A 108889-nucleotide genomic window follows, 5' to 3' on the forward strand; every position below is an offset into this window, starting at 1 on the left:
CTTTGCTGGTTGTATAATAGGAACCAAGGATGTAGTTGGTGCTATAAGCTGTGGAGACTCAAGCTGCCCTCATTGCCCCAGAGACCGATGAAGCTTCTCCCAACTTTCTTCTTTGCCAGGGGTAGGGACAGAGCCACAGCTGTGTGTAATAATCCAAATCATACAGGCCTAGACTGTAGTTACCCAGAGAGACTGATGAAATTTCAAGCCCTTTTCTCCCCTGCCTGGGGCAGGGATGGTGCTGCAGGTGTGAGCAGCAGTCTATGCTGTGCGGGTCCAAGATGACCACAGTTGTCCCAGCAGACTTCCGATTATTCAGTATGTGCCAACCAAATATACCTGCAGTTACCCAGAGAGGCTGGTGCAGGACCTGCCAGTTTCCTCCCTCCTAGAGGTAGGGCTGAAGCATAGGCTAGGGCTGCAGGCCTATCTGGGTGAAAGAAATTAGACCCTACCTTTGCCGTGATTTTTGGCCAACCCTGCTTCCCCTCTTGCTGGGGCAGAGTCAAAAGGCGGCTACCAGCTTCTTCCCGACTTGGATGGGTCCAGACTTTAGCTGCTCTTAGAGTTGTACTTTAGCCAGCCGAATTTACTGATCAGTAGCTGAAATTGGTGGCCAACTGTCTCTTCCTCCCCTGTTTTGGGGAAACGGAGCTTCCAATTCCAGCCACAGAATAGCTCCTGGGGCAGCTTGCACCACCAGAGTAGGACAATCATCGACCTCTGTGGCAGGATCTGTAGTTTCCCGGAGAGCCTGGCTCAGGTTCTTCCAGCTTCCTCCCTGCCTGAGGTGGGGCTGGGGCTTAGGTTAGAGCTGCAATTCCATTTGGATGGAAAGAAGCAGGTTCCTACCAGCACTGTGATTTTCAGTCTGCCCCGCTTCCCCTCATGCTGGGGTAGAGTTAAGATGGCAACTGCTGGTCTCTTTCTGACTTGGACAGTTTCAAACTCTAGCTGTTCTTAGGATTATACTTTAGCCAGTCGAATTTACTAATGAGTAGCTGAAGTTGGTGCCCAGTTGTCTCTTCCTTCCCTGTTTTTGGGAAGCAGAGCTTCCAATTCCAGCCACGAAATAGCTCCCAAGGTGGCTTGTGCCACCAGTAGAGTATAGACACCAGCCTCCAGGAGTATTCTACTCAAGAATCTTTTCTGCAGATGGGAAGTCTCCTCCTTCCATTCCTTCGAGGATGTTGCAGGGTGCTCTTCTGGTCTCCTGGAACCCCCAAACAGGTGCTTTAGATAGTTCTAGGTGATTACTAACTGCCCTGTAATACGAGCTGGCTCTAGGAGCTCCTTACTCTGCTACCATCTTGCTGGTTGTCTTTTACACACTCCGTTCCATCCAATTAATTTTTATATGTACTAACCTGAGAATCAAGTCCTCCTAGTTAAGAAAATGAACTCTCCTTTAAGGAACAAGTGCGTTCTTAACAGATTCTGGAACTCGACTTGCATAGTAGTCGTAATTCCTTAGTGTGGCTAGGACTCCTGCAGAGGTCCTATGCTTCATTTCCTTGTTATACTGAAGGGCATTTCTATGGATATCACTTAACTTGCCTCCCACAGCAGGTAAAAGAACATGTACCCCATTTCTTACATCCAGGACTTGCAAATACATAAGCAGCATGAGGTGGCTGAACTCGGGACACCAGCACTGGACAGATGAGACCACAGCAGTTCATATCTCTTTAGGTTGAAGACCAGGTAGGTGAAGCTGGTCCAGCTGATGGGGAAAGTGGCAAGGTGGGGAGGTGTTTTAGTATCCTCATTGTTAAGCAAATACCATGCAATAGGTTGGCTTATACAATGAGAGTTTACTGGCTCACAGTTGAAGCTAGGAGAAATCCAAATCAAGGCATCACCAAGGCAATGCTTTCTCCCCAAAGACTAGTGTTTCAAGACTGGCTGCCTGTGATCCTTGGTCCTTGGCTCCTCTGTCACATGGCTATGTACGTGGTGGCCTCTCCTGGCTTCTTGCTCCCTTCTCTTCTGGGTTCTGTTTCAGCTTCTGGCTCCCTCAGTGGCTTTTCCTCTTCCTGTCTGTGTTTCATTCCACTTATAAAGGACTCCAGTACTAGGATTAAGAGCCATCCTGACTGAGGTGGGCCACACCTTAGCTGAAGCAGCCTCATCAGAAGACCCTACTTACAATGGGGTCACACCTACAAAAATGGATCATGTAAGAACATGTTTTTTGGGGGGTACAGAGCTCCAAACCACCACAGGAGCCTTACCTGCTGGGTGGAGCACATCTGGCAAGAGCAGGAGAACTCACAGCTGGTGCTTTTTTAGCCCTGCGAGGCTCAAGGTGGTCAAGGCAGCACTTTCATGTTGCATCTTAACGTGGGACCTTACAATGCAAGCAACCTCTGTTTTATCCACCAATGTACACGTTAGATGCCATAAATATTTGTTGAGAAGAAGAACTAGGAGGAAGGTAAAGAGAGGGGGAGGCAACAGAAAAATGACCTACTTTCAAATCTCAGCTATTGTCATTAGGGAAATACAAATCGAAACCATAGTGAGATACATTTCACAACCACTAGAAAGCGATTATGAAATACATGGAAAAGAATAAGTGTTGGTGAGGATGTGGAAAACTGGAACCCTCATGAATTGCTGGTGGGAATGTAAAATGGTCAAAAAGTTAAACAATTCCCCTCTTCGGGGTTTACCTCAAAGGGCTGAAAGCAGAAACTCAAACATGCTTGTCCACCAATGTTCAGAGCAGCATTCTTCACAACAGCCCGAAGCGGAAAACAGCACATGTCCACCCCTCGAGGGATGGATAAACACAATGTGTGTATTCCCACGATGGAATATTGTTCAGCCACAAAAGGGGATAAAGTTCCAACACACACTACAACACGGATGAACCTTGAAAACGTGCTGAGTAAAATAAGTCAGACACAAAAAGGCAAATACTGTCTGATTCCACGTATGTGAAATATCTAGAATAGGCAAATTCAGAAAGTAGACTAGAGGTTACCAAAACGGCTGGGGGAAAGTATGGGAAGTTACTGCTTCTTGGGTCCAGAGCTTCTATTTGGGGTAAAGGAAAAGTTTTTGTAACAGATGGTGGTTATAGGAGCACAATATTGTGAACATAGTTAATAACACTAAATTATACACTTAACAGTGGTGAAAATGGCAATAAATAAATAATAAAAATAGATGTTGTTTAAAAAAATCCCAGCTGTTTACTAAATGCATGACCTCCGGTGAATAACTCCACCTCCAGCCCCTAAGCCTCCTGTCCTCATCTGTGAAACAAAGGTCCCCTCCCAGGGTTGTCCTGAGGCTCGAATGAGATAATGCATGTAAAATACTTAGCACAGGGCCTGGCCCTAGCAAGCACCCACAAGGGCTGCTGTGGTGGTGGTGGAGAAGGCCACGCAGCTCGAGCAGCCGAGGCGGGAGGCGGCGCCTGTTGCGCTCTCCAGCCAAGCTCCTTCTCTCTGCTGTTGCTTCCCCGAGGGCATCTGCTTCACCGAAGCTCCCTGGGGTACCCCACGTTCCTGCTCTCCTCTTCAGAGAGCTGTCCCCAGGCATACAAGAGCCTTCAGGGGGAAGCAGACTTGGCTCAACTGATAGAGCGTCCGCCTACCACATGGGAGGTCCAGGGTTCAAACCCAGGGTCTCCTGACCCATGTGGTGAGCTGGCCCACGCGCAGTGCTGATGCGCACAAGGAGTGCCGAGCCACACAGGGGTGCCCCCGCATAGGGGCGCCCCACGTGCAAGGAGTGTGCCCCGTATGGAGAGCCGTCCCACGTGAAAAAAGCGCAGCCTGCCCAGGTACGGTGCTGCACACACGGAGAGCTGACGCAGCAAGATGATGCAACAAAAAGAAACACAGATTCCTGGTGCCACTGACAAGAATGCAAGTGGACACAGTGAATGGACACAGAGAGCAGACAATGGAGGGAGGGGGAAATACATCTTTAAAAAAAAAGAGCCCCCAGAGAGGTGAGTCCTGTGCCGGGCACAGAGGAACAAGCGCCAGGCGGCCGGTGGCTGAGAGCTGGATGAGACCAGCACATCAACAGTCCCTGACACAGTAAAGAAGGAGCAGGTGGGCCCCTGGAATGTGCTCGGCCTGTTCTCCACCTCTAGGAAGCCCGCCTGAGTCACCCGCCGGGCGGCAGGGCCTCGCAGCCCCTGGAAGAGGATGCTCTCACCAGCGGACCAGGCTGCTGGGGCCCGAGGAAACGGGAAGCTCAGGCCGCACCCGCAGCCAAGCCAGGTGGGGGGGCGGCAGGAGGGGCCGAGGGCAACCCCCTCCTCCAGGCGCCTGCTGCTGGGAGACCGAGAAACGCCGCGCACGCACGGGGCCCCAGACCTGGCCTGGAGCTCTCCTGCTCTGGCCAGATAGGCGCCGGCCCAGGGGCAAGGCCCCCACCTAATGGGGAAGGACCCCGCCCAGGAAAAGGCCCCTACCCAGGGGGAAGGACCCTGCCGGGGGGAAGGCCCCCACCCAGGGGGAAGGTCCCCCCCTAGTGGGGAAGGACCACTCAGGGCAAGGCCCCCACCTGGGGGTAGGACCCCCACCTAGGGGGAAGGACCCCGCCCAGGGGAAGGCCCCCACCCAGGGGGAAGGACCCCACCTAGTAGGGAAGGACCCCTACCCAGGGGAAGGACCCCTCCCGGGGGGAAGGACCCCCACCCGGGGGGAAGGCCCTCTGCCCAGGGGGAAGGACCCCGCCCAGGGGAGAAGGACCCCACCCAGGGGAGGACCCCCAGGGAAAGGCTCCCACCCAGGGGCAGGCCCCACCCAGGGGGAACGGCTCTTCCCTGTCAGCCTCCAGGTCCTCAGCCTAAAGGGGTGGGGTCCCTGCCCACCCACAGAGTCATCCACACAGGCCCACCCCCTCCCCTGGGAGCCAGGGGCACCCGCCTTCTTGCTTCCGAGAAGCCGGTGCAGCCGCCCCCGCAGGTCCACTCTGCCCCCAGGCCACCCCTTCGAGGCGGGCAGCAGCCTCCTCCCCAGGCTCTGATGGATAAACTGCTGGGCTCTCATTCGTCCAGCGTGGGTGCCCTGGGCTCAGCCACCTTGGGTGTTTAGGGTGGGGATCCCTGCTCAACACCGGGGGACCCTGGAGGGGACCGGAGGCCCCGCCACTCCCAGGAGCCGGATGGCAGTCCTGAGCACGGACAGGGCCTCGGTGTGAACGGCAGAGGGCAGTCATGAGTGTGGACACCAGAGCCAGTGTCCTGGGTTCAAATCCTGAGTCGGCTTCTCATCAGCTGTGCAGCTCAGGGCAAATGACCTCACTCAGTGTTCTCATCTACAAAATGGGGGTGACAACAACCAAACTTACCCCTGAGGGTGTGAGATGTTACTGCAGGTGAATTATTACTTTGCCTGGTGCGCGGGTGGTACCATGATCGTGGTATTGATCACTGCATAAGCCAATTTCATGCTGAGGAACCACCAGCCGTACAAAGCTCTTGACTGATCCTGCGCCCTATGTGGCATCTTTCTGAGCCTCAGTTTCCTCATAAAACTGGAAACATGAGCCTCATTCTAATTCACAGGATTCTTTTGATCTCTGAATGTGGGAGTATCCACAAAAAATGTTAGAAAACTCTAGAATGCTATGGAAATGCAAAGGGCAGTCGGCGATGGGAAACTCCTTTACTCCTAGGGCTCACCCGTGCCGTGGCGGGGCAGATGGGGAGCCAGCGCCTTTGGTCTCGTGCCCTGCCTCATTTGTGCCCCCGGGATGTGGCAAAGTGTGGGCGCCTGAGTACGCAGGTTGGGGTGATCAGACGAGTGAGCACAGAGCATTTAATCAGCTGCAAACGTGGGAGCTGAGTGGGTGGAGCATGCATTGGGAATTGTCAGCTGAACAAAGGTATATGCAAATAGCACGCAGAAGGAGGATACAGGAGCATTAGCAAACGTGGCATGGGGAAGGCTTCCAGCTCCTCTTTCAAAGCAGAGACAGTCCTGGGGGAATGAGCATCCGGGCCCTTTCCATAAGAAAAGAATGCAGCCTTTGGGTCTCACCCTGCATCCCTTTCATTCATTCCTTCACCAAATATTTAATCACCACCTACTCTACCTCAGGTGCTGCTTTGGGCATCTGGAGGATGGCCGTGAATGAACAGACCAGGTTTCTATTGGGGGTGTCATGGACAATGAATGTAATAAATAAATTCTAGAGTATGAGAGAAGATGAAAAATGCCATGGGAAAAATAAAAGGAAAGTAGAGGGAGAAGCGAATGTGGCTCAACTGATAGAGCATCCACCTACTATATAGGAGGTCCGCGGTTCAAACCCAGGGCCTCCTTGACCCATATGGAGCTGGCCCATGCACAGTACTGCCACGCACAAAGAGTGCCATACCACACAGGGGTGTCCCCTGTGTAGGGAAGCCCCATGTACAAGGAGTGCACCCCGCAAGGAGAGCTACCCCGCGCAAAAAAAAAGCAGCAACCCGCCCAGGAGTGGCACCGCACACACAGAGAGCTGACGCAGCAAGATGATGCTACAACAAGAGATACAGTTTCCTGGTGCCACCGAGAATGCAAGCGGACACAGAAGAACACACAGCGAATGGACACAAGAGTGCAGACAACCGGGGGCAGGTAGGTGGGGAGGGGAAGAAAAATAAAATAAATCTTAAAAAAAAAAGAAAAGGTAAGGGATACCAGGGGTGCCTGCTGAGGGAGGGTGTGCAGGAAGTAGAGTGGTCAGGGTGGGCCTTGTCAAGAAGGGGAGATTCAAGAAAGAACTGAGTGGGATTTCCAGGAAGAGCGTTCAGTGGGGGAAACAGCTCGTGCAAAGGCCCTGAGGCAGGTGTGTCTGCAGGTGCAGAGGGAGGGAAGAGGACAGTGGTGGAGACGAGATGGGCGAGGTGGCAGCCTGGGATGGCACCACAGGGCCACGATGGACCCTGGTGAGCTGTGGAGCCCCCAGGCCTGGGCTCAGGGGTCCTGCAGGTACTGGCTGCTTGGAGAGAGGGGGGTGTCTCTCACGGGCCCACTGCTCCGTGCTGGAGCCACGAGCTGCGGGAGAAGATGCCAGCTCTGAGCCAGAGGCTCCTCCTTTCAGCCTCAGGCTCCCTGGTTCAGGGACAGTCAACCCTTCTTCCTCACACTCCAAACTGAGGCTCTGGTGCCTGTGCCAAGGGAGGCAGGAAAAGCAAGCTGGGCGTGTGGTTGACACTTCAACGTGGCCGACTCGCACCCCGTCAGCACGTGACATCCCCCCAGCATTCAGCACGGATCGGGGGAGCTGTGTCCTCAGTTGGCCAGTCGGACTGAGAGGACTTGTAACCTGTAGCTGGAGAAAGATTTTCACTCTTTCTTGGCAGACAATAAGCTTGGGCCACCATTTTGCACCCAAGAAGGGGGCCACCCTTAAAACCACGTTGACGCAGAGGACAGGAAAAAGAGAGAAGGAGGACCTGGCTATTATGCGAGATTATCCGTGTTGGTGTGGTCAAGGGCCTTGGGGTCAGGATTTTAGCCAAATGCTTGCTAATTGATGCAAGGAAAGAATCTTAAATTCTTGAGCTGGAAGGAATTTTAGGAATCACCTCCTTTAACATCCTCATTTTGCAGAGGAGGAAACCGGGGCTTGGCCGGGTCAGGTGTTTTGCCCACAGAAGCACGGCTGCTGAGTGGCAGCACTCATCCCCCCCATTGCCGCCACTGGAGCTATGGCAGAAATGACTGGAAGACGGAATTCCCCGCCCAGCTAGACTGGAGTCAGGACCAACACCCAACTGACCATGCCAGCTGCCACACCCAGAGAGGAGGTCGATTGTCCCGCACACCCCAAAGCTCCCATTGACAGGAAAGTACTGGTGAACAACCCACTGGCTGGTCTCGCTCTTCAGTTGACCAACTAGGATTTAGTAGGCACCAACTGTGAACCTCCCATTCTAAGAGATGATAGGGCATCACCAAGGAGCATAAAGCACGGACCCTGAGCTCCACAGGTAGGCAGCCTGGGGTTGTACAGCCCCTTCCAGTTTGTAGACTGTTTTACACATGAGACGCCTTGCCCATCACGACCTGCAGGCAGGGGACGATGACATGACTGGTTTGCAGTGTGACCGAGGACATCTGCCCCGGGGGGGGGGATTACACCCCGTGGAAGTGCCCAATATAATTAGCCGCAGCCCCAGAGATTTAGCAACATCATTGGCACATCTCAGTGCAGCTTCTCTGGGCTCAAAAGCAGTGTGGTGGCTGGGGCAGGGGCGGGAGGATGGTGGCAGTAGGTGGGCATAGCTGCCAGGGAAGGTGACCATGCAAAGGAGGGTCTGATTGGATTGGAGAAGCTTGATTTTGCCCTCTGCCCAAACTGTTACACACAGGCTTTCAGTGCTCTTCCAGAGGACCTCGGACAAACAGCCTTGGCACTTAATGCTTCCATTAAAGGAATATCTATAAACATCAGACTCCTGGTTCCTGAACAAATCCAACATCAGCAAGACCACATCCTCGTCTGGATAAAACAGCAGAGGCAGGACCGCAGGCCTGCACCGCGTGTGGAAGAAGCTGCGGGATTTAAATTGATTGGATCAGTCCCTGCCAGCCATCAGCCGTGGGTCCTGACTCTCCAAGGAGCTTCACCTCCCCTGGACGGGAGGTGCTCTCAGCCCTTCTGTGCTCTAAGAAGTTCCATGAGAACCACAGAGGCAAGGAGTGTGTCATTCTTTCCTTGCTTCCTCCACTCATGGAACAAACGTTCGTCATCTATGTGAGTGGTGCATAGTGGGGTGAGGAGACCAGAGTGGCTTCATGGAGAAAGTGCCATCTGAGTTCACCCTTGCAGGCTGAGATTTTCATGGGCAGAAGGAGTTCCAGCTGGAAGGAATGGCACAAGGAAAGGCCATGAAAGAGGAAACACGAGCCATATTTAGGGATGATAAGCAGTTAGGTTCTTAGGGGGTGTCGGGGAAGAGTGGGGTGCCAGGCCAGAAGCGTAGGCAGATGCTCTCCCGTGCCCTCCTGAGGGTGCCACCCTCCCTCTGCCCTTGGCCTCAGGACAGGCTAGAAGCCAACAAGCACAGAGCAAGGAGAAGGGGCAGAAACGGGAGGAAGAGGCTCCTTCCAGGGGGAAGACGGCCAGACGCTCGGACTATTCACGCACAAGTCTTCTCGTTGGAAGGTGCTGTGGTGCACAAGTCTTCTTCTCGTTGGAAGGTGCTGTGGCCCCAGATTCAGACCATTCCAGTGCGTGTCTTCACTCGCTTGTTAGTGTGGGGAGAGAGCCTTCACGGACCATATTTGCGCATCTAAATCTGTCCCTGGTTGAATAAATTTTGTGTGTCCCATGCGCAGGATGAGTATTACTGCTCATGCAAACACTTCCTTTTAAAGCGCTGATGTGGTGGGAGTTGTGGAAAACTAACAGCACAGCCGGTGGGGTAAATGCTCCCTAAATGGAATCGGAAGCAAACCTAATGCGTGCTGGGGGCGGAGGGGGGCCGTGAAGAGAGGGCTCTGTCCCTCGAGATTGGAGAGGAACGACTGGGTTCTGGGACAGCCAGCAGAACGATCCCAATGCAGCTGGATCATTGACATAACCAGGGCCTTCCTGTCCCATCTTGTCACTCAAGCATCCTTCTTGCTTGTTTGTGGGATTCTGAGTTGCCAGTGCCCCTAAGAAACAGTAAGGGGCACTTGTAAAATGTTATTTCCCTCAAGGAGTCTTGGGGGATAAAAGTGTGCTTTATGCCAAGGGAATAGGGGAGGCACTACCTGATTGGAAATATCTAGTGCTGTTTGGAACGGTTGTGGTGGGAATATGAACCACTCCCTGAAGGATATTATTTCCTAAAAGTGCCTTTGCTGAAGTAGCTTTTGGGGAAAGGAATCTAAAAATATTAGAGCTAAACAATGGAGACCAAAAAGACGTGATAAATACAATATGTGATCCTACACCGAATCCTCATATAGAGGGAGGAAAAATCTACTATAAAGAACATTACTGGGGAGAGCAGATGTGGCTCAAGCAATTGGGCTCCCAGCTACCATATAGGAGGTCCAGGGTTCGATGCCCAGGGCCTCCTGGTGAAGGCGAGCTGGCCCATGTGGCGAGCTGGCCCTCTTAGAGTGCTAGCCTGTGCAGAGTGCTGGCCTGCACGGAGTACTGCCCTGCACAGGAGTACTGCCTGGTGCAGGAGTGCTGGCCCACGCAGAGAGCTGGTGCAGCAAGGTGACGCAACAAAAAGAGACACAGAGGAGAGATAACAAAAGATGCAGTAGACCAGGGAGCTGAGGTGGTGCAGGAGAATGATTGCCTCTCCCACACTGGAAGGTCCCAGGATCGGTTCCCAGAGCTGCCTAATGAGAATACAAGCAGACACAGAAAAACACACAGCAAATGGACATAGAAAGCACACAATAGAGGGAGGGAAGAGAAATAAATAAATAAATAAAACTTTTTTTATAAAAAAGAAGATTACTGGGGGGAGCGGATGTGGCTCAAACAGCTGGGCACCTGCCTCCCCATGGGAGGTCCCAGGTTTAGTTCCCAGTGCCTCCTAAAGAAGATGAGCAAGACAGCCAGCTGACACGATGGGATGGCATAGCAAGCTGATGTGATGAGCTGATGCAACAAGATGACACAATGAGGAGACACAATAAGCAGGGAGAAGATGTGGCTCAAGCAACTGGATGCCTCCTTCCCACATGGGAGGTCCCAGGTTCAGTTCCTGGTGCCTCCTAAAAAAAGATGAGCAGACACAGAGAGCATACAACAGACACAGAGAGCAGACAGGGAAGGCAAATAATGAGGCGGGGGGAGGGGTTAAATAAATAAATAAATCTTCGGGGGGGGGAAAAAAAGAACATTACTGGGATCACTGATAAAAGTGGAATACAGGTGGTTGTTTAGATAAAAGTATTGTATCAATGTTAAATTTTCTGAAGTTGATTTTGTCCTGTTGGTAGGAGAAAGAACATACTTATTCTTAAAATGCATACTGAAGTATTTTGGAATAAAGAGCTATGAAGTACGCAATTTTCTCTCTTTTTTTCCTTTATGAAAGAAGTTGTGGGTTCACAGAGCAATCATGCATAAAATACAGGATTCCCATATACCACCCAATTAGTAACATCTTGCATTGGTGTGGAACATTTGTTACAATTGATGAAAGCACATTTTTATAATTGTACTATTAATTATAATCCATGGCTTAACTTAGGTTTCACTGTTAGTGTAATGTAGTTCCATGGATTTTTTTAAAAATTTATTTATTATTTATTTCTCTCCCCTTCCCTTCCCCCACCCCCTGTTGTGTTCTCTCTGTGTCCATTCGCTGTGTGTTCTGTGTCCGCCTGCATTCTTGTCAGTGGCACCAAGAATTTGTGTCTCTTTTTGTTGCGTCGTCTTGCTGTGTCAGCTCTCTGTGTGTGCAGCACCACTCCTGGGCAGGCTGCACTTTCTTTCGCGCTGGGCAGCTCTCCTGGCAGGGCACACCCTTGCACGTGGGGCTCCCCTACGCAGAGGACACCCTTGCATGGCACGGCACTCCTTGCACGCACCAGCACTGTGTGTGGGTCAGCTCACCACATGGGTCAGGAGGCCCTGGGTAGGCGGACGCTCTATCTGTTGAGCCAAATTCACTTCCCAGTTCCATGGATTTTTAAAAATGTTTTATTCTGTTACCATATATAAAACCTAACAGTTCCTCTTTTAACCATGGTCATATATTCATTTCAGGGCTGTTAATTTTGTTCACAGTGTTGTGCTACCATCTATTACCAAAACATTTCCAAGGGAGCAGATGTGGCTCGAGCAATTGGGTGCCTGCCTCCCACACGGGAGGTCCCGGGTTTGGTTCCTGGTGCATCCTAAGAAGATGGACCACAAAGAGCCGCAATGAGCTGCTCCACATGGGAGATCCGGGTTCAAGTCCTAGTGCCTCCTGAAGAAGACAAGCAGACAGATGAAGGAGCCTTCAGTAAGAAGGGTGATGAGCGGGGAGGAATTTTTTTTAAATGTCCATAGTTCCAAATAGGAGCCCAGTATATTTTAAGCCTTAACTGCCTGTTCCCTATTCCCACCCCATCTCCAGGTAACCTATATTCTAGGTTCCAACTTTGAGTTTGCTTCTTCTAATTATTCCACATCAGTGAGATCATTCAATACTTGTCCTTGCAACTTATTCTTAAATGACTCTGGAAAAAACCAATAATATGTATGTATAAAAAGAAACAGCAAGAAATGATAAATCATATAGGAAAAAACATCAAGAATAGATAAATCTGGGTAAGGCGTGTTCTTTGGTGGATGTTATTTTTATTATTCTGGGAACTTGGCTCTAAGTTGGAAATTATTCATAACTAAAAATAAAAATATTAGCACAACAAAGGCCGTTAATGTGATCTAATCCTAGCCTTCTCTTTTTTACAAATAAAGCAATTCCAGTGCAGAGACGTTAAGTAACTGCGTGGTCACACAGTCAGTTAGTAGCAAAACAGGAACTAGAGTCTGTTTCCTAGTTTTCTAGGCCAGAGCGCTTTCTGTTTATAATCCTGCCTCTGTTGAGCCAGGCTTTATCTTTTTTTGGAAAGCTCGCTAAAAATTCAACCTTTGGCATTGATATGAGAGTGATTGATGGATTTCTTTTTTAACTCCAACAAGCTAGAGACTCTGGCAGCCTAAACAGCTTCCTTTTATCAGAAGGAAAATAACTCCTTTTATCCAATTAAAAATTCTTTCCCCTCAGTGCATTTTATTTACTGCTCCATATTTTTCCCTAGTCCCAAGTCTGATGCCAATCCTCTTGTGCATTTCAGTGTTACTCAAAAAACAGCTCAAAACCTGCTGGCATCAGAATCACCTGGGGGCTTCCCAGAGGGAGATTCTGGCCCCTCCGCAGCCGCCGCACACACACACAAATTCTGCACTTGTTAGAAGCTGCCCAGAAGATGCTGGTGAATCCAACACTGAAGACCAGAACTTCCCTCCTCCTTCTCCCACACCAGTTGGCTCGGAACTTGAGAGGTGCTGTCCCCCCACCACCACATGCGAGGGTTTTCTTGGACCTGAAAAGCTTACAGACCCTCTGCAAGAGCTGCCGACATGGAGCCCGATAAAGAAGGAAAATAAAGAGATGGGCAAACAGGCGAAACAGAAGGCAGCATGCTTGGCCAGCCTTCCCTGACAACCTCTGCTCTAGCTTATTGTTCTAGTAATTGTTTGCTAAGCAGCTCAAAGCAGATACCACAAAATGGGTTGGCTTTTACAGTGGGAGTTTATTAGCTTACAAGCTTACAGTTCTGAGGCAGTGGCAATGTCCAAAGCAAGGCATGATCAGGACGATACCTTCTTCCTGAAGACCAGCTGCCGGATTCGGGACTGCTCTGTCACCTGGCAAGGCACGTGCCAGCATCCGCTGCTCTCTCCCTTCTCTTCTGGGTTTCATTGCTTCCAGCTTCTGGCTTCCGTGGCTTTCTCTTTTTCTCTCCTCCTTCATCCTGTTTATAAAGGACTCCAGTAAGAGGATTAAGACTTACCCTGAGAGAGGTGGGTCACATCTTAAGATCCTACTCAACAAAAGAGCCTACTTACTACAACTGAAAGCAGGAGGAGTACATCCAGTATCCATGTGGAATCTAAGCGCCCACTTGACATAGATGTGCAATGGACACAACCAATCCAATGTCCACAGAGAAAATGTGGCATTGGTGTGGGAAGGGTGGCCATGGTGGCTGCTGGGTGCGGGGAATGGGAGGAAGAGATGAGATGGGGAGGCATTTTCGAGATGTGGAGTTGTCCTGGGTGGTGCTTCACGGACAACTACGGGACATTGTAGATCCCCCCAGGGCCCACTGGATGGAACGTGGGAGAGTGTGGGCTATGATGTCGACCATTGACTATGGGGTGCAGCGATGCCCAGAGATGTACTTACCAGGTGCAATGGATGTGTCATGATGATGGGGGAGAGTGTTGCTGTGGAGGGAGTGGGGGGCGGGGGTGGTGGGGTTGAATGGGACCTCATATTTTCCGAACGTAATATTTTTTTTAAAAATGAAAAAAAAAAAAAAAAGAGCCTACTTAGAGTTGGTCACACCCCCAGGAATGGATTAACTTTTAGAACATACTTTTCTGGGGTCCATACAGCTCCAAACCATCACACATAGCACAAAGTAACTCGATATTCACCAATACAAAAGTTTATAAAAGAAAAGACAGAGCTAAATGTGTTGTTACTTTCTCTGCTCAGATATATCCAAGTGTTCTGAGATAACTTTTAGACATTTGAATTTAAACATGTTGATTATTTTTAAGGATTTTATTCATTTTACCTGAATAGAAACTGTAAACCTAAGAAACTTTAAAGTCTTGTCTTAGCAACACTGCCGGTGAACTCTGATGTTGAGGTCAGCTTCCATTTGACTTTAAAAAAAAACAAACCCTATTTAAATCCTACCTTGTTACACATAATAATTAGCAACTAATTAACAATTAATGCAAGTAACAAATAGAACTAGTGAAGAAGATCATTAGTAATTAACTCAACAACAAGATGATTGTAATAATTAGGCACAAGTGCTTCTATAGTACTTTATACTTACTGGACACTGTTCTAAGTTATTTACTTAAATTGCTTGTTTAACCTCATCCCAAAACTCTGAGGCATTTTACACATGAAGAAAGTGAGGCATGGAGAATTTTTTTCTCTTAAGGGTTTATTTTATTTATTTATTTCTCCCTACCCCCTTGTTTGCACTTGGTGGAAAATTTAGTAACTCGTTCAGGATCCCTCAGCTTATAAAATCCAAATGAAGGAAGAGAGGTGGCTGTGCAAATGGGGTCAGGAGATCCCGGGAAGAGAGAAAATTCCTGACATGGGGAGACTCCTGGAGGGAAACGTTCTGTCATACATCAGAGTTTAACCTGTTTTAGTGCTTCTTTTTTTTTTTTTTTAAGATTTATTTATTTATTTGTTTCCCTCCCTTTCTCTCCTCCCCCCACCCCCTGCTGTTTTTACTGTCTGTGTTGTCTTTTTTTCTCATTTTCTCTCCTCTAGGATTCACTGGGATTTGATCCTGGAGACCTCTGACTGGAGAGAGGTTCCCTGTCAATTGCGCCACCTCAGTTCCTGGTTTCTGCTGTGCTTCACCTTGACTCTCCCCTTGTCTCTCTTTTGATGCGTCATCATCTTGCTGCAGGATTCACTTGTGCAGGCACTTGCTCATGCGGGCACTTGCCTGGGTACTGGCTCATCACACCGGTAACGGCTTGGTGCATGGGCATGCTTTCTCTTCTTTTTCACCAGAAGGCCCCAGCGATCGAATCCAGCTTCTCCCATATGATAGGCAGAAGTTCTATCACTTGAGCCACACCTACTTCCCTTTAGTGCTTCCTTGAAAAGGGTTTCAAAATAACCTGTTAGAAAATGATTTGCAGGAAGCAGACTTGGCCCAGGGGATAGGGCGTCCGCCTACCACATGGGAGGTCCGCAGTTCAAACCCCGGGCCTGCTTGACCCGTGTGAAGCTGGCCCACGTGCAGTGCTGATGCGTGCAAGGAGTGCCATGCCACCCAGGGGTGATCCCTGCGTAGGGGAGCCCCATGCACAAGGAGTGCACCCCGTAAGGAGAGTCGCCCAGCGTGAAAGAAAGTTTAGCCTGCCCAGGAGTGGCACTGCACACACGGAGAGCTGACACAACAAGATGACGCAACAAAAAGAGACACAGATTCCCGTGCTGCTGACAGCAACAGAAGTGGATAAAGAAGAACATGCAGCAAATGGACACAGAGAACAGACAACTGGGGAAGGTGGCAGAAATAAATAAAATTTTAAAATTTTTTTTAAAAAAAGTAATTTGTTGAAAAAAAAGATTTCCTGGGAACCCCTATTTCTAAATGTATAACAAAGAAGAATGGAATTTTTTAAATTAGAGAAGTTGTAGGTGTACAGAAAAATTATATAAACAATACAGTGTCCCCATATACTCCCCCCAGTTATTAACACTTTGCCTTAGTTTGGTACCTTTATTACAACCCATGAAAGAGTATTATAATTGTACCATTAATTATAGTTCATAGTTTACATTAGGTGGATTTTTTCCCACATACCCCTATTATTAACACCTTGCATTAGTGTGGTGCATTTGTTATAAAATGTTCATGAAAGAACATTTTTATACCGTCCTTTTAACTAAAGTCCCTCCTTTGCAAAAGTGTGTTGTGTATTGTACAGTCCTTTGTTTTATCTTTTAATTTTTATTCTAGTAACATATATATGACCTAAAATGGGAATGGGATTTTGTTGTTGTTGTTTTTCTTTTAATTTTGCTGTGGTAAGATACACATATAACACAAAATTTCTCCTTTTAACCATCTCCAAATATACAATTTAGTGGCATTTATTATGTCCGCAATGTTGTGCTACTATCAGCACCATCTATTACCAAGTTCTTTTCATCACCCCTAACAGAAACTCTGTCCTGGGAATGGGGTTTTTACATGGAATATGAGAATATGGTTTTTTTCCCATCCCAAATGCAACTGTAACCACTCCTCAGATCTCATTAAATTCATCTTCTATAATAAAAGAAATTCCTTCAACAGGGTCATCTCCTTTTTCCCCCCATATACATTCTTATTTATCACAAATGAGTGATAAGTCACCATCTTAACAAAAAGAAAGAAAGAAAGAAAGAATCCTACTAAACGTAAAAACAACTGAGTCAAGGGAATCCCAATGAGAATCAAGTCATTTTTTAAATGGTAATTTTTTAAAATTTTAGTATTATATATACAACCTAAAATTTCCCCCTTTTAGCCATATTTATACCTGTAATTCAGTGATGTTAATTACATTCACAATGTTGTCCTACATCACCAAAATCCATTACCAAAGTTTATCATCACCCCAAACAGAAATTCTATACAAATTAAGCATTAACTCTCCAACCTTACTCCTCCCCAGCCCCTGGTAAACTGTATTCTAGTTTCTGACTCTACGAATTTACTTATTCTAATTATTTCATATCAGTGAGCTCATACAGTATTTGTCCTTTTTTGTCTTGCTTTCTTCATTCTTCAAGGTTCATCCATGTTGTCACATGGACCAGAACTTCATTCCTTTTCTTGGCTGCATAATATTCCTTTGTATATATATTCTACACTTTGTTTATCCAATCATCAGTTGATGGACACTTGAGTTGATTCCATCTTCTGGTAATTGTGCATAATGCTGCTTTGAACATCAGGGTGCAAATATCTGTTCAAGTCTCTGTTCTTTTTTGGGTGTATACCTAGAAGTGGGATTGCTGGGTCATATGGTGATTCCATACTTAACTTTCTGAGGAGCCTCCAAACTGTTTTCCACAGTGGCTGAACTATTTTACATTTCCATCTACTATGAACAAGTGTTCCTATTTCTGCATGTCCTTTCCAACACCTGTTATTTTTCTTTCATTTTTTTTTTTTTTTTAGTAGTAGCCATTCTAGTGGGTGTGAGCAGTTATCTCAGTGTGGTTTTGATTTGCATTTCCCTGATGGCTAATGATGTTGAGCATCTTTTCATACACTTTTTGGCCATGTATATATCTTCTTTGGAGAATGTTTATTCAAGTCTTGTGCCCATTTTTTTTATTGGGCTGTTTGTCTTTTTGTTGTTGAGTTGTAAAATTTCTTTGTAAACTCTGGATATTAAACCCTTATCAGATATGGCATTTCCAAATATTTTTCCCCCATTCTGCAGGTTGTCTCTTTACTTTCAAGATCAAGTCTTCTGATGCACAAAAATCATCTTAAATTGCTTGTGGTATCTGTTTTCATGTGTCACTACTTGTTTTGCGAGAATTGTATCAATACCATGTTAAGGTAGAAGGTGAGGGAGTTCTACAGGGTATGGGCTAAGCTATATCATGGATTGCAAATTTCACCACTAGGGAATTATGGAAAGATGTTCTTGGACTAGTCAGGCAGAGTTCAACTCTCTCACAAAAACAATGGCTAAAGAACTAAAACCTGTCTAAAGGACCAGCATTAGGGGTCAACAGCCCAGGATAGTGCTACACAACTCCCAGAAGGATGAGTGACAGAGACATGAAGAACCTAAACAACAAATGTGAATCACCAAGGCCCCGTGGAGGCTGGGAAGAGCTCCTCTCCCCGACCCCCAAGATATTAAGCTGGGTAAAATCCCTGGCTCACTGCAGCTGACTGAGAGAGGAACAGATACCTTCCTCCCTGTCAGCTGTTACAAGGGAAAAGGGAGGGAGAGTCAGGAGGCTTTTCTTCAGTGAATTTGGCCAGCAGAGCCTGCTTTGAATCTCAGCTCTGGCCAGACCAAAACACAGGAAAATGGAGATTTCCTCCCATGGAAAGATACACTGATGAGTGCCATCTGCTGGCCTGTCTGGAAATTGCATGGATAAAAACTGCTTTTAGGGCTCTCTTTATCTAACTCTTTGGAGAAAATCTGCACCCCATTAGTGAGTTCCTGGTACAATCTTGATAATTTAAGTGGGGAAATTTTAAAGACTTAGAATAAGTTGAACCAAAAAAGAGACAAGAGAGAGAATTTGGCCACCAGAGTAAATGCACCAACATATTCAGAAGCCTAGACATCAGTAAAAAATTATAAGCCTTACTAGGAAACAGGAATGGATGGCCCAGCCAAAGGAACAAACCAAATATCCTGAGGAGATACAGGATTTAAGATAATTAATCAATGATAATCACACAACTCTCTTAAATCATTTCAAATAATTGAAAGAAAATATGACTAAAGAGATAAAGTATATTAAGAAGATACTAAGTGAACATGAAGAACAGTTTGAAAGCCTGTAAAGAAAAGCAACAGACCTTATGAGAATGAAAGATATGATAGATGAGATTAAAAATACTTAAGATCACGTAAGAGCAGATTTGAATTGCTCAAAGACAGAATTAGGGATTTCAAAGACAGAGTATCCAAACTAGAAAAGGAGAACAGAAAGAGAAGAGAATGGAAAACATGAAACAGGGTCTCAGGGAATTGAATGACAAAGTGAGACACACAAACATATGCATTGGTGTCCCAGAAAAAGAGAATGGAAAAAGGCCAGAAAGAATCTTTCAGGAAATAATGACTGAAAACTTCCCATCCCTTATGAAAGACATAAATATCACTACCTAAGAAGGACAACACACCCCAAGCAGAATAAATCCAAATAGACCTACCCCAACACCTATTATTCAGAATGACAAATATCAGATATAAAGAGAGGATTCTGAAAGCAGGAAAAGAAAAGAAAAGCATCACATACAAAGGGAACTCAATAAGATTAAATGCCAACCTCTCATCAGAAACCATGGAGAGAGAAGAAAGTGGTATGATATATTTACAGTACTGAAAGAGAAAAACTGTCAGCCAAGAATTTTGTATCTGGCAAAACTGTCCTTCAAAAATGAGGATGAGTTCAAAGTCTTCACAGACAAACAAAAACTGATAGAATATGTTACCAAGAGACTAGAATTACAAGAGATACTAAAGGGAGTGCTGCAGCCTGAAAGGAAAAAACAAGAGTGAGAGACTTGAAGAAGAGTGTAGAAATGAAGATTATTAGGAAGGGTAAATTAAAGGGTAAAAAGATAGACAATAGTACAATATGACAACAGAAAGCCAAAGTACAAAATGGATGAAGTAAGTAATGCCTTTACAGCAATAACATTGAATGTTAAAAGCTTGAACTCTCCAATCAAAAGACATAGACTGATGGAATGGATTTTTTTTTAATGAGCCACCTATATGCTGTCTACAGAGACTCACCTCAGATGTAACCAGTTTAAATGTGAAAGGTTGGAAAAAGATCCCATGCAAAGACTAACAAAAAAAGAACCAGAATAGCAATACAAATATCAGAAAAAATAGATTTTAAATGCAAAACTATTACAAGGGATGATGAAGGTCATCATATATTAATAAAAGGGGCAATTCACAAATAAGAAATAGCTATACTAAATATTTATGCACCTAACCTGAGTACCCCAAGATACATGAGGCACACACTGGCAAAGCTGAAGGGAGAAATACGTATTTCTATAATAATAGTTGGAGATTTCACTATACCAGTCTCAGTACTGGATAGAACATCTGAACAGAGGATAAATGTAGAAAGAGAGCTTGAATAAAATGATAAATGAATTAAAACTGACAGATATCTATAGAGCATAGCGCCCCAAAACATCAGGATATGCATTCTTTTCAAGTGCTCATGAATCCTTCTCCAAGATAGATCATATGAGAGAAGTCTCAAAAATTTTTAAAAGGTTGAAATTATATAAAATACTTTCTCTGATCATAATGGAATGAAGCTGGAAATCAATAATGAATGGGAAAAGGGGAAATTCATAAATATGTGGAGATTAAAAAATACTCTTAAATAATCAGTGGGTCAAAGAAGAAATTTCAAGATAACTCAGCAAATATCTTGAGATGAGTGAAAATGAGAACACAACATACCAAAACCTTGGGACCAAAAAAAAAAAAAAAGAACAAAAAAACCTGTGGGACACCACCACAAAGGCAGTGCTGAGAGGGAAATTTATACCATCAATGCTTACATTAAAAAAGAAGGAAGAGCTAAAGTTGAAGATCTGACTGCACACCTGGAGGACCTAGTGAAAGAACAGTAAACTAATTCTGAACAAAGCCAAAGGAAAGAAATAGTAAAAATCAGGACAGAAATAAATGAAATTGAGAACAAAAAGAGAGAGAGAAAGAGAATCAACAAAACCAAAAGTCAGTTCTCGGAGATCAACAAAATCGACAAAACGTTAGCTAGACTGGCAAAGAAAGAAGACACAATAAAATCAGAAATGAGAGGGGGGACATTCCCACTGATGCCACAGAAATAAGAGAGATCATAAAAGAATACTATGAACAACCGTATGCCAAAAAACTAGACAATGTAGACAAGATGGACAAGTTCCTAGAAAGACATGAACCACCTACACTTACACTAGAAGAAACTGAAGACCTCAACAAACCAATCACAAGTGATGAGATTGGAACAATCATCAAAAACCTCCCAAAGATAAAAAGCCTGGGACCAGAAAGCTTCACAGGTGAATTCTACCAATCATCCAAAGATGACCTAACACTGATCTTGCTCAAGCTCTTCCAAAAAATTGAACAGTAAGGAATGCTACCAAACTCATTCTGGGAAGCCACCATCACCCTAAAAACAAAACCAGATATATAATGAAAAAAGAAAATTACAGACCAATATCTCTAATGAATATAGATGCAAAAATCCTCAATAAAATACTTGCAAATTGAATTAAAAAACATATTAGGGAAGCGGACTTGGCCCAGTGGTTAGGGCATCCGTCTACCACACGGGAGGTCCACGGTTCATATCCCGGGCCTCCTTGACCTGTGTGGAGCTGGCCCATGCACACTGCTGATGCATGTAAGGAGTGCTGTGCCATGCAGGGGTGTCCCTCGCGTAGTGGAGCCCCACGCGCAAGGAGTGTGCCCTGTAAGGAGAGCCGCCCAGCGTGAAAGAAAGTACAGCCTGTCCAGGAATGGTGCCACCCACACGGAGAGCTGACACAACAAGATGACGCAACAAAAAGAAACACAGATTCCAGTGCCGCTAACAACAACAGAAGCTGACGAGGAAGAACATGCAGCGGATAGACACAGAGAGCAGACGGCTGGGGGGCTGGGGAGTGGGGTGGGAGGAGAGAAATAAATAAATCTTAAAAAAAAAAAAACATATTAAAAGAATTATTCACCAAGATCAAGTGGGTTTTTATCCCAGGCATGCAAGGGTGGGTCAATACAAGAAAATCAATTAATATAATAAACTACATTGATAAATTGAAGAAGAAAAATCATAAGAGCCTCTCAATTGATGAAAAAGCATTTGACAAAATACAGTACCCTCTCTCAATAAAAACACTCCAAAAGATAGGAATAGAAGGATGCTTTCTCAATATGATAAAGTGCATATATGAAAAACCGACAGCTAGCATTGTACTCAATGGTGAAAGACTGAAAACTTCCCTGCTGAAATCAGGAACAAGACAAGGATGCCCACTCTCACCATTATTCAATATTATGCTGGAAGTTCTAGTTAGAGCAATTAGGCTAGATAAAGAAATAAAAGGCACCCAAATAAGAAAGGAAGACGTAAAGCTTTCACAATTCACTGATGACATGATCCTATATTTAGAAAATTCTGAAAAAATCCACAACAAAGCTACTGGATTAACAGACGAATTCAGCAAAGTGGCAGGACACAAGATTAATATACAAAAATCAATAGCATTTCTATACACTACCAATGTGCAATCTGAGGAGGAAATCAGGAAAATAACATATTTATAATAGCAACTAAAACAATAAAATCCTTAGGAATAAACATAATGAAGGACATAAAGGACCTGTATTCAGAAAACTACAAAATGTTGTTTAAAAAAAACAAAGAAGGGAAGAGGATGTGACTCAACTGATAGAGCATTCACCTACCATATGGAGGGTCCAGGGTTCAATCCCCAGGGCCTTGTGACCTGTGTGGTAAGTTGGTCCATGCACAGTGCTGCCGCATGCAAGGAGTGTCATGGCACGCAGGGGCGCCCCATATGCAAGGAGTGCGCCCCACAAGGAGAGCAGCCCTGCATGAAAAAAAAAGCACAGTCCATCCAGGAGCAGCACCGCACACACGGAGAGCTGATACAGCAAGATGACACAACAAAAAAGAGACATAGTTTTCCACTGTCACTTGATAATGCAAGAGGATGCAGAACACACAGCGAATGGACACAGAGAGCAGAAAATGGAGGGGAAGGGGAGAGAAATAAAAAAAAGAAATCTTAAAAAAAAAAAAGAAACCAAAAAAGACTTAAATAAATGGATGGACATTCCATGTTCATGGATAGGAAGACTAAATATCGTTAAGTTTCAATTCTACCCAAAATGATTTACAGACTCAAGGTAATCCCAATAAACAACCCAACAGCTTTTTTTTTTTTTTTTGCAGAAATGGAAAAGCCAATCGTCAAATTTATTTAGAAGGGTAAGCATCTCTGAATAGCCAAAAATGTCTTTTAAAAGAAGAACAAAGTTGGAGGACTCTTACTTCCTGACTTTAAAGCATATTACTTAGCTACATGGTACTGGCATAAAGACAAACAGATTGACCTATGGGACCAAATTGAGAACTCAGATATAGACCTTCACATCTACAGTCAAGAGATTTTTAACAAGGCTGTTAAGTCCACCCAGCTGGGCCAGAACAGTCTATTCAACAAACAGTGCTGGGAGAACTGGATATCTGTATCCAAAAGAAAGAAAGAAGACTCCTATCTCACATTTTAAACAAAAAATAACTCAAAATGGATCAAAGACCTAAATATAAAAGCAACAACCATAAAACTCCTAGAAGAAAATGTAGGAAAACATCGTCAAGATCTTGTGGTAAAATGGAAAGGACAAATGAGTTTATACGGCTATGAGTCTTCAAAAAGAGCTGGAAGGTTATCAGAGGGGTTGCCCTTATGCACACCTGAGCAGAGTCCCAGAGACAGATGAAAGTAGATACAACCCCAGGTATTGGTTCTTCTGAGGGCTACAGAGACCCACAGGTTCTATGGTCATGGCCCTACTTTGGAGTTTGTGTTTCTGTGTGATGGAGCTGGTCTCAGATGTGATCTTTGTCCACAAGCCTCTCCTGTTACTTTTACCGGAACTGTAGTTGATGCTGGGGTTTAATGTATACCCAGGGGACCTGAATCTCTGGACTGACCATGTGATAGCCAGGTCCTGGGCCTCAATAGATTTGCAACTCCTATACTCTGGTTTATTGGACTTACCCCACTCAGCTAACATGAAGGTAAAGAAGATCAACCACCACACTAGGGAGCCAAGAGTGCCTACAACTGAAAGCAGGAGGATTGCATCCAGCATCCATGTGGAATCTAAGCCCCCTCTTGATATAGATGTGGAGTGGACACAACCATTCTAAGGTCCACAGGAGGGAGAAATAGAGTATGGATTAGAGTGGACTTACTGATATTCTATTCATGAATTATCGTGATTAGTAATCGAAGAAAATGTGGCATTGGTGTGGAGAAAGTGGCCATGTTGGCTGCTGGGGGTAGGGAGTGGGAGGAAGAGACGTGATGTGGGGGCATTTTCAGGGGTTGGAGTTGTCCTGGGTGGTACTGCGGGGACAGTTACTGGACATTGTATGTCCTCCCATGGCCCACTGGGTGGACTGTGGGAGAGTGTGGGCTATGGTGTGGACCAATGACCATTAGGTGCAGCAGTGCTCAGAGATGTATTCACCAAATGCAACGAATGTCTCATGGTGATGGAGGAAGTTGTTGTTATGGGCAGAGGAGTGGGGTGAGGGGGTTGGGGGGTATAAGGGGACTTCATATTTTTTAATGTAACATTAAAAAATAAATAGAGACAAAAAAAATAAAGTAAAAAAAAAAAAGATCTTGTAGTAGGTTGTAGTTCTTAAACCTTACACCCAAAGCACAAACAACAACAAAAAATAGATAAATGGGACCTCCTCAAAATTAAATACTTTTGTATACCTCAAAGGACTTTGTCAAAAGGGTGAAAAGGCAGCCAATTCAATAGGGGAAAATATTTGGTAATCACGTATCCGATAAGGATTTAATATCCATAATGTATAAATAAATCATATAACTTAACAGTAAAAAAACAAACTACCCTATTAAAAAATGGGCAAAAGACTTGAAAAGATGGTTGTCCACAGAGAAATACAAATGGCAAAGAAATACATGAAAAAATGTTCAACATCACTAGCAATTAGGGAAATGCAGATCAAAGCTACAATGAGAAATCATCTCACACCTATTAGACTATTCAATATTAAAAAGTCGGAAAACTGTAAATGTTGGAGAGGTTGTGGGGAGATAGGAATGCTTTATTCATTCTTGGTAGGAATGTAGAATGGTACAGCCACTGTGGAGGACTGTCTGGAATAAGGAAGTTGAATATAGACTTGCCATGTGACCCAGCAATACTATTGCTAGGTATATGCCCAGAAGAACTGCAAGCAGTGACATGCATAGACATCTGTACCTGATGTTCATAGTCGCATTATTCATGATAGTCAAAAGTTGGAAACAAACTAGGTGTCCATCAACTGATGAATGGATAAACAAATTTTGGTGTATACACATGATGGAATATTATACAGCAGTAAGAAGAAATGAAATCATGAAGCATATGACAACGTGGATGAACTTGGAGGACATTATGTTGAATGAAGCAAGCCAGACGGAAAAATACAAATACTTCATGATTGTGCTATTATGAACTAAATATATTATGTAAACTCATGGAATTAATAATTAGAATATAGATCACCAGAAAACAGAATGAAGGTAGAGATTGGAAAACTGATGGTTAATTTGTGCAGAATTGGTAAAAAGATTGTTTGTAAATCTTTGGAAATGAATGGAAATGGTGAGAACACATCATGGTGTTTGTAACTAGCAGAGCTTGTATATGGGTATGACAGTGATTTAAAGCGAAAGCCTAAGGACATTTATATTCCTAGAAGGAAATGTAACAAGGGACTGTATAACATAGTGGAAATTCATGTAAAATACAAATATGGGTGATATATTGCAAATATAAGATGGTTTTTTATAAAATATAAATAAACTAGTTAGAAGGAAACAGAATAGCAGCTATTCTGTAGGGGAAGAATAGGGAGATTGAGAGGTGATGAGTTTTGTTTGTTTGCTTGGTTTTTGTTTATTATTATTATTGTTGTTGTTGTTACTGAAATAATGAAAATGCTCTAAAAATTATAGAAGTGATGAATGCAAAACAATGTGATTATGTTTAATACCATTGATTATATACTTTCAGAAGGATTTATGTTTTATTAATATCTATCAATAAAATTGATTTGTTAAAAATTTTTTAAAAAAATATATAAGGCAGAGCAGAAAGCGTGATAAGTGGGTGAGAGTCTTTAAAAGGGCAGCTGTATCCTCTTTCCCCAACCCAATCAGGCAAGCATTATCCTTCACGCCTGGTGGACAGTGACGAGAGGCTGATCACTGCCGATCACCACGCCCTCCTGAGGTCACGGACAGCAGCCAGCGGCCAGTCACCCCCGGACAGCACCCCCCACACCCCTAGGCACCCCACACCCCTGGGTCCCTGCACCCTGAGCCCTGGCCTATCACACAGACCCTGGAGTCCTGTACCCCATAAAACAGGGGGACCCCAGGGCAGAACTTTGCATTTCTCCCCCTGTTGAATGCCCGCCTTTCTCTCTGAAAGTGGACCCTCTTTTCCTTACTTTTCCCCCCAATAAATCGGCTGTTGTGTAGTTAATTTGTGGCTTCTCCTTGAGGTCTTTCTCACGATGAAGCCAAGAACCTAGACACTGTCTCCGATCACAAACTGGCTGTACTTTCCTCTGAGAGATGCAAAGTTCTACCCTGTTGGCAGTTAGGCCTCGCTAAGGCCCGAGCGTGGCTCTGAGCAACTCGAGAACAGAAAGTTACCCCACCGTGGCTGAAAATTCCCGAAGACCTGAAAGACCCCGAGGTATTTCAGGTCCAGACGCAGCTTCTGGAAGCCATGTTTGGTCCCCGTGGATCTCGGATCCCGTACACTGAGCGAGCGAGCAAGGCCACGCGCGAGCTGAAGGTTCTGGAATCCTCCGATCTCACTGAGGTGGTGGTTCACAGCAACTACATGTACAAGCTCCGGACCAAGGGGATGCTCCAGTCCCTGGCCGAATGGACCGCCGGCGGCAGAAACGAGGGACGCTCAGGCTTGAGGAAGCCTCAGTCAGTGCCCTTGAACTAGGCCCGTGGACACAGTGAGGCCAATTTCCAGCCGAAGTGACTGGTACCAGGAAGTAGAGTAGGTTGTGGAGTGGGTCTGGCCTGGTTTAAATGCTGTGCCAGCCTGACAAAACAGGGGGGAAAACAACCATTTGGGGGCTTCTACTGTTGTCTCTCTGAATCCTGATGTATTTTGTTTTCAAAGTTGTTGATTAAAGAATAAAATTTTAAATAAGTAAAAAAAAAAAAAAAAGTTCTACCCTGTCATGGGGAAAACCGTCCTGTTATTGCAAACAAATCGTCACTCCCTTCCAGTGGTTTTTCCTGGAGCCTTAACAAACTCAATGGCATCTGAAAAATAATCGTGGCTGTTTTGTCTTTTTTCCTATATCACATCTCTCTTGTTGAGTGTCAGAGTAGCTTGAGATGAATTTTAACAAAGTCTTTCAAAATAGTCCACCTTTTGGAGACAGATCCAATGGCAAGAATAGATTCTTAAGCGCACAAAGTATCTTTGCAATGTAAATTTGAACTGGTGGCTTTGCATATAGAGACGTTGAAATCACAATATATCTGAGGAAAGGTATAGCTACTCCAGCCCGGGATTCATGTCTCAGCTCATGCGTGTGCGTCCTGCTTGCTCTGTTGTTCACCACTGCCTTCCACAGCCATTCATTTCAATCCATTTCTCAAAGAGAGAGTCATAAACTTTAGAACTGCCCCTGTGCCCTTCCCCTCAACACAAGCAAAACGAATGGATTTTCTCCCATCGTACTTGATTTATTTTTCCATTATTTGAGTTGTTTCATGAGACACATATGGGTACAGTTTGTTTGTGAGGTGTGTAATTTAGCCATTTGGATTTCCTCCATTTCTTCTCCAAGACCACACTACCAGCCCTGAGAATGAAATAGTTCTGCAGAGCTCTAGGAAGAGAATTAGCAAGTCGACCTTGACCAAGAGAAGAGCGACCTTAACCAGGAGGATGGTGACCTTGACTGGGAAGACTAGTGATGGCAGTGAAGGCAGTGGGATTTTACAGGCCGAACTTACAACAAAGGCAGGGGTGGGGAACCCTGCGAGAGGCAGGCTGGTTGAGGAAAAGGGAAGCTGAGTCTAAGCCCTGGCAGGGAAACACATGGCCGTGGAATCCCGCCTGGAAAGCCCCCGAGGGAAAGACCCCACCAGAAGTCTGCTGGAAGAACCCCATGAGAAGCCCATGGGGACAGAGATCTCATTCAGGGTCAAGGAAAAGCCCCCCGATACCCTCAAGGGCCTCACCATTGGCCCCCTGGGGAACTGACAGGTGGGGTCATCAGCCAGAACAGCAAACAGCTGGGACGACAGCAAGGGGAGGAGTAACGAACAGCTTAAGAGGTAACCCCACAAGCCAAATCTCTCTCTCTGCCTGGAGGTGCCCACACCTACATCTGGTGATGCACAATCTTTTATTTTCTCCTGTTCTTTTCCCCATATTCTCAGTAAACTCCTGGGCTAACTAAACTGGCATGTTCTTAACTTCTCTCTTTTTTTTTTTTTTTAAAGATTTATTTATTTATTTATGTCTCTTCCCTTTCCCTCCACCCCCCCCGGTTGTCGGCTCCCTGTGTCCATTCACTGTGTGTTCCTCTGTGTCTGTTGTATTCTTGTCAGTGGCACCGGGAATCTGTATCTCTTTTTGTTGTGTCATCTTGCTGCGTCAGCTGTGCATGTGTGCGGCGCCACTCCTGGGCAGGCTGCACTTTTTTCACATGGGGTGGCTCTCCTTACAGAGTGCACTCCTTTCACGTGGGGCTCCCCTATGCGGACAACACCCCTGCATGGCACTCGTTGCGTGCATCAGCACTGCGAGTGGGCCAGCTCATCACATGGGTCAGGAGGCCCTGGGTTTGAACCCTGGACCTCCCATGTGGTAGGCAGACGCCCTATCCATTGAGCCAAGTCTGCTTCCCCTTAAATTCTTTTACATAGCATAGTCAAGAACCTAGAGGAATCCATCATCCCTCAACTTCCCTGACTTCACTGAAGAAGGATGAGGGAAAGCTGTAAATCCTCCTCCCTTGTGAAGCTGGAGAGAAAATCTCACACTACAGATGACACCTCAGAGGTCCAGCAAAACTACCAGATAAAAACAGGTAGGGGAGCAGATGTGGCTTGAGGGCTTGAGCTCCCACTTCCCACATGGGAGGCCCCAGTTTCCATTCCCGGTGCCTCCTGAAAAAAACAAATACAAGCACCAAGCACCACCAGGACCCAGGAGCTCTGCCCCCCAGCAGAATACAGATGCCCCGGGGCTCTGGGGGTCTGCCCTCCTGATTGGTGAGGGAGGTAGGCCAAGAGCTGAGCTTGCCCGTGAAGGGCGGTGTCCTCAGCGTCCAGGCAGGCCCACGTCTGCAGGAGCTTCCTGCCCTCATCTTCTCATGACAACTTCCTGCTTACCTCTTCCGTCTCCAGGGCCAGTGTCCCAGGAGCCTTCCGGATGTTCCCTGAGCACCAAGACCCCTAAGAGATCTCACTGCCCATCAGCAGGGGCCTGAGAAGAGAAGCCACACTGTCCCTCCAAGTGCTCATTACCTCTGGGGCCAAGAATACAGGAAGTCCTCAGGCTCTGCAGGCCAGTTCTGTGCAACAGGGAAAATAGAGTTTGAAGTGCTTTCCGCTTAGCCTGCCTGAGCCCGTGGAGGCTCTGCTCCCTTCGGAACTGCCCTTGACTCATCTTTTGACCCAACTGGTTCCAGAGAGCTCTACCCTGGAGAGCTCAGCTGTACTTTCTGTCCCTGCCTTTTTGCTGGCTTGGAACTTGATCATAGGCTACCTTGGAACATGACTTTATTGTTCTTCAGCTTTTGTATTGCTGTTGTACTTTTCCCCAGGGGATGTTAGATCTCCTCTGTTCCTTGGGGGCAGGGGTGCCCCCTGGTACCTGGTGGCATTCTGGGCGTGCTGTAGGCACAGCAAAACTCATTAGATGACTCAGTTGTTCCCACGGCCTCACCTACAGAGTTAAGGTGTACGGTTTGAACCCGAGCAGAAGCATGGGTGGTGATAGAAAGAACCTTTGTTCTGAGGCTATGCAAATAGCAAGGAGAAGTGAGGCACTTTTTTAAAAAGATGATTGTGGTGGATCGAATTGTGTACCCTAGTTTGGATGTAATTTTGGTCTTGACCTGCGTTCACCCTTGGAAATAAGAACTCTTCAAGCTGTTACTTCAGTGAAGGGGTGGCCCAACTACATGAGGCCTTAACCTAAGTTGGCTGAGGTCCTCAAAAGCAAATAAAATTGGAGCAGCCAAGAGTTGGAAGTCAATGGAACCCAGAGGAGACAGAAGACACCACCATGTGCATTGCCATGTGGGGGGAAAGCCGAGGACCCCCATAGTTTGCCTGCCAGTCGGAAGATAGCAACCCCAGGAGCAAGCAAGCCTTCTAGCCTCTGCAACCATGAGCCTACGAATTCCTGCTGTTAAGCTGACCTCTGGTATAGTATTTGTTTTAGCAGCTAGGAAACGAAAACAATGATGGAAGATAAAACAATAGTTCTCCTTAATTCTGGGGATATTCCTTTAGATTGACGAATTGACTAATTTTCATGCCATTCTTCCCTTCATGCCATTTTGCATGGGTACCCGTCCCTCACATAAGTGGGAAAGGGGTGTGACCGTCACAGGTGTGGACAGAGGGCTCTGCAGTTGCCTGAAGCTGCGTCTGTGTCAGTTCCTCTGTGTCACTGCTAAGGAAACTACGCAGAACACCTTCTGGCTGTTCTGCAGCAGTGACAAACTATTTCATTGCCATCTCCCATCCTTGTTCTTGTACACCGAAAAAGGATGCATCCATTCAATTATTCATCAGAGATTTACTGGAAACCTACCACTCCGTGTGCATGCCCTGGGATGGTGAATAACCTGGAATGCCATTCCTCAGATGTATCTTATCCAGGAGATAAGGGGGAACTAGCTGAGCTTTTTCAATCTGGGAAATGAGGATTAGGCTTGGTTTTAGTAAGGTTGTTCGGACGTGAAGAAAGGATTAGCGGGATATTTTTCCAGAAGCCAGGAAACCTGTGAGGGTGGGGAGGGTGGTCTTGCTGGAGCCTTGGCAGAGGTGGTAAACTCTGGGCTGAGGGGGAAGTGGCACTTTAGAGACAGTGCTGCCCTGTCGGACATGGGGTCAGGGAGGGGAGGCGGACAGGAGGACGTTTCAGGCAGCTTCTGGATGGCAGGACCACCTCCTGGCGTAGGGATCACAGGAAAAGGGGGGTTGTTTTTCTTTAAAATATGGGTTGGAAAAAATAAAATAAAACATGGGTTGGGAGGATAAACTTAAATAAATTTGTACCAGTGAATAATAATGTTACTTCTGATGTGCATCAGCTCACACTGTACCCCTTCCCTTAAAAATGACAGGATGTCAGGTTCATGCCTGTGGTAAGGCACCCCAATTAAAGACATGCTGGCGCTACTCAAATCCTCTTCCTCCACATTCTTTCCTTTCTCCCACAAAGGAATCCCCCTACATAAACCCTTCTCCACGTAAGACACCAATCAGCGTCCAGACCAAGAGCAAGCATTGAGCTGTTCTGGGCTCTGGTGCAAGTATGATTTCTATAAAAAGACATAAAAAAAAAAACAATGAGCAATGTTGCCATTTTGCCTTTAATGGAAAAGTGGCTAGCAGAGTAAAGAAAATAAAAAGTTCTTTCAATTAAAAAAAAACAAAAACCATCTCCACCCAACTTCTCGGCAATCACTGCTTGCCTTTTCAGAAATCCACATACACTGGAAAACCAAGGATCTTTATAAAAATAAACTCTGAATGTGTGGCTTAAAAAGGGGGAACCCCAGTCTTTTTTAGCTGCACAAACGTGTAGTCCGAGGCAGACCGAGCCTGTCCGACACGGGTTCACCCCAGGGCAGACGGGGACTTGACTTTGGACGACAGCGCCTGCTTGAAGCGCCTCTTAAGGTCCTGCATGTTGGGAGAGCGAGGCCGGGGGATGGCAGAGGCCCTCCTCCTCTCCCCGCTGTGGCTGTGCAGCTTGCTCACTTCTTTGCAGAGATGCTGAAACACATCGCAGACGTCTTCGTAGCTTTCACTAGTGGAAATCTCCAGGAACAGGCTGCCCAGCTCGTGGGCCAGCTGCAGGCCGTCCTGCGTGGGCACCTGCCGCGCGTGCAGGAGGTCCCCCTTGTTGCCCACGATGACGACGGGGGTCTTGGCGTCGGGGTGGACCTTCCGGATGTGTTGGTACAGGGGCCGGATGGACTGGTAGCTGCTGTGGTCTGTGATGGAGTAGACGAGCAGAAAACCTTCTGCCCACTGCACGCACCTGGCCAGGGGGTCGGCCGCCTGCAGGAGGCTGTCGGGGACCTGCCGGGACCAAAAGGACCTGCTCCAGGAAGCCGAGCTCAAAATATCATCAGAGGACCCTCGTAGAAACTTTTGAAACAGAAATCACTCAACTAGGGCTTTACCGCCCGGGGCCGCTTCTGCGGAGGGCGGCCTTTGATATGGAGAGAACAAGTTCTCAGGCCATTTTCCTGCGTGTTTTATGGGAGCAGTTATTTTTAATCCCCAGGCTTGACAGGCAGGCTGTTGAACTCTGGTTCCTTGTAAATTAGTCCGAGACCTTTCCAACCAGAAGGGCTCGATTTTTAGGGAAACAACTCATAATAAACACAACTTTGAAAAGAAGCCAAGATAAACATCTATTTCCAAACCCAGGGAAATATTTTTGGCATGCACTTCTTGAGAACATCACAGGCACAAATTCCTCCTTCGGGTTCCTCCCCAGGACCTCACTCCCTAGAAGGCACAGTGATTAGCAACTTGTTAATCAAGGGACATTCCCGAATGCTGGCCGAAGGGTGATCTGACGGCAATTCCTCCCTGGAGGGAAGAGCCAGCGGGAGACTTCTGGCAGGTACCAGGGTGGCCGGCTTGGAAGGAAGCGGGGAAGCCCGGCCTAATGGGTAATGGCCCTCCAGGGGTGCCGAGAGAAATGAAGCCTCCTCGCCCTGGCTAGGGTGGCAGGCTGGAGGCAGCTGTGTCTACCCGCCCCTTCTGGGGGGTTCTGGCACCCCGCATTATTGGACCCACCGGCAGACAGTCCCCTCCTGCCTATAAACCCGTAACAGCCAGCCCTGGGCCATCTCCTGCCCCACCAAGTCCCGCTGTGCGCCCCGCCATGCGCCCGCCGCGGGGGCGTCTGGGTGGCCTCAGCTGCTTGCTGGCAGGCCTGGCCGCCCTCACCTGAACGCCTCCTGCAGTGTCCTGGATCTGTAGGGACAGCTGGTCTCCCTCGACAGAGACGAGGCGCGAATACAGTTTGTCTGGAGAGTGAAGCAGAGCCTGCTTTTAAACTCTGACCCTCTAATCAGAAAAAAAAAAAAAAAAGACAAAACGGAACATGCAAGCCAGAAAAGCAGGACGAAGGGGCTTCGTCTGACCTGTATTAGGCTCATAGTCGCCGATGAACCTCTTGGTCAAGAAGCGCACGATCATCGCTGAAATGAAAGAGGCAGATCACCTGAATGGGGAGCGCCAAGGGCTTTCGTCCGACGGTCAGAGCAGGCAACGACTTCCACCCCGGCGGAACTGCAGCGAGCGGGTGGGTGCCAGGACGCGGGGGTTGCATGCTGTGCCCAGGGCTGGCGGTGGCGTCTGCGCGGGGTCCACGCCCGCGCCTTGCCCCGGCTCGAGCCCAGCGGGGCCCCCCCTGGGACGCGTGCTTGGACGAAGCAGCCCCAGGACCCCGGGCGGGCGGACAGAGGCGCGCTTGGGGGGCTCTCTCCAGCGCGGACACCTGAAGCCCCTCCCCTCCCCGGGACGCGGGGCTGGCAGCCGCCCGCCCGCCGCGACCCTGCGCACCCACCGCTCTTGCCCACGCGGCCGGAGCCCAGCACGGCCAGTTTGATGCTCTTGGGCAGGAGACAGTCGGAGGAGGCCTCCGGGATGGGCGCGAGCAGAAAGTTCCCCGACATGCTGGGCGGACGCATGGGGCGCGCGGGCCCGGCGGGGGGCGGCAGGGGGCCCCCGGGGGCCCGCAGGAGACGGAGAGCGCGCGGGACGCGGGGACGGCGGCGGCGGCGGCGGCGAGCGGAGCTGTCCGCGTCCACGGCTTTTGAAGGGCTCTGCGCGCGGGGGAGCGCCGCGGCCGCCTCCGAGCTCCTCCTCGGCCCCGCCTCCTTCCGGTGGCAGGGTGCGGGGCGAGGGGACAGTCACCGCGTGCGTGCGCCCCGCCTGGCCGCCTGACGCGCTCTGCCTTCTGGCCGCGGCGCGCGCGGCGGTTGGAGGGGGGGGCCCGAGTGGGAACAGGCCACGTGGGGAGGCGCGGGGGGCCCGGGCCGCTGGAGCAGAGGGTGGGCCCGTGACCCCGGGGGGGCTGGCCTGGAAGAGAGGGCAGGGGGCGCGCCGTCCAACGCTTTGCCAGGAGGGCAGGGGAGGATTCTTGTGGAAGGGTTCCTTTGTGGTTTCAAAAGGTGTTGAGAGGTGACATCTATACGGAAAAAGGGAGGCCGGGGACGGAGGCCCCGACGCGCTGTCCGCCGAGGGCCGAGCGTGCAGGGCCTCTGTCCTGGTGGGGACCCGCTCCGCGCGCCCTTACTGCTTTCAGCCGAGCGATCCTAACGCAGCGGCTTCGGGCCTGAACTGACGCGTAGGACACTCAGTGGTCCTTACACGGTAGGACACTCAAGGGGCCTTCCCTGCCGCAGGCCGGCTCGGGCCTCATTCACAATGCCCTGTGCTCCCCTGAAGTTCAAGGCGCCCTGGTGGAGCTGCGGGGAGAGGGGAGAGGACCCAAAAGAGGGGTCTGGCCTGCGGTTTCAGGGGCGCACCGTAGCCCTTGGGTGTTTTCCTTGCGCTGTCACGGGCCTTCGTGCTTCCGATCCGTGTGCCAGCCGGGTGCTGTCCCTGTTCAAGGGCTCCACCGTTCTCACCCCTTTCTGAAAGACCACCCGCAAGAGATGAAGGGTTTAAAGCAACCATCGCTTCTGTCTGCACACAGGTCTATCCTCGGGGCGCTGGGCCTCCCTAGGGCGGCCGGGCTCCTGCGGGCTCCTCCCTGCCTCTGCAGGGAGCCCGCTGCCTCGGGTGCTCTCGCTCACCTCTGCAGCTGGCTGGCAACGGCGGTGGGGGGCCGGTCGCACGTGGGAGTGGGCGCCGAGCCTCCCTTCCTAGCAGCGGGCTGGCTGGGTTTGCTCTCCTGGTGGCTGAGCTGGGTGCCAAGCCCGTGGGTGAAGCAGACCTCTTGAGACCCGAGCTCTGACCTGGCACCCATCACTCCTGCTGCCTCCTAGGGGCCAAAGCCAGTCACCGGGCCAGCCCCAATTCAAGGGGTGCGGGGTGGAGCTTCAGGGGCCCAGGTGAAAGGGCTGGGGACAGCGAGGGGCAGAGGAGCCCGGCTGCTTTTGTCTCCAAAGCAGCAGCCCAAGCCAGGGACCTGGGAGACGGCCTGACTCTAACCACTCTTGCTTCCACATCAATTAATCGACAAGTTCTATCATTCCTACTTCCTAAATTTCTCGGGGTCTGCTCTCCATGCCTACTGCTCTCCTCCTTTCTCTGTTGAGTAACCCTGAGTAATCCTGAAGTGCGTTAGGAAAAGATGGTGACTCAGGTTACCTGTTCCTGCCTCTGAGGTGCCTCTGAGCACCACCCTGGTGGTCCATGCCCACCGCCCTCTCCTAATTCCTAGCGGAGCAGCTTGCAGCTCTGATCTCAGCTGTCATTCCTCACGGGGGAGCATTGTTTCCTGTCTGTCTCCACGAGGCAGGCACTCTATCTTGTGCCGCTAGGACCCAGCACAGAGGCGGACCTGGGACACACAAGGCCCTTCGTGAATGTTCACTGACTTTCTCATTGAATAAATGAAGGATGCCTTCCGGTGTAACCTGGGAAAGAGAGAAGTCTTGGGTGTGGCCATTGTCCCAGCACCTTGGTTTTGAGAGCAAACTGCTCTCCGGAGAAAGTGTTCCAGGAAGTGCCTGAGACAATTGCCATATTTAAGCTATACTGACTTTTTGTCATTCACAAGGCAATACCCGTTGGTTAAATTGAAAAGACTTGACTCAGGGTGCCTCCGTTCCCTACAGGGGAAAAGGCACAAATGCTGGTTCTGGGGATCACTGCACAGCTGGTGGTGTGGGGGGGTCTGGGATGATGTCTCTCAGACTCTCTTGGCCTCTCCTTGGATACAAGGTGGTTGCTGTGGCCCCAGACATCAAGTCCTCACCCAAGCGGGAAGGGAAGGAAAGGGCTCTCTTCCTTCCTTTGTTTCTTTTATTGTGAACTAAAATAATTTTCAGAAGAACTCAGCAGACTTTTCCTTACTTCCCATTGTTCAGCCCCCAGAAGTTGTTTCAAGGATTGTCCAAGTACCTAGCAAAAAGGATGGAATTGCCATGGCTTGTTTCGACAATGAGGGTTCCTCCCTGGGACTGGACACATTGCTACCTCACTCCAAATCAAAAAACATAAGTGAGTATGACAACTGAGCAGAAACCAATGGGATCTGCCACAAATACCCTTCACTTTCCTGTGGTTAAAATGTAGAACTTTCAGTGAAAAGAGAGCCCTTTCTTGGTTGAATCTTGAGCTTATCTCTTCGCCTCATTCCCCAACAGGAATAAGATCATTCTAGTTTATTTAGAGCATCCAATTGGGAAGATTCCTGAGGCTGTTCTCTGCCCAGTGATAATTATGTTTGTTTCACTTTGCATTTACATTGCACCTTTGCTCAGAAAAGCCCAAAATGTGATTCCATTGTCCTTGGTAAGGTTTTGTGCATTAACAAATGCCCAAGATAATCCATGACCTTTTAATGCAGATTATCAGCCACTGAACTGTAGAATTATAAATAGCCTTGCCTAAATGCGTTGCTGTTTGTGTTCCGCTATTTCATTTTGGATTTCTTTGTGTCCAGAGTTATGTAAAACTGTAGTGCAACCAATATAAGACAGGCATACAGAAATGGCTTCAAACAGATAATAGAAATGCGGAGGCACAGATGTAGATGCACAAATCCGTGGGTGTTTAAATTGAATGTGAAGGGCAGGATTTGGGAAAATGCAAATAATATTAGACTTGGGAAGGTATTAACCCTTTACCAGTCTTAGAATGATTAGAATTCGGATAATTTGGATTCTAGCCTTCAGGCAAAAGTGTCAACGGTCATGAATGTCTCCATCACCACCCCTTGCCCAATATCAGACACCTTTTGTATACCCTAAATCCTTGAATAGGCCTACTGGAGCCTCCAAAACTGTCTCAGAGGTTCTCTCTCCCCAGAGCAGGCATCATGCTCTGTCCTCTACCAGCTCCCTACTTTATTTCAATATAACAGACAAAATGATTGAAAATCTATTTTCTGTAAGACTCTGTGTTAAGTGCTAGCACAGAACACAAAGAACAGCTAACCATCTAGTCTCAAACATTTAGTGTCTTTGAAGTGCCAGGCACATACTGAGGACTGAGTATATGAAGAAAGTATAAGACGTGCCTGGCTGCCTGGAGAAACCTTCCTATCTAGTGGAGAAGTTTTTTAAAATCTCAAATGTTCTTTTTCATTCTTATTTAATCTTAATTCTTAACCCAGCCTGTGAAATAAGTAAATGTCTTCTGAAGTGAGGTTCAGACAAGTTTTGTGGTTTATCCAAAGCATCACAGTTTTCTTCAGTAGTGGAGTCGCCAAGCCCCCTGATTTCAAATCCTGGGCACTTCCCACCAGGACAGAACGCTGAATGGAGAGCGCCCTCCCATGTAAATGAAGTGCCAAGCAGGTTGGGGTGCCAGCACCAAAAGAGCTGCAACAAGAGACATTTAAATGTGACTGGGGGGAAGCAGACTTGGCCCAGTGGTTAGGATGTCCGTCTACCACATGGGAGGTCCGCGGTTCAAACCCCGGGCCTCCTTGACCCGTGTGCAGCTGGCCCATGTGCAGTGCTGATGTGCGCAAGGAGTGCCCTGCCACGCAGGGGTGTCCCCCACGTGGGGCTGCAAGGAGTGCTCCCTGTAAGGAGAGCCGCCCAGCGCAAAAGAAAGTGCAGCCTGCCCAGGAATGGTGCCGCACACATGGAGAGCTCACACAATATGATGACTTGCAACAAAAAGAAACACAGATTCCCATGCTGCTGACAACAGAAGCAGACAAAGAAGAACACGCAGCAAATAGACACAGAACACAGAAAACTGGGAGTGGGGGTAGGAAGGGGAGGGCAAGGGGAATGGGAGAAAAATAAAATAAATAAATCTTAAAAAAAAATGTGACTGGGGGTAGGAAGCAGATGTGGCTCAACTGATAAGAGTGTCCACCTACCATATAGGAAGTCCAAGGTTTGAACCCAGGGCTTCCTGGCCCATGTGGTGAGCTGGCCCACACTCAGTGCTGCCATGTGCAAGGAGTGCCATGCCATGTAGGGGTGTTCCCCGCATAGGGGAGCCCCACACGCAAGGAGTGCACCCTGCAAAGAGAGCCACCTGCGCGAAAAAAGTACAGCCCGCCCAGGAGTGGCACCGCACACACCAAGAGCTGATGCAGCAAGATGATGCAATGAAAAAGAAACACAAATTCCTGGTGCTGCCAAGAATGTAAGCGGACACAGACCACACAGTGAATGGACATAGAGGGCATACAATGGGGGAGTGGGGGGAGTGGGGTGGGGATTGGAAGGTGAGAGAAATAAATAAGAAAATAAAAATAAATGTGACTGGGGGTATCAGGGAAAGCTACAGGGGGAAAGGAGGTGGTCTCCAAGCATGAGTTAATATTTGATAGGTTAATATTTGATAGGTGGAGAAGGGGGTGGAGGAAACAACAGCAGGGAGAGAGATAGAGGTTTGGGGAACTCTGAGTGGTCCCAAAGGTAAGAAGGTTGTGGTGCTTGACCCAAAAGGTTACAAATCAGAATGTGGATGGCAGTGAATTGCGAGCTAGAGAATTCATCTTGAGGCTATGGAAAGCCATTGAACACATTTTGAGGAAGATAGCCCCTACTACAAGCAACAGTGTCAGTGTTAGGGGCATAGAAATAGGATATGTTCCCTGCTCTCAAGGACCTTCAAGTTGTTTACTTATTCAGCCTCCCTGAGCAATTCATTTAACCTGGGCCTGCCTTTCTTCTCGGGAGGGGCAAGAAACCCAATCGCATCCTCACTTGACCTAAGCCATCATCTCATTTTAGAGGAGGCAGTAACAAACACCCATTGCATTTCTTTGTCGATCCCAACGATTTCCACAAATTCTAATCTTGATGAAAAAGTACGATCTTGATGAAAAGTAAGAATATTTTCTCTCTGCCTCTTCCATTAGTGGCTTTTTGAAAAGCCCTGTCAATTCAAGCCAAATCACATGCTTTCGCTGTTGGCAAAGAATCACAATATAGGACCTCTGGCTGCTTATTCACTGCTCTGTACACATTTCCTACCTCAGCAATAACAGCTGCAGGTGCTGCCTATTATTATTCATAATCTAGTAGCTTATCTAACATTCTGTGAAGGTTTTTGCATGAACAATGCCACTTATTTTCCCTTTAAGGGAAATTGGGAATGAAAAAATAGGCTATAAATATTCATATTCCAAACGAATAAAATACAGTTGTAAATTATTTCTCCTGTGATTAAAAAAAGAATGAGCTAGACCTACCTTTATATTTTAGCAATTATAATTGCTAAATTTTAGCAATTGTTTATATTTTAGCATTTTTCCCCCCAAGTACAGAGAAAATGCTACTACTACTAATAGGAGTATGAAAGAGATATGCTCCTGTTTTGTGCCACAACATTCAGGGAAATTTCAAAAGGAGTATGACAAATCATCCAACCCTTGGGATTGTGTTCAACTGAGTGAAGTCAGAAGGTCTTAGAAATTACCTGGCTAGATCAAGAGACAGAATGAAGTAAAAAAGGCCAAGCAGCCTCATTTACAGGCAGAGCTCTTTAAGAACAGGTTAATGGTTTTATATTAGAATACTTTTCTTCACTTTCATCAAGTGTAAGGAAAGAGAAGTGTATAGTAAGGAATTAATTTATTAATTCATAATCTGTGGGGGTTGCTCATTACTTAAAGACATGCATTGGGAAGTGGGTGTGGCTCAAGCAGTTGGGCACCCACCTCCCACATGGGAGATCCTGGGTTCCGATCCCCGTGCCTCCTAAAAAAGATGGGCTGGCATGGCGAGCTGATGTAAGGAGCTGGTGCAATGAAGAGACACAACAAGAAAACACAATGAGAGACACAGCAAGTGGGAACGGAGGTGGGTCAAGTCATTGGGCCTTCCCTCCCACATGAAAGGTCCTGGGTTTGGTTCCCAGTGTCTCCTAAAAAGAAGACAAGCACACAAGGAACAGATACAGAGAGAGACAGCGAGTGCAAAAAGAGTTGGGGTTGGGGGTGGGGGAGGGCAAATAATTTTAAAATAAAAAGACCTGCCTTTAAGGCAGTCACATAATTTTATCATTTGGCTCATCTCTTGACTAATACAACCTTACATATTAATCTGCACAGTACTTGCAATGCATCCAAATGGAGATGCCCAAGAGGGAGTTGAAAATACAGATCTGGAGCTTCGGAGAAAGTGAGCTCTGAAGTTTGAGAGAATTAAGAAGGGCTCAAGACAGAGGAATGGCTATGTCTGGGATTCTCAGACTTGAGTAGCACCACCATCACTCAGAGGGCTTTTATGTTAAAAAGAGAGTGCTGGGTCCCACCCCAAGGACTTCCGATTCAGCAGGCCTGGGGTAGGTGTGCATACTTAACCAGTTCCCAGACGCTGCTGATGCTACTGGCTGGCGTAACTACTGGCTTACCTCACCCAGGAAGAAGTTAAAGAGAAGGAAGAGAGACACAGATGCAGAACATTACAGTATGATGGCAGAAGCTTCCTGAAGAGAAAAAGGTATGTTGGCTTTGATAACTATCAAAGATCCAATAAGCACATGAAAAGATGCTCAAAATCATTAGCCATTAAGGAAATGCAAATCAAAACCATCATGGTATCATTCCAGACCCACTAGGATGGCTATTATTTAAAAATATAAAATGATGTTGGCAAGGATGTGGAGAAATTGGGACCCTTGGACATGGTGGTAGGAATGTAAAATGGTGCAGCCACAGTTGCAGTTTCTGAAAGTTAAACATAGAATGACCATATGACTTTTAATATACCCCAACCAACCAAAACACAGGGTTTCAGTTATGTGTGTACATTAATTTTCATAGCACCATTATTCATAATAGTCAAAAGGTGGAAACAAACCAAATGTCCATCAACAGAAGAATATGTTAACAAAATATGGTATATATATTGTGGTTAATAATACAAAAACAAGAAAGTTCCCCTATTACAAGGTGTTAAGAATGTGGTGATACATGGGAAAAATACGAATGTAACTTATATAGTTAATAATAATACTGTAGTATTTTTGCAGCAAAGGCAAAGAAGGTACTGTATCAATGCTAAAGGTAAAAAAATATATGGGATTTAGTTTTATGAGCTGTGAATATGATCAAGGTTTGTTTTTTCCATTTCCTCCATTAATGAGGCCATGGTCCTGTCATTTAGCCAAATCTGGGCCCACTTATTCATCTTTCAGAACACTGGAGAAACAACTGAGCTTGTTTTCAGATTAAATAAGGTAAATATGCCTGGACAGGTTTTTTTGTTTGCTTTTTCTTTTAGGAGGCACTGGGATGGTTCCCATGTGGGAGGCAGGCAGTCAACTGCTCAAGCTACATCTGCACCTTGAACAGTCTTTTTTTCAGTTTACGCCATCATTTATTTTTGTTAAATTTTTTTTTTTAAAGATAGATCACACAAAATATTACATTTAAAAACATGAAAGGTTCCCATATACCCCACTCCCCTCCACCCTCTGTTGCTCCCACATCATCCCCTTTCATCAGTAAGGCACATTCATTGCATTTGGTGAATATATTCTGGAGCACTGCTGCACCACATGGAGTATAGTTTACATTGCAGTTCACACTCTCCCCCAGTCCATTCAGTGGGTCCTGCATCTGGCCTAGACTGTTTTTTAAAGTTAGCTACAGCACGAACTCTGAAGAAATGTGAAAACCACCAGACAAAAAAGACATATTGTATGACTCCACTTATACCAAATAGCTAGAACAAAGAAATTCACAGGCATAGAAAGTAGATGTAGGGAGTGCAGGGTGAAGAAATCTGTAGGTTTGTGATGACAAAGCTTTAGCAATAGATTGTAGCACAATACTGTGAACGTAATTAATGAACTGCACGTTTTCTAACTTTATAGTTTGGCAGTGGCAGGGCCAGATATGGCAGTGCACACAGCCAGGAAATGAGGAAGACAGGAAAGGTTAGTTGGTTGATTTCTTTTAGCAAGCGTAGACTGCAGTCATGGAAGCAGCAAAATGGAAAGGGCTGATATGAGACCAAGAATAATCCATTAAACAGAGGGCAGAATAAAGAAACTTGCCGGCAGTAGGTCTCTCCCTGTTCTTTTACTCTCCTTGATTCCTTAACTTTCCTCGCATTATATTGGTATTTGGGTCTTACTGCCCCTTACATTTTCCTTCCCCAATACAGTAAATATTTCCTAACTCAATAAAGTAGACATATAGATGCCAAGTTGATAGGAAAACCAGGTCGCCAACCACATATATTGGGCAGCAAATAAAGTACCATAAAAAAACAAAGCAGGATAAAGGATAGGGAATAGGGGAGTTTGCGATTTTATGCAGAATGACATGGGACAGTCCCTGATAAGGTTACACTTAAGCAAACTGAACAAAAGGACTAGGACATGGGGATCTGAGAGAAAAGCTGGACAGGGAACATCAAGTATAAAAGGACTGAGACAAGAGTGTCTCAAGTCATAGATAAGAGACAAGCATATAATTGATTCTGACTTTGGAGTGCAGTGGCAAAAGTAAAAGACAACAGCTTTAAAGGCCAGGGTTAGAATTCTGGATTTCTTACGGATGCGACTGAGTTTTGTATAGTTAAGTAATATATTTACATCTTGAAAGGATGACTGGTTTCTGTGGAGAAGACTGGGAAGATGGGATACCAGAGAAGTCACTTTTGCAACTGTGCCAGAGTAGTTGATGGCAGACTGGAGCAGTGGTAACAGTTGGAGATGGTGAGAAATGGCTGGATTTAGGATAGATTTTGAATTTACAGTATATAGAATTTCCTCATGGATTAGATTTACTATGCTTTCAACAATCTATTTTTAAAAAGTAGGCTTCAAAGGCAAATTCCTGATCCTGTATGATGCAATTACGAGTTATCAACCTTTCTTGAGCTTAACTGTCATGCAATAGGTAGCCTTCCATTAATTTTTAGGAACTGCTTTCCCATGGTGATTTAAAGAGAAAATTGTCAAACCAGTATAAATATTTCATAAATACCAGCTTGCAGTTTTCTAACCAACAAATACCAAATGGGTAGATTCTTTGCTGTAGAATAAGTCATCCAACATCTTTCAACCAAAAAAAACCCCCTACTAAACTTGATAGTAAAGACATTTATTACTCAATGAATTAGGACATGGTTTGCTTTAAATACTGAGGAGACACAATACTACTCAAGAAAAAATCAAAGATCTAACATTTTTACAATCCACAAATCTTTTATTATTTATTTTTTTAACATCACTTATGCCATGAATTCATAGGGAATAGGTTCCAGTAGCTCAGGCTCTTTTCCATTAGTTCTCACAAAGTGTGCTTCCCTGGGTGGAGCAGGCTATTAAAAAAAAAAAAAAAGGCAGAGGAATAAAGTATGTAAAGTGCTCTCAAAATCAGATACATACACATACTTAAATCACTAACTTTCATAAAGAAACAACCACTAAAGAACAACTTTAATCTTCCCAAAACCAAAAGAAATCCTCAGTCAAGCACTGACCTGGCGTTTCAGTTGGACCCAGGTACCTTTCTCTTTAGCTTCCTTCTTTTTTTGATCATTTTCCTTCACACGTTTTAGGAAGCTATCTCGGCTCTTAGAGTGCTTAATATGCTCAATGCGTACATTAATTCTCTTGGCAAGAATCTTGCCCCTGAAGAAAGCAAAAAAATTCTTACTAGATAGCCTATGTGAGATGATGGCTATTTATAATCAATTACTAATCTTACTGGGAGGGGCCCTGAGGGGGACATTTCCACTTTTAAGCTCTCTTCTCATGGCGTACCTTGAGATACAAGGCAATTTAACCAAGGCCAGACTGCTAATTAACCATATTAAAATGCTCTTCTTTACTCTGAAAACAAGTACTTACTACCAAATTCAGTAAGCAGAAATTTTCCAGTAAATCTATTTCCATTTGTTTCCTGTGACAGGATACAAGACAAACACTTAGTTTGCCTGAGTTTTAAAAGGATGTTTCCTTTGCCCCACTTGAATGACCAATAAAGACATACGTCCAATTGGCAAAGTGAAAAGCGGGTATGAGGGAATACTAACTAGCCACAATGAATTACATTACTTACTTAACCTGTTTGTTTACCACTATACCAACAGCATGCTGGGTAACATTGTAGACTCTTCCCGTTTTGCCATGGTAACATTTGTGGGGCATTCCTTTTTGAACAGTGCCCATTCCCTGCAAGGAAAAAAAAAAGTTACACCAGCTGTTCCCCCTTCTTTTAAATCCTGGGCTTTTATTACACTTAGATATTCAACTCTATTTTTAAATGACAATTCAAGAGCTTTCAGAGCCGGTGAAATGTGTTTTTCACATTGCTTTAAAGCAATCAAAAAGACAATCATCATCAAACTCTTGACTGCCAGTATACATTTAATAGCAAGCAGGTAATGAGCCATTTTTTAAGTTTCCATTAGAATAGCACTTAAAAGTCTGGTTCCTTAAAGTAAAATTTTAATAATTCTTTCTACATTTCGCTCTTATTCAGGAAAGTTTTCCTTATTTAGGAGGATAAAAAGATACAATATACACAAGTTTTGAATTCTAATACTAAATTGAATCCAATAATTCTAACTTGCTATTTTGCTGTTAGTTGCACAACTTAGAAATTTACCTTTATGTCTACGATATCACCTTTCTTGTAGATTCGCATATATGTGGCCAAAGGAACAACTCCTGCAAAATTTTTTGATAGTCAATATACAACCTCTCTCCTAAAGTGAAGTTTAATCCTGTACCAATATTTAGTTTTAAGAAACCACTAAGGGAAGCAGCTGTGGCTCAAGCAACTGAGCTCCCATTTACCATATGGAGGACCCGGGATCGTTCCCAGGGACTCCCTCCTTAAAAAAAAAAGAAAAAGAAAAAGAAAAAAGGCGTCCCAGACCCTCACGGTGCGAAGAGGTGCTGGACCCCACTCGGTGAAGTGACATACCAAAAAGACGAGGAGGCAACCAGATAGAAAAAAAAAAACAAACACCACCACTACATAAAAATCATGCTTTATTACAAAATAACTTAGGTAGATGCTGGTTATTTAATGCCATTTGCTTCCCACACGGGAGGTCTCAGGTTCAGTATCCAGTGCCCCCTAAAAAGAACCAACTCAGAGGAGCCACCATGTGGTTCAGGGGTTGGGTACCAGCTTCGCACATACAAGGCCTCAGGTATAATCCCTGGGACCCGTACCTCAAAAAAAAAATCTAAGAGCCACAGCACAGTAGAAATGTATTAAATACAAATATATGTCATATTTGCTCTCAAAGAAAGTAAACTACTTACCATGTTTTCTAAAAGGCCTAGAAAACATATAGCGGGTCCCTCTCCTCTTTCCCTTTGTGTTTGTCATTTTGGCGAATTACTAGAAAAAAAAAAAAAAAAGCAGATAAATTCAACCTCAAACTTGAGATTCACACATTTACCCTAAAAACTTATAATTTTAAATGTTAACATCTTAATATTGATATCAGAATTAAACAATTAGGGAACAAAATAAAAAACTGCATCACCACATATCTTTTAAAGGGTAAAATGTACATCATTTTAGCAAGTAAAAGTAAGGTTTTTGTCTAAACTGCCTAAGTTCTACAATAAATTTATTCTTTTCTCCATTCCTTGTTTCCTACTGGGAAAAAAATCACTTTTAAGCTGAGGCTATTTGATCTGTGAAAGCAAGAAGAACATGGGCACATAAATGTTAACTGATTTATGGCAAACTCCTAAGTAGCAGAACTTGAAATGGGAAAAACTCTTTTCCTACTAGAATATAAAAAGCACAAGACTCCTGCAACACTATCCTAGAACTTGGTCTAGAATACAAAAGGCACTGGAATTATAAATGAAATAATTTATAGACAGCAACAAAACTAAGGCTTGAATTTACACAGTAGATTAAACCCTTTTTATCAACTTTAATTTCTGATACAGCACCTATTTTAACTGTCAAAAATTATTTCCAACTCTCCTCCCATTTCTTCTTACTAGTTTATGAGGAAATGTATATAGTGTAACAGGAAAAAAAAACAGGGTTTATAAACACTACCCTAAATAAGACATAGACTCTGTCTTACCTTTTTAAAAAAGGTTTATTTCTCCCCCCTTCCCCCCCTCCCCGTTGTCTGCTCTCTGTCCATTTGCTGTGTGTTCTTCTGTGACCGCTTCTATCCTTATCAGCGGCACCAGGAATCTGTGTTTTTGTTGCACTGTCTTGTTGTGTCAGCGCTCCATACGTGCAGCGCCATTCTTGGGCAGGTTGAACTTTCCTTCGCGCTGGGTGGCTCTCCTTACAGGGCCCACTCCTTGTGCATAGGGCTCCCCTATGAGGGGGGCACCCCTGTGTGGCACGACACTCCTTGTGCGCATCAGCACTGCACATGGGCCAGCTCCACACGGGTCAAGGAAGCCGGGGGGTTTGAACCGCAGACCTCCCATGTGGTAGGCAGACTCCCTATCCATTGGGTCAAGTCCGCTTCCCTCTATGTCTTACCTGTTGGGAGACCTACATGTGTTAAGCGCTCACTTTCATCAGAAAAACGGGGTCACTCATGATGATAGAGATTGTTGTTATGGGGGGAGGATTGGGGTGAGGGGGGTAGGGGGTATATGGGACCTCATATTTTCTTAATGTAATATTAAAAAAATAAAGACAAAAAAATAAGAAAAATGGGGTTAACAATTAACTGAGAGTATGTCTACAAAGCTCACAGCAGAAGTAAATTGCTTAACAGTAACTGATAGCTATTTATCTATATCTAAGAATTCAATTATAAGTAAATGGAATTAAACCCTTCCTTGTTTCCCATCTGGTCATTTGGGGCAGAAATGCCATCTCTGGCAACTAAACATACCACAAGGCAAATACACCTAAGTCAGGCTTAACTTGATTTCACAATGTTCTAACATACATCAGTACCGTTTCCACACAATATGCTGGAAAGGAGACACAAGCATCTTTCACCTAATACCCCAAAGCCTAATCATCGCTACAATGCATCCTTCCCTTTAAGGCGGGAAAGGGGGAGGGTGGGGAACTGTCCTTAAGTTCATAAAGAGAGATACTCTATAGGTTCAAGTCGCTTTGTGGAGTTACACAAAGTGGCCAACAGGAATGGAAGTCATTTTGGACTCCAGAATTTATGCTCCTCCCACTAGATACATTTTCCAAGAACGAAAGGACGCTTAACTCTAATAGCGGATTGTTAATATCCATACAGCAGATAAAAAGACAAGAAACCTGCGAATAAGAGATTCTAGACCAGATATACAGTTATTCGGGGGAGAATACCTTCGGGGATCGCAAATCATTTCGACTATTTACAGAATGGTCTGGGATTCATTACCGGGATCGATTCGTTGGGCACCCACCCCTCTCCGACCACAAGCCCTGGCTTCCATAAACCTAAGATTCACCGGAGGATAAAGCCAACATCTGCCTAAAACCCGTTCCCACTATCCCGAAGTCCCTGCCCGAAGGAGCACTGCGGGTTTAAGTTTTAACTTAGGAGCAAATATGCTGCAATCAATGGAGTTCGGAAGGGTCAGGCCCGGTGGCCGCACACAGCCCGTCCGAGAGGCTCTGGTACAGGATACAGGGGCTGAAGTTGTAGGACATGCGAAAGATAAATCCTTTCCAGACTGACCCGAAGCGCCTCTCCCCAGTGACTCGGTCTCGTCTTATTTCTCGACTGAACCCCTGCAGGGCCGCAGCATCGCAGTCCGGTCCTCGGCCTCAGCACCAGGCCCGGCTCGGCGCACGCCGCTCCCGATTTGGCAGGAGACGGCTCCTCTCGGCCACGCCAGTGGACCTCACACAGGCTAGACATTCTCTCTAGGGCCCCAGTGCACGGCCTTAAGTGATCACAGAGCCGGGAATCAAGTCTGTCGAACCACGGGTACCAGGAGACGCACGCGATGCCTACCTGCAAGATGGCGGTTCCGGCCGAAAGGAAGGAGGCGGTGCCGCTGCGCTTGCCTTACAAGGGCCTGCGGGCTGCCCACGGCGCTGCCTGCAAGAAACGCCCCAGCGAAATCGAGTTTTTCTGGGAAAAGGAATCGTCCCTGTGAACAAAAAGAGTCTGTGAGGTTATTTTCCCTTTCTTGCGAAGAGGAGACAATCAGTCGACACACTTGGCTGACACTTGGCTCTTGCCAGGCAGCCCGGAAGGGGGCCTTCAAGCGCATCACACTAGATGCCGACGTCCGAGCGTCCCGCCGTCAGGCCTTGCGACAGAGGTTACGTCGGAAGCTCCTGCCCCTCGCGTTGGGTCGCAGAGGTAATTCCGCGGTTCGTGCGCCGTTGAGTGTTCTCTTCAGTATATTTTGTTTGCAAAAATGATTATGGGGCGCAGAAGTCAAATCGTAACGAAGCAATCAAATTATCCAGTTTGTGTGTACAAGAGTTTTTGTTGTTTTTTTCACCTTTTCTGCCCCTATTTACGTATTATCTTCCACATCTGCTTGTAGATGTGTAAATTGTTACAACCACTTTGGGAAGCAATTTGGTGAAATTAGTAAATTCAAGACTTTTCAACTAAATTCCAGTGTTCCACTCCTAAACACGTGACGCAGAGAAACGTGGGCAAGACTACGTAACGGCGCTATGGGTAGAAGCAAAAAATGAGAAACGTCTATCAAGAGTAGCAATTAAGGAGTTATCACTAAGGAATATTCAGGCAATGGAGCATTTTAAACTAGTAAAACAGAGGGAACTCAAAAATAACGAGGCAAAACAAGATAGAATATATGTAGCAAAATAAATACATAAAATTTCATAACTTAAAGCATTTTCTTAGGATAGCATGACATACACATTTTATGTAAAACTATAGTTTGCTTAGGTGTGTGTGTGTATATATATATATAAAGATGGCCATTGTTTATTCATAATACTTTTTATGTATTATTTTTAAATAGATTGAATTTTTTAGAACAACTTTAGATTCAAATACTCTGAATCTGGTCTCCTCTCTTAACATCTCACATTACTATGGTACATTTGTTACAGTTAATGAACCAATATTAATGCATTATTATTACGTGAAGTCTGTACATTCAGATTTGCTTGGTTTTCACCTAATGTCTTTTCTGTTCCAGGACCCATGTAGGATACCACATTACTTTTAGATGTCATGTTTCCATAAACTAGTCTTGGCTGTGGTTGTTTCTCAGACTTTCCTTATTTTTTATGACCTTCACAATTTTGTAGGATGCCCCACTACTGCGATTTGCTTTTCTTGATTTTGTGTATTTTTTCTATAGTATTTTTTTTCTCCCCAAAATAATCAGCTCAGCAACATAAAATTTTTTTAAACTATCTGGTTGGATATAAATATTGTTGTCTCATTGTTTGAAATTTGCATTGCCTTCCTCCCCTAATGACTCAGGAACTTGTAATATGTAAAAACCATAGGAAATTCAAATGTTTGAATGTACACATCACTCTCTGTGGCCAGTCTTCAGCCCTTAACCTCTCTTGCTCAGGAACCTGATCAGGAATAACTAATCATCATTCATTCCTTCAGTACATTAACCTCTTTACCATCACTGTAACCATTGGCTTTCTTTGGCGTCTATATTTTTCCTTACCAGTTTAGTTTTCAGTAGTTGTCTTTCGACTACTTCCAGGCACTCTCCCTTTCATATGACTCCTCTAGCAAATATACATACAGCTGTCTATCTTCTCCATGACAGTACCTCCATAACTGCGCATTAGAAGAAGATCTTGCAAGTAGGCCAAGTGGTTGACTGTAAATCACAAAGTTGTCACACTTGGGCTGCATTTTGCACATAACATGTTTTCTTAAATCCACAGAATGTTTATTAAGCTTTATGACAAAAATCCAAGATTTCTTGTTTCTCTTGAAAAATCAGAAGATCTGACAACGTAGGACAACTGACGGTCTCGGTGGTAGCAGTCTCCTGGAGATGAGCAGTGGCTTCTGTCTTTAGATAGGGCATGTATATCTGAGTTCCATTCAGCTTTCTTCAGTTGTTAACTGTCTGGTCCCTGAAGGCATTTGAATTTTCAGCCCCTGCAATGAACTCAAGTTCATCCATTCTCACATAGGTGCTCAATTGTGCCTAGCATCCACTGCAGTTCTAGAGTTAGTTTGCTTACCCTCTCTGCAATACTATTTCACATCTTTTCTTTGATTTTCAAGTCTCCTCTCCTTTCTCTCCACTATTTTAGCTGAAGAGTGTCCCTATTTTATCAGGGTAGAGACATGCTCTGGTCTTTCCACCTAAAACCTACAATCTTCTCCTTCCTAGCCCACCTTGACCTTATATTCCCTCTCAGCTACTGCCCAGTATTTTCATTCTGCTGTCAAGTTTTTTCTTTTTAAGAATCATGAAATCACTGTTTTTGTATATTGAAAACTGCGGCAGTGATTTAATATGGTTTAACCAAATGCATGGAAATTGTTACCTCTTCCTCATCTCCCATTCTGTTTTCAATTTAGTCTAATCTAACTTCTGCTCCAGTTATGCTGCTGAAACTGCTTGTCAAGGCCATCACCTACTTCCATGTTAACCAAAACCAAGACATTCTGTGTTCTTATCTTACTTGATCTCTCAGAAGCACGGACTCTGTTGCCCACTCCTTCCTCCTTCAACACTTCCCTTCTGACCATGCCACAGTATATTTTGCTGTCCCTTAAATAAGAGACCAGCTCAGAACATAGGACTAAGGCCTGCTCTTCTCTTTCTACACTCTCTTCCTGGGTAATTCAATTTACTTCCATAATTTAAAATTTCATTTCTGTGCTGCTTACTACCAGATTTATTTCTTTCATTCAGACCTTTCCTCAAAACTTCGGTTTAACCTGACGTGACATCTATTCTTGGCTACCCTTTAGCTTCTCAAAGTTAACATGTCCATAATAAAATTTTTGATTTCTCGTCAAAAATAAAACTTTTGATTTCTGCTCCAGTATTTTCCCTGTCAGTAAAGAACATAAGCCAGAAACCTAGTTTTCACCTTTAAATTCTCTTACCCCCTTCATATCCAATCCATTATCAAGTTTTGTCCCAGTTTCACTTACAAAACATCTCCAAGTTGGTCCACCTTTTCCATTTCTGTGGCCACCATGCCACATCTCTCACCTGGATGGTACTGGCCTACACAGTCACTCTTTTCTCTCTGGGCCCTGTCCTATCCATTTTCAATTTAGTAACTGGAGTAATCCTTTTAGAATGTAAACCTGATTGTATCACACCCTTGCTTAAAACTCTCCAAAGGCTTTCCATGGCTCTAAGGTAAAACCTAAATGCCTTACCTTGGCTTGCAAGAACTTGCATAAACTAGCTCCTGCCTATTGACCAGCCTCCCCCTCTCCTTACTTCTTAGTACCTCCCACTGCCTTTTCCAGTTCCATGAACACATCAAGCTCTTACCAGCCTCAGGGTCTCTTGCATGCTGGGGTTTTTTTTTGCCCTTCAAAGAGCTCATTTTTTTCTCATCTGCTTGCTTCCTGGAAGAAGTAATACCTAAGAGATTGAAAAATGAGTAAGAGAGAGAAGATTGAAAGAGAAAGAAGGTGGACTTGGCCCAGTGGTTAGGGTGTCCGTCTACCACATGGGAGGTCCACGGTTCAAATCCCGGGCCTCCTTTTGATCCGTGTGAAGCTGACTCATGCGCGGTGCTAATGCGCGCGCGAGGAGTGCCCTGCTACGCAGGGGTGTCCCCCGCGTAGGGGAGCCCCACGCGCAAGGAGTGCACCCCGTAAGGAGAGCTGCCCAGTGCAAAAGAAAGTGCAGCCTGCCCAGGAATGGCGCCACACACGTGGAGAGCTGACACAACAAGATGACGCAACAAAAAGAAACAGATTCCCGTGCCGCTGACAACAACAGAAGCAGACAAAGGAAATGCAGCAGATAGACACAGAGAACAGACAACTGGGGTGGGGGAGGGAACGGGAGAGAAATAAATAAAAATCTTAAAAAAAAAAAAAAGAGAAAGAAGATTCCTATGTAAAAACAATATGATGTATGCACGTAAGAACTGGAGCAGTATGGTGTTGCTGTGCAATCCAAGAATGATGAATAAAGCTGGAAAGGTATTTTCTGAAAGTTCTTAGTGTGGCACTTAAGAATGCTGAGCCTTATTCTATAGACAAATTGATAATCAGTCAGTAGTATTAGCAAGAGGAATGATGATGATAGTGATAGTCAATATTTACTAAAGGCTTAGTCTATGTGCCAGTAAGCACTTTGCAAATATTATCTCATTAAATCCTCACAACAATCCAGTGAGTTCTGGTGTTATCTGTTTCTATACCTTTAAAAGATTCTACATTATAAAAACAGTTGGTTTTCCAATTCCTCCAGTGTTGGTTTGGGAGTCTGCCTTTTCAAGCCATCTAAGTCCACTGGAACTGGCACTTATCCATCTGCTTTCCAGCTTTCAGAATTGGGTTGCCATTTTGAATTCGCCCCGAACTTGTGATTTAAGTCTTTACACACAAACACATACACATTTTTATGCTGGTGTTAGTGGGGTTTCAGGAGGATACAGAATTCAATGAGAGGGAAAAAATTCAATGAGAGTATTTAATCTGCCATTTTAACCTGGAAGCCCCAGAAATTAATTGTTTAGAAGTAATATACCTAATAATTAGGTTAAACCATTTATTGTTTTAGCTGAACTGGAGGTTGAAGAAGGAGTTTCAGTGCTAGATGAGGAGCTGGATTATCAAGTGGTCATTGTGTTGTAGCTACCCAGATCCCTTCCCCCTTCCTATTACTCCTGTACCTACTTTGGAGGCATTAACTCCTCATCCCAGGTGTATACTCTTACATTTTTTTAAAACCAATTTTATTGATACGTATTAATAAAGCATACAATTCATGCAGAGTTTACAATCACTGTTTTTTATATAATCACATATTTGTGCATTCATCACTTTCATCATTATTAGAGCATTTTCATTATTTCAGTAATAAAAAACATACAAAATTCTTCAGCTCTCAAGTCTTTCTATGCTTCCCCTGCGGTACATAGCTGCTATTTATAGCTATTCTTGCACAATTAATTATTTGTTAAGCAGTGTTAATATATTCATATACCATATGATCTAGCCAAAGTGTATAAGGAATGGCTTTTAGTATAATTACAATGTTGTGCCATGTGTAAACTCTTAGGAAACCTGCCCAGACCCTCCCTCTTCCTCTTCCTGCTCCAGTATAACCATGAGGCAGACCTAAATTCAGTTAACTGGTTTCATTGGTAAATTCTTGAGTGAATCAAGAAAGTACGGAAGTCATGGTTGGAGGTGGGTGACTGTTGCAGGGTCCTACTTACCTGACTGTTCCTGCTACCAGACACTGTCTCAGTTCCTTTGGCCTAATTCTCTCTTGATTGCATATGAATTCTGAAAGGTGCCAGTATCCTTCTGATAAATTGCAAGAATAAAATAAAACCCAATAAATTACTGAAGTCAGCCAAGATAGGGTTCTGATACTTGAAACACATAATCCCCATTCATAGACCTTTCAACTCGAAGCCTCTAGAATGACATTGCAGGTTTATTGCACAGTGGGTTAAAACGCACTGATCTACATTAGCAAGAATAAGATATATTATAGATGACTGTTAACAAGGCATTTTAATTTTAGTTAATTTTTTTTTTTTTTTTAAAGATTTATTTTTATTTATTTAATTCCCCTCCCCTCCCCCGGTTGTCTGTTTTCTGTGTCTATTTGCTGCGTCTTGTTTCTTTGTCCGCTTCTGTTGTCGTCAGCGGCTCGGGAAGTGTGGGCGGCGCCATTCCTCGGCAGGCTGCTCCCTCCTTCGCGCTGGGCGGCTCTCCTGATGGGCGCACTCCTTGCGCGTGGGGCTCCCCTACGCGGGGGACACCCCTACGCGGGGGACACCCCTGTGTGGCACGGCACTCCTTGCGCACATCAGCACTGCGCATGGGCCAGCTCCACATGGGTCAAGGAGGCCCGGGGCTTGAACCGTGGGCCTCCCATGTGGTAGACGGACGCCCTAACCACTGGGCCAAAGTCCGTTTCCCTAATTTTAGTTAATTATTTTTAATCTTTACTTGCCATAGCAAAATTTAAATTCCAAGTCAGTTTTTATGTTTTTTTTTTTAAAAACATACTGTTATATATCTAATCAGTTGATCTGGGCTAAGTGTAATAAAAATACTACTATTATCCTAAGAAAAACATAAGAAAATAAAAATAGTAGTATACCCAAATGAATTCCAAAATTAAATACGTTCTTGCTATGGCCTGGTATTTTGGACTTTGTATATTGCTCTTGAGATACAGTCTGTGTGTATGTATCTTTGTGTATACATACATATGTGTATACATGTTTGTTTATATACACATGCAGAGTAAGGGATTTTTAAAAACACTAAAATGCACAGAACATAAGTGTACAGCTGGAGTATTTTTGACAAATGTACATACCCTTGATCCTTGTAATCAGTACCCCCCCCTGCCCCCTGCCCCCACCCAGTCAAGGTATAGAGCATTACCAACCCCCTGGAAAAAGTTCCCTGCTACTCTTTTGCAATCAATTCCCTCCCCTACCAGAACTGTCCAATATTCTGATTGTTGTCATTGTAGATTAGTTTTGCCTATGCTTTAATTTCATGTAAATGGTACCATACAGTATCTACTCTTTTTTTGGTCTGGTTTCTTTTGTTTAACTTAATGTTTTTGAGAGTCAACCATGTTTTTGCCTGTATCTATAGTACAATTCCTTTTAATTGCTAAGCAGTATTCCACTGTGTGAATATGCCACAGTTTAATGGAAATTTGAGTCAAAATGTTTTCATTTCTTTGGGGTAAATACCTGGCAGTAGAATTCCTGAATCATTAGGTAGGCTTTTGTCTAACTACATAGTAAATTGCCAGATGGTTTTCCAAAGTGAACCCCAATTTATTTATTTAGCATTATTCTCTGAAGAGGTTATTTATTTTTACAAAGTCTTTTGAAATAGGATCGCCTTGTTAGTTCCAGTGTACGAGTATCTCCACATTACTATTTTTGTGGGGTTTTTCCCTGTGAAGAGATTTTAACTAAGTATGTGTTTTGGTTTATCTTGTTTTTAGAAGGCATTGGGAGCTTAACACCAGGAGGGCAAATTTTCTAAGATTGAACAAAGCATAGTTCTGTCCTCTAGGTGTGAGGCTGCTGTTGAGAACCCACAGTTTGAATCTTACACCTCTCACTCATGATTTGGCCTTTGTCTTGGTAGATTGACAGGAGAACAATGTCAAATAAGGACTGATTAAGAGTTTCTGGTATAGAAAGTATATAATGAGAATTCTCGTCCTAGACAAGAATGTCACTGTAATGGCAGATAGCTAGAATAACAAGGGATAGAAATACTATAAATAATTAAAGAGCATATTACAAAGAATAATCACAAAAAATCTATTCATCTTTTTCCCATCAAACTTTTCATCCGAGATCCTGAGCAGCAGCACAATTAACAAGGTAAAATCTGTGTTTTAACCAACCGAGGCAAAGACTGATGTCTTCCAGAATCATATTCCCTACCTGAAAATGGTGAGGCATGAGCAGGCCTGTTACTATGTGACTTGACATTCAGATAGGATCCCAGCCTACCAACCTAGGGCCTCACTGTCTATATCCGCATATCTCTGCTCCCAGACCCTGCTACTTGTTCCAGCTTTTAAAATAGCTCCAGTGCAACACAAGGTAGAACCTAATCGAATAGCAGAAGTGTTTAGACAAGAAGTGTGTTCAAGTGATGAGGACAGTTGGGGAAGCTACTGCAGTGGCTGATGGAGGCCCAGTTGTGTTTAGGCAATGGGGCACAATTTGGAAATGGGAAACAGATATGAGGTTGAAGTTTTATAGCTGATGAAAAGCTCCTGGTAGTCTGTTGGGACATGTAATAGATTCAAGAAGACATTGGTGGGTTGAGGTCAGCAATTCCTACTCACACTGATTATTTCTCTAGATAACACTGTCATCTGGAGCTATGTGCATCTCTTCCCAACAAAGTTAATTTTTGGGGGAAGGAAGGAAGTTCACCGTCTTTTTTGTATTTGCATCATATAAATTTCGCCTCTCTTGTTAGCCCTGATTAATTGATTGCTTACTGCTTCCTGGACCTGAGTTGCGGAGTCCCTGAGGCAAACTCTAGGCTCACTGTAAATTAGAGCTTATTAGTGCCTGATATGAGCTCAGTGGGAAGAAAAGTACCTCCACATACCATATTTTTGTCATCTCTTGACTTAACGTAACTGGTAGCAGAAGAGATCATGTTACTGTTTGAGAAAAAGTTCTGCAGAATAATGGAAACTGACTAGGACATAGCATGGGGCACATAGGTAGTAGTGCAGGAATTCTGAAAGAGGAGTCCTTACGTCAAAGACAGTAAGAAAGATTTCTTCCACCATAGAGACAAAAGCATGAGTTTTTTTTAGTCAGACTAGGTTCCAACTCTCTATACTGTCACTTCCTTTAAGCTTCTGTTTCTTTGTCTTTAAAGTAGAGACACAAACGCTCATTTTAAGAGGAGCTTTCATTTATAATATCATGTGAGATAATGAATGGAAAATGCCTTTTCCTTTTGTGTAATACCTGGCACCTGGTAGGCACAGGGCACATGATCTCCTTTACAACCTCCAGGGACTCTCAACATCTGGTCTGTGGATCCCTGGGTGTCTCTTAGACCCTTAAAAGGGATCTGTGAGGTCAAAACGATGTTTATAATAATACTAAGACATTGTCTTTTCACTGCATTGACCTCTCCAGTGGTACAAAAAGCAATGGTGGCGGACTTGGCCCAGTGGTGAGGGCGTCCGTCTACCACATGGGAGGTCTGCGGTTCAAACCCCGGGCCTCCTTGACCCGTGTGGAGCTGGCCCATGCGCAGTGCTGATGCGTGCAAGGAGTGCCGTGCCATGCAGGGGTGTCCCCTGCGTAGGGGAGCCCCACACACAAGGAGTGCGCCCCGTAAGGAGAGCCGCCCAGCACGAAAGAAAGTGCAGCCTGCCCAGGAATGGCGCCCCACACACGAAGAGCTGACACGGCAAGATGACGCAACAAAAATGAAACACAGATTCCCAGTGCCGCTGAAAAGGATAGAAGTGGTCACAGAAGAACACACAGCGAATGGACACAGAGAGCAGACAACTGGAGGGGGTGGAAAGAAAGAAAGAAAGAAAGAAGGGAGGGAGGGAGGGAGGGAGGGAGGGAGGGAGGGAGGAACAGCCTAATGGCTAAGCACTAGTCAAGGCAGTGGCAACTAACTATACTCGTCATTATTGTGTTCTTTACCAAGCACCACGCACTCATAATATAAAAATAAAACAGCACCAAAAGCCAGTTTACTCAAGAATGCTTGGTGAGGGCAGTAAAAATCGTAAAAATCATTAAATGGGAAGTAGGCATATGATAACTTCTGCTACATGCCAGTACGATGATTGTCTGCTACATGCCAGTATGATGATTGTCTGCAGAAAAAGTAGTTGTGATTCAGTTTGAATTGTTGGCTCAACTTTTTTCACTGAATGCTACTTTTTACTCGAAAGAACAACTGGCAAACAAGCTATGGTTATTCTCACTTGGACACTTAGCAGATATTTTTCTGGAAAATGAACTGAATGAGACTGCCACTTCAAGGAAAACAAATGACAATATTTGTTGCCAGTGAAAGACTTGAGGTTTCACGGTGATAATTAGAATTTTGGGAAACTTGTATCCATCCTAGCTTAACAGTTTCCCCAACCTATAGACTTCTTTTGAGATCAGTGGTAATATATAAAAAGCAATTTGTTTTATATTGTATAATGAAATGTGTCAACATTTGGATGATCTGCATGACCAAGTTAACCATATTTTCCAAATGGCCAATCCATGATGTTTACAAAATAATTGGGAAAAGATCCATTTGAAGTGCAAGATAGACCAAGATTTTAATGTAATGGTATGAAAACTTCATTGATAGGGTTTCAGATTTCACATTGCAACTTAACTTTACAAAAACCCACCACTTAATGAGTGTTGGTATATGTCTTGGTTTGCCAGAGCTGCTATGAAAAATACCACACAATGGATTGGCTTAAACAATAGAAATTTATTGTCTTATGGTTTTGAGGCTAGATGAAATCCAAAATCTTGATATTGGCAAGGCTTGCTTTCTTCTGTTCTGGTGCTGGCTGCTAGGTATGGTTCCTTGGCTTTTCTGGCACAGCATGATGTCCTCTCCTTTCTCCTCAGGGTTCCTGCTAACCTCTGGCTTCTCCCTGTGGCTTTCTCTGACACTGGTTTCCATTTTTTTCTTTTTATAAGGCCTCCAGGAATCTGGATTAAGGTCCACCCTGTGTCAGTTGGCCACACCTTAACTAAAAATAGCATCTTCAAGAGGTCCCATTTACAAAAGGTTCATACAGGAATGCAGATTAAGAACATGCCTAAATTGTGTACAGAAATCAATCTACCACAGTGTAGTATCAAATAAGAATAGCCACAATGATCAGAAAAGCTTATTAAAATATTTCTAATTACAACATATCTCTATAAAGCTAGATTTTCTTCACATATTTCAACCAAGTAGGATTTGACAATAGGTTCCATGCAGAAGCAGATAGGAGTATTTACCCATCTTCTATAGACATTAAGGAGATTTACAAAAACCTAACACAATGCCATGCATTCCACTAATTCTTATTTGGGAAATATAGTTATTTTCCATAAAAATACATTATGTTAATATAGTGGGGTTTATTATTTTAAAATTAATATATTTTAAAAGTCTCCATTTTAATTTCTAATATAGTAAATATTGATAGGTAAAACCCCTATAAACAAAAGTTCTTTGAGTCCTCAATTTTTTTTAGCTTTTTTTTTGTTTTTTAAAAGATTCTTTGATTACATAAATGTTGTTACAGAGAATGTATCTGGGATTCCCATATGCCCTACTCCCCATGCCTCCCACATTTTCCCACATATCTTTCATCAGTGTGGTACATTCTTTGCAATTGATAAATACATTTTAGAGCGTTACCACTAAGCATGGATTATAGTTTACATTGTAGTTTACACACTCCCTCCCATTTGACTCTGTAGGTAATGGCTGAATATATAATGGTCTGTATCTGTCCTCATAACGTCATTCAGGATGATTCCCAAGTCCCAAAAATGCCCCCCATGACACCTTTTTTTTTCCTTTCCCTAACCCCAGAACATCCATGGATCACTGGCTCCACAACAATGGTACTTCTTCCATTGCTAGAATTACAGTAAGCCAATAGTAGTCCACAGTTTGTTTCCCAGTCCTGAGGACTCTGGGATGGTGATGCCCACTCCACTATTAATTGAGGGGTGCTTCGATCCCATATAGCCAATTGATGGGACTCTCTTGCTTGCATTTGTAGGCATTCTTGGTTCCTTGGTATGGTGTTTGTCCATCATCTCCTCCCCGTTAGTTGTCTGGATGAGTCCATTGAACTGGAGAGTAGGTGTTGCAAGTCCATTGATATTCAGGGCTCAATTGGCACATGGACAGCCCAAAGATTTAAGTGTCTTGGGTGTACATCTACCAATTTTAATAGTATTTAAAGGTTCAAATAGAAGGACAGAAGAGTCATGCATAGGGAAACCACTGGGAAGCATTAATACCAGATTAGGATCCAGTGGCAAGGGGGCCAAATTCCTGAGCTGTCTGCCCTAACCTCCAGTGTCTGGGTATCTCCATGTCCCTGAGGAGCTTTGCTATTTGGGGTAGTATCTCCTTTGGCTATCAATGAGATCCTGTTGAGATGTGCATAAGTGCTACCTCTGGGATGGCCTTCTGACTCACTTTGAAGTCTCTTAGCCATACAAACTCATTTGTCTTTAGCTTTTCCCCCTTTTGGTCAAGGTCTTTTTTTTTCTTCAGATGCATTGCTTGTTGGTACTAGGTAACAATCCCTTGGTGCCAGGGAGGCTCATCCCCAGGAGTCATATCCTGTGCTGGGGGAAAGTTATTGCTTTTATAGGCTGAGTTCAACGTAGAGAGAGGCCACATTTGAGCAATAAGGAGGATCCCAGAAGGTAACTCTTAGGCACCCTACATCAGTAGGCTAAGTTTCAATTTCAAGAGCAAAGGCTCATAAGTATAATCATCAATATTAAGGGTCCTTAAATGGACCATTCTCCTTCACAAGTCATTGTCCCTGTATACTTGGGGCATTCTTGTTTTTCCATTAGAGAATGAGGCAGGGCGCCCCTGGATGGGAATTTGGTATTCTTTTGGTTCTTGCGTGAATCTCCACCCACCATGACAATGCCCCGTGAACATTTGAACACCTTTTTATGCCTTATATGTATACCCAGGTGTGCTCCCTCGCATGTATCCCCCCTCAGTGACACCCCACACCAGTGATCCTCCCCTGCCACAGTTGTAACCCTTCTGTGTCCTAAAATCTTCTCAAAAACAAAACCAATCAAATAGCCACCCACAATTTATAAGAAAATGAAATTATAATGATAGTTTTATACATAAGAAGTAAAAATTATTTTTAAAAATTGGGATATTAAAAAAGAATGGGGAAGAAGCTGTGGCTCAAGCAATTGAGCTCCTTTTTACCATATGGAGGACCTGGGTTTGATCCCTGGGACCTCCTGGTGGAAAAAGAAAAAAGGCATCCCAGACCTGCATGGAGAGGTGCAGGCCCCATGCATCGAAGTGATGCACCAAAAAGACAATGCAACCAGATAGAAAAAAAAATTTAATGAGAAAACACTTTTTCCCCCTCAATTTTAAGAGGTAAAGGGGCCCACCCTGAAAACAAAACGTTTAAGAACACCTGAAACTTTTAAGTCCTTGTCCTCAACTTCTGCTACTGCTGGGTACAGTGTTGATCCTTCCAAAGGAAAAACCAGGGAGGTCACCAGAAGTCCTGAAGTAATTTCCATTTTTAGCAAACTTTGACTATTAGACTTTTTGGGCAAGGGCCAGCCAAAATATGTACTATTCCCATAGTGATCTTGCTTCTGCAGAGTTTGCCAGGAACATGGCTTCATGGGATTATTTCCACTTTGTTTTGTGAATGTAGGACAAGTCATGGTACAATTTTGCTGATTTGCCTTAAAATGAAGGCCTTGGATTTTTAATTTCTTCTGTACTTAGGCTGATTTTGCTTAACTTATATTCCCTGATGTCCTTAGACTTTCAGGGAAACCACTTAAAAGTCAATCAGGTAAAATTTTATGAGAAAATCAATAGTGAACTAGCACTTGGTTATACTTATTAAAATTTATTCCAGGGACACTTTAAAAAGAAACGTACACTTTTTTTTTTCTCAAAACAGTGTTTCCTGGCAATGAAATGATGTAGGTGAGCAGTAAGGTTTCTGTCCTCTGAATAGATTTAAAGATTTGCTGTATTCTGATGAAATAAGAAGAATCTCTGGTTGAAATATTTTGATGACAATACTTGCTAGAAAAGACTAAAAGCTTTTTAACCAGTAGAAAAAATTACGCTGGCTAATGTTTCATATATGCCAGGAATTTTTGAAATAGACTTTTTTGGTGAACCGACAATAATTTTAACCATTATAATCAACCACAATGACATCAAAATATTTCTGCAAAACAATTGATACAAAGTGCTTTTAAAATCTTAGCACTGGGATTTGGAGCTTCAGCCATCAAATGTAATATGAAGAACCTGTGTCAGACATTGGTTTACTGCTGCTAATTTGCACAAAACTTTCAAATTGTATAGATGGAATTCCTCTGACAAACATTCTTTTCAAACTAGTTGTCAAATACTTGTGGCACTTAAAACTTGATTTCTATAGTATTTGAAATTTGGACTGTGTGCATGAAATTGTTAATGTTCAGTTTAGATTATTTGTTAGAATTCTATTTAATTTCACTTGATCTAGAAGATTCTTGGGGCTGGGGAGTAAACTAGGTAGTGAGCACCTGGGGGTAGTTGTCTGATTGCTTCTACACAAGTGAATCTCAAAATTATAATGTAGGGGTACTGGACAGAAGGGTAGCAAATTTGTCACTGGATGCTTCCCACTTTGTAGCTGGTACTTAGCATAGTGCCCCACATTTAGTAAATGCTCACAGAATATTTGGAAAGAGGGAGAAGGTATAGTAACGGAAGGGAGCAACAAGTTGGCCCAGTTGAATCAGTGTTGGTACGAGGTAATTATCATGCCCAGAATGGACTTTTAAGAAAATGATCTGGAACGTGGGAGAGTGTGGGCTATGGTGTGGACCATTGACTATGGGGTGCATCGATGCCCAGAGATGTACTTACCAGGTGCAATGGATGTGTCATGAAGATGGGAGAGAGTGTTGCTGTGGGCGGAGTGGGGGGTGGGGGCGGTTGGGTTGAATGGGACCTCATATTTTTTTAATGTAATATTTTTTTAAAAAATGAATTAAAAAAAAAAAAAAAGAAAATGATCTTTCCCAGGTGCAGAGTCTTACAGCGACAGAAGGAAATGGTGCTCAGGGTCCACTTGAGAGCGGAAGCAGAGACTGACTGCGGCTGTGCCCAGCTGGCTCCTTTCCCAGGCATGCTCAGGGCACTAATTTCCTCATGGAGCACGCGTGTATATTGAATACCTCCTATTTAACAGGCACTGATCTAGTGCTGGAGCTACAGGGAAATAAAACGCACACAAATCTCTGCGCTCTTGACACATCCCAGTGGGGAAAGACAGATAATGAATAATTAAAATACACATTATGGCAGATGGAGAGGGCTGTGGAGGAAACCAGCAAGCCAGAAAGAGGAAATGGAATTCAAAATAGAGCAGTCGGAGAAGACAGGGCTGAGGTGAAAACACTTGAGCGAAGGCCTGAAGAAGGTGAGGAAGGGAGCCGTGTGGGTGTCGGAGGGAAGAGCGTGTCAAGCAAAGAGAAGCCTTGCAAAGATCATGAGGAGCAGAGCGCCTGGTGTGCCGCAGCCAGGCGGGTTGCCAGCGGGGTGCAGAAGGGAGCAGGAGGTGACGGAGGAGACACAGCCAGAGGCATGGGCGGGGGTATATTTTGTTGGACTTTAGGCATTGTACACACCGGTTTTTACTCTGAGTGAAGTGGAAGGGCACTAGAGGGTTTTGAACAGACAAGTTGCAGCGGCTTGCTCGGTCGGTAGAGGTGGGGTCTGGCTGCGGACGAGGGGTCGGTCCAGCTCTGGACGAGGGGTCGGTCCCGCTTGGGACGAGGGGTCGGTCCCACTTGGGACGAGGTGTCGGTCCGGGAGCAGACGAGGGATCGGTCTCACAAGGGGTTGCGCGGTTCGGCTGACGGGGTCACCCGGCGAAGCCAGCGACGAAGGGGTCGCCCGGAGAAGCCGGCGACGAAGGGGTCGCCCGGAGAAGCCGGCGAGAAGCCGGCGACGAACTGGGGACAAGGGAGGCCAGGCCCTTGTCGGGGGCTCTCAGGACTGGAGGGCGCACGGCAGAAGAACTACCGCGGAGACAAGGTAAACACGCAAGTCCACTTTATTGAGGGAGAGGCAACAGTTTTATAGGGGCTGGGGAAGGCTGATTGGTCGAAGCCACGCCCTGTTCTGATTGGTTGCCAGCGAAAGGTCAGTGGGCGGTACTGGACGGGGGAGGGGTGGTGGTTAGGGATTGGCTGTCGCTGTTGCTGGGGGAAGGGGCAGGGTTTAGGGATTGGTGGCTGCTGTTGCTGGGGTGGAGGGCAGACTTGAGTTTCCCGCCCACGCCTGGCTGTTGCTGCTGTCGGGGGAAGGGAAAAGGGCAGACTGGATTTTTCCGCCCACGCCTGGCTGTTGCTGCTGTCGGGGGAGGGGAAAAGGGCAGACTGGAATTTTCCGCCCTGCGCCTAAGCAGGGAGAAAGAAGAAGAAGGGTGCCGCCCCACAGGCATCGTGTGGCGCCATCCAGGAGGAGGGGCGGCCGCGGAAGCATGGCTGCCGAGAAGGGGAGACCCGAGGGCACTCTGCGCCCATGCCGAGCTTCCTTCAGGGGTGGCGGTGAGTCCGACCAGCCACCCTATTATGGGGGCAGCGGCTTGGCCTGCCGCGGCTGCTCCCCCGCCAGGCCAGCAAACCACGCTTCAGCCCGAGGGGTGACCACACAAGTGACATAATCTGACTTATTTTTATAAAAGATTATTCTGGGTTTAATGTTAATAGTAAACAGAAGGCAATTGAGGGGAGAAGTAGAAAATCCAGCAGTAGTTGGAAACTTCAGTAACCCACGTTCGATAATGGATAGAACAACTAGACAAAAAGTTAGCAAGACTATGGCAGGCTTGAACAACACTAGCAACCCATCATGCCTAGCTGGCATCTCTAGAACGCACCACCCAACAATAGCAGAATAGACATTTCTTCATGAGAGCGCACGGAACATTCCCCAGGACAGACTGTATACTAGGCCATAAAACAAGTCCCAAATTTAAAGGAATTGAAGCATACAAAATATGTTCTGAGACCACAGTGGAATTAACAATGTGAGAAAAAATTCACGCAAGATGAAATACAGGACATTAAAGGAAAATAGATTGCTGTTAATTTGTAGTTCTGAATCTCATTCTAGATATAATCAAACATAGAAAATAAATGTGAATAGGTATACATTTAAAAATTTCTTAAATAGCAATAATGGATAAATGGTTGACACACTAGACAATATTTTCATCACTAAAACTGAAAAATTCATTTAATGTTTATAGCAAATTTTTTAAAAAATCTGCCTGTATTAGGCAACCATCATAGTTTGTAGATCTTTTTTGCTAGACTACATAATGCTGAGTCAAATAATTCATATGATCCCTGGGGTAAAATGAAGGCTTCTCAAGAGCAGGGGTGCCATCAGATGAATCAGGTGATGGATGATTCTCAGTGTGTGGAATGCGTGTGCCCTGAGCTGCTTTCCACTTCCTTCTCTGGGAAGCCTTTCCTGATCCCCAAATCAAGAATTATCCTGTTGAGAGTCCCGTAGCCTCATCCAGTCCTTCATGGCTCATGTGAAAATTAGAGTTAAATAACCCTCTAGTGTCGTGAGCAGTCTCTGTCTCCCCACATGATGTGCAGCTTCCCTAAAGGCATGGACTTTGTTCCATCTCAGAAGCAGGTCTGGGATCAAGGAGGCACAGAATGCATTGCTTAATAAAAGGTTCGACAACAAATATGTCATAGCCAGAGGTTTTTGTAAAGAAAGGGCCCTACAATATTTATATTCACTTGAATGTTCCTTTTTCTGGTCTGTGTAGAGAAGGAAGTATAGAGGGGTGTGTGCTATGAAGAAGGGCATGGGGGACGGTGAGGAGCTGGCATTTGAAGGCTTGATTTCCTCCCAGCTTTTTTTTTTCCCTTTTGTTTCTTTTTTGTTTTTGTTCTATTTGTTTTATTAATTTTTGTTTTTTGTTACTTTTTATTTCTTTTGTGGTTTTAGTTTTATTTATTTTTTAGGAAGCCGACACTCAACCACTGAGCCACTTTGGCTCCCCTGAGTTGGTTCCTTCACTAGTTCACTTGCTGTCTGTTGTTTGTTTTTTTTCAAGAAGGCACTGGGAACTGAACCTGGGACCTTTCATGTGGGAAGCAGATGCCCAACCACTTGAGCCACATCCACTCCCTCTTTCTTCATTTTTAATATATTTTTTTGTTTATATTTCCTCCTAGCTTCTTGTAAACTGAATGGCCTTTCCTCAGTCGAACCAACTTTATGTTTCCTTCCATACAATCATATTAGTTTCTCATTTTGGAGTCCTGGGTTTTGAAAACATTAAAGATAATACTTCTTTCATAAGTACAATGCTGATAAAATAACCCCAAATGGCCTTCAATAAGTGTATGTTTAAACAAACTGTGGTATATCCTTACCATGGAATACTAATAAGCAATAAAAATAAATGGACTATTGAGCAACACGAAAACTTGGCTGCATCTCAAGGGCATTATAATAGTGAAAGAGTCCATCTACTGTGTGATTCCATTTACAAACATTCTTGATAGATAAATCATAGAGGTAGGGAATAAATCAGTGGTTATGAAGGATGGTGGGAGGACAGGTAGGTCAGATTATAAAGGAGGGCATGAGGGGTTTTTTTGGCTATAAACCAGTTCTGTATCTCGATTGCAGTAGTGGTTACAAGAACCTCCACGTGTGATAAAATGGCATAGAACTATCAGCGTCCAATGTCCTAATGTCAGTGTTCTGGTTTTGCTGTTGTACCATCTGGGATCAATATTGCTAGGTAAGATGTAGCTATTAGGGAGAACTGGGTGAAAGGCACACAGGATCTCTTTGTACTATTTTTGTGGTTTATCATAAATCAATAATATTTCAAAATAATAAGTTAAAGAAACAAAAAAGAAAAAGAAAAAAGTCAATAAAATATTTTTAATTTAGAGAGCAAGGGAGCTGTTTCACAGAAGAAAGCTCCCAAAGCTTATGAGGTTGGGGTGTTTCCCTAAATACACCCCAAGAGAGCAAATACACTAATGAAGGAAGAGCACACCCATTAGAAACTTGCATTGGCTCTCAACTTCCTTCTAGAAATATTAGTTACTTCAGCTATTGAATACAGAAAGGATGCCACTTATTGCATATAATTGTAGAGCCAGAAGGAAACATGGAGAGCTAATCCCTAGAGTTCCAGCTGGGAAAAAGGGAGAATAGTGGAGAAAAGCAGAATCTGCCTGTGGGCATACTCCTGGTCAATGGTAGCCTCCAGACCCCGCGGCCAGAGTCCTTCCCCCCACACCTTATGGTGCTTAGTAGTGAAATCCTTAAATTCTTCAGAAGGGGGCTGAAGACACAATTCTTTGTTCATTTTTTTTTTTTAATACTGGGATTAGAAAGATACAGAACTCCCTTTTCTCCCAAAAGCATAGTTAAGGACAGGCAGAAACAGCCTGGAAAAATAACGTCCTATGGTTTAGGACACCCAAGGAAGGCTGGACACCACCCAGAAGATAGGGGCACAGGAAAAGAATCTTGAACAAAAGACTGAGTGGAAGCTGCAGCTGCAGCCACCCACGCCCTCTTCCACCCTACTTGGAGAAGACATTCTCTGACCTATGGCTGACAGCTATGGACAGAGGTGGCCTCAGGGATCCGCCTCCCCAGGAAGTGATTCAGCTTTTAGTGAACAAGTTTGGTCTGCTGTGTCCCACGAGCTCTTCCAGGCTGGGTGGGGCCACACCATTGTTTGCCCTGGAAGCCCACACAGGGACTAGAGAGACCCAACTCCTTCCATCACTCTCCCTACTGACCAGGACTGATTATTGATGATGTAGAAGGGAATGGAATTATTTCTTACCTGAGGAAAGGGAGGGAGGGGCCAGCAAAGGTTGGAGAACACCCTCTGAGAAAGTTTGAATTGCAAGGTTCTGAATAGCCTGAATAGCCTCGAGACAGGATCCTTTGTCACATTGTTGTGCTTGGTGTTGCAGCTAATACACTTGGATCAGGCTGTTGAAGAGTGCCATCTGCTGGCAGGCCAAGGAAGTGAAGAAATTAAAAGTAAGTAAGAAAGAAACGCTTTTCCCCCTTTACAGCCTTCTTCCCCAAGGCCCTTGGAAGTGGATCTACAACACATTACTGGGTCCATGGCCCAGATTTCAGCAACTAACAGGGACAATCCTAAAGACCTAGAACAAGTTGAACCAAAAATCAAACAGCAGCACACTGCCTCCTGCCACCAAATACCTATGAAACAGAGAAATTGAGCAACAGAGTAAACTTACTATTAAAATCAGATGTCTAGATATCAGCAAAAAATTACAAGCCATACTAAGGAAATGGAAGAAATGGCCCAAGCACAGGGATATATCAAAGCCCCAGATGAGACACAGGATTTGAGACAACTAATCAACAATGTTCATACAAATCTCCTAAATGAAAATCAATTTTGAAATGCAATATGGGGAAGCGGATTTGGCTCAACTGATAGAGCATCCACCTACCACAAGGGAGGTCCAGGGTTCAAACCCAGGGCCTCCTGACCCATGTGGTGAGCTGGCCCACGTGCAGTGCTGATGTGCACAAGGAGTGCTGTGCCATGCAGGGGTGTCCCCCACTTAGGGGATTCCCACACAGAAGGAGTGCACCCCATAAGGAGATCAGCCCCAAGAGAAAAAAGCGCAACCTGCCCAGGAGTGGCGCCACACACACACAGAGCTCACACAGCAAGATGACGCATCAAAAAGAGACACAAATTCCCGGTTCAGTGACAAAAATGCAAGTGGACACAGAAAAACACACAGCAAATGGACACAGTAGACAATGTGGGGGGGTGGGGGGTGGGGAGAAATAAGTAAAAAAAAAAAAAGGGAAATACAATATGGCTAAAGAGATAACATCAAGAAGACATTAGGGGAACTGATGTGGCTTAGTGGTTGAGCACTAGCTTCCTGCATATGAGGTCCCAGGTTGAATCCCCAGCCCTGGTACCTCAAAAAAAAAGAAAGAAAGAAAAGAAAAGAAGACATTGGGCAAGCACAAAGAAGAATTTGAAACCCTGAATAAAAAAATAACAGGTTATGTGCATGAAAGACACAATAGATGAGATAAAAACCACGTTAGAAACATACAACCATAGATTCAAAATGATAGAAGAAAGAGTAACTGATACACAACAGGTGAAATTGAGAAAGAGAAGAACAAAGAGAGAGAAAAGAATGGAAAAAATTGAACAGGGCCTCAGGGAGTTAAATGTTAACACAAAGCACAACAACATACATGATAGGGGAGTTCCAGGAGGGGAAGAGAAGAGAAAATGGACAGAAAGAGTATTTGAAGAAATAATGGCTGAAAATTTCCCAAATCTCATGAAAGAAATGAATTTACATGTCCAAGAAACATAACGTATGCCATTCAGAATAAATCCAAACAGACATACTCCAAGACACATAGTACTCATAATATCAAACATCAAAGATAAAGAGAAAATTCTGGGAACAGTGAGGGAGAATCAAACTATCACATACAATGGATGCCCAGTAAGACTTTCTGCAGATTTTTCATCAGACACTATGGAGTTGAGAAGACAGTGCTATGATATAATTAAGATATTGAAAAAGAAAAATTTCCAGGCAAGCATTCTTTATCCAGCAAAATTGTCCTCACATATGAAGGTGATTTTAAAATACTGCCAAACATAAACTAAGAGAGTTTGCAAAAAATAAATGCCTTTGCAGGAAATAATAAAGGGAGCCTTACAGCCTGAAGGAAAAAGAGAGAGGCTTGGAGGAGAGTGAAGAAAGCAAGACTAGGAGAAAGTATAACTATAGCATTTGATATTGTTGATAAATTCCAAAAAGAAATATTGGATTATGTTTGTAAACTGGTATTTTTCTCTGGGCATATTAGATTATATTGGATTCATAGGTTTACTTAAGTAATTATGTAAACTTCTTGTGCCAAGAGGGCATTGAGTCCCCACCCTTTGGTGGGTGGGGAATCACAGATAAAAGGCATGACAAAAGACATAATTAAGGGTTTTTGATGTTGGAGTATTGATGTTGGAGTTTGATGCTGAAGCCTTAAGCTGGAGCCCCAGGAAGTAAGCACACGGAGGAGAGAAAAGCAAGACCCTGGAAGGGAGGAAACAAGGAAATTTGAACCCTTGCAGACGTCAGTAGCCATCTTGCCCCAACATGTGAAAATAGACTTCGGTGAGGGAAGTAACTTATGCTTTATGGCCTGGTATATGTAAGCTCCTACCCCAAATAAATACCCTTTATAAAAACCAACCAATTTCTGGTATTTTGCATCAGTACCCCTTTGGCTGACTAATACAATAACCAAAAGAGTAAAATGAAGATGAAAATAAGATATGACATATAAAAGCCAAAGAATAAAATGGTGGAAGTAAATAATGCATTTATAGTAATATCATTGAATATGAATAGAATAAACTCAATCAAAAGATATAGGCTAATAAAAAACATGAGTCATCCATATGCTGCCTACAAGAGACTCACCTTAGACCCAGGGATACAAACTGGCTGAAAGTGAAAGGTTGGAAAAATATACTCCATGCAAACAGTAACCAAAAAGAGCAAGGAAGGCTATTCTAGTATTAAACAACTCAGACTTTAAATGCAAAAAAGTTATGAGATACAGAAAGCCATTTTATGTTAATGAAAGGGACAATCCACTGGGAATAAGTTATAAATGTCTATGCACTGAACCAGGGTGCCCCAAAATACATGAGGCAAATTGGCAAAACTAAAGGGAAAAATAGACATCTCTATAATAATAGTTGGACACTTCAACATACCACTCACATCATTAAAACAACTAGACAGAAGATCAATAAGGAAATAGAAAACTTGAATAATATGATAAATGAGCTAGACCTAACAGACATATACAGAATGTTACATCCAAATCAGCAGGTTACATATTTTTCTCAATTGTTCATGGAGCTTTCTTCAGGATAGACCCCATGTAGGGTCACAAGGCAGGGCTCAATAAATTTAAAAAGATTGAAAATCTATGAAGCATCTCAGATCATAAGCGAATGAAACTAGAAATCAATTATAGGCAGGAAAGGGCAAAATTTGCAAATGTGTGGAGGCTAAACAATACACTCCTAAACAATCGGTGGGTCAAAGAAGAAACTGTAAGAGAAATTAGTAAATATATTGAGACAAATGAAAATGAGAACACAAATTATCAAAATTTATGGGATACAGTGAAGGCAGTGCTGAGATGGAAAATTTATAGCCCTAAGCACCTACATTAAAAAAGGGAAACACATGTAACTCAAGTGATTGGGCTTCTACCTATCATGTGGGAGGACCTGGGTTTGATCCTTGGGGCCTCCTGGTAAAAAGTATGCCCATGCAGTGAGCCAAGGGCCTGCCCAAGTGAGCCATGCAGCAAGATGATAACTCAACAAAAGAGACATGAAGGGGAGAATCAAGGCAAGGTGCAACAGAAACCAGGAACTGAGGTGGCACAAGTGACAGGGAATCTCTTTCTACATCAGAGGTCCCCAGGATTGAATCCCAGTGAATCCTAGAAGAGAAAAATGAGAAGAGAAGACAAAAAGAGAAATAGATATAGAAGATCACACAGCAAATGGACACAGCAAAAAACAGCGGGGGCGGGGGAAGGGAAAAATTAAAAAAAAAATAAAAAAGAAAGAACTAAAATTCAAGTTCTCATGAAACAACTGGAGAAAATAGAAAAAGAACAGCAATCCCAAAGCAAGCAGAAGGAAAGAAATAATAAAAATTAGAGCAAAAATAAATGAAATGAGATCAACAGCAATAGAAACAATAGAGAAAATCAACATAACCAAAAGCTGGTTCTTGGAGAAGATCAACAAAATTGACAAACCTCTAGCTAGACTAGCAAAGAAAAAGAGACAATGCAAATAAATAAAATCAGAAATGAAAGGGACTGACTTTCGTTGAAATAAAAAGGATCATAAGAGGATATTATGAGTAACTGTGTGTCAACAAACTAGACAACCTAGATGAAATGGACAAATTCCTAGAAACACACAAACAGCCTACATTGACTCTATAAGTAATTTAAGAAATCAACAAACCAATCACATTTAAAGAGATTGAAACAGTCATAAAAAATCTCCCAACAAAGAAAAGTCCAGGACCAGATGGCTTCACAGGTGAATTCTACCAAGCATTCTGAGAATAATTAACACCAATCCTGTTTAAACTCTTCAAAAAATTAAAGAGGAGAGAAATTTACTCTACACATTTTATGAAGCCAACATCACCCCAATACCAAAGCCAGATAAAGATACTACAAGAAAAGAAAATCACAAACCAATCCCTCTAATGAACATAAACACAAAAATTCTCAGCAAAATACTAGCAAAGAAAACCCAAAAGCATATAAAAATAATTATACACCATGACCAAGTGGGATTTATTCCTGGTATGCAAGAGTGGTTCAACATAAGACAATCAATTAATGTAATTCACCACATTAACGAATTCAATGAAAAAAACACACATGATCACCTCAATCAATGCAGAAAAGGCAAGCATTCAACAAAACCTAGCATCCTTTCTTGATAAAAAACCTTCAAAAGATAGGAATAGAAAGAAAGTTCCTCAGTATGATAAAGGGCATATGTGAAAAACCCACAGCCAACATTGTACCCAGTGGGGAAAGGTTGAAAACTTTCCCTCTAAAATTGGGAATAAGACAAAATGCCCACTGTCACCACTATTATTCAACATTGTGCAAGAAGTTCTAGCTAGAGCAATTAGACAAGAAAAAAAAAGGCATCCAAATAGGAAAAGAGGAAGTTAAACTCTCACTATTCACAGTTGACGTGAACCTATATTTAGAGAATTATGAAATGTCTATGACAAAGCTACTTGGGCTAATAAATAAGTCCAGCAAAGTGGCAGGATACAAGATCAACATGTAAAAATCAGCAATATTACTGTATACTAGTATTGAACAATCTGAGGAGGAAATTGAGGAAATTCCATTTACGATAGGAACAAAAACTCAGATACCTAGGAATTAATTTAACCAAAGATGTACAGGACCTATATTCAGAAAACTACAAAACAGTGCTAAAAGAAAACAAAGAAGACCTAAACAAATGGAAAGACATTCTGTGTTCATGGCTTGGAAGACTAAATATCATGAAGATGTCACTCCTACCGAAACTGATGTATAGATTCAATGTAACATCAATCAAAATTCCAACAGCCTACTTTACAGAAATAAAAAAGGCAATTAACAAACTTATTTGGAAGGGAAAGTGCACCCAAATAGCCAAAAGCATCCTAAAAAAGAAGAGCATGTAGGAGGACTTTCACTGCATGACCTTGAAACATATTACAAAGCTGTAGTAACCAAAACCCCATAGTATTGGTATATAGACTATCGATCAATGGAATAGAATTGAGAGTCCAGAAATAAACCCTCACTTGTATGACCAACTGGTTTTCAACAAACCTACCAAGCCCATGCTAACAGGAAAAAACAGTCTTTTCAACAAATGGTGCTGGGAGAACTGGATATCCATAATCAAAAGAATGAAAGAGGGGAAGTGGATTTGGCTCAATGGATAGAGCATCCACCTACCACATGGGAGGTCCAAGGTTCAAACCCAGGGCCTCCTGACCTGTGTGATGAGCGGGTTCATGTGCAGTGCTGATGCACGCAAGGAGTGCTGTGCCACACAGGGGTGTCCCCTGCTAGGGGAGCCCCACGTGCAAGGAGTGCGCCCTGTAAGGAGATCCACCCTGCATGAAAAAAGTGCAGCCTGCCCAGGAGTGGTGCTGCACACACAGAGAGCTGATGCAGCAAGATGACGCAACAAAAAGAGACACAGATTCCTGGTGCTGCTGACAAGAATAGAAACAGACACAGAAGAACACACAGCGAATGGACACAAGAGAGCAGACAAATGGGGGCAAGGAGGGAAAGGGGAGAGAAATAAATAAAAAATAAATCTTTAAAAAAAAGAACAGTAAGTCCATACTAATATATGTTAAAAAAAAAAAAAAGAAAAGAAAAGAATGAAAGAGGACCCCTATCTCACTCTCCATGCAAGAGTCAACTCAAAATGGATCAAAGACCTAAATATAAAAACCAGGACCATAAAACTACTAGAAGAAAACGTAATGAAAGATCATCAAGATCTTGTGGTAGGTGGTGGTTTCTTGGATCATACACACGAAGCATTAACAACAAAAGAAAAAATAGATGAATGGGACCGCCTCAAAATGAAACACTTTTGCACCTCAAAGGACTTTGTCGAAAGGGTGAAAAGGCAGCCAATTCAATGGGAGAAAATATTGGCAATCACATATCTGATAAGGGTTTAAAATCCATGATACATAAAGAAATGAATGCCACAACTCAGCATTAAAAGACAAATGATCCAATTTTAAAAATGGGCAAAAACCTTGAATAGATATTTGTCCAAAGAAGAATTACAAATGGTGAAAAAGCACATGAAAAAATGTTCAACACCACTAACAATAATGCATATCAAAGCTACAATGAGATACCACTTCACATCTACTAGAATGGTCACAATTAAAAAGACAGAAAAGTACAAGTGTTGGAGAGGATGTGGAGAAAGAGGAACACTTTTTCACTGTTGGTGGAAATGTAGAATGGTACAGCCACTGTGGAGGACTGTTTGGCAGTTCCTAAGAAAGTTAAATATAGATTTGCCATGTGACCCAGCAATACCACTACTAGGTTTATGCCCAGAAGAACTGAGAACAGTGACACAAACAGACATCTGCACACTGATGTTCATAGTGTCACCATTCACAATTGCCAAAAGATGAAAACAACCAGGGTGTCCAATAACTGATGAATGGATAAACAAACTGTTGTGTACACATGATGGAATATTATGCACCTGTAAGAAGAAATGAAGTCATGAAGCATGTGACAACATGGATGAACCTAGAGGACATTATGCTGAGTGAAGCAAGCCAGGCACAAAAGACAAATATTGTATGAACTAAATATTTTGTGTAAACTCATGGAGTTAATAACTAGAATATAGGTCACCAGAAAGTAGAATGAGATTAGAGAATGGAAAGCTGAGGTTTTATCTCTATGGAATTGGTAAAAAAAGGTTGTGAGTTAATCTTTGGAAATGGATAGAAAAGGTGAAAGCACAACATAATGTTTGTAACTAGCAGTGCTTTATATGTGTATGGCTGATTGAAAGGGAAAGTCTAAGTCATGTATATTACTAGAAAGAAAGCTAAAAAATGTAACATGGTGAACCTTCATGTAAAATATGAATATGGGTAATATTGCATATATAAGACGTTTTTCTTTGAAACTAAACAATTATTTATTAATGCTACAAGTTGTTAATATCAGGCAAACAAAACTAAATATTGTGGTAAGTGAAAGAAACCAGGAAAGCAGATGTGACTCAAGCGACTGAGCTCCCACCTACCCCATGGGAGGCCCGTGGTTCGCTTCTCAGTGCTTCCTAAAGAAGACAGCAAGCTGGCATGATGGGCAGGCATGGCATGCTGATGCAACAAGAGACACAAGAAGAAAAACATAATGAGAGACCCAACTAAACAGGGAGCAGAGGTTCCCGATGCCTCCTAAAGAAAACGATGAAGACAGCAAGCTCACAGGACAGGCAGGCGTGGCAAGCTGATGCTAGAAGATGAGGCAACAAGAGACACAAGAAGAAAAACATAATGAGAAACACACCAAAGCAGGAAACCGAGGTGGCTCAAATGATTAGGCGCCACCCTCCCACATCAAAGGTCCTGGGTTTAGTGACTGGTGCCTTTCAAAGACACAGCACACGACAAGTCCAAACAATGTGTGTGTGGGTGGGGGGGATAAATAAATAAATAAATCTTAAAAAAAAGAAACCAGACACAAAGTACTACATATTGTATGATTCATTTATATAAAGTGTAAATAGAAATCAATTTATAAAGATGGAATTAGATTAGTCATTATGTAGGGCTGGGAAAGGATAGAGGGATTGAGAGGTGACTGCTAAGGGATGTGGAGTTTTTCTTTTTGGAGTAATGAAATTGTTCTAAAATTTTTTTGTGGTGATGAATGCACACTGTGATTATACTAAAAGCCATTGATTGTACACTTTAGATGGAAAATATGGTATGCGACTATATCTCAATAAAACTCCTTTAAAAATGACACCCACCCAAAATTCTAAAATAGGAAATATTTTGTCCTTTGAAATGTGGATAAGAAAATAAAAATACCTTTTTTAAATTTATTGCTGAATGTGGATAAAAAATCCATAACACCTTTTTTAAAAAAAAGCTTTTCATAAGAATTAATTAAAGTGCTTGAGAAAAAAAGGCAATGCTGAAGTCCACTCCCTACTGTCATCACAGCTGCTCAGCCTCCATGGACCACTGGGCGTATTGAACCTCATCCCACAGTCACTTGGAGCAGAGGCTGCCCAGGACAAGTGCCCATGTTTTTATTTGTTTGTTTGTTTATTTTTATTTTATTATTTTCATTTTATTTTATTTTATTTTTTAGTTAGGCCAGTAATTTATTAAGGAACTGAGAGAAGAGAAATGGGAGAAAATAACAGATTACGAGTCCCAGGTAGAGAGGAAGGGGCTGAAAAGAAATTAAAAGGGCTAATTTACAGACTACAATTCCCTATTACAGATCACAAATCTCCATGTTTACTTGCATGCTGATCCAGGCAGGGGGGAGAAAAGACAAGAATTGGCCTAGAACAGGGCAAGGGAAAAAAGGGGAAAAAAAGGAAGAAGGGCTGAGTTAGCTTCCACACTTGCTTTTTGAATCATTAGTTATTCTGCCCCTTTGTGAACGATGGGGGAAGAGTCTCAGCTGTCTGCTGATTTGATTGATTACCCCACTCCTCAATGCCCTGGGAGGGTCCAATGATAAGGCCCCTTGAGAATATCCAGGGCTTCTCCTTGATTCTGGAGGAAATCCTGCTCTCAATGGGGATTCTCTCAGGGTTCTTCCAGCAGCCATCTTGTGGGATATCCACGGCCACGTGTTTAATGGCAGTGGCTTTTCTGCCAGGCTGCAGATTTGTCTCTCTTTATTCCCTAACTAGCCTGCTTACCTACAGTAATATCTGGACTACAGAGAAGAGCAACCACAGAGCTCTTCAGGGAAGATGGAGTTACTCTTACAAATTTATTCTTCACAGTCCTGGTTAAAGTTGTGTCTTCTGGACTTTCCTGGAGTGGGTGGGCAGATCTCAAATGGTAAATCCATTCTAGCGTTCCAATCTCTCCCAGCCTTTGAATTCCCTCTTCTACCTTATACCAGGGCAAGTCAGGCATCTCAACCTCAGACATGCTAGGCCATCTTTTGGCCCATGTTTCAGTCACCCAAACCAACTGCTAGAGCCCTTTCTAGCCCCTCCAGCTACAGTGTCGAATCCAGAATCTCTGCTTAGTGGGCCCATGTCAATAAATTTAGCCTTATCTAATTTTTTATTCCTTCCACCATTATCCCATACCCTTAGTATCCATTCCCACGCATATTCCCCTGATTTTTGTCTATGTAAGTTGGAGAACTCATGTAGTTCTTTCAGTGTATAGCATACTTCCTTATGGGTCACACTTTCTATTATACCTTTGGGCTTGTTGTGATTTTAGTCTAGTAACGGGTCTCAAAGAGAATAGGGGTGGTGGGGGTGGGTAAGGAGAAGGATTAGAAATGCCAGATAGCTACTGACCTCAGGGCATTCCTTTGCAGTTTCCATCTGGTAAAACAGGATTAATCTTTTCAGGCAGCTGTTGGAAGGCAGATTCCTCAGAGCAGGCCAGAGGCTGGGCAGTGCAGGATTCGGTTTGGCTGGTACGTGCCTCTGGACTGGGAGGAGCTCCAGACTCCCTGGGGCAGGCCAGAGGCTGGGCAGTGCAGGCTTTAGTTTGGCTGGCACCCACTTCAGGGCTGGAAGGAGGTCCAGACTCCCTGGGGCAGGCTGGAGGCTGGGTGACACAAAGTTGACTTTGTGTGCTCTCCACAAGGCAGGCCACCTCAGGCTTATCTGGTGAAGTCTCAGCAGAATTTAGGGTTCCAGTGTCCCCACAGACATCATCATCCCATGTCTCCATCCCAATCCTCGGGATTCCATTCCTTTCCTAACAATTCCTTCACTTTAACCACAGACACCTTACAAGGTTGAGATTTTAGTTTCCTAGTAACTCTGCTACTCATGCAATGAGAGTCTGAGTCTGTTTTTCAGAGATCTCAAGTCTGTGGCTGCAGGAAACAAGATTTTCTCTCAAAGCACACATAGAAACTTTCACATCATTCATGCGGCATTTAAGTTACAAATTTGAAGCCTTGAATTCATCTCTTTCTTTTGTAACTGTGTCCAGAGAATCTAGGAGGAACCAGCCAATATCACTGTACCTTTTGACTCCACAAAACTGTTAAGGTGTTGAAAACACTCACCCAGATCTTTGCCTCTTATAAGCATGGAAGTAGGAGAATCCAGTGATGATATTTTGCATATCCCTATTGCCAACTCACACCACGGACTGTAAGTGGCCTCTTCATTATTGGAAAGGGAGTTGTTAGTACCCTTGGGTCCAATTAGAGTAGAGAGCCAATTGCAAAACTCCCAGAACCACCTCAGACACTCCATGTTTAAGATTCTGTTCAAGAACCACTCCACTTCTGGTTCCAAGCTGTGTTAGTCAGGGTTCACTAGGGAAACAGGATCAACAGGGGTATTTGTAAATAATATGAGATTTTATAAAATTCTTTCACATGACCATGGGGATGCACAAGGCCAAGTTCCGCAGGCAGGCTGCAAACCAGGGGCTCTGGTGAAAGTCCAAGGAAGGTCCCTGATGAATTTCTTGTAGAGTGGCTGTCCAACCCTGTGTTTGTTTTAAACAGGTTGGTGGAGGTATAACTTACCTACCAGAAAGTTAACCCATTTTCACCGGAAAACTCAATGGCCTTTTCTATATTCACAGAGTTGTGCAGCCGTCTACAATCTAACTTTCCATCATCCCAAAAAGGAAGGTGCCCATTAACAGTGAATCCCCATTCTTCCTGCCCCCAGCTTTAGACAATCACTAATCTACTTTCTTTCATAGGTTTGCCTCTTCTGAATATTTCAAATAAATCATTTGATATGTGTTCTATTGTGTCTAGTTTCCTTGAGCATAACTTTTTCAGGTTCATGCATGTTGTAGCCTCTGTAAGTATTTCATCCATTTCTTTACTGTCAAGTAGTATTCTATTAGATGAATATCCTACATCTTTTAATCAATTCACCAGTTGATGAACATTTGGGTTGTTTTTACTTTTTAGCTATTTTGAATAATACTGCTCTGAACATTTGCATAAAAGTATTTGTGTGAACATGTGTTTTTATTTTTCCTGGGTAGCTCTCTAAGAGGGGAATTTCTCAGTTATTTGGTAACTCTGTTTAACTTTTTTAGGTACTGCCAAACTATTTTCCAAAGTGGCTTTGCAGTTTTATATTTTACCTTCTGTATTAGTTGGCCAAAAGGGTGCTGATGCAAAATACCATAAATTGGTTGGTTTTTATAAAGGGTATTTATTTGGGGTAGCAGCTTAGAGTTACCAGGTCATAAAGCACAAGTTACCTCCCTCACCAAAGTTTATTGCCACATTTTGGAACAAGATGGCATGCTGACATATGTAAGAGTTCAGGCTTCCTGGGTTCCTCTCTTCCTAGTGTGGGATCTCAATGTCCTACTGAAGTGGCCCAATCAAAGCCGTAATCATTATTTAATCAAGTAAAAGTAAAACCTCTGAATCCAATACACTGTAATACACCCAGAGGAAAAGACCAGTTTACAAGCATAATCCAATATTTCTTTTTGGAATTCATCAATAATATCAAACTACTATACCTTCTCACCAGCAATCAATGAGAATTCCATTTTCTCCACATTCACGCCAACTTTTGTTATTATCTGTCTTTTTAAATTAAGGCCATTATGGAAGGTATGGAGTGGTATCTCATTGTGGATTTGATTTGCATTTCCTTAATTACTAATGATGTTGATGATCTTTTTTTTTTAACCCCCCCCTTTGTGGCTTTTTGTGTGCTGTCTGCTCTCTGTGTCCATTCACTGTGCTCTTCTTCTGTGTCTGTATTTATTTATTTTATTTCTCCTCCCCCCTTGCAGCGTGCTTGCTGTCTGCCCTCTGTGTCCATTCGCTGCATGCTCTTCTGTGGTTTTTTTTTGCTTGTCTCCCTTTTTTGTTGTGTTATCTTGCTGAGTCGGCTCTCAACGGAGCTTGCACGCCAGGCAGCTCTCTGCAGTGTGCAGGCGAACCTGCCTTCACAAGGAGGCCCTGAGATGCGAACCCACGGCCTCCCATGTGGTAGACAGGAGCCCAACTGATTGAGCCACAGCTGCTTTCCTTAATTATTTTTTCATGTGCTCTTTGGTCATTTGTATATAGTTTGGGGTTATTTTTTCTTTATTGTTGAGTGGTAAGAGTTCTTTATATATTCCTTATTGGATATATGATTTGCAAATATTTTCTCCCATTTTGTAGGCATTTGACAAAATTCAGCACCCCTTCCTGCTAAAAAATACTTAGAAAACTAGAAATAGAAGGAAATAGCCTCAACATGATAAAGGGCTTATATGAAAAGCCCACAGCTAACATCATTCTCAATTCTGAAAGACTAAAAGCTTTCCCACTAAGATCAGGGACAAGGCAATGATGGCCACTCTCACCAAATTCGACATTGTACTGGAAGTTCTACCCAGAATAATTAGCCAGAAAAAGAAATTAAAGGCATTTAAATAGAAAAGGAAGAAGTAAAATTCTCCCTATTTGCAGATAACATGATATTCCACTTCTAGAATCCTGAAAACTCCATAGAAGTGCTACTAGGGCTAATCAATGAATTCAGCAAAGTGGTGGGGTAGAGGGTCAACATGCAGAAATCAGTAGTGTTTCTACATACTAGTAATGAACAATCTGAAGAGGAAATCAAGAAAAAAAATTATAAAAGCAACTAAAAGAATAAAATAAGGATAAATTTAAGTCAGAGTGGAAAGGACTTGTGCACTGAAAAGTACAAAACATTGCTGAAAGAAATTAACAAAGACAAATATATGGAAAGAAATTAACAAAGACAAATATATGTTCATAGATTGGAAGAGTAAATATTGTTAGGATGTCACTTCTACACAAAGCAATATGCAGATTCAACACAATTCCAGTCACAATTCCAGCAGAATTTTTCATGGAAATGGAAAAACCACTTATCAAATTCATGTAGAAAGTTGTGACCGTTTGAGATTATTTTTGTGAATCCCCAAAAGAGAAAGGTTTTGGTTATAAACTAATCTTCTGGGTGTGATACCCTTTGACTATATTGGATTCAGTTGAGGGGCCCTTGATTAGAGTAACTGCTAAGGTTGCTTTGAGGACTTTCTTTGATTTGACCATGGACATAGGGCGTGACTCAAGTTGAGTCCCCACTTCCTTGGTCAGTCTGATATAAAACTCACTCAGGAAGACACACAGGAAGAGAGAGGGCTCTGTCATTTTTCATCCTGGGGCCCAGGGAAGAGATGAACCATTTGCCTGATAGTTTACAGCTAACCTTGGGAAGAGACCAGAACAGCTAAGAAGGCCTGGAAAGAAAGGAGCTCTATGTCAGGAGAGAGAAGAAGCCCTGGGAGACAAGCCCTATGCCAGCCTGCAGCTGAGAGAAAGGAAGCCCAGCAGGGAAGGCTGGCCCTCACAGAGATCAGGGACCATCTTGCTTCAACACATGGCAACTGACTTTGGTGAGAAGGCAACCTTGAGTTGGACTCTTGTAAGTTTTACCCCAAATAAATACCCTTTATAAAGCCAACAGATTTCTGACACTTTGCATCAGCACCCCTTTGGTTGACTACTATAAAAGGTAAATGGGAGAAGTAGATGTGGCTCAAGTGATAAGACCTCCACCTACCATACGGGAGGACCTGGGTTCAGTCCCTGGGGCCTCCTGGTGAAAAAGAAGAAGGGAAAGCGTGCCTGCGTGGTGAGCCAGTGCCTGCATAGCGAGCCAAGTGCCCATGCAGTAAGCTGAGTGCCCAAGCAGTGAGCCGAGTGCCTACGTGGTAAACTAAGTGCCCACGCAGTGAGTGGAGTGCCCGTGTGGTGAGCTGAGTGCCTGCATGAGTGCCCGCATGGGGAGCCAGTGCCCACTAGGTGAGTCAAGTGCCTGTGCGGTAAGCCGAGTGCCCACGTGGTGAACCAACTGCCTGCAGAGTGCCCACGTGGTGAACCGACTGCCTGCAGAGTGCCCACATGGTGAGCTGAGTTACTGCATAGTGAGCTGAGTGCCTGCAGAGTGCCCACATGGTGAGCCAGTGCCCGCGTGGTGAGCCTAGTGCCCACACACCAAAGCCGAGTGCCCGCGTGGTGAGCCAGTGCCTGTGCAAGTGAGTCATGCAGCAAGATGGTGACGCAACAAAAGAGAGACGAAGGGGAGAGTCAAGGCGAGGCACAGCAGAGACTAGGAACTGAGGTGGTGCCACTGACAGGGAACCTCTCTCCACATCAGAAGTCCCTGGGATTGAATCCTGGTGAATCCTAGAGGAGAAAGATGAGAAGAGAAGACAAAAAGAGAAATAGATAGAGAAGATCACACAAAGAATGGACACAGCAAAAAAACCGGCAAGGTGGGAGCAGGGGAGGGGAGAAAAAATAAATAAAGCTGTTTGAAAAAAAAAAGGTAAGTGGCCCCAAGTAGACAAAAACATCTTGAAAAAGAAGAGCAAAGTTGGAGGACTCACACATCCTGATTTTAAAATGTATTACAAAGCTATAGTAATCAAAACACAGTGGTAGGGAAGTGGCTGTGGCTCAAGCAATTGAGCACCTGTTTCCCAAATGGGAGGTCGGGGGTTCAGTTCCTTGTGCCTCCTAAAAACAAACAAACAAAAAAATAAACAAGCAAAACAGACAAAAAACCAACATAGGGGAGCCGATGTGGCTCAGTGGTTGAGCACCAGCTTCCCACATACAAGGTCCTGGGTTCAATCCCTGGCCCCAATACCTGAAAAACAAACAAACAAACAACCCAGCATGGTAATGGCCCAAGGACAGACATATGGACCAATGGAATCAAACTGAGAGTTCAGAAATAAACCCTCACAACGTTGGCCAATTTATCTTTGATACGGGTGCCAAGTCCACTCAGTGGAGGAAAAAATAGTCTCTCCAACAAATGGTGCTGGGAGAACTGGATAGCCATATGCAAAAGAATGAAGGCGGACCTCTTCTCATACCATATAAAAAATTAACTCAAAATGGATCAAAGGCGGCGGACTTGGCCCAGTGGTTAGGCTGTCTACCACATGGGAGGTCCGCAGTTCAGACCCCGGGCCTCCTTGACCCGTGTGGAGCTGGCCCACACGCAGTGCTGATGCTCCCAAGGAGTGCCACGCCACACAGGGGTGTCCCCTGTGTAGAGGAGCCCCATGCGCAAGGAGTGCGCCCCGTAAGGAGAGCCGCCCAGTGCGAAAGAAAGTGCAGCCTGCCCAGGAATGGCGCCGCACACATGGAGAGCTGACGCAGCAAGATGACACAACAAAAAGAAACACAGATTCCCATGCCGCTGACAACAGAATCGGACAAAGAAGACGCGGCAAATAGACACAGAGAACAGACAACTGGGGTGGGGGGGGGGGAAGGGGAGAGAAATAAATAAATCTTAAAAAAAAAAATGGATCAAAGACCTAATATAAGAACTAAACCTACCAAGCTCCTAGAAGAAAACACAAGGAAACATCTTCCAGACCTTTTTTTTAAAGCAGTGGGTTTTTGTTTTTGATTGTTTTTTTGGTTTGTTGTGTTTGTTTTAAGCCTTTACATCAAAAGCATAAGCAACAAAAGAAAAAATAGTTCAATGAGACAATCAAAATTTAAAACTTGTACTTAAGGGGCTTTATCAAGAATGTAAAAAGACAACTGAAAGAATGTGAGAAAATGTTTGGAAACCATATATCTGATAAGAGTTTAATATCCAGATTATATAAAGAACTCCTATAACTGAACAACAAAAAGACAGCCCAATTAAAACATGGGGAAAATTTCTCTGAAGAACATATACAAATGACCAGTAAACATATGAAAAGATACTCAACATCATTAGTCTTCAGGGAACTACAACTCAAACCACAATAGTTTACCAATGTGTACCTACTAGAATGACTACAGTTTAAAAAGTGAAAAATAACAAGTGTTGGAGAAGATGTGGAGAAATAGGAATGTTTGTACCTTGTTGGTGGGAATGTAAAATGGTACAGCCACTGTGGAAACAGTTTGATGATTCCTCAGAAAGTGAAATAGAGAATTACCCAGCAATCCCTCTTCTCAGTGTATACCCAAAAGAATTGAAAGTAGGGACTCAAACAGATACCTGCACACTGCTCTTCACTGCAGCATTTTTCATAATTGCCGAAAGGTGGACACAACCCAAATGTTCATCAACAATGAGTGAATAAGTAAAATGTGTATATCTCCCCCAACACGTGTACACACACACAATGGAGTATTACTCAGTCATAAAAAGGAATGGCTGTCAGTGGGCCTTACTTTGGAATTTATGCTCCCTACTGTAAAAGAGTTAGACTCATTCATAGTTTCCCTACACATGGCTCTTCTGCTCCTCTTATTTGAACCTATAATTAGCACTATACTTGTTAAATATATGTCCCAGAGATTTAAACCTTTGGTCTATCCATACACCAGGTGAGCCCTGAATCTCAGCAGAGTTTCACCACCTGCTCTCCAGTTCACTGGACTCATCCAGGACAACTAACAAGGAGAAATGATGGACAACACCCATCCCAAGGAACAGAGAGTATGTACAACTGCAAGCAAGATAGTTTCATCCATCTGCCCCATGGGATCTAAGCTCCCTCTCAATTAGAAACGGGGTGGGCATCACCATCCCCAAATCCTCAAGATTGGAGAATGAATAATGGACTGAAGTAAACTTATTATTATTCTATTACTTATTATTATTCTAACAATGGAAGAACTTTTCCATCGATACAAAGGCAGTGGCCACCAGAGGTTCTGAGAGGAGGGAGAGGGAAGAATAGGTGTAATATGGGGGCATTTTTTAGGACATTGGAATTGTCCTGCAGGACATTGCAATGATGGATACAGGCCATTATAAATTTATTTCAAAATCTATACAATTATGGGGGACAGAGTGTAAACTATAATGTAAACTATAGTCCATGGTTAGTAACACTGCTTCAGTACGGGTTCATCAATTTTAACAAAGGTACCACACTAGTGAAGGATGTTGTTAATGTGGGAAAGTGTGGGAGGGGGTGAGGCATATGGGAATCCCCTATATTTTTAAAGTAACGTTTATGTAATCTAAAACTTCTTTAAAAATTAAAAAATGAAAAAAAAAGAGGAGTTAAGTCTGATTCATGCTACAACATGGATGAACCTTTAAGACATCAGGTTGAGTAAAATAAGCCTAACACAAAAGGACAAATACTGTGTAAGCTCAATTTTATGAAATAAGCAGAATATGCAAATTCACAAACTCAGGAACTAGAATACAGGGGCTGGGTGGGGGAGGGGAATGGGGAGTTAATGCTTGATTGGGACAGAGTTTCTGTCTGGGGTGATGGAAAAGTTTTGGCAATGAGTGATGGAGGCCCAACTTTGGGGAAGTAATTAACACTGCAGAATTGTATATTTGAAAAGGGATAAAAAGGGTAGTTTAAGGTACTCAAATACACACAGAAAACCTAGAACTGTAGAACACAGAGTGAGCCCCAATGTAAACAGAGGGCTAAAGTAAAAGCATGATTATAATAATATTGTCATCAATAGTAACCAAAGTACCGCACTACTGCAGAAATATGATTTGTTTTGTTTTGTTTTAATAGGTACCAGGGATTGAACCTGGGAACTCATACGTGTGAAGCATGTGCTCAACCACTGAGCTAGACCCACTCCACTGCAAAAATGTTCATAACAGGAAATCAGTTGGTGTGAGAGGGGGTATATGAGAACTCTGTACTTCCTACATGATTTTTCTATGAACCTGTAACTGCTCTAAGAAAAAAAAAATTAAGAAATGCTTGAAATGACAAACTTTATGTTATATATTTTACCACAGTAGAGGAAAAAAAGCAAAAGAAAGAGAACTGGAGGTTTAAGAAACTTAATTCCAAAAAGAGTAAACCCTTAACTGTAAAAGGTAAGATCTTTAAGAATTTGGAAATAGAAGACTATCTTTTTGACTTCTGTGCAAAGAAGTGCTTAAAGAAAACACAACACAAGAAATACTAATCAGATAAGATTTATAAATTTGACTATATTAAAATTAAGAACTTCTGTTCATCAAAAGACACCAACAAGAAAGTGCAAAGGGGGAAAAAATATTTGAAACATATATAGGCAACAAAGGAAGTAGTATTTGGATTACTTAACTCCTATAAAACAAGAAGACAAACAGCTAATAGAAACGCTGTCCAAACACATGAAAGCAGGCATTTAATATGAAGCAGCAGCACCAAATATGAATAAATGTGGGAAGAATCACTCAATCTTCTTTAATTAAGGAAACAGAAGTCAAGACTGCAGTGATATATCTTGTAATACCCATTTACATTGGCAAAAATTGAGCACTCATAATCACAGGCCTCTGAGAGAATGCTCATCAGTAGGAACTCTCATACACTGCTGGTGGGTCTGTAAGTACACCCAACCATGTGGAACACAGTGCAGTACTATCTTGTATGGTTGATGATTCCCATACCCTGTGACCCAGCCCTTCTACTCCTATGTGTGCTAGAAAAACTTTTTGCTCATGTACACAAAAAATACTTTCAGGAAATTCATAGAAAATTGAAACTTTTAATTTCTACCTTATTTTCTGAAAGTATTGGATGCAAATCTCTACATTCCTGGCCCATTGCTGAAGTCACCTAGAATTTTAGTCATATGAATACTTCCTTGAGAAAGTGCTTAAGAACAAACAAAAATACTCATTTTTTTTTTATTCTGGATAATTTTAACATATCATCTGACTGGCAAGGCACATCTAATAAAGTATAAACTGAAAATAGATTTTTTCCTTCCTCATCTAGACTATTTAATTTTGTTCCCCTTTGTTATTGTCTAGTTCCAAAAGAAGCATCTTAGTGTGAAATGTGTGGAAGTGATGCTATTCAGAGTTTAATTTCATTATGTAGCAATCCAATGAAAATTCAGGAAAAGGAAGGTAGATATTTCTAGAAGAAGCAAAATTTAATTGAAAAAAGAGGAATTCGTAGACATTTCTCTAAAATAGGACAGTCAGTCATTAAAGATTGGATTTGAATAAATGAATGGGTGATAAAATGAATGATCAATTCAGATGTATCATTAATAAAATGGAAATAATTGAATATTTACTCAGTCCTAAAAATATTCCTCTGAGGAATCATCTGGAAATTAAAAAAAAAAAGATATCCAAGCCCCAGTTAAGTCAGAATCTCTGTGAGAGGAGCTTAATTATTAGTTTGTTTTTAAAAATCCAGGTGATGAGAGTTGTAACAGGTTTGTAAACCACAGTTCTATGACATTGACCTCAAAGTGTGGTCCAAGGACAACATCACCTAGGACATGGGTAGAAATTCAGAATCTCAGTCCCTACCCAGACCTACTGAATCAGTCTTCAGTTTAGCAAAGTCCCCAGGTGCTTTGTATACATGATTAAAGATTGAGACACACTGGATATTCAGAATTGCTTTCCATACTGCATGACATTTCACTGTCTTAGACCAGAAGATTGGGTACAGATCTTTCTTTGTAAAATTCTTGTTCCCACTCTAACCTGGAAGCAGCTCAAGTCAGCATTTTGGAAAATCCAATCATGGAGAAATAATTAATATTCTACCTTCCAATGGAAAAAGTTGGTATCTTCTATTTAACTCCAAGCAGAAATGTAGCAATTGTCCTGTCCCTCTGCTCTGCCAACTCTCCTCTGAGCCTCCTTCAAGCCCAAATGCTTCACACTGTTACTCTTCTTGGTGAAGTTTTTTCCTAACATTTTTTTATTATACAAAATTTAAATAACATAAAATAGACTAGTACAATGAGCCAACATGTGCTAACGGCCCAGCATCAGTTGTTATCAATTCATGGCTAACCTTGTTTCAGCCAGACCAGCACCCATTTCCTCCTCTTCTGAATTATTCTGAAGCATTAGAATAATCAATCATTAGATCATTTCACTTGAAAATGTTTCAATATGTATCTCTAAATGACAAAACCAAAATGCCATTTTGATACTTTAAAAATTTAACAAACCCTTAATATCATCTGATACCTAGTTACTGATTGCATTTCCCCAATTGTCTTATAATTTTTAAAAGGTTGTTTAAAACAGGATTCAAGTAAGGATCACAATTGATAGTTTAATGTCTTTTAGATCTCTTCCAATCCCTTTGCTCCCCTTGCAGTTTATTTGTGGAATAAACCAGTTTGTTCTATAGAATTTCCCACAGACTTTGCTGATTGTACCTCCATGGGTTATTAAACATATATTGAACAACATATTGTCCCTCTATATTTCCTGGATAAAAATCTAATAAACACAATTACTAATTGTTACAAATAGCCTGTTGTAGCAGTTTGATATAGTTATGAATTCCAAAAATACATATTGAATTAAGTAGTAATCTGGTCTGTACCTGGGCATGATTAAGTTATGATTAGGGCTTCGATCGGCCACGTCATTAGGGCATTGAGTCCCCACCCCTTGGTGGATGGGGACTAAAAGATAAAAAGCATGGCAAAGGACAGAGTTGAGGGTTTTTGATGTTGGAGTTTTGATGCTGGAATCTGATGCTGAAGCCTTAAGCTGGAGCCCTGGGAAGTGAGCTCACAGAAGAAAGAGAAGCAAGCCCCAGGGAGAGAGACAAAGCTGTTTGCCTGGTTGTTTACAACTGACCTTGTGGAGAGAGGCAAAGCCTAGAGAGCCTCGTAGTCTACAGCTGACCTTGTGGAGAAAACAGAGAGCTGAGCCCGGAGGAACCCAGGAAGCCTGAACCCTCGCAGACGTCAGCAGCCATCTTGCTCCAACACATGAAAATCGACTTTGGTGGGGAAGTAACCTATGCTTTATGGCCTGGTATCTGTAAGCTCCTGCCCCAAATAAATACCCTTTATAAAAACCAGCCAGTTTCTGATATTTTGCATCGGCACCCCTTTGGCTGACTAATACACCCTTTGTACTATGCCTCTTTGGTAATGGCTGGCCTTAAAAGGAGGCAGCATGTTGAGTAGATTACCAAGTTCTGTCTTGAAGTAGAGTAAACAGTGGTGGTTTATAATTGCTGGGCAGGATAGTGCAGAAGAAAACTCAAATGGAATGGAAGCTGTCTTTGCCTCACCTCCAGACAGCTCTATTCCTGACATCCCCAGCTCTTGTGAGTCTCCTGGTGTGTTTCTCTTTTCTGGACTTGCTCTCCTTAGCCATGTCATGCTAGAGATATTTACGGCACCTGGGAGAATTAAGGAACCACCTAATTGGCGAGGAGGTAAAAATGGGATTCCTGACTCTCTTTTCACCCGAAGACCCAGTGCAGCTATTCCATCTCCAGGGCAGTGTCCCCTGTCCCTGCACCCCCACACACCCACACCCCATCTGGAAGCAGAGTTGATCTCTCTTTCCTTGGTGGCAACTGTGTACCTTCCATATACCTCTAGCTCACCTTTCTGGCTTACCTGTAATTTTAAGTATTTTTCTACCTAATTGTTTTATCTATGAGACAAGTGAGGTCTTTGAGATTAGAACAATGTCTTCTATTTTTTTTTAAATTTACTAATATATTGCTCTTTAATGTTAAATAACTACATTATGAACAATGTCTTCTTTATTTTTGTAACTCCAGTACCCTGTAATTGCCTGATTGTATCAGCCAAGCTCGAGGCAGGAAACAGATAGCCCCACAAACTAGGTATCTGAGCGCACTTTAATAGGACCAGACAAAGGTGTGGGCAGGGTTTGATGAAAGCAACAAGGAACGGTGCAGTCCTTCAGGGTTAAAAACACGGCTTTGTCAAGGAGCAAAGGGAAGGAAGAGTTACCAAAACCCAGAGAGAGGGCCGGATGGAGCCTTTAATAGAGGGGCGCAGCCACCCCACTGGGACCCAGCAAGGAAGGAATCAGGGAAGAATGACTCTAGTTTAAGTTTTCTCCCACCGTTTCATCCCGTTCCTGCCTCCTATTGGCTGACCCTAACCAGAGCCCATTGCCCATTGGTATGTATGGCCCATGCCTCTGGGATCTGGACAGAGCAGGATGGGGCAAATGGAAGGTTTCCAGTCTGGGACATCCCCGTCCCGCTCGGCAACCTGTCTCCAGGTGAAAAAAATTATGTTCCTAGCAAAAGGTACTCAAAGAAATTCTATCAACTATTGTAACTTTTTTTTTTTGGCATGGTGATGTCAATTCAGTCATAGTGCTACCTGAAATCTTGAAACCCAAAATGGTAGCCATTGCCAGTGTCCTTCATCAAATGTATGGGGTGGAAGAAGTAGGAGAAAGCAGGGGTGGGAAACAATGAAAATAATTGACAAACACGTGCTACAGAAACTGTTCCTGCAGCAAGATGTGTAGTCCAAGTTAATAATAATAGCTTCCTTCTTCCTCCATCCATCCCACATACCTCTTACTTTCTAACAGGCTGAATGAGATTTGCTTTCTGGTGGAGTTACCCAAAGCTTCATTTCTATAGGATCTGAGTCCTTGGTGAAACCATCCTTTCGGATTGCCACAGTTTTTCATCAACTGTTAGAACGAGAGGAACCTCAGTGAGTCTCTCGGGTTCTTCTGTTGTGTAGCAGCAGCAACCCAATTTCCCTTTAGCAAATGGGATCAACTGAATGAAGACTTCTTTCTCTGCCTTTTCATTTGATAGCAGAGGAGCTCCAAATGGCTGCCCCACCCACCGATGGAAAGGGTCTCCGTGTTACCTCTCTGCACCCCAGACTCCTGCTGGGTCCCTTGGACATTGGTGCCATTTCAGGGTCTTGTTGATCTGCTGCTGACAGGTGGACATTCTGCAGTGGCAGAAGCCAGGTGAGTCTTGGTGTAAGAAAGAATTGAGCCCCTGCATAGCTTCCATCCCTGCCTCCTGTCTACTTGGTGCACGGGCCTGTTGAGGAAACACAAGGGTGACCAACGAAAAAGACCAACAGGCGTCCACAGGACGGATTCTCTTGACCTCTTGATTACTGAGAGCCACCTTCGCAGTGCCTGCTCTGCAGGCATTACACGGGACATAAATAGCGTCCCATTCTGTGCATATTCTGAGAGGTCCTTCTGCATACTTCCCCCAGCCCTCCTTATCATTGACTTCGTATGAGTTTCTGACCAACCTGGTGAACCTGTCAGCCACTGCCCATGCATTAAATGGTTGTGAACCACATGGAATATCTGAAGCTCTGCCCACTGGAGGATTGCCTTTCATGCCTCTCTTTCCAGCCACCACTGAGTGGATGGTTCTGGCATCACATGTAACCCCATAAGTAGAGCAGGCTCACGCTTCTCCTCCTGTTAGAGAACCTCCCATTAGGTCATTGGAGGGTGTCAAGAGAGGAGCAATGGAGCCTTGGGGGCCCAAGCCACCTACTCCTGAAGATTCTTTCTGGTTTCCAGATATACCAGAGTTGGCCTCACCTAGGCTGTTTCCACTTCACTGTGAATGTGGCTGAGTGTGTCCACGTCACGTCGGGCAGTTTGAGTTACATCGTTACCTGGTGAGCCAGGGCCAGGAGTTCAGGCTCCACTGGGGCGCCCTAACAGTCTTCGAGTGAAAACAGCCGTGAGCAGAGGTGGCCCCAGCTTTGCTCAGGTCTTATTCCATCTCCGCCCAGACGCTTCCCCTCCACTGGGGCCACTGCTTGGGCTGCTGGTCACGTCGCCTGCCCCTGTTTCAGGACCTTTTCCCACTCTGTGCCCCGCTCAGCACCAGGAGCCGCGTAAGTTACCCAACAGTCAGGTCAGAGCACAACCCCCAAGTATGGTTTCAGCTACCTGTGAAGTGCACAGAAACCCACTCCATGTTGTATCTCCTACAGGGTAGGTGGGGAGAGGTGCAGCAACCTGTCTCTTGCTTTTAGACTCGGACCCCTGGACCCTTGGAAAGTTCATCATGTAGCAAGCCCTTGGACCTGCAAAGGGGCTCTCACCCGACTCTTGGGCATGCATGTGTTTCACCAGCTCCTCTGAGGTCTGGCTATCTCCTGCTCACTAGAAGCAATTAGTGGAGTGCCATCAGGATAATGGACCAATGTGGTTTTCTGGAGAATGTCAAGACAAACAAGGTGATATTATGACAGCAGGAGTCGACTGGACCCCGAGGCAGGACAGTGAAGGTCCATTGTTGCTTTGACGGAAGAAGGCAAACTGCTCCAAAGTATTTTCACCAAGAGACAGGCGGAAGTGAAAGCCATTTCATTAGCTGCATCCTGGGTGCCAGGGGGTGTTGCTTTCTGAGCAGCCAACCCACAGCAGCCCTGCTGAGAGAAAGCCGGGCTAGTAAATAGGGCAGCCACACTCTGCTGCCCCTTCCCACCTCCCGCTGGGGCCTCCAGTCAGCCCTATCCAGTGGAGAGCCCAGCCTACGGGTCAGCGGGGGTCCCCGAAGCAGGGTGGGAAGGTAGAGATTGGTACACAACATAGTACATGTGTGATGGATGAAGACATGAACCCTGTGCCAGTGTTCAGGAGGTGGCAGGACAGGGTTTTATGCACAGCATTGAAAGTTAAGGGAGGGAAGCAGATCTGGCTCAACAGATAGAGCATCCACCTACCATATGGAGGGTGCAGAGTTCAAACCCAGGGCCTCCTGACCCGTGTGGTGAGCTGGCCCATGCGCAGAGCCGACGCGCGCAAGGAGTGCCATGCCATGCAGGGGTGTCCCCCGCGTAGGGGAGCCCCACGCACAAGGAGTGAGACCCGTAAGGAGAGCCGCCCCATGCAAAAAAAGGGCAGCCTGCCCAGGAGTGCGCCGCACACATGGAGATGACACAGCAAGATGACACAATGAAAAGAGACACAGATTCCTGGTGCTGCTGACAAGAATACAAGCAGACACAGAAGAACACACGCAAACGGGTACAGAGAGCAGACAACTGGGGTGGGGGGGAAGGGGAGAGAAAAAAAATTTTAAAAAAAAGAAAGTTAAGGGAGAGTTCCTTTCTCTGGCAGAGAATTTACGAGACTTGTCACTGGGCAGAGAGCCCTCTGGATCAGCTTAATTGAAGTGTTACCGCCAGCCCCTTAGGCACTTTCCAACTACTTAGTATATGACAAAGTCACAGATATTGCACTCAAGTGGGTTCTAGTGGGTTGAAAATTTGAAAATTCTAGTGTTCACTTCTTCTGAAAAATTTCTCATTGTTCCAACAGGTCTCTTTAATGATGTGGGGCTTTGCCACGACCTAACTCCACCCCTTTTCTACTCAGGTCAGGGCACCACTTTTCTCTTTGGAGAGTATCAAAAAGTACGGGGTTGTGGGAACCTCTTATGTTTTTTATTTGTATTTTTTTTGTAAATTTTTTTTTAATGATAAACCCTCTTTTTTTTTGAGTTGTTTTTTTTTTTAAGATTTATTTATTTATTTCTCTCCTCTTCCTGCCCCCCATCCCCGTCCCCGCCCCAGTTGTCTGTTCTCTGTGTCTATTGGCTGCGAGTTCTTCTTTGTCTGCTTCTGCTGTAGTCAGCAGCACGGCAATCTGTGTTTCTTTTTGTTGTCATCTTGCTGTGTCAGCTCTCCTTGTGGGAGGTGCCATTCTTAGGCAGGCTGCACTTTCTTTTGCGGTGGGCGGCTCTCCTTACAGGGCGCACTCCTTGTGTGTGGGGCTCCCCTACACGGGGGACACCCCTGCATGGCAGGGCACTCCTTGCGCGAATCAGCACTGCGCATGGGCAGCTCCACACGGGTCAAGGAGGCCCCGGGTTCGAACCGCGGACCTCCCATGTGGTAGACGGACGCCCTAACCACTGGGCCAAGGCCACTTCCCTCTTAAGTTTTTTAATGTAACGTTTTGTGTGATGTATTAACTTTAAAAAAAAAAGATAATTAAAAAAAAAAGTACAGGGTGTCAAATATCTTGGTGCCTCATGGAAAGCATGGGGACTTTTGAGATGCCCCAACTGGATTAAAATCCCAGCCTTGCCACTTCCTAGGTATGTGGACTTGGGCAAGTTACTTGACCTTTCTGAGCTTCAGTTTCTTCTCTTCTAATCTGGTATCGCTAATGCCCATTTCACTGGACTGCGGAGAGAATTAAAGGAGATAATATATGTGGGCATCTCCATCACAGACCCTTTATAAATGCTGGTTTCCTTCTTCCTTTGAAATTATAACTGAAAAGGGAGCATCTTCAGTGAACAGCTACCAGAGACATTTTGTTGTTTGGATCTCTTCCATTTGTTCATCCTGCCACGTGAGTCTTAATGAAATTTACTGATCCTTTATTTGTCCACACTTTGCTCTTGAATGCTTTGGCTCCCTTCTTTCTATTCTGGCTCCACCCTTCCTATTACCCAACCTAACACCTATTCTGCAGATCTCAGCATAGACACCCTTTCCTTTAGAAGTCTCCTCTTTATTTTTCAGGTACTGGGGCTGGGGATTGAACCCGGGACCTCGTATGTCAAAAGCCGGTGCTCAACCACTGAGCCACACTGGCTCCCATGAGTTGGTTTTTTCATTTGTTTGTTTTTGCTTTTAGGAGGCACTGGGGACCAAACCCAGAACCTCCCATGTGGGAAACAGATGCTCAACCACTTGAACCACATCTTCCCTAAAAGCCTCTTCTTACCTGTGAAATCTAGTTATGGGGTCCCTCCTGCACCAATCCCACAAGTCATTGCCTGTTCAATTGTAATGACTTATTTACTGCTCGAGAACATAAACTCCATGAGGAAAGGGCCTGTGTTTGCCTTGTTCTCAGCTGTAACCCCACAGCCACGCCAAATCCCAATGAAATGAGAAAAGATAGAGTAAAACAGTCAAAAGCCATGGGAAACAATAAAGGGCTCCATCCCCAGTCAAGACATTTTGAAACATTTATAGAAGGTAGGATGTATATGGGCTCGAACTGGTGTATAGAACATAGCAGAACGAAACCATGAACCCCAGGCTAACAGGGAAGCAGTTGCTGTCTCTCCTAGCAGAATTCTGGAGAAACTCCAAGATTTGGGGGCAGCCAGGCTGGAAAGGAGAGATGAACGGAAGGACTATCTACAGGAAGGCCGAGATGCTTAGCCCCACCACCTCCCCAAAACATTTGTCCCTGCTGCTATCTTGGGAACCCGTCCTTGGAAGTAAAAGCTCTGATGGGAGGTCCACGGTGAAGGTATGGGCTGTGGGGGGAGGCACCTGAGGGACTCGGACGCCCCACAATGAGCCACAGGCAAAGCGCACCCCAATTCTGGCAATTCCGTGGTGAAAGCCTCTCCCAGGCCAATATGCCTCAGAGAAGCCAGCGCTGGGACTGGCTACCAGAGGTTTTTATCAGCCTTCTCTTTTGATGGGGGTGGAGGGAGGGAGAGGCCTTTTGGGTAAATAAGCCCACAAATCTGCAAAGGAAAACTCAAGCAAGATGCCTGTAAAAATCTTTCATAAGCATGCCAATCAAAGGTCTTCAGACACTTGACTCAGGAAAACCAATGTGAACAAATAGAGCACATCATTTCAGATGATTAATACAAAAAGTAGGATTAAAAACATAAAACCCCAGCCCTTTGTAATCTAAGTTCCAAAAGAGATCCTACTTAGCTATTGAAATAAAGAAGAGAAACAGGTGGCCAGAGAAGAGGAAAAAATTCTCAAAAATTAAAAACATGATTGCCAAAATTAAAACTCAGCAGGACTGAAGCAGAGAATGAAGCCAAAGATCTAATAGTGATCTAGAAGATGTGGCCAAAGAGATATTCCAAAATATGGAGCAATAATGGAAAATATGAAGGGAAGTTAAGAAACATAGAGGATTCAATATCTACCTATTAATAATAGGAGTTGCAGGAGAAGAGAGTTGTGAATGAGGAGAAGACATTTAAAAAATAATAGGGAAGGGAAAGTGGTTCACCTGATAGATCATCTGCCTACCATATGGGAGGTCCAGGGTTCGAACCCAGGGCCTCCTGGCCCCATGTGGTAAGCTGGCCCACATGCAGTGCTGCCGCACACAAGGAGTGCTGTGCCACACAGGGATGTCCCCTGTAGGGTAGCCCCATGCAAGGAGTGTGCCCTGTGTGAAAAAAAGCACAGCCCACCCAGGAGTGGTGCTGCACACACGAAGAGCTGACGCAGCAAGATGACGCAACAAAAAAAGAGACAGATTCCCGGAGCCACCAGGAATGCAAGTAGACACAGAAGGACACACAGCAGATAAACACAAGAGAGCAGACAATGGGGGGGGGGGGGCGGGAGGGAGAAATAAATCTTCAAAAAGAAATAATAGAAGATAATTTTCTTGAACCAAGAGAAACTCAAGTTTCAAATTGAAGCATCAACTAGGTACCAAAGACAATGGGAAAAAAAAAAAGAAGAATCACACCTGTGCATATCCTGGTGACATTTCAGAATGCCAAGTTTAAAAATAAAATTTATTTCAGAGAGGAAAGAGAAGAAGTTTCTCAGGTGGAAATGAGGACCATTGGTTGCTCCAAGACTTTACAGTAATGACTCCAAATTTATAAGGAAAAGTTGTTTCCACCTAGAATTCTACATCCAGCCCAAATCTAAGGCGAGGATATAATAAAAATGTTAAGCATACACAAGAACTCCAAAAGTTTATCTCTACATATTCTCCTTCTGAAAAAATTAATTAAGGATGTACTACTTCCAAACTGAACAAGAATCCAAGAAATTGGGAGACATGGAATCCAAGAAACAAGGGATCTAACCTAAGAGATCAATGAAAATAAAACTTCACAGGATGTCATCTCAGTAACTGGCCTAGAAAGCTGACAGTTCAAATTGAAACAGGGAGTGAAAGGGCTCCAAGAAGAACTTTAAGAAGAAAATAGGGGAGTGGATGTAGCTCAGTGGGTGCGCCCCTGCCTCCTATGTATAAGGTCCTGGGTTCAATCCCTGGTACTTTCTTAAACAAAAAAACACCTTGGGAAGCAGATGTGGCTCAAGTGATTGAGTTCCTGCCTACCACATGGGAGGTCCCAGTGCCACCTAAAGAAGAAAAGCAAGACAGCGAGCTAGCACAATGGGCAGGCACAGTGAGCTGATGTAACAAGATGGTACAACAAGAGACACAAGGAGGAAAACATAATGAGAGACATAGCAAAGCAGGGAGCAGAGGTGACTCAGGTGATTGGGTACCTCCCTCCCACATGGGAGATCCTTGGTTCGGTTCCCAGTGCCTCCTAAAAAGAAGACAAGCACACAATAAACAGACACCACAAATGCAGGCAACAAGGGGGTGGGGAGAAATAACTAAAATAAATCTTAAATTAAAAAACAAAAAAGAAGAAAATAGATATAACACACATCGAACATTTAAGAACCTGGAAACACTTAACGATAAGGTGAGGACATTTCAATGACTACATATAAATGCAAACACACACACACGAGGAAATTAGAAACTTTGGGGAAAACAAATACTGCCATAAGAAAATCACAGCCCAAACATGAAGCTAACTACAACAAGACATGATTCTGAGCTGTAAGTAGAATTTAGGAAAGTATTCTATTTAACCTTGGCACAGGTTTAAAGACAGGATACTTCTTTTCTATGGGTTCAGCCTCATTGTTTCTGCAATGAACCTATAGACAAAGCACAAAAGACTTTTGTTCTGGAATGCAGTGAAGAAGTAAGAGCATCTGCAGAACTGAACAAGAAAGAGAGAAAGGGGAGGTGTGGGAAAGACGGGTGGGTGCCGCAAAGCCCTTACAGAGTGGCTTTCAGGAAAGCTGAAAATGGGGGTGGGGTGGGTGGGCTTGGAGCAGGGAAAGTGGCCTCAGCGGTGAGTCTGGCTTTGGTCTGCGGTCACTCACGTCACCCTGGAAGATCCCTCCTCTCAGCTCCGCTGCTTGTTAGAGACCCACCGCCACAGCCGCGGGCTCCACTTCACTCAGCTCTTACCTGTTCTGTTGGTTTCTGGTCTGCACAGACAATTATCTGGTTTCTGAGCCAGGCTACATCTTTTTGTCTTCTCTTTGCCTATTTTATCTGATATTTCCTAGAGTTTGGCGCAGATGAAAAGTATCTTCCTGTGCCATCTTCGCTGGAAAGCCATTGTATTAACTGTTAAGATTTTTAAAATATGGGAAATTCATTCCTCCTACATGTTATCTCTTGAGTAGTTGGTATTGTGTAGCTATTATTTTTATGCACATACCAAATGAGAACTCGTCTTTAAAATTAATAGAATATGTTTTTTTCTGAATTCCAGAACGTAGTTATGCCATAAGGGAAACTGAGGCACGGGGGAGGAAACCCCAATGTTTAAGTAGATCACTGTGGTGTAGACCTATTTAAGTAGGACCTTTTGATGAGGTTACTTCAGCTAAGGCGTGTCCCAGGGTGGGTCTTAATCCTCTTATTGGAATCATTTATAACTGGGATGAATACAGAGAGAGGAGGGAGAAAGCCATGGAAGCAAGAAGCTGAAAGCAACAAGACCTGGAAGAGACGGGAGAGACCAGCAGAAGCCACCATGTGCCTTGCCACGTGGCCGAGGAGTCCAGGATCACCGGCAGCTGGTCTTTGGGGAGAGGGTGTTGCCTTGATGATGCTTGATTTTGACATTTTTCTCAACCTCGAAACCCTATTCTAATACATTCCCGTTGTTAGGCCAACGCATTTCACGGGATCTGCTTTCAGCAGCCCTCCTTCTACCGGCCTCTGCTCCTCCGAGCCCTCAGCGCCCCTTCAGGGAGGCCCACATTCAAACGTGTCAGCGTTCAGAGGTATCGAGCTCGGTCTCCCTGCAGTGTTCCAGCAGCCACCCAGCCGGCCTGCTTATCCTCCCCCTTCACCCTGAGTCCCCGCTGCTTCCTTTGCCTTCTCTTCAGTCGCTTGTGGAGATGAACAGCTGCCCGTGCAGGGACCTTCCTCCTCTGGGCCGGAGCCCTCGCTGTGGCAGGGGCTCACTGCTTGGTCACCCTCTGGTCATTTCTTTCCCTGCCTGACTCATTCTGCTTCCTTTAATGAGTCCTTCTCCTTCTCCGTCTTCCTGTGTGGAGCGCTTAGTCATCTTGGCTGCTTTTCTCGGGAACTCTCTCCAAGAGCTTTACCTTCTCTTCCCGCAGTGGAAGGCAGAGTGGGGAGCACACTGAGCATTTCCAGCAGGGCTGAGAACACAGACCCTTTTGTGGTTCTTAGGACTGATACCTAAAACACCATAAAATCAACCATGGACAACCGCGCCCTAACAAATAAACTAGAGGATACATAAATTTAGCAGTTGCCCTTACTTCTCTTGGAAGTTATCACTGTGTGTCTTGCTCGGAATGTTTGTTATCCACTAAGCTGTGGTAGGAAATGCTATTGTCCTCCTTTGCACTAGAACCCCCAGTTATTAGCTGGACACATGGCCATTCAGAATAAAGCCTCTTTCCCAGCCTTCCCCGCCACTGGGTGTGACTGTGAGACCAGAAGCCAATGAAATGTCAAGGCAAGTGCTGGATGCCACTTGTCTGATGGATTCTTGAAGGTGCAGGCCCCTTTTGCTCCTTCCTCTTTCCCACTGCCTGGAAAATGGTACCAGGTGGTAAGAGTTCAGCAACCTTCCAGGACCACGAGGCGGCTCTCCAAGGAGGCAGGGGCCGCACCAGGAGAGAGCTCAGGAGGAGGCAGGCGTGGGCCTGGAGCTGCAAGCCAGGGCTGCCAGCTTTGTGACTTACTTTATGTATGAGAGAAACTAATTTCTATCTTCCTAAATGGCTCTGGTTTTTGTGTACGTATGTGTGTGAGTGGAGAGGGATGTTATTTGTTTATTTCCTAGAGTTCAACCTAATTGTAACAGATTCAATGGCTCTTAGTGTTAAATTTTTCATTTTTAAAAATGATATTTTGTTTTACTTGCCTAGAGTATTAGGGAATACCTGGCTGGTTGTGCTTTTCTTTCTTCTGTGAGTAACAGCTAAGGTACAGCCAACGTTTATTATGTGCCAGGCTTCACATCCACAGTGAATGCTCACGCCACTGCCATACTATGATTATTTCCCCTTTATTGTTTTTTTAGATTTATTTTTTATTTCTCCCCTTTCCTGCCCTCCACCCCCACCCCAGTTGTCTGCTCTCTGTGTCCATTTGTGGTGTGTTCCTCTGTGTCTGCTTGCATTCTTGTCAGCCGCCCAGGAATCTGTGTCTCTTTTTGTTGCGTCATCTTGCTGCATCAGCTCTCCGTGTGTGTGGCCCCACTCCTGGGTGGGCTGTGCTTTTCTCACACAGGGCGGCTGTCCTTGCAGGGCGCACACCTTGCGTGTGGGGCTCCCCTACGCGGGGGACACACCTGCGTGACACAGCACTCCTTATGCACATCAGCACTGAGCATGGGCCAGCTCACTACATGGGTGAGGAGACCCTGGGTTTGGACCCTGGACTTCCCATGTGGTAGGCGGACGCTCTATCCATTGAGCCACATCTGCTCCCCTATTTCCACTTTAAAGGAGACTTGGCTGCTACTTGGGAGGTAAGTCCCTTGCTCGAGGCCCCACCCCTGGTGACGAGCTGATCTGGGACTGGAGGAGGCAGCCTGGCCGTGGCTAGGGCCTGGAGTCCCACTCATCTGAGTGCCAGCTCTGTTCCCCAGGAACCAACCGAAAAGGTGTGAGTCTCCTCCCATTTAGTGAGCCCCTACTATGTGCAGGCCCTGGGCCAGTGCAGAAGGCTGGCCTGCAGCGGGCACAGGGGAAGCGGAGGAAACCAAATAACCGGGACTTGGCCTTGTGCTGCCGCCACGCCGAGCCCCTTTCAGAGGAGCTGCTGGGGGCACCAACTTTCTTCTCTCTTTGGTGATGTGTTTTGAAGTTGTGATGGATGAATTCTTTTGGAAGTTCAGTGATCCAGGACTCTTAGTTGATCTAAATTAGTATCTTGGATTGTGTCATCTGGACTTTCCATTTGGCTTTATTTATTTATTTTTGATTCGTTTTATGTTGAGAATTTCTGGTATGATAATCTTATTCATCATATGTTTGTACCAATTCCGGAAAGTAGTTACTCTGAAGCACAACTTGTCTTCTTGACCCGCATTCAAACTCATTATGAGGCAAAAGAATATAGGGTGCAATAAAAATACAGTGGTTTATCTCCAGCTACAAACCTGAACACATTATACATGAACTAAGCTGTAAATAAAGTAAAAGTATTAAACGATTCTCTGCTTTAGTGTCACTTTTATAAACAGACTAACATTAACAAGTCACCCCTTTTCACACAAACAACCATCAGAAAATGCAAATGGACCAACACAGGGCTGGGTACATAACATTTACACAATAAACACTATTGATTGATGGCACATGTAAACAGTTCTTTTTTGTTGTTCTCCTTAGTCTTTAGCCATTCCATTTCCATTTCAAACAATTGATGAGGTGAATTTTCAGTCCAAATTAGATTTCCCTTCCCTGTGAAATTCCATCATAAAATTTTTATGTACCAGTGTAACTCTTGAATATCAGTCTTACCATCCTTTTAATTCAATCTTATAGATGAAATCATGACTCAGAAGCTGGTATAAATCCTATGCATTGTAACTTTGAACTAATATTGCAGATTAGGTTCTCGGAGCCATTTTTGTCATTATAATGCCACTAAAAGCACCAGTTGCAGAATATCAGCACTTCTTTCCACAGGAAAATTGGTTATCCACGTAGTGGGGCTATGAGCTTCTTGAATGTAAAAGTAATGCAGTTCCATTGTACTGTGTAGTACTACAAGATGAGGACATTAAGCACACAAGTTTAAAAAGATAAAAGTTTTGATTACAAAAATTAAAAGAGTGGAGCAGGTATAGCTCAGTGGTTGAGCATCTGCTTTGCTTGTACAAGGTCCTGGGTTCAATCCCTGCCTGGTACCTCCTAAAAAATAAAAATGGAAAGAAAAGAAAAAGAAACTTCTCTGTGGAAAATACATGGCAAAAATAAAATCACCAACTACAACATTTATGACAAAAATATAGGAAGCTCTCAGAAATAGCTTTAAAAAGCACTAACATGTTTGAGGTAACAGAAAAGTTTTGAATGAATGGTGGTACTGGTAGCGTAACATCGTGAATGTAATTATACCATTGAACTGTATCCTTGAAAGTGCTTGAAATGGAAACTTTTAGGTTGTATATATATCATCAGAATAAACACACACACATAAAACTGTACAATACAAAGAATGAACTCTAGTGTAAACTATGGACCATAGTTAACTGTATGATTATAATGATACTGTTTCATCAATTGTAACAAAGTTACCACACTAACGTAAAATGTTAATAATGGGTAAACTGTGTGTGTTAGAGGGTGTTTGGGAACTCTGTACTTTGTGCATAGTTTTTCTGTAACCCTACAACTGCTTTAATAAAGAATGAAAAAAAACCACAAAATACAAAACAAAACAAAAAAAGCATTAGGACACCCACAGTAGTAGGAACAAATACAAATTTATCTTTTGTGTAATTTCAAAAGATGAAATATAAATTGCTAATCAACCTAAGGAAAAAAGGTCTACTCAGAAGCAAACCAAGAAATGCAAATTAAAATGCAGTGTGATTTCAAATACATCACACTACCAAATATTTTAAAAATTATTTTGTATATTTAATAATCAAAAATACAAACAATAATTTAAAAAGAAAAAGAAAACACAGTTGAATAAAAACACACATTTCTCAATTAAATGTACTGAATACATATTAAAAAATTTTTTTGAATCATACAATAAAAGAATACACTGTTCAATAGAAGAGGTGGGCGTAGACATACTTGCCTTGTTCCTGATCTTAGGGGAAAAGAATTTGTTCTTTCATCATTATGTGTGATGTACATTTCTCACAGATGCTCTTGATCACACTGAGAAAACTTTCTATTCCTAAGTTCCCTTTTGTTCCCTATTTTAAAAATAATGCACAATGTTGGCAACAATGCAACCAGATAGATGTGCTCTGCTCTGCTGCAGGAGGGTACATTTGTACCCTGCTTTGAGAAATCAATTTGGCAATATGTATCAAATATTTTTATGCTATTTTAAGCAATACTTTTATTTCTAGGTAACTGACTTAAGAAAGTAATCTGATATATAGATAAAGATTTATTTATAAAGATATTCATCAGAATGCTGTTTATAATAGTGACAAATTGAAACTAACATAAAGCCAATATTAGGAGAATGATTAAGATAATTATAGTACACACATAAAAGACAGTAGTATGCAACATTTAATTTCTATTTTTAAAGGCTTTTTAATGCAATGGGAAAATGCTTATAAATGAAAAAAGAGAAGTCCAATAAAGATCCAGGTCCAGTGTGGGAACTTGGTTCCAGAGTCAAGGCAGGTGAGATGGTGGATTCAAGTGAGGTGAGCTTTGGGCTCCCTCTCAGGGACAATGGTGTTGGGGCCAGAGATCTGAGTAAAAACCCTAGTTAGGGTCATCAGGGCTAGAACGAAACAGGAGAAGAGACAGGGCATCGTTCATGAGGGAAGGCGGCACAGAGAAGGAGACCACGCCCGCCCCGATGGTCTCCTGCCAGGTCATCCATCCTCTACCCCACTGGGACACCCAGGGCCCCAGAGCAGACCCCTTTTGCGGAGGCATAGAAAAAAGACTGGGAGGAAATACACCAACTCGCTAACGGTGATTCTCTCAGGGGTGGGTTACAGCTGACCTTGAACTTCCTTCTTTATGCCTTTTTCTATTTTACAATGGTAGAGAAGTATTTTTAAGGATTTCTCACTGCAGAAAATCTGGTGCTTAAGCCCTTGCAAGAAGTTCAGAAACATATTATGATGGAACAAGACAACTGAAAAAGGAGAATGTCTATGCTCTGGCTCGATAGGCCACTTCCTAACTGCTTTATAAATGGGCTTTCCCCCTAGGTTTGCTCAGGGCACTGCAATCACCAAAATGTCTCAAATATGTCTTTTCTTTAAGCAGCCAGGTTTGATACTCACTCAGCAATATTTCTCCTTGATACTGCTCTCAACATATTCATTCATTCATTCATTCATTCATTCATTCATTCATTCATTCACATGTTCCCATTAGATGCTGAGGGTATTACAAAGCTGAAGGAGGGAAGCAGATGTGGCTCAATGGATAGAGCACCCGCCTACCATATGGAAGGTCCAGGGCTCAAACCCAGGGCTTCCTGGCCTATGAGGTAAGCCGGCCCACATGCAGTGCTGCCATGTGCAAGGAGTGCCATGCCACGCGGGAGGCACCCCCTGTGTAGGGGTGCCCCACGTGCAAGAAGTGTGCCCTGCAAGGAGAGCCACCCTGCGCAAAAAAAGCACAGCCTGCCCAGGAGTGGTATCATACACAGGGAGAGCTGATGCAGCAAGATGACGCAACCAAAAAAAGACACAGATTCCTGGTGCTGCCTGACAAGAATGCAAGCAGACACAGAAGAACACACAGTGAATGGTCACAGAGAGCAGACAATGCGGAGTGGGAGGGGGATGGGGAGAGAAATAAATATAATAAATCTTAAAAAAAAAAAGATGAAGGAATTATTTGTACATGTCTTATGTTCAGATTTCCTATGCAGTATGTCCTCTAGGAGCAGTGCAAATGAAACAAAGCAGGAGTTTTAGAGAATTGAGAATATTTCTGTCTGAAGCGATCAGGACAGATTTCCTGGAGATGGCATTTGAACTTTATCTTAAGGAACTTGGTAGAGAGGGGGGGATGCCCTCATCTGACCAGAGGCTGGAACTACGGTGACATTTTGGCCACTGACCCCATAGCTACTAGCTTAGCACTGGGACCTAGCAGGTGTTTAACAAACATATTTATTGTAATGAATACTTGTGGGCAGGGCAGAGAGGCAGGGAACCAACATTTGTTCATACCAAAGTTATAAATTGCAAGCAGACAAATACTAGGATTTTAAATTAGAAAGTTAAATTGAGCCCAGGTTATGCTAGGCAAAGGGGTACACAATTTAGCAGATAAGAGTTAGTAGAGAGCCTTGATGGTGGATTGGAAATATTCATATGGCAGCAGTTTGCAAAGTCAATCAACGTAGGAAAAAAAACAGACAATTGGGGAAGTGTGAACAAAGACTGGATATTTGATAACGTTGAGAAATTATTGTTTATTTGTTCAGGTGTGACCATAATGTTCTGGTTATCTTTTAGAGAAACATAAGGAAATAGTTACAGATATAATAATATGGTATCCCGATTTGCTTCAAAATCATCCTAGGGGATGGTGCATAGGGGTATAGTTGAAGCAAATGTGGCCATGTATTAACTGATAAAACTGGTAGATGGCAAAGGAACTTTCTGGGCTGATGCAGATGTTCTGTGTGTCTTATTTGGGGGTGGCAGTTAGAGAGGTATGTACATTTATCAAAACGCATCATAACTATAAAATCCATGCATGTCCATGTAAACGTTACGTAGAAAAACTCGGTGCCTGGCTTTTGTCTGAACTGTGTCCAAGAAACAGACCATATTGCCATTTTTTGGTCTATAGATTTCCGTCTTTATTTCAATTCTTGAGTTGAAAGGCTTCCCAGGGTATAATTTCTCTGGATATATTTTTCTACAGATTTGAAAGGTATGGCTAAAATTCAGTGTTGGTGGCACTTGAAGCACATGTAAGGTAGCAGCAGTGGGGGAGAACAGTTTTTATGATAAGCTCGATGTTCTTAAACATGCCACATTTATCAACAACAGGTCCTAGCACAGTGTGAGCAAGGAAAGCATTTCTCCAAGACTTTCCAATAATATGGCAAATTACACTCAAAATGATGTTAGACCCACATCCCAGTGGGACGTTGTCAGGACTGAAAGGAGATGTTTCCCTCCCTCGAGTGGACACTTGACCAGGCAGGTGTCCTGGCCTCTTCCTGCTCAGCAGAATGCTCGTTTGGCCAAATGTGTGCCTCCAGGGGAGCTGACCCACCCCCATCTCAGGGGTGACCTGCCTATTCAAAAGGAAATCCCACCCCTGTACGCTAGCCAAGGATTTGTTCAGAAATTAACTTTTGCCTCTTTCCCCCACTAAAATGTCAACTCTGTGAGGATGCAGGTGTTTCTCTGCTTCACCAAGAATCATGAACAGAGCCTGGCACACAGTTTTTACTTATATAAATATTTAATGAATTTATTTCTCGTTCCTCTTCAGCAAACATGACTTGAGCACCTACTATGTGTCAGGGACTCTTCTACACACTGGGGATGTAAAGAGAAGTGAGACTCAAAGAAGTCTGGTAGGGGAAACGGATGCGTAAGCAATTCCTTGACTATACACCCTGGCAGACACTGTGGTGACGTTATACGTAAAAGACGGCGGGGAGCCCAGGAGGAGCAACCACTTTTCCCTGAAGGACTGGAGTACAGCCTTCCAGAATTTCTAACATTTGAGTGGATCTTGGAGGATGAGCCGAGATTTGCCAGGTGAAGAATTAGGATGAATGTAGAGTGATCACTTGTTGCCCAAATCGGGAAACTTGGGGAAATAAAAGATGGGCTAGTAATAATTGCAGCAGAAAACAGGTGCAAACAGGGACTGTTCTGGGCAAGGCAGGACCCACAGTCACCCTTGGTGGGAGGAATGGTGTGGGCCTTTAAAGGCAGAGTATTGACGAAGCACAGGGAGAAAGGCATGACATCCGTTGTGCCGGAAGGAGTGCGGCACAGGTGGGAAGGGGGCTGAGCCTGGAAGGATGGTGGGTGAGGACCTTCGATGGAAGCAGAGAGGTCAACTTGGTCCTCTAGCAATGGTACCTGCAAAGGTTTCTCAGCAGAACTGCATTTGGGGACAAGTTCTCTGGCAGGAATATAGAGAAAGAACTGGAAGGGCACAGATTACAGGAAACCAGGGAGGGTGCTGGGACTGACGTTCATTTGGGGATGATGGTCCCTTAATCTCAAGTAGTAAAGGGGTGGGAGGGTTCAGAGGAAACAAATGCACCAGATACTTCTGAGGTGGAATGAACAGGGCTGCACAAGGAGAAGTGGGGAGGAGAAATGGGTGATGCTAAAGATTCCAGCCTTAGGTGGCGGGTGGCTTCTGCTCTCCTTCCCCATAAGGGAGTGATGAGTAGAGAATGACCTAAGCTGCCTGCCTGGCTCTGAGGGTTGACCGAGAGCAGATACAGGAAGCTGGGTGTGAGGCTGAGCCAAGTGGCCAGTCCAAGAGCTGAGTCACGAAATCCAAGAGGGTAGTACACGTGGAAAGAAGGAATCAAGGTGCCTCCTGGCGACAGAGTCATAGAAATCCATGAAGGAGAAGTATTAGAGCAGAAGGGTAGGGAATCAGGCATCAAGGGTTGGTTTTATTTTGATTCACAGACATGCCCTGTGCTTTTGTGTCTTCTGCACCTACTGGTCACAATTCAGAACGCCGCAATGGATTCCTGCACAGACGCCTGGTAGAATTCTGAAGGCACGACTCCTAGAGTGGGGAAGAGACTCTCCAGCAAGCAACACAACATAATGAAAGTGATGATGCTCTGGGCAGCCATAGTCGCGAAGGGATTCCGTATAAATTAACAAATTGTTTTGTCTGTTTTATATTTAAGACTGCACCAAAAGTGCTCCCTGTTGGAAACAGTTGAGATTCTGGCCCAATGACTGAGGCTTTGACTCTGGAACTCACCCCCACCCTGTGAAGTCTTGCCCAAGGGGCCTTCCTCTAAGGCTGTGGCACCCCCAACCCCAAAGGAATTTATGTGGGGTTTTTATTGATGAGGCTTAACACACTTTTTATGTCTTTTATGTTGGAAAGTAGAGCATTAGGGACAGTAAGTGGGAGAACCAGGAATAGATCCTCAAATATGCACTTTAGACCATATTTCATCATTTTGTAAGGTTGTTTGTGGAAATGCTATGAATGGATCTCAGAGAGATGCCCACATGATTTCCAGGGACCTGGTTATGTCGGTAAGATGGCACAGCATAAGGAACAAAGGAAGATCCCACAATTCTTCCAGATCATTCAGTCATAAGTCAATGGCAACTGTACTACTGGAGAGAGAGAGAGAGAGAGAGAGAGAGAGAGAGAGAGAGAGAGAGAGAGAGAGAGAGAAGCCACGTGGCTTGTAAACTTGTAAAAGCATTTTGATTATAAGAGTAATATTTTTTTATATGGAACATTGAACAAGAAATATGCAAAGAAGAAAACAAAAGCCTCTGTAGTCCTATTCCCCAGAAATAATCACCATTAACAGTTTAATTTATAATTTTCCAAATTATTTTTTGAATCAAAGACATGCACACTATTCTGGCTGAATTGTCTTTCCTGCTGAGAAGGGATGGGGAAAGAGTCTAGGTAAGTAATCTTGTGCTCTTTTTATTGAGTTCGTCTAGGGTGGTGCTGGGTATGCAGTATCTCACTCAGTCCTCCGGGCTCTGATGAGGGGGCTTCCCCCGGTAGAAAGTGGAAACTTGGAGCTTAGTGGATTACGAGCTTGTTCAAGCCCACAAACTGGACATGCTATGTATATGTGTAGGGGGAACTCCTTCAAGCTCTTGGATGCCCTAATTCTTAACATTTTTTTTTAGGGGGTAAGGGGAACTGAACTCACAACCTCGTACATGCAAAGCAGGCACTCAACCACTGAGCTACACCAGCTCCCCTTTGATTCTTAACCTGAAACTCTCCAATATTTCAGGGGTCAAACACTATTGCTGTAGAGCTTTTTTTTGCATAGGCACTGTTTTTGTTGTCTGTTTCCTATTTTCCAGTAATGATTAACATGTGGAATCTTTAAAATGAAAAGACCCATACTGCTTACCAAGTGGCAAAGGAGAGGAAGACATAGCTCTGGGGCATTGTGTTTAGGGCTTGAGCTGTGGAGAGAGAGTTTGCATTTCGCTGGTACCTGGAAGTCCTACTAATGAAAAAAAAAATTCTGGTATAATCCATTGTTTGTGTTTCCTCAAGGTTTGTGCCAAAAAGCAGATGTATCTGTTCTAGCATGTAACTGTTAACAACAAAAAAAGGACAGTTTAGTGCACACCCTAGCCTGCAGAAGCGCTGATCAGAAGGAAGCTGGGGAAGGAGAAATAAAGCAATTTGACTTAAAAAAAACCGGAAAAGGTTAAAACGGAGCAATGCTTAGGAGGATGAGGATGAGTGCTCTTC

At 43.9% G+C, this 108889-nt stretch overlaps 2 protein-coding genes, 1 long non-coding RNA gene and 2 other non-coding genes across 11 annotated transcripts; 1 reads left to right on the top strand and 4 right to left on the bottom strand.

Moving 5' to 3' along the window:
* Nucleotides 1-31408: 31408 nt before the first annotated feature.
* Nucleotides 31409-33851, bottom strand: RASL11A (RAS like family 11 member A). Of its 2 annotated transcripts, none has more exons than XM_004458513.4 (4): nucleotides 33646-33851; nucleotides 33221-33277; nucleotides 33024-33103; nucleotides 31409-32141 (listed from the first exon to the last, which is right to left on the bottom strand). In XM_004458513.4, the coding sequence occupies exons 1-4, from the start codon at nucleotides 33767-33769 to the stop codon at nucleotides 31674-31676; spliced, it is 729 nt and encodes a 242-aa protein (XP_004458570.2). In that variant the 5' UTR covers nucleotides 33770-33851; the 3' UTR covers nucleotides 31409-31673. The 2 variants fall into 2 exon arrangements, with proteins under 2 accessions (XP_004458570.2, XP_023444552.2); XM_023588784.2 differs by having other exon boundaries at nucleotides 33642-33747.
* Nucleotides 33852-43360: 9509 nt separating this feature from the next.
* RPL21 (ribosomal protein L21) lies at nucleotides 43361-48120 on the bottom strand. Its single transcript, XM_004458512.5, has 6 exons — nucleotides 48098-48120; nucleotides 45462-45540; nucleotides 44794-44855; nucleotides 44245-44357; nucleotides 43664-43814; nucleotides 43361-43501 (listed from the first exon to the last, which is right to left on the bottom strand). The coding sequence occupies exons 2-6, from the start codon at nucleotides 45526-45528 to the stop codon at nucleotides 43412-43414; spliced, it is 483 nt and encodes a 160-aa protein (XP_004458569.1). The 5' UTR covers nucleotides 45529-45540; nucleotides 48098-48120; the 3' UTR covers nucleotides 43361-43411.
* Nucleotides 44077-44203, bottom strand: LOC111764145 (small nucleolar RNA SNORA27). The gene has a single exon (XR_002796835.2). It is a non-coding gene; the product is annotated as a small nucleolar RNA SNORA27 (small nucleolar RNA).
* On the bottom strand, nucleotides 44462-44533 carry LOC111764144 (small nucleolar RNA SNORD102). The gene has a single exon (XR_002796834.1). It is a non-coding gene; the product is annotated as a small nucleolar RNA SNORD102 (small nucleolar RNA).
* A 72-nt stretch (nucleotides 48121-48192) lies between the features above and the next one.
* On the top strand, nucleotides 48193-88770 carry LOC105746121 (uncharacterized). Of its 6 annotated transcripts, XR_011645793.1 has the most exons (5): nucleotides 63772-64119; nucleotides 66236-66350; nucleotides 67552-67621; nucleotides 84326-84437; nucleotides 85492-88770. It is a non-coding gene; the product is annotated as an uncharacterized lncRNA (long non-coding RNA). The 6 variants fall into 6 exon arrangements; XR_009180843.1 differs by lacking the exon at nucleotides 63772-64119 and adding an exon at nucleotides 48193-48451 and having other exon boundaries at nucleotides 66236-67621; XR_001118618.3 differs by lacking the exons at nucleotides 63772-64119; nucleotides 66236-66350 and adding an exon at nucleotides 48193-48451.
* Nucleotides 88771-108889: the final 20119 nt, after the last annotated feature.

Source organism: Dasypus novemcinctus, chromosome 15 (genome assembly GCF_030445035.2).
Source record: "Dasypus novemcinctus isolate mDasNov1 chromosome 15, mDasNov1.1.hap2, whole genome shotgun sequence".
In the NCBI taxonomy this organism is placed as follows: Eukaryota; Metazoa; Chordata; class Mammalia; order Cingulata; family Dasypodidae; genus Dasypus; species Dasypus novemcinctus.

What these genes read in the sequence shown, in the direction of transcription:
- RPL21 (XM_004458512.5), bottom strand. Translation starts at nt 45,528, where the DNA reads ATGACAAACACAAAGGGAAAGAGGAGAGGGACCCGCTATATGTTTTCT. An exon ending in GTGATATCGTAGACATAAAG is followed by an intron (nt 44,358 to 44,793) that starts GTAAATTTCTAA and finishes TTTTCCTTGCAG; the next exon opens with GGAATGGGCACTGTTCAAAA. An exon ending in GTGGTAAACAAACAGGTTAA is followed by an intron (nt 43,815 to 44,244) that starts GTAAGTAATGTA and finishes TGCTTTCTTCAG; the next exon opens with GGGCAAGATTCTTGCCAAGA.
- RASL11A (XM_004458513.4), bottom strand. Translation starts at nt 33,769, where the DNA reads ATGCGTCCGCCCAGCATGTCGGGGAACTTTCTGCTCGCGCCCATCCCG. An exon ending in CGGCCGCGTGGGCAAGAGCG is followed by an intron (nt 33,278 to 33,645) that starts GTGGGTGCGCAG and finishes CTTTCATTTCAG; the next exon opens with CGATGATCGTGCGCTTCTTG. An exon ending in ACACTGCAGGAGGCGTTCAG is followed by an intron (nt 32,142 to 33,023) that starts GTGAGGGCGGCC and finishes TGGTCCCGGCAG; the next exon opens with GTCCCCGACAGCCTCCTGCA.